The sequence below is a fragment of the Phyllostomus hastatus genome, unplaced genomic scaffold (genome assembly GCF_019186645.2).
Source record: "Phyllostomus hastatus isolate PE091 unplaced genomic scaffold, TTU_PhHast_1.1 phas_scaffold_78, whole genome shotgun sequence".
NCBI classification, from domain to species: Eukaryota; Metazoa; Chordata; class Mammalia; order Chiroptera; family Phyllostomidae; genus Phyllostomus; species Phyllostomus hastatus.
This window is the reverse complement of record NW_025334041.1, coordinates 107,200,611-107,344,789: the sequence shown is the minus strand read 5'-3', so window position 1 is coordinate 107,344,789 and position 144,179 is coordinate 107,200,611. Positions and strand designations below refer to the sequence as shown.

The 144,179-nt window shown below is 38.0% G+C and overlaps 2 protein-coding genes across 3 annotated transcripts in view; both read left to right on the top strand.

The window, feature by feature from the left end:
* Nucleotides 1-42,073: 42,073 nt before the first annotated feature.
* PPM1B (protein phosphatase, Mg2+/Mn2+ dependent 1B) lies at nt 42,074-102,746 on the top strand. 2 transcript variants are annotated; one of them, XM_045827198.1, is made up of 6 exons: nt 42,074-42,498; nt 78,532-79,390; nt 83,429-83,546; nt 88,666-88,777; nt 89,155-89,212; nt 101,003-102,746. In XM_045827198.1, the coding sequence occupies exons 2-6, from the start codon at nt 78,545-78,547 to the stop codon at nt 101,030-101,032; spliced, it is 1,164 nt and encodes a 387-aa protein (XP_045683154.1). In that variant the 5' UTR covers nt 42,074-42,498; nt 78,532-78,544; the 3' UTR covers nt 101,033-102,746. The 2 variants fall into 2 exon arrangements, with proteins under 2 accessions (XP_045683154.1, XP_045683153.1); XM_045827197.1 differs by lacking the exon at nt 101,003-102,746 and adding an exon at nt 99,131-100,173.
* A 24,732-nt stretch (nt 102,747-127,478) lies between these two features.
* The window catches only part of SLC3A1 (solute carrier family 3 member 1), a 32,275-nt gene continuing 15,574 nt past the window's right edge, over nt 127,479-144,179 (top strand). Inside the window, exons 1-4 of the mRNA XM_045827122.1 lie at nt 127,479-127,940; nt 133,538-133,717; nt 133,864-134,018; nt 139,624-139,749. Coding sequence (XP_045683078.1) covers nt 127,511-127,940; nt 133,538-133,717; nt 133,864-134,018; nt 139,624-139,749 — 891 coding nt within the window. The 5' untranslated portion in view covers nt 127,479-127,510. The remainder of the gene's footprint in view (nt 127,941-133,537; nt 133,718-133,863; nt 134,019-139,623; nt 139,750-144,179) is intronic.

The following is a 144,179-nucleotide window of genomic DNA, read 5'->3' as shown; positions in this document are numbered from 1 at the left end:
TGATTTTTTTTTTCTCTTTTCTTCAGGCAGGCCTGTAATGCTATGAATTTCCCTCTTAGGATTACTTTCACTGTGTCCCATAGATTGTTTTGTTGTTGTGTGTTCGCTTTCATTTGTGTCCAGGTAATTTTTGATGTTTTTTTCCCTTGATCTCATTGTTAACCCTTTCATTGTTTAGTAACATGCTATTTAACTTCCATGTTTTTCTGTGTTGTTTTTTTTTTTCCTGCAATTGGATTTTTAGTTTCATATCATTGTGGTCAGTGAAAGATGCTTTATATGACTTCAACCTTAACTTTATTGAGGCTTCTTTTGCATCCTAGTATGTGGTCTATCTTAGAAAATGTGTCATGTGCACTTGAAAAGAATGTATATTTTGCTGTGTTGGGGTAAAATGCTCTGAAAATATCAATAAAATCTATCTGGTCTAATTGTCATTTAAGGTCACTGTTTCCTTGTTGATTTTCTCTCTGGGAGATCTATCCATTGATGTTAGTTGGGCATTAAACTCCTCTACCAGGATTGTATTACTGTCAAGCTCTCTCTTTATGTCCATCAAGATTTGCTTTATACAATTAGGTACTCTTGTGTTGGGTGTATAAATGATAATAACAAGGGTTGTATCTCCTTGTTGGATTGATAATTTATCATTAACAGTCCTTTTTTGTCTGTTTTATAGCCTTTGTTTTAAAGTCTGTTTTGTCTGATGTAAGTATTGGTACCCTAGAATATTTTTTGTTTCCATTTGCATGAAATGTATTTTCCATCCCTTTACTTTTTTAGTCTTTGTCTTTCATTCTGGGTGGGTCTCTAGTAGACAGCGTGTATATTGGTCTTGTTGTCTTATCCCTTCATCTACCCCATGTCTTTTAATTGGAACATTTAGTCTATTTACATTTAAAGTGATTATTGATATGTACATATTTGTTGCCATTTTATTCTTATAACTATCTTCATCTTTTACATTTTTCCTCTTTTCTTCTTAAAGAATTCTCTTTAATATTTTTTGTAGTGCTGATTTGGTGATGATGAACTCCTTGAGCTTTTTTTTTCTTGCAAACTCTTTATTTCTCCTGCATTTTAAAATGATAGCCTTGCTGAATAAAGTAGTCTTGGTTGTAGGCCCTTGTTTTGCATCACTTTGACTATTTCGTGTCAATTCCTTCTGGTCTGAAGTGTTTCTGTTGAGAAATCAGCCAAGGACAGTGTTATGGGAGCTCCCATTTAGGTAACTAACTGTCTTTCTTTTACTGCATTTAAGATTCTCTATTTGTCTGTAATCTTTGCCATTTAAATTATGACGTGTCTTGGTGTGGGCCTCTTTGGATTCCTCTTGTTTGAGACTCTCTATGCTTCCTGGACTTGTTTGTCTTTTTCCTTCACCAGGTTAGGAAAGTTTTCAGTCATTATTTCCTCAAATGTGTTCTCAATCCCCTTTTTCTCTTCTTCTTCTGGTACCCCTATGACACAAATGTTGTTACACTTCATGTTGTCCCAGAGGTCCCTTAAATTATTCTAATTTTTTAGAATTCCTTTTTCTATTTACTGTTCTGATTGGGTGTTTCCTGCTGCCTTATCTTCTAAAATCACTGATTCAATCCTCTGCTTCATGTAGTTTGCTATTGATTCCTTCTAGTGTATTTTTTATTTCGGATACTGTATTCTTTATTTCTAGCTAAATTTTTTATGGTTTCTATGTCCTTTTTTATGCTTGCTGTCTTGTTGTTGAAGTTCTCACTAAGTTCCTTGCACATCTCTATAACCATTGTTTTGAACTACCAGTTTCAAAGTGTCTTATTCTGTAAATCCTTGATGGTAAGACTTCTGTTCAGCTAGCCTTCATTTGGTTATTCAGATTTATTTTTCCATAATTTAGTTGTAATTTCAGTTTGGTCCTAAGAGGAGGTGAGTGTAACTTCCACCTGCTTTGCTGTCATCTTGGATCCCTAGATATGTACCCATTTAAGAGGCTAACTACTATAAAAATCACAGAATGAGGAACAAAGGATTCAGTAGGAATTTAGCCTTTCTAATAAATGTGCTTAAAATAAAACTTAGGGTCAGAAGTTCAGAGACTTTAAAGTTAGATTAGTTATTTATATTTTTGTTTTTAAGTATTAGTTCTATTAGTATAATAGCTTTCTCTCTTGCTACTTATTATCTAAAATTTCATTAATATGAAAGGATATGAATAGACATTTTCCAAAGGAGATGTACAAATGACCAATAAGAATATGAAAAGATGCCCAACATCATTAGTCACCAGGGAAATGCAAATCAAAACTACAATAAGATGCCACTTCACACTCAGTAGTATGGCTAGAAATCTAAGTCAGAAAATAGCCCTGATTTGTGTGGCTCAGTGGGTTGGGTATCAGCCCGCAAACCAAAAGGTTGCCAGTTTGATTCCCCATTCCCAGTCAAAGCACATGCCTGGGTTGTGGGCCAGGTCCCTGGATGGGGGCATGTGAGAGGCAACCAATCAATGTTTCTCTCTCACATCAGTGTTTCTCTCCCTCTCTTTCTCCCTTCTTTCCCCTCTGTCTAAAAATAAATAAGTACATAAAAATAAAATCTTTTTAAAAGTCAGAAAATAGCAAGTATTGGTGGGGATGAAGAGAAATCAGAACCTTCATACACTGCTGGTAGGTCTGCAAAATGTCCAGGTACTTTGAAAAACAGTCTGGCAGTTCCTCAAACAGTTAAACATAGAGTTAATGTATGATCTAGCAATTCCACTTCTAGGTATATACCTCCCCAAGTGAAAATATATGTCTACACAGAAACTTGTGTATGAATGTTTATAGAGCATTATTCATAATAGCAAAAAAATTAAAATGCCCAAGTGTTCATCAACAGATAGACAATAGATGCACAAAAGTGGTATATCCAACCCTGGCTGGTGTGGCTTAATTGGATGGAGCACTGTTCCATAATTGAAAATTTGCAGGTTTGATTCCCAGTCAGAGCACGTAGTTAGTTTCAGGTTCAATCCCCAGTCAGAGCGAATGCAGAAGCAAACCGATTGATGTTTCTCTCTCACACTGATGTTTCTCTCTCTCCCTTCCTCTCTCCTTTCTCCTCTCTCTAAAAGCAATGAAAAACAAGTCCTCAGATGAGAATTTTTTTAAAATGTAGTATATCCATACAATGGAAGATTATTTGGCTATAAAAAAAGGAATGAAGGCCCTGGCTGGTGTGACTCAATGGGCTGAGCACCTGCCTGCAAAACAGAAGGTCACCCGTTCAATTCCCAGTCAGGGCGCACATGCCTGGCTTGTGGGCTGAATCCCCAGTTTGCAGGTGTGTGAGAGGCAACTGATCAATGTATCTCTTGCACATGGATATTTCTCTGCCTCTCTTTCTCCTTCCCATTCTCCCTCCCTTTCTGCCTCTCTAAAAGTAAATAAATAAAATCTAGAAACAAAAAAAAGGAATGAAGTACAAAAAGGGAATGGATGAACCTTCAACAACGTGAATGAACCTTGAAAACATAAGGTTAACTGAAAGAAGTCAATCACGAAAGATCACACTTTATATGGTTCACTCATATGTTAATGCCTGGTTGGGGGGATAAGGGATGAGGAGTGTACAGGTATAAGGGGATGATAGTTCAAAGATAAGGGATTTCTTCTGGAGATGATGAAAATGTTCTAAAATGATTATTTTTTTCTTCTAAAATGATGGTTGCATGACTTTGAATATACTAAAAACCATTGAATAGTAGTGCCCTTTAAGTTGATGAATTGTATGGAATGTGAAATACAGCTCAATAAAGTTGTTTTCCCCAAAAATTAACCGTGAGAAAAACCATTTTAGAGAGAGACTTTTATAGAAGGGGAGATGAAGGCCCCAGAGAGAGAGGTAACTGACCTAAAGTTACACAAAAGCTGGGACAGGAACCCAGGTTTCTGGTTCCTACAGTAGAGTGCATTTCATCCCCCAAGAATAGTGATACAAGACCCCTTTTACTTCTGAGAACAAATTCCAGTGATCATACCAAATGCTTTCAAACTAGCGTCAGCTTAAGAGGTGAAAAGAAAAGTACTCTATCTACAATTCTGCTCTGAACAATGTCACTCTTTGTGGAAAGAAATGGGAAACTGAACAGAATAAGAGAGGAGAAATAGAATTCACTTTCTCACTCTAAACACTAAACCTTTTATGGGCAGACTCTGAAGTGGTCACACCAGTTGTATAGGCTTTTATCAAATTCTATGAAGATATCATAGACGTGAATGAGGCAAATCTAAGGCCCATCACAAATCCCACCTCCTCCACGAAACCTTCCCAAATCCTAACAGTCCATTATATTCATTGCATGTTTTGGTAATTTTTTGTATTTCATTTTAACTGTAATTTATCTTTTTATACAGAGTGTGGCAGAAATAGTTTCACAGTTGTGAGTATACAAAACAAAATTTATTATAGTATTATTTATTAATTATTGTATTATTTTCCATACAAACTGTAAACCTACTTTTGTCCCATCCTGTATTATTCTTCCATGTTTCATCCTTAAATATCTCACTCATATACGTTTTATCTCCTTCAAAAGATTGTTATTATTTTTCACTATTTTCCTCTTCTTTATGCTCCAAACTTTCTTGTGCACAGTGATACAGTAGTCAATAATTTAATCGAACTAGTCCGTTTGCCTTTAATGATTTCAGTTATTTGGTATTATAAGTACAGTAAAATAATATAAGTAAATCTAGAAATATATTAGTAATTCCATAACTAATGATTTTCTTTCAGTTTATTAACATATTTCATATATGTAGTTTTTTTTATGTTGAGGTAATGCCTTTAATCTTTACGCCTCTACTTTGTGAATCATGTACATATATTTGAATTTTGTTTACTAATGCTATTAAACTTTAAGAGCCAACTGCTGGTAGAAGAAATGAGCAATTATTTGAACTGCTAAAAGATAAATTGAAGCTTATCAAAAATCTTAAGAGTTTATTTGAGCAAAAAGTCAATTCAGATCAGGAACACCAAACTGGCGAGTGCTCCACCCCCAGGAGCTGGAAAAAGATTTTATAGAGAAAAGGCAGAAGCAAAGCAAGGAAATTATTTGATTGGCTACAGCTTAAATAAACAATTGGTTTATTTCAGAAAGCCTAGGTGGCTGTTTGTGATTGGTTGTCTTAGGTTTTGATTTCTTAACCTTGAAGCATTTATGAGCTTGGGTTTTAGTTTGCTCACATAATGCCTACTGGGGCATTAGAACCCCCTCAGTCTAAGGGGCTCCTTGTTTAATTAATTTAACAATTGCTATTTCTGGATTGCATTTTCTGAGAATTAAGGTATTATGTGGCTCATCATTCCAAATAGTCAACCTGAAAGTCAGGGCTTTAGAAAAAAATCTAAATTAAAACAAATAAAATGTTTTAAAAATGTGTATCAGTTAAGGCTTGACTTCAGTTGCCTATAATAGAAACCTTACTACAGTACTATCTTATCCAAATAAAATGTTAATGTTTTCACATAGCAAGAAGTCTAGAAGCAGATAGGGTTGCTGGTTTTAGCAAATAAAAATACAGGGCATCAGTTAAATTTGAATTTCAGTTAAACAATGATTGATTGATTGATTGATTTTTAGAGGGCAATAGAGGGAGAAAGAGAAGGAAAGAAACATCGATGTAATAGAGAAACATCGATCAGTTGCCTCTTGCACATGCCCCAGCTGGGGACTAGGCCTGCAACCCAGGCATGTGCCTGACTGGGAATTGAACTGGCAGCCCTTTGCTTTATGAGACAGTGCCCAACCAACTAAGCCACACCAGTCAGAGCTGGTGGGACATTTTCTGTCAATAACAAAACCAGTTGTTTATCTAATTTGGAACTATCTAAAACAGCATCACATGGTGACCTTAGCCAGTTTCATTTTTCTGTACCAGTACAGAAATATTTTCACCATGACTAATGCATTTTTAGTAATTATGACTATAAAAATGAATTCTCAAAGAAAAATAGAAACTTAGTTTTACCAAGCTTTTTCATTTTGTTTTGTTTTTACAACTTGGCTGCCTGTCTTTATTAAGGTAATACTTACTGGATTTCTAGTTACAATAAAAGATTCATGTCTAGCTGAATAAGCAGCATAATTATTTTGTCATGGAGTAATGAAAATGAACATTTCCTCAATTTCTCGGAGGGGATAGTTTTAACAAGCTCTACAGAAGCTATCATTCACATAAGGTCACACCAAATAGAAGTTTTGCTCATTGAATTAAAAATAGATCAGCTCAGTGACTCAGCAGGTAGCTTATTGCAGTTGCCCAGGAGAACATCCTAATTCTTCCTTGTACTACTTCTCAGTGAAGTATTCATGTGGCTTTATGGGGATTAGCTCGTTCAGCTATTAGAAATAAGATCATAGTATATCTAGGACACTCTGTGAGATACAAGGCCCTCAGAGTATTATGGACCAAATTCTGTTTAAGTATATGTAAGCACATATTCAGCATAACCATTTACATTTCTTGTGATGAGAATGTCACGGGTCAAATTATGGTTAAGTGTAAGTAAGCACGTATTTGAAGATTTATGTTCCTTTTAATATATTTTCAGTAACACAGCTAAACTGAAAGTGTGTGGTGGAATCAGGTTACCAAAAGTACTTGACTGGGCTGATTTTTGGAGCAATGCCTGTTTCATTATTCTGTGGGCCCTCCTACCTGACTTCCCTTCCCCCTGACTAATGGGAAACCTCAGGGGGCCTTGAATGTTTTTCCTTTTTTATTCACTTTCAGACAGTGGCCACGTCACTTTCAGCCCTGGGACAATCAGGGATGGTCTTCCAAGTGGAGCTGTAGTTCTCCTGACAGGAGACATGAGGAATAGAAGCCCTACCTTCCCCCAAATATTTCCTTCCAAATTACTGGCTGCCAATAGGGAAATAACTTTAAGCCAGTACCTTCCATTAACATATATTAATATAGCTGGCATCCATCCACTTGAAACCATCACCATTGTATAGTCCCAATATATTAGGGTACTGGAGGAACAATCAGTAAAACTAGGTCTTGATCCTCCTAAGGCTTCATTTAGCTCCTGACTTATTAGATCCTTGAGTAAATAAATAAGTAATTTATGATGTAGGAGGAAAGAAAAGTAGAAAGCTAGGAAGTGGAAGAATCAGGTCTTGCATGGCCTTGCACTGGAGAGTCAGCCAGTGTAGCAAGTCAGGGAGAAGGAGCAGCTTAAGAGGCCTAGGGACTTTGAAGGAAGGGGGAGAAATCAACTGGGAGGCTCTGAGAGGTGCAGAAAACAAGTTTCATTTTCATAGAAATTTAACCTACAGGTAACCTTGGAACTACCGCCTGGTTCAGCCCATTTGGACCTTAGTAGGGACCTCAACATAACAGAGGTAGCTGAAATTTGTCTTTAGCAGGCCGTCTGGTTTCCTTCTGAGTATGTTCTTCCCCCAGAATCACCAGATTCACTGTACCCTCCTCACACCCCCAATCACGTGGGGACATTTCATCCCTTCAGTAAAGCTTTAACTGAGAGTAAAAAGTTAAGGAAGGCTTCATTGATAAAGGTTTAACGTGAGATCCCTGCTGATAATATTTACATTTTAGCACAGGAGTCTGGGAAGTTCTTAAGACTATTCAGATCAAACCACTAAACTGCAATCTAATGCCAACCTCTAAGGTTAACTTAAAAGATGTGACATTAATTAGACAAGAGGCCCTTAGACTGAGATGGCTCCAACGCTGTGGTGGGCTACAGAAGCAAACCGAGATCTAAGCCTGTAAGTACCTGCAGGTTGCAAAATTGAAACTCAAGGACCACCAATGACAAAAATGACCTTATATAGCCAATTAATAATTTAGTTTGCTTCCTCGTTTTCTCTGTCAAAGTTTCTCCTTGAGTGGTATTCCTAACCACTTCCAGTTTGGTGCTGCCTGATTCCAACCACTTTTTTTTTTGCTCAAATAAACTCTTAAAATTTTAATATGCCTGTTTTTTTAAAAAAGATTTGTTTATTTATTTTTAGAGAGGGAAGAGAGGGAGAAAGAGAGAGAGAGAGAGAAACATGAATATGCGGTTGCTGGGGGCCGTGGCCTGCAACCCTAGCATGTGCCCTGGCTGGGAATAGAACCTGCGATACTTTGGTTCACTGCCTGCGCTCAATCCACTGAGCTACACCAGCCAGGGCTGCCTGTTTGTTTTTTAACAAAGGTTAACCTTACTCAGAATCTCAGGTCTCTGAGACCTCAGAATTTTACCTTTTGCACTGTGTGCTATTTACCCATGTAAATGGCTTTCCATTCATGTGTTCAGAATGAATGCTATTTGAGGGGGGAGGGGTTGTCAATTACTTATCTGAACCAGAGCATTTTAAAAAATATTTATACTTCCCCTAAGAGTAGACCTCACAGGAAAAAAAAAACTTGGGGAGGGGAGATTGATGATTTTCTAAGTAGTTTTCAAGATTTGTCTAGTTTGCTTGGGAGCCAGTACTAAGGCAGATTTGAGGATATCCTCCATTCACACACTGCTCGGAACATTGCTGTTCACAGCCTCCAAGAGGCAGAGACTCGTCTGCTGTCTTTGGACCCCAGGATGTGGCTCCGGCCTGACACTGGTCTGGTTGTCAATGGGCTGAACCTGAACAGCTTAACAGTGAGTTGCTTCCAAGTTCTTGGAACAGAAAGTTGTCAATCATTTCACATTTACTGAATCCTTCTTGGCAAAGGAATTGTGAGTTTCTATAAACCCAAGAAAGGGACTTAAAAAAATTTACAAAGCAACATAAAAATAAATAAATGGAACAAAGTTATAGTGTATAAAGTCAATCTAAGAATGTGTACTGGTTTTCTTAAATGCTTGAAGAAATGTGAAGGCAAATCCAAATTTTCTCCCAGCTAAAAATGAGCCACAAGACTTGACTCTTCTCCTTCCTCTTTCTAAATTTCTTTCTCTGACCTTTTCAAATGTATGTAAGTCTTCTTAATGGCTAAATAAGCTTCTGGCCTGTCTCATAACTCAGGAATGTTTCCTCCTCGAGGGCCTGGGAGCCATCTCTTTGAAGTGTAATCAGCAAGGAAGATCAAGCCCAGTCTCCCAGTTTCCTGGGAGGAGTTAGGTCTAAATCGTCATCTGATTCTAAATTGCTAAACCTATATAATAGATTGAATGGGTTGTATCCAGGTAACCATATAAAAGAGGGAGATTCATTTCTGTCCATGCATTTCCTGTGGAGGGTTACCTGTGCTGAGCATTATATTTGGGTTTAATGCTTATTCAAATTTGAACATTCCCACTTTTCTACCAGCATGGATAACTTTTCTGGGTTGAGAGGTGATTTTCTTTGTAATTATACTTTCGCAGCACAAGCATGATCTCAGTTTTCTGGCAGCTCAGGTGTTGGTGCCCATGTGGATGAAAAAGGGGGTTCTTTGGACAGTAACCTCACAATGTGATCTGATCATAAATTCCTAATTGTGCAGGTCATGGTGGCTGGTCACACCCAGGCCCATAACTTCTGTACTGAAAGGGTTTTAGCCAGCCCTGTCCGTTGTTCTTGTGCATCTAGGACAATACACTTTTGAAACCCCAGAAGTAATACCCCTCAATGTATCAGTCCTCAAGAGAGCACATAATCCTGTTAACTCCCCTGTACTCCCATCCCGCCTTGTTTGCTCTAATGGAGACACCTCCATTATGTTTCTCCTTGATTTCAAATGCATAAAAGAAGCTGAAAAACTGTTAATATCTGGAGAATTTGAGATCTTGTTTCCCAGTGTATGTTGTCAGTCTGGCTCAAATAAATTTTTATAATAAATTCTCTACAGATTTGGACATTTCTTACATTGACACCCAGTAGGTTCCAATCATGCCACTAATCCTCTGTTTTCTTTAAGTAATGGAAAACCAGGGCAGCGTAGTGGTCAAGGATGTAGACTCTGAAGTTAAAATGCTCAAGGTCATTTGGGAAGTACTTTGAACTTCTTCTAAGTCTACATTTCCTTACCAACTTTTGCAAGCCTCTGTTTCCTCATCTCTAGAACTGTGAATCAACAAAGACAGACTGTTGCTGGAAGGAGAAGGGCATGCTGGGCGGGCCGTAACAACTGGTGTGGACCAGGGTTAATCTACCCCTGGATGCTAAATTCCCTGAGGGATGAGGCGGTGTCTCACTTTATGGCTTCAGTGCCCAACACAGTACCTAATACTTAACAGTTTCTCAATAAATGTTTGCTGAATGAATAAACAATGAATGAGTAAATCTCATAAGCAAAGTTTCAGAGGTCACAAGGCTGAAACAAGGAATGTAGAGAATAACAATGGGAAATATTATTGAGATATAAGTTAGGGCCATAAAGTAGGCAGACTTAGATGCTAGGCTGATGAATATTAGCATTACTCTGTAGGCAGTACGGAACCACTAAAAGTTTATGGGCAGGGAATAATATGATCATAGCTAAACCTTAAGAAGAGTAAATAAGTACCTATGTCTAGAATGAATCAGTTGTGGGACTCCTAGTGGGTGGGAAGATGTTTCTAAAAGAAGGTGATGACATCATTTAGATTAGAGCAGTGGTTCTCAACTGAAGATGATTTTGCCCCTCCAGGGACATTTGGCAATGTCTGGAAACACTTTTTTTTTTAAGATTTTATTTGTTTATTTTTAGAAAGAGGGTAAAAGAGGGAGAAAAGGAGTGAGAGAAACATTGATGTGCAAGAGAAACATCAGCTGGCCGCCTCTCGCATGCCGCCAACCAGAGACCTGGCCTGCAACCCAGGCATGTGCCCTGACTGGGAATCGAACTGGTGATCTTTTGGTTTGCAGAATGACGCCCAACCCACTGAGCCACACCAGTCAGGGCAATGTCTAAAGATATTTTTGATTTTCATAAATGAGGGGGTATTATGGGAATCAGTGGGTAGAGGCCAGGGATACTGCTAAAATCCTACAATGCATAGGACAGCCCCTACAGCAAAGAATTATCCTGTCCCAAATGTCCGTAGTATCCTGCTTGACAAACTCTGGGTTAGCGGTGATTAGAACAAAGAAGGAAAAGAGTGGGGCAGACGTGGGTGGCACTGTGGAAGTAGAATACACAGAATTTGTAAGTGACTGAATCTGTAAGGCAGAGGAGGAAGCCGGATTTTTAAAAAACTCCAAAATTTAAAGCAGATAACTAGGCAAATAATGATATCAGGAATAGAGGTGTAAGAAGGAGGGCAGAAGGAGTAAGAAAGTTTAAGAGGAAATGCCAAATTTGTTTTGTGTATGATACGTTAACCGGATACCTCAGCACAATTCCAGAGGCAGTTGAAAAATACCTATGAAGTGTAGTAGGAGGCTGAGGCCAGAGACATAGGTTTTAGGAGACACTTGCTTTGAGTTATTGGTTAAAAGCGGCAAGCAGATGAGTTTTCTGTAAAAGAGCAAAGAGGAGAAAAGGCCCAAGAATTTTGAAAGACTAGGGAGGGAAAAAAGAAAGACTGGGAGAAAAATGCTAAGGTCTATTGTTATAAGACTTAGTGACTTTCATAAAATCATATTATTTTTCAGTATATTTCTCCACTTCAATTAATTTCCTCTGACAAATCCAACACATTAATCAGAGTACCTGGAAGTGAGGCGTTCCTAACTGTTTCTAAACTCTTGTTAAATCCATATCAAAGAGCCTCTTGTTCTCTTGTTTTTAAATAACTGTTGTATTAAATTTCTCAAATCCTCTTATAAATCCCAGACTTACTCTGTAGCTTGGCTTAATAGAACAGTATTTTTGAAGCATTCTTTTTCCTTTTATTTTGTAACCATCTTTAGCATTTAAGAATTGTTTAGAAATCATTTTCAATATTGGCCTTCTGCAAAATTGAAAAATAGGTTATGTGATTTCACAGCACAGCAGGCTTCTGGCTCTTTGGCTGTCCACACAGGAAAAAAGTGTGAGCAGGAGTTGGTCTCCCAGCTCGGCCACTAGGAAGCCACGTGACCTTTTCTTCCTCTCTTATTTTAAAGACTTTTTACTGAATTATACCATACCTACACAAAAAGCTACATGTTCTGTCAGAGGCTCACGAGAAACATTTAACACAGCAGTTGCCCACAGATCCGTCCGGCCTACTTTATTGCTCACACTTTTAGCGTAAATTCCTAGGCACAATTTAGAAGCACTACAGATTTTTAAAAGAACTTTCCAAAGTTTTCATTCTGAAAGTGTCAAACCTAAAAAAGTTGAAAAAATAGTACAATGAGCATCCATATAGCCTCACCTAGATTCACTTATCGTTAACTTTTGTGACATTTGTTGCTTTATCTGTGTCTGTCTATCTATCTACTCATCTTCATTTCTTTTTTGCTGAATCTTGAAAGTACGTTATAGATATCATGAAACTTTATCTCTAAATACTGTATATCTCCTAAGAACATTCTGCTATATAACCACAATAATGTCTCACTCCAGAAATTTAACATCACTAAATACGCTGAGTGTATTATCTAATACATATTCAAAAATTTTAAATTGTTCTCCAAGTGCTTTTTATAAGTTTTTTTTCCAAGCTTGGATTTAATCAAGGTTCATGTCTTTCTAGTCTACTTTAATTTAGGAAAGTCCTTTGCATTCTTTGGTCTTTTATGATGCTGATAATTTTGAAGATTACCAGCAAGTTGTTTTGTAGAAGCCTCGCAATCTGGAATTGCCTGATTGTTTCCCCTGGTTAGTTTTGGGTTAAGTATTTTCACAAATAAACTACACAGGTGATGCTGTGTCTTTCTGGTATCACTTCCAGAGACATATAATATCAGTCTGTGCCGTTATTAGTGATATTAAATCTATCACTTAATTAAGGTGGTGTTTGCCAGACTCCTCCTTTGTGAAAGTGGCTTTTCCTCTTCTTAGTACCCCACAGGGTGGTGCTTTGAAGGAGAGCACCTAGCCTCTCTGTTGTGGTCCTAGGGTCCTTACCTAGCCTACCCTTCTGGAATTCTTGCCAGTTTATTGACTGTGGTTCACCAGAATTTTTTTCTTTTTGAGTATGTAATCTAGACTTTATAATTTAGGGTTGTTGTTTTTTCTTGAGTAAGCCAGAAATGGCTTCTGTTGTTTTCAAGCACCCTGACCCCCATAATGTGAGAAAACATTGTGTAAAACTCCTGCCTCACCAGGGTAAAGGCTGACATTATTTTGAGGGTTTCCTAAGTCAGAGTATTGTTTTACTGAATGTAGTACACCACATAAAAGCCATGTAGCTATGGGACCTCCAGAGTTATCTGGGTTACATGTAAAAAAACATTGTTTATCAATACGTGTAACTGGTGGGCCCTGGCGAGGCTTCTTTAGCTCAGCCCCTCCTAGACCTCACAGACAGACCCACCCTATACCCAGCCACAGACTAATCATTGCTCCCTAGTTGCAATGAGGATATGCTAATTGTGATGCTTAGTCATTGTGACAACCTGTGGACAATGCAGCAATATGGAACTAGTGAGAGAATAAAACAGTATATCTAAATCCTACCTGCTGGATCCAGATGACCTAGATTTTACAACATTAGGTCATTCTGCTGGAATTTCAGGGTGCCTTGGGCTGTATTTGTAAATAGCTATGATAATAAAAAAATTCTAGAATCTCAATAAGCGTAATGCAATTCCAGTTGGTGTTTGGCAAATGGCCTTCCATGGAGTAACTCAGGTTTCCAGATTTCTTCCATCTCAAGGTCTGCCATCTTCTGGGGCTTTGGAGTCCTTTGTTTCAGTGGCAGAAGAAAAAAATCACTCAGGGTTTGGGTTTCAGTTTTCTAATTACATGGTTTATTGAATCAATTTCAAACACACAGCAAGTAGCAAGAAAAAAGAGAATGAGGCAGGTAACTAGAGTTAAAATAAGGTGCCAGCACAGTGGACAGACCACCTGAATTCTGTGTCATGCAATGTTCGTGTATCCTGTGTCTTTCTGCCACCTCAGCCCACCCTGCTGATGGTCTGAATGAGCAAAGAGACTCAGCAGACGGAAAGAGTCAACTCATACTACATCTGTTGGAGAGAAGCAGGGGCAGGCACAGCTGGCCAATAGCTATGCAGGAGAGTTTCATGGGCCAGGCTCAAAGTGCTGTATTACCACTTTTGCCTGAATTCCATTGACCAGGACTCAGACCACACTTGTCTGTAAGGAAGGCTAGGATAGACAAAGAGACAAAGAGCTGCTGAGCAGACAGTCCTTCTCTCCCACAGAGGTTATCAAAGGCTTGGTAAACCCCCAACCCTGGGGCCACCTGTGAAACCCAAAGGAATTATAGATACCAGAGAAGCTGCAGTCAGGAAACACCCCCAGCTTGATGGTTCTGTTTGGGGAGGGGGTGGCTGGTTTGGCCACACTGCTACAAACTTTTACTTGTATTAAATATATGTTGATGAGTGCTATATTTCACTGCGGCCTCAAACTCATACTCCGCTGCCAGAATACTTCAATGGCTAAGAAGCACTACCTCTACTTTCTTAACGTTTATTTAGAAATGTTGAAGGTGTATATAGCTAGTTACTTAATTGAGAACAGTGTGTGATCAGTTTTATGAAGGAGCTGAGCTCAGCAGTGTACAAACAGGAAAGTGACCCCATTCATCAGCAGCAGTTGTAGGCAAATTTCACCTGGGTAAAATCTCAGGCATTATATCCAGTTACTCTCAGATAACAAAGGCCTTTGGTTTCCTTCAAATGTAAAGGAGTCTTGTCTAGGTTTTTAGATGTATCTGTGCCCAGGAGGAAAGTGAGAGAGGTTTGTGAGCAGGCAAAGGCTATCAGAGGTTTGGTGAACCCCCACTTGGAGTTTTACCTTGAATGAATTAATGAAAAAAAATATTTAAGTGTGCTGCTCACTGGCATGTTACAAGGAAACCTACAAGGCCTAAAATGAAGGCAAAAATTCTAAGAGATAAAGTGAGCACCAAAGGTGGCTCAGCCCCAGTGTTTTTAAAGGACTCTGGTGACCTTGAGCTTCCACTTTGATGTCTGCACAGTTTGGGGGACAGGAGATAATGCCTAGGGCCTACCCAAGTAGAGAGAGCCTATAAAAGATCTCCATAAAACTGGGACCCCAAAGATCTGAAAGAGAAATACACATTACTCAGAAGTGGACAGCAAGAAAATTTATTTCTCTTAAACTTGACCCTGGGTAAGGACAATAAGACCAAAAATCTCCCCTGAGCATTTATAACACAAACTGGCTTCAAAATGGATTTTCAGTCCAAGAGCATTCTCCCTATGATATCTGAAAACCTCAAATGATCATTGAACTTAAAGTGGTCTCAGGTTGGTAGTTCTCCCAGGCAACAGGCAGGAGGACTGCAGTTTCAACCTGGACCTCAAAGAAATTCCACAGATAAAATGCCAAGGCCAATGATTCAGCTCATAGTAAAAGATCTAAAACTCAGGGAAATAAGGCACTTGAAGTAAGAACTAGCAGAAACAGAGGAATCAGATCTAAAAAGATAGCAGACATTGCAATAGTCAGGCCCAAAATTAATATGTGTTTAAAATGTTTCAAGAAATAAAAGAGTGACTTGAAAATATGAGCAAAGAACAAAAGACTATGAAATTGCTTAAGCAGATATGTAAAGGGCCAGATAATTTCTGGGGATGACAATTTTAATAATTGAAGTTGAAATTCAGTAATTAAACTGAATTCACTCGGTAGGTGAATTAAGCATCAGAATAGAAACAGCTGAGGGGAAACTTTGTAGAAGAGTCCAGTCAAGGCTTATAATCACATAACTCCAGTCCTGTCAAGGACAATTTCAAAATTCCAGACATGTTCAAAGCTAAACCTTCTCCACTTCCCCAGCTCAGGCCTGCTTCAGGCTTCCAAGCCAGAGCTGGTGGGGGTGGGGGGCCTTGTCAGCTGCTTCCCTCCTGTCACATGGCCTCTCCCACTTCTTAGGGCTGTTTCTGACCACTGTACCCTGTGCCGGCGGAAAAAGGATTAGGGGAAAAGGAACCAGTCCTGTGGGCCTGGTACTATGTCATCTTGTGTCAGTGCCCTCTGGGTATGGAGACTGTCCAAAGCTGACCCGTTCTAGATTTTTTTTCTCAGAAGTGCCCCCTCTTCCTCCACATAATTCGACTCTACGTCCCTGAGGTGGACAATGCTTCTCTGGCTGCTAGCTTCTGAAAACTCCTTCAAACCTGGGCTTCTGGTGTTTCCTTCACCTCTTGGGAGGTAGGAGGCAAGATTCCCTTTCAGATGATCCCAGGCCAATGCTTTTTCTGGATTCCACTTGGTTCCCTGGGACATTATCCCCTCTGCTGCGCTGCCTGTGAGTGAAAGTCAAGTTTATACCCCATATGGCCCTGCAAGCAGGGCAAGCTTCAGCCAAAGTCTCCAGCCTCCATATCTGGTGAGGATAAAACCCATGTCCTTCTTCCTGAACCCCAGGGGACAGATTCTGGAAGGTCTTCTGAAGGTGCCTCTCATTCGGCTTGAGGTGACAAGGAGCACACACTCCTCCCTGACCCTCTGTGAAGTGGGAAGAGGAAAAAACATTTTCCAAAGAAATCCTCTCCTCTCCCCGCATGTTTTTCTACCTCAGCTTCTGTATCCTTTCAAGGTAAACGGCGAGTTCATGAAAGCCAAAAATGTTTGTATATTCTTAGCAGAGCCAAAATGACTTGGGAGTACTGGTCAACCATAGTGTTACTTTCAGCTCAGGGAGCTTGTTCAAAATGGAGGGAAAAGTGCCATATGAGCATCCTATTTCATTGGATTTTATCCCAAATAATTGAAATAATTGTATTTTTAAATGAAGCAGAAAAAATGCAGATAAGATACTATGATTTCTCTCATGTCAAAAGTTCAAGGCTGAAAATGCAAACCATAGAGGGGAGAAGATATTCATAATGCATATTACAAAAGGTAATGCACATTTCTCAGGATACATAAGGAATTCATTCAAATCAGTAGAAAAATGGAAATATACTCGAACAGGCTCTTTATAAAAGAGGATATCCAAATAGCCAGTAAACACAAAAATGTGCTCAACTCATTAGTTATCAGAGAAAAGCAAATTAAAATCACACAATCTATATACCATTACACACTCACCAGAATCATCAAAATTAAAACCAGAAAATAACAAGGGTTAATGAGAACATGAAGAGGGCAACATTTTCTAATACCAGTTGCGTGGGAGAGTAAATTGATGCATACGCATGGGAAACTGCCTCGTGGTAGCTATTAAATCAGAACATTTGCTCTAGCAATTTCATTCCCAGGTTTACCAAATAGAACATACATGTGGTAAACTAGAAGATGTGCTAACGAGTGCTCATAGCAGCATCATTCATTATAGCCTATGGCTATAAACAATCCGGACATCTGTAGATAATAGAACAGATGCATAAGCTGTGGTACATTCATAAAATAGAATACTATGCAGAAATAAAAATGAATGAACTACTATTATAACAAAGTTGATAAATCTCACACAGGTAAAAGAAATTGAACACAAAAGTATTTATACTGCACAGTTCTATTTATGTAAAGCTTGAAAACAGGCAAATCTGTGGTGCTAAGAGCCAGCAGAGTCACGGGGAGCGGGAGAGGGAGAGGATATTGATGGGGAGAAGGCTGTGTTGGGGTGCAGGTCATACCCAGTTTCGTGCCCCATGAGTGGTGCATGGTGTGCTCCCTTTGTGGTAATTCGATGAGCCGTACACTTATGGTTTCTGCCCTTTTCTGTGGCCATTTTATACTTCGACAGAAAAGGGAGTTTTTAAAGGGAAAACAAAACAAAATAAATTAAAAAAAACAGCTAAAAGAAGACAAAGACCAAATGTGGGTCAGGGTATATAAAGAACACTGATTTTGAGTCCATATTGTATCCTCACTAGATTAGTGATACTGAATAAATCACCTAATTTCTTTCAGCTTCAGTTTCTCCATATATGAAATAAGAATGGTATCATAATATTTCCTCAGAGGATTCTTGTGAATGTCAAATGAAAGAATTGTGTAAACTGTGCTTTGAAAATAGTAACAAGCATCAGTTATAGTGAGACACATTGAATGACACAAAATTTCAATGTTTCTTCATAAATTGCTCTTTTAAGAAATCATAACACCCAACTGAAAATCAGGTAACAGGCCTCCCATACAGTTTAATCCTCGTGAGTTACCAACAGATGTACTGTATGGCCACACAGATATGTGAGTCTAACAAGATAAATTTAGAAGCTTTTCATGGCAACAAAATGGTGGCCTCAATATGATTTACTTGTCTCAGTGGACAAGTGTAGGAAAGACTCTTTCGTAGTACTTTTAATCTGGATGTCTCAGTTACAGCTATTTAGGTTGCAAATAACAGATACCAACTCAAGGTAACCTAAGCAAAAAAGAATGTAGCGATGTCTCACGGAATTCAAGGACAGTGAAGTAGTTGGGCTTCTAAAAGCAGAAGGTATCCGGTCCTAAAGAACCAGGCGGAGCTTGCTCCCTTGTTTCTTTAAGGGCCCCGCTTCTCCAAGGGCACCCGCTTCGCTTGGTTCTTCTCTCACAGCAGACTAGCCCTCTCCACTTCCCCGGAAGAGAGTAAGGACGGACAGTCCTGAAACAGCTCTGAGTGGACAGCCTTTCCTCTCTACAGACCAGACCAGGGCAGTTTCTTGGCCTCAAATCAAATTTTCGAGGAGAAAACCAGTTTATCTTGCCTTGGAAAGAATTAACACCCTGGTTTGGTTAGCTGGCCAGAGGTACAGTGTCATGTGGTACAAATGTGTCTTTTAGGGCCCACCTCACTGGATTAGGGGTAAAATTCTCAGAGGAAAGGGTTTATGAGATGGGAAGACACCCATGAAAGTTTGTGTTGCAATTTCTGAAAGATTTTAATTGTGGTTGTTGCATCAATCAGGTTGCCTGCCTTCTGTCTTTCCTCTTCTTTAAGAGCTATTCCCCAACCCTGCTGAGAATGGATATGAAAACACATGGCCCTTGTTATCCAGGACAGCTGATTGGGCCAGGGATTACTATCTGGTCCATTCCAGGCCAATTGTATTTTTCCATCAGAAATTTGGAAATGATATGAGAAAGCTGGGTCAATTATTCATGGGCACTGGTCTTATAAGACCTCGGGAGGTTGATGCTGGAGTAGCCATGACTATACTTACACAGTGAGATACAAGCAGATGGATGGAGAAATGGAAAAAAGAGAGACCATGCTGGCTTTCAGGAAAAGACCGACTGGTTTCTGACATTCCAATTCCCAGGTTCAGTCCCGCACTGTCTTAATTACCAGTCTGCTGCTGGGTTCTGTGAAATCATCCTTTCTGCTTATCATAGATACCTATCTAAGCTAAGCCAGCTTGAGTAGATTTAAGTAGTAGTAGATTTGAGTAGTAGTCCATTGTAATCAGGGGACCTGAACATATTTGAAAACATTAGCACCCAGTGACTGTTCCTTCTACCCCACACAGACATGAAGTGATTTTACTTGGAGCTCTGGTCACAGTCGTACGAAACCAACAGCTATTTTTAGATTTTCCAGTAAGACATTACTTAGTGCCACCATGTTTGGCACAAAAAAACATTAACAAAGAAATATGACACATGGTCGGGTCCTCGGGGACTACAATCTGGTTGAGAGGAGAGTACACAGCACACCTAAAACAATTAGAGATTAGCACAAAACAGTGTATCATTAAGTATTAAATTGCACAGTGCAGAAACATTTCTATCTTGCAAGAAAGAGAAAGAGCAAGATCCTTGAGTCTGTAATGGACAGAGATGAGAGAGGAGGGTAAAGGCTTCCATAGTGAGCAAACCAGCAGGGCAGGAGAAAAGGGTTCGCATCTCTAATTGGTAGGATATTTGCCTAAAAATAGCTCTCTTATTTCTGATTACTAGCTTCTAGTTGATGGTGAGTTTTCTTGTAATGTTGGGAAATTATAAATGCACACTGCTTTAATTGAAGTTGTCTGCTCTGTAATCTTGTAGCATTTTCAGTGCACAGTCTACTTTCACTAACTTTAGCTTGATATAATGAGATCAGAGTCCCTAGAGCCAATCAGCTCTTTGTCCTACTTGATGAAGTATTTCTCAATAAACATTAACAACTATGTCTGAAACCTCAAGTTGGTTATTGTATGTTGGCCTGTGTAATGCTGATTAATAGCAAATAAACCACAGTACAGTCATCTAAATGTGAACAAACATGCATCTTCATGTAGCAATAGAAATTCACAAAGTGCTTTACTTTATAATATAATCACCCTACAGTAATTAAATAGAAGTAATACTAGGAAGTTACAGTAAAAGAAAATTGTTACTGTACTTGTATATAGTCTTCTGAAACACACACAAAAAAATAGCCAGGAGAAAGAAACAAAAATATACATATATTCTATATGACATTATTATGAAATTATTATAATTCTAGAGGTGACCTGTATAATTAATAAATAGTGACCTTTATTTGGTATTACCTTGTCATAGATTTTATGAACTTTGTGATAACAAAACCACCAAAGTAGTTGTTCTATATGGGTGGGTAACTACCATGACATAGTTTGAAAACTATATTTAATTTTTTATTGATGACCAATTGTGTACCAAAATAAGACAATGAAAACTATGCTTTAAAAGATGGCTATTTGTTTTACTCTATAGCTATTTACTGTATCAAATTTAACCTTCAAGTATAGTGACAAATATAAGTAGAGAATTTTTATAATGCATTCTATCCATTCTTTATCTTTTTAACACTAATTCTCTGAAAAAGTTAACTTCACTTTATTTTTTACTATTTTATCATATTTATTGTGGTGACATTGGTTAATAAAATTATATGGGTGGTTTCAGGTGTACAGTTCTATAATACATCATCTGTATATCATATTGTGTGTTTACCACATCAAGGCAAGTCTCCTTCCCTCACCATTTATCCCCCATCCCCTCTTCTACCTTCTCCTACCCTCTTTTCCTTGTGGTAATCACCATAGTGTTGCCTGTGTCTATGAGTTTTTCTTTCTTTTTTTTCTTTTTTTGCTTAATCCTTTCACCTTTTTCACCCAGCCCCACAACCTCCTTCCCTACTGATAGCTGTCAATCTATTCTCTATCTACAAGTCTCTTTCAATTTTTTAAAAAGATTTCATTTATTTTTAGAAAGAGGGGGAGGGAGGGAGAGAAACATTGATGTGCAAGAGAAATATTGATTGGGTGCCTCTTGCATGCCCCCATCTAGGGACTTTGCTCGCAGCCCAGGCATGTATTCTGACAAAGAATGGAACTGGCGACCTTTTGGTTCCCAGGCCAGAACTAAACCATACTGACCAGGGCAAATCTGTTTCTATTTTGTTAGTTTATTTTGTTCATTAGATTTCACGTATAAGTGAAATAACATGGTTCTTATCTTTCTCTGACTGGCTTATTTCACTTAGCATAATGCTCTCTAGGTCCATCCATGCTGTTGCAAAGGGTGAGATATTCTTCTTTTTTAGGGTCAAGTAGTATTCCACTGTGTAAATGTACTACTGCTTTTTTATGCACTCATTTGCTAATGGACACTCGGCTGCTACAAAATCTTAGTGATTGTAAATAATGCTACAGTGAACATAGGGGTGATACATTCTTTTAAATTAGTTTCAGGTTTCTTCAAATGTATTCCCAAAAGTGCAATCAATGGGTCATAAGGTGGTTCCCTTTTTAATTTTTTTTTAGATGTCTCCAATGTGTCTTTTTAAATTTTTTTTTTAAGATTTTATTTATTTATTTTTAGAGAGGGAAGGGAGGGAGATAGAGAGAGAGAGAAACATCAATGTGTGGTTTCTGGGGGTCATGGCCTGCAACCCAGGCATGTACCCTGACTGGGAATCAAACCTGCAACGCTTTGGTTCGCAACCCATGCTCAATCCACTGAGCTACACCAGCCAGAGCCCCTTTTTAATTTTTTGAGGTAATTCCATCCTGCTTTCCACAGTGGCTGCACTAGTCTGCAATGCCACCAACAGTGCACAAGGGTTCCCTTTCCTCCATATCCTCACCAATACTTGTTGCTTGTTGATTTATTGATGACACAGGTGTGAGGTGGTATCTCATTGTGGTTTTAATTTGCATTTCTCTGATGACTAGTGACATTGAGCATCTTTTCATATGTCCTTTGGTCATCTGTATGTCCTTTTTGGATAAGTGTCTATTCAGATATTTTGCCCATTTTTTAATTGTATTGCTTGATTTTTGGTGTTGGGTTGTATGAGTTCTTTATGAATTTTGGATATTAATCCCTTATCAGATGTGTCATTGGGAAATATATTCTCCTATTCAGTGAGTTGTCTTTTCATTTTGTTAATGGTTTCCTTTTCAGTGCAAAAACTTTTTAATTTAATGTAGTCCCAATTATTTATTTTTTCTTTTGTTTCCCTTACCCAAGGTGATATATTAGAAAAAAATATTGCTATAGAAATACATGAGGTTTTACTGCCTATGTTTTCTTCTAGGATTTTTATAGTTTTGAATCTTACATTTAACTCTTTAATCCACTTTGAGTTTATTCTTGTGCATGGTGTAAGAAGGTGGTCTAGTTTCATTTTTTTGCATGTACCTGTCCCATTTTTCCCAACATTATTTATTGAATAGACTATATCACATTTATGTTTTTGCCTTCTTTGTCAAATATTAATTGGCCATAAAGCCATGAGTTTATTTATGGGCTCTTTATTTCATTCCATTGATTATGTGTCTATTTTTATGCCAACTCCACGCTGTTTTGATTACTATGGCCTTGTAGTATATTTTGACATTAGATAGCATGATTCTTCTGCCTTTGTTTCTTTCTCAAGATTGCTGTGGCTATTCAGGGTCTTCTGTGCTTTCATAAACTTTTGGAATATTTGTTCTAATTCTATGAGTTATGCCATTGGTATCTTTTTGAACTTTTCAGAATTGTTTTAGAAGGATAGGTGTTCTCTGAATTTTTGTTAAAATTCACCTGTGAAGCCATTTGGTCCAGGACTTTTGTTTCTTGGGAGTTTTTTTGTAAATTGTTGCTTCAATTTTACTAGTTGTAATCTGTCCACATTCTCTGATTCTTTCTGATTCAGTTTTGGAAAATTTATGGTTTTAGGAATTTATCCATTTTATCCAGATTGTCCCATTTGTTGGCATGTAGTTGTTGATAATATTGTCTTACAATCCTTTGTATTTCTTTGGTGTCAGTTTTTACTTCTACTCTTTCATTTCTGATTTTTTTAAAAATTTGGGTCCTCTTTCTTTTTTCCTGATGAGTCTAGTTAAAGGTTTTTCAAACCTGTTTATCTTTTCAAGGGACAAGCTCTTAGCTTCATTGATCATTCATATTTTTTTATACCCTATTTCATTTATTTCTGCTTTGATCTTTATTATTTCCTTTCTTCTACGCATTTGGGCTTTGTAATTCTTTTTTTAGTTCTTTTATTTTAAAGTTATGTTATTTATTTGAGATTTTTCTTGTTTCTGGGGATAGGCCTGTAATGCCAAGAATTTCACTCTTAAAACTGCTTTCTCTGTGTCCCAGAGATTTGGGGTTGTTGTGTTCTCATTTTCATTTATTTCAAGGTATCTTTTGATTTCTTTCTTGATCACATCATTAACCCATTCATGGTTTAGTAACATGTTATTTAGCCTCAATGTGTTTGTGTGTTTTTTAGATTTTTTTTTTGTGATTGATTTCTAGATTCTTACCACTATGGCCATAAGATGCTTGATGTGGTTACAGTCTAAAATTTATTGCGACTTGTTTTGTGTTCTAACATGTGGTCTATAAGAATAATTATCTTTTAATCTTTGGTGACTTATTTGATCTTTTACTTCAAAGATAATTAGCTTTTCTTTTAATTTTTTAAAGAAAATTTATAATTTTTTGTACTTTATTTTTTGAATGAACACATATCAAAGATTAATTCATTAATAAGAAAGCCAGTAAGATGGTAAAGCCTTGTTCAAATTGTATCTCTTTAATTTTAAAAGTAGTTCTGGTAGAGCTGTGTCCATTCCTCATCCTAGTAATTGAAATTATATTCTATTTTTTCAATGTTATAGTTTAGAGATACAATGTTGGCAGAAATATAACCTAAAGAAAACTAAAAACACATTTAGACGAAAATGCTAATTTAAAATAGTAATGATTTTGTCTTTTTTTTTCAGATTGGCAAAAAAACTTTATTTTTTTAATTTTTTATTTTATTGATTATACTATTACAGTTGTCCCATTTTCCCCTTCACTCCCCTCCACCTTGCACACCCCCTCCCACCCATATTCCCCCGCTTTAGTTCCTGTCCATGTGTCATACTTATAAGTTCTTTAGATTTTGTCTTAAAGTACTTTTAGAAGTGCTTTTTGAAATCATTTTACATAATAAACTCAAAATGAAGGCTCACAGGTGTACTTCCAAAACACAACCCAAAAGCAAAGCAAGCTAAAATGTATTGTAAAACTTCAGTTTTTACTTTGTTTTGCTATTTATTGACTTGGCAAAAAAAGAATTTTTGGGGGGAAAAAGAATATTTGGGAAATATACCAATCTGTAAATACCCAATTCTTAGACAAATGAGGGGTTTAGAGGGGGAAACCCCAGTATTTATTAAGCTTTTGTGCTATGCTAAGCAATCACGTAACTATCTCACAGTAATCCTTACTGTACAAAGTAGGCATGATCTCCTTCTTTTGCAGCAGAAAATCAACCTCACAGCAGCTAAGTAACTTGCTCAAGGTGTCCTAGCTAGTGATTGCTGGACCCCATTTATTATCTTGGAAATTCATACTTTTCTTTTCTCTTTTCAGTGGCTATCTTATTTGGAACTATATCAACTGGTAATTGGGTTAAATTTCAAAATTTTGGAATCCCAAAACAGGACCTTCTTTTTTCATAAACAAAAAAAACTGAGAAATATTTTTCCTATAGAGTTATTTAACATTATTAAAACTATTTGCACACCTGCCTATCTCTTTAAAAAATCAATCTCAAAAAAAGAAGAGGGACTATTTTAGATTAAAATCATCTAAATAGATTGATGAAGTCCAAGACATGGTACCTTCAAATATGGAAAACTTTTTCCTACAAAATAGAACAACAAATGAGATGTGTAAAACTTTTTTTGATCCTGGTTAGGAAAAAGACAGATATAAGAGATATATATTTTGGGGAAGTTTAGGGGAAAATTGAATAAAAATTGAGTATTAGATGACATTTTTGAATTAATTATTGATTTTATTTGATATGATAAGTATTATAGTTATGTAGGAAAAGCTTCCTTTTCTTGGGCATGTATACTGCAGTATTTAAGAGTTAAGTGTTATGATATCTGCGACTTGTTTTTAAATGATTCATCAATAATATAAAAATATGTATAGATAGATCACTGGAGAGTGAAATAAACACAGTAAAATGATAACAATTGTTAGATCTAGGTGGAGAGTATACAGATCTTCATTGTAATTTTTTTTCAATTTCTCTCCACATATAAATATGTTCATAGTAGTTTGGGGAGACAAAAACCTAGTCTGTAAACTTCACTTATCCTCAGTTTTTTTTAAGGATACTACAAATTATATAAACTAAATAGACAAACTTCTATCAACTGTCCTACAAATTCACATCAGTTACTTTCAAAAGGTTTCATTTATTTGTTGAGTACCTACCCAGTTGAGAACATTCTGTTTGTGCAATGCTGACTCAAAAGTGATGTAGAAGACAAGGATCCAGTGTTTGCAATTAGGATTAGCACATGTTGAAAAATTAGAAAAATAAAATAATCAACAAGTGGTGGGGAATTTGACTAATGGGAGATCTCTGAGGACTATAGTAAGTGAGGTCCTGAGTGTATCCTTTAAAAATGGGGAGAATTTGAATAGGAATACAAAAAATTCTGTTGAAAGGATCAAACTGAGCAAAGACATGGAAGTGAGGATGACTTTAGTATGTTTTGTTAATCAAAGTGATAAAACTGTCATTCTAAACTTCAGATCACAAGGAGATAACTGGTATTTCTTCACTGAGTTGGTATAAATCCAGACTGAAAGTAAGAAGTGTTCAATGCAACTGTATTACAAGTGAATGCATGACTTCCTTTAGGTTTTTGAAATATTGGAAATAACTCTCAGATTCCCTTGATTACTCTCAGGCTCCATTGCAGGTGAAAAGACCTTAAACTGCTAGCTACTAATATAAGGGTGGTAACGTTTATTGTTAGTGGGTATTCGGTCCTTTAGGTGTGAGGAGATGATGGTCTGGACTAATATGGTAGAAAGTCACTAGTGGCAGCTAATAAAATAGTCCTGATGTGAAGGCTAGGCTGGGCCCCTCTATGAGGGTCTCCAATGTATGAGGGAGACAAGCAAGTGATCCCTTTGTACATTGTACTAATCTATGCAGGCCATGACCTCTTTGAAGTCATTCTCCAAAGTACAGTCTTTAGTTCTTAAGCATCTCAGCCAATTCCAAAGGCACTCATTTTCACATAAAACTAAAATCTACTTCAAACCTACTGAGTTATTAAGGGTAACAAAGTTCTGGTATTCAGTATTCTAGGAAGAGAGGGTGCATGCAAAGCCCTATAGCATATGTGCATATAGGGTTGGTAGAAAATCCCATAATTTTCAAGAAGGACACTTCTATTTCATAGTACTTTATCATATTGTTTTAGGTTGGTTATGGTCTTTTAAAGTTCCTATTCTTACATTCCATGCTCAGTTAAGCTTTATGACTATCAGTTTGCTCTGGGGTTTTGGTTAACTGTGTATATATGGTAGTATATATTTGCATCAATAGTGTTTTAGTATGGAATTTTCCCATATTTACAGACTAGGGTATACAGACATTGTTCAAACAATAAATAAGCCATACTAGAACTGCAAAAAATAGATGCATACATAATCTCCCCAAATTTTCCCACAGAGTGACACTTCATTGTTATCCCCAACATTTTTCCATTGGAAAAAGAGAATGAGTACATAGGAAAGCAAATGTGGTGTATAAATTTTTCCAGAGTCTTCTCTCCTGCCTAAAGCTGTCATTGCAAAAAAAAAAAATAGTTTGAGACCAGCTGCTCTATTCTAATTACCTGCCATTAATAAAAGCCCAAAGCCTTTTATTTTTGGGGACCAAATAGTGGTCTGAATTAAATGGAGTAAATTTGACAGATACTATGATCTACTAAAAATCCATCTGTTTACATTTTTTCAGTAGAATATAAAATTGTTTATCTGAGAAGCAAACTAGTGATGACACCCTGATAACAGAATTTTTCTAAAAACTGTATTTTAACGATCAACCATTTAAAAAAAAACCCATTGAAGTAATGTAAGAATTATTTGCTGCACTCATGGTTAGAATTGACAATGTGATATACTTTGGGTGCAAAAGATGGCTCAATTTTTCTGAGCAATGACTGTTTAAAAGTGTTAAATTACAATTTTATATTTGCATTTATGAGGTCTGTCCAGAAAAAGTCCAACCATTTTTAACATAACCAGAATGGTTTGTGCAACATTGATGTAACCTGGCAACCAAGGAGAGGGAACTGGAATGCACATGTGTGAACAAGGACGACTTCATTGTATTAGTCAGTGGGGGTGGTAGGTGCCATTGAGTGAGCATGTGTACTGTGTGGCCTTTGCATTCAAAATGACTGAGTAGAGCAATGAATCTGCATCCAATTTTGTGTTAAGCTTGAACATTCCTCTGTGGAAACTAAATTATTCAGATGATTCAGAAGTCCACAGCTATGGGCAACTGGTGATTGGCAGCTTCATCACAACAACACGCCCGCTCATGCATCACATTTCGTGTAGAGTTTTTTGGTGAAACATCAAATCACCTAGGTGACTCAGCCCCCTACAGCCCAGATTTGGTGCCCTGTGACTTATGGCTTTTCCAAAAACTAAAATCACCTTTGAAAGGGAAGAGATTTCAGGCCATTGATGAGATTCAGGAAAATATGACAGGGCAGCTGATCAGCTGATGGTGATTGGGAGAACTGTGTGAGGTCCCAAGGTGCCCATTTTGTAGGGAACTAAGGTGTCATTGTTCCATGTACAATGCTTCTTGTATCTTCTGTCTTCTTCAATAAATGTCTCTATTTTTCATACTATATGGCTGGATACCTTCTGGGCGGACCTCATATGTTACATGAAAATATCAAATATATAAGAGTATTAACTATTTGCTATAAGTATATGAAGGTATGCAAATGGTAAAATGTCTTTTTAATTATAATTATTTATTTTAAGATACCTAAACTCTAGAATATTCTTTGTTTAGGAGACAGGTTAGGTTACAAAAATTTAGAATGAGTGATTGCTCACTGTTCTGTGTAGTTTGACTTTACAATTGCTCATATAGTTATAAGGATGGACCTTAAAAGATACTATTTCAGGCCTGGTTGGTCTAAAACAGGCAACCCAACAGTGTGTTTGGCCCATGCATCTTTTTTTTAATTAATTGAATTAATTCTTAATATTGAAAAGCTGGGAAATTTATGTAAAAATCCAGATGTGAGGTTTCTTTAGGAGGGGAGGAATGCTTTTGCCCCACTGGGTCTATATTTACTATTCAGACAAAGTGGTGAATCAGCAGGCTCTTTAACTGGGTACCTGTTATTCCTGTCTTTGATACTGAGGATTAATTACCATTTAATATCATGCTAGCACTATGTGTTTTTTTATACTCACCTTCTTCACTCATTTCCTTCCTGACTTCTTAGGCATTTGAGTGTATAGTATCCAAGTTAGCTTACAGAGGCCTTGGGATATTTGTGGAATGTGGGCTCAGTCCCATATACAAGTGGAAGGGAGTTCCAATTTCAGTATTGCTGCCCTTATCTTTTTAAGAGACTCCAACTAACACTGATTTCTATTCAACTATAATTTCACTTGTCAGCTAATGATATTTCGCTCATTGAAAAATATATTGCCTTATTATTTCTCTAGCTATATTCTGTGGAATGCCAGGAAATGCTGACTGGAGGACAATTGCCTTCCTAGGCAATTAAGCTTGAGTAGCACTGAATAGAAGGGTCCCCCTTTTATGCTGAATGCATAGAAGCAGCAGATTGAAGGCTCTGAGAAGTCCTGAAGCACCTTTGTTTTGCATCTTACAGATATGAAAACTGAGGTACAGGGAAGTTAAGTGACTTTCTTAGTGTCACTTTGCCAATGAGTGGCATCACTGAGATACAACTGCAGATCGGGTGGCTCCAAGAAAGGAAGGGTCTACCTTTCTCACATTACTTTATAAGAGTAAGAAAAACTCTTTAAATGCCCCTACTTCCTGCATATTTCCCCTCAAGTATCATTAGCCTGATTGTATTACTTGCATATTCTTAAGCCAATCACCCAAAAGGGGGAATGAAATTATCATGGATAGTTTAGACTAATCAAGATTAATGCCTGGGACTGGAGAGTACCACATTTTTTGGACCATAAGATGCACCCAGGTTTTAAAGGAAGAAAATAGGAAAAAAAATTTTGAAGCAGAAAATGTGGTGAAATATTTAATAACATAAATAACATAATATTTCACCCATGTCAATGTAAACAGAACTCAAAAGCAGCATTAACGACCATTATTCCTCCCAAATTTGGGGGGTGGGAGGGAAGTGTCTTATAGTCCAAAAAATTCGGTAACCATACTTATCCCTGAGTATCAGCTGAGTGAGGTTCTAGAGCAGGAAACAAGGTCAAGGCAGGGAGGCTGCTAGAAAGGCAACCAAGGGTGTCTGCTACAGGCTGAAGTACCATGGCATCTTGGGATGGACAGATCCAGAAGGCAGCTGAGGATCCACCCAAGGAAGGGGCTGGTGCTCTGCACGTGAGGCTCAGAGGCGCTAAAGCAGTGGCTGTGGTCATGTGAATGGGGCAAATTGCCAAAGAAGGTGGTATAGAAATCAGAGGGCTGGACGCTGAACCTTCAAAAAGTTGAGGGAACGGACGGTTGAGAATTATGTAAGCTGTGTGATAGGTACATGGGTTTCATTACATAATATTACTGTCTATTTTTGCAAGAGTCTGAAAATTTCCCTAATAAAACTTTTTAAAAAACAAAGTGAAAACCAAGCACAAAAACTTTGGAGACTCTCTATCAAAGAGCTTCCTGTCCTTGCTTCCCCAGCCCCTCTCCCCTTGTCTAAGATGTGAACCCACTTCCACACTTTGAGACAAGTTCTGGTAACAAGCAGGGAGGATAGAAAAGGCCTTAATTTGGCTTCTCAGTGGTTTAGTTTTCAGCCATTTTTGCTGCTGGTCTGTGCTGGCTCTTAGCAGGAGTCTTTGGCTTCCTCTCCCTTCGCCATTTCTACTTGGCTTCAGAGCCTGAATTTCTCAACTCTAGTCTCCAATCTTTCTGTGGCCAGGTCTGATAAAATACCTACTTCTAGATCAGTTATCTAACTGCTGGGATACCTGCTATTTACCAGAAATGTAAGGCCTTTATCTAAAGGACCTTAAATGTGGGCCTTGTTATGAAACCTTTTAAACTAATGGCACTCAAGTCCTGCATGTCCCTTTCACCATAAATTTTTCATTTGAGAATATTCTTATAGCTATTTCCCTGAACACGTGTTCTTGGAATAATCAACCTGTGGCTTTACTCCTGCATTCATCTCTTTGATGTCTGCTCCATCCTGAAAGTCTGCTTAGATTCTTAAGATGAGCACTCATGCCCAGCTTTAATCGCAGGAGAAAAAGAACTTTCAGATAAGTAAACAGGAAAGGAGTGGTTGCAGATGTGGAAGGAAAATAAGGGAAAAGTAGCACAATGTTTCCTTTAGGTTTTTGAAGCATGTGCAAACCACCATATTGCATAAGCAAATGGCAATGCGACTAAGAAGCAAAAGCTGAAGGGTTGGCAGAAATGTATAGTTTATTGTAAAAAGAAAGCAAAACATAACAAAGCAAATGGATAATGTAAATGAACTTGGGCATACATGCTAAGCTGCTTACATAAATGGCTGATATTAGAGTTTTCCACAGCCAGACCTATTTAAACATTTTGTAGTTTTGCAGCATTTATATACTTGGGCTCCAAGTGAAGAGTGTCTCCGATACCACCCACTGTGTTATAACCATAATATCATCATCTCATGTGCGTGACACACACTTTAAAACACAAAGGAGCATCTGGCGCTGAGGCGGCCAGTTTTGGTCTCCAAGGCTTTGGGGATTGCATGCAGGATGGTGACAGCTTGATCAACTTCCTCTCTGAGGAGGAAGTTGGCTATGGGGGCCCACCCAGTCTTGGTGGGGTAGCACTGAGGAAGGGGAAGACATCCAGTGGACTACTTGAGTACCTCTAAATTCAATTAAAAAAATACCTATTGAGTGCCTACTGTGTACAACACACAACAAAGAAATAATGCCCTTGCTGATTTGGAGATTACTGCCCATGAGACGGGTCAGTGAGAAGCTAGGCAAATTCCTTGGTGAGTGAAACAGGGAAACTGAGACAGACAGCTGAACACAGTGGGTTAGCAATTTGCAGCCAGGTGCAGACGGTCACCTGGGGAAGGCCCTCAGTTTCTAAGGGGGCAAAACTGGGAAAACAAGGACCTTGCCCACAGGGCAACTTCTCCCCTGGCCTTTCCTTCCTGGAGAGAACATCAAAGCCTCAGTTGTGTTTCAGCTCCAGGCCCAGAAAAGCAGCAAAACTAGGTGGGCGTTGCCAGGCCCACTGCAATGACTAAAGACCCACCCTGCCACTAACCAATCAGTGGGCATCATGACCCCGAAAGGGCACACCTGGTGGACTGATGAATATTCTGCTGAAACTCTCCCCTGAGACCACCCCTAAGATTCTTGCCTGCAAGAACTAGATAACACCTCAAGACAGAGGGCCCAGTGTGTGCTACCTGCTCCATTTCCTTTTCCTTCTTCTCCCCCACTTCTTTCTTCACAGGCAAGTACCTCCTAAACTCTAAGGCAATGGGCAGCTGACAGCATGTCCCAGGCTGATCCCCTGAACTTGTCCCTAAGCCCCCTTTTCTCTGAGTTCTCTGTGAGCTAAGGCAGCCCAGCCCAGGCTCTCCTGTGGCTTCTTCTATGCTAATTCCTTCCTGTTTCATTGTCCCCAGCTTTAAGAAATGTATCCTTATAGTCTCCTGGTCTTGTGTTGTGAAATCTTTCCTACACAAAGTCAAGAGCCCACACACTACAGCTGGCCCTAGGTGAACCCACTCAGGACCAGGACCCTGTTTGGTAACACTTGTAACTTTTTTCCCCCCAAAAAGTTTCCTTTGGTAAATCCTGTGGACCCTACTCAGAATAATGCTTTTAAACATATAAAATTAAGTTCATAAGATCTTAAATGAAACCAATTATATTGAAATAGTCATCAAACTTAAAAAAACAAGCACATATGTTGTAAAGGAGGGGTGTCCAACCCATGACCCGTGGGCCACAGGTGGCCCAGGATGGCTATGAATGTGGCCCGACACAAAATTGTAAATTTACTTAAACCTTTTTTTTTTTTTTGCTCATCAGTTTTCCTTAATGTTTGTTTATTTAATGAGTGGCCCAAGACAACTGTTTTTCCAGTATGGCCCAGAGATGCCAAAAGGTTGGACACCCGTCAGATAAAGTAATGTAATACGCTTCTTTATGAATACTTTAACAAAATCTAATAGTAAGTCCAACAATTCCTGTAATTTCAAAATAGTGTTGAGTGTAAGTGATTATTTCGAGAGGTCTGCAACACCTCTAATGTGATATGAAAATATCAGTACTTTCTGTTGGCGATTAAGTCAGGTACAGCTAGGGCTGTAAGTGCAAAAACGTCATTTCTTTAAAGTCGACCTTTTCTCCTTTTTTTCCCCTCTTGATCCACACTGGCCTCATCCCATCTAACAGCACCATGACTCACCTTCCTCCCTTTCTCTTGACTATCCACTCCCTCCTTAATCATTACGGCCTTAGGATATAAGGTCCTGGTTAGCATCAGTCTTAGGAACAAAGCCTCATGTCTGTTGACCACAGAAACAGGGTTTCAGTCAAACTGAAGATAACATCTCCACTTCAGTTGTGTTTCAGCCTCAGGCCCATGAAAGCAGAAACACATCTTCACAAAACCAGATAGAACAACGCCCTGGCTGACATCAGGACCTGATTCAAAGATCAACTACTCCCTACCCCGGCCCCAACCAATCAGTTGAGCCCACGACCCCAACTCCCTTAGCTACAATGACTCATAGTTTTTCCCGTAGATAATCTGTCCCAGTGCAAACCATCTGGGAGCCAGTCTTAGAGATTAGCTCACCTGTGACCCCAGGCTTGGTGCCATTTCCTTAAATAAACCTCTACTGTCTTTGCTACAGACTCATGTTTGTACTTTATTGGGCTTTGCACGTGCAGGCAAATGGATCCCTTTAGTCTGGTAACGGTGCTGCTGTGGTTTGTTGTCTATATTTGTAAGAAAGAAATGCTAAATTTCAGTAGAGGTTAGTAAAAATGTGTAATTTTTTCCTCATTCAAGTTCATCAACTGGTGAATTCAATCCCCTTAGACTCTGTGGACACCAGGCTAAGAACTTCTCATCCTGTGTGTGTGCATACATGTATGCACACACACAGGATGTATGTATAGGCATGTATGTATAGGCATACATACATGTCCTTCACAGAGGGTAGAATGTTAGAATAATAAATTACCTGAATAATTAAAAAATGAGGCAGAATAGGGTAAGTGTTCTAGACTTGGAGCAGCAAAGTGCAGTAACTATTCAATAGAGAAAGGAAATCAGAAAAGGCATACAAATCTTAAAGGGGAAGAAAAGAAAGTAAGGAAAGGCAGGCATTTTCTCTTCTAGGTCATCCTTTTCTTCCCATCCTCCTCCTCCCCGGCTCATTAGACTGAAGGCACCTGGCTTATCTTTGGAGCTAGCCTCAGGTGCAACACGATTTAGAGCAGACCTCAAATGGTTTTGTCTCAGGAGCCCTGTGTTCTCTTACAAATGTTTGAGCATCCAAAGAGCTGTTGTTTGTGTGGGTTATATCTATAAATATGTACTAGAAATTAAAATTGAGAGCCCTAAAAACATATATGAATTCATTAAATAAAAACACAGCAGGTGTTCATATAAATAGCATTTTTGGGTGAAACAAAACTATATTTTCTGAAACAACAAAAATATTAGTGATGGTCCTGAATGGTATCACTGAGTTGGGTGGGCATCATCCCGCAAAGTGAAGTGTCACTGGTTCAATTCCCGGTCAGGAACGCATGCCTGGGTTGCAGGTTCTGTACCCAGTTGGGGTAAGTGCAAGAGGCAACTGACTGATGTTTCTGTCTTTCTTTGATGTTTCTCCCCTTGTCCTTCTCCCTCCCTTCCTCTCCCTCTCTAAAAATAAGTAAATAAAATCTTTTAAAAAATTAGTAGTGAAGGGCACTGTCTATATTTTTGCAAACTCTTTAATCTCTAGTTCAATGGAAAAATTGGAATCTGTACCTGATTTTGCAATGTGTTATATTGCTTCTGCAAAACTCCACTGTTTTCCTCACAAAGAATGAGAGTGAAATAGGCAAATAATGTCTTGGTATCATTGTGAAACTAGTTTTGAACTTGTGCACCTCATCTTTAGACCATACTTTGAGAACTGTTGATTTGCGAATTTCTTTTAATATTTCTCTTCTTTGTTTTATGATTTGAATTTTCAATGACAGAAAAAGAATAATTATATTACCAGAAGTAAATGGTATAAAAATTCAAGTATGTGTGTCCTCAACAGCTCTTTCTGTTCCTCTGGCTGTCCCTTCACCTCTGCGGATAATATATGACCTATGTGAACAACATCAAGAGGCCCCAGTAGGGTTTGGCCAGTGAGAAGCACTCACAGGAGATCAAAGGGAGAGAGCAGAGTGAGGTTTGGAGGTTTGGGTGTTTATTCCCTACTTGGTGAGGGATCCCTATATGTCCTTCACCAACAAGAGGCCTCAGTAGGGTATGGCCAGTGAGAAGCACTCACAGGAGACCAAGGGTCAGGATAATGAGACCTCTGCACATAACCTCTCCATCTAGATTTCTGCAAACCCAGAATCCTCATCCCTTTAGCCATAGGGGTGATAATATACCTCCCTTTTACTAACCCAAAGGGATTAGACCTTATGACTTATCTCTACCCTGTCTGCACCTTTAGAAATAGTCCCTTTATTACACTGTTTTCAAAATTCCTGATTCCAGTGCATCATTTGTTCCTTGCTGGCTCTGACTAATGCAGGCTGTGAGAATTATATGACATTAAGGATAAACTTCAGTTAAAGTATTCTCTATGGCATCAGATCTACTTGATTTTAATGGAAGTTAGAAAGCTTGAAAGCCCTGATGTCTCAGCATCTGAGGTCTTTATGGCTCTGGAAAAAGAGAGCTGGGCACATGGAAGACCTACTCGTGTCTACAAAGAGTTCTTGGTTTTGCCGTTGCTTGAGTTTATTTTCATCTGTGCATCAATAATACAGAAATATAGCTGTAAAAGTATTTATAAATGCTAATGTGACCATGTTTCTGGGCAGAAGAGTGCCAGTGTCAGGTAATTAAATCATGATTGGTCTAAGTCGCTGGCTCTCAGAGTGTGGTCCCTGGACCAGGAGCAGCTACTACCAGAGGCAGTAGTAGCATTTGTTAGAAATGCAAGGGCCCAGGGCCCAGGGCCCAGCTGAGACCTACTGGATCAGAAACTCTGGGGGTGGGTCCTAGCAATTTGTGTTTAACAAGCCCTCCAGAGGATTCTGATAGCTTGGTAGTTCAAAAGTTGTACTGTTAACAACTCACAATATCACAGTTCCCTAATTTTCTGGCCTCTCTTGCACTAGGGGTGCTCATATGATTCCCTCCCACCTTACTGCTTTCAACTTGGACGTTTTATCTAAAGCAGCAGTAAACATCCTGCAATCTTTGGGCAACAAGATAATTGCAAAAGCACTGACCCTGACATCACTGTTGGCCTCCAAATGTCTTACTTGCTATGTAAGAAAATGCCATCTCACACCCTTCAATTATTTAAGCCAACATTTAGGCTTGCTGTTAGTTGTGTCCAAATATATTTGTAAATCGTATGACATGGTTTTTTACAAAAAACCTTTCTCCTCATGGTGATAAGAATTTTGAACAATATTTAAATGTTGACATGAGTATTTAAAATAGAGCAGAGAGCAAAATGCTTATGGATTTTAAAGACAATTTTTAGCACACGTGGCCTAATTCTTGCTAAATCCCCAGGCACCTAGGGATGAAAGGGCCTCAGTGCTAAGCGACACCTCCTCTGGAAATGTTTGAGAAACCCTTTTAAGAGAAACTATGTGTGGTTTCATGAAAGTCAGTGTTGATCATTCCTGAGTAGTAATGGTCAATAAGAGGGAAAAGTTTCCTACTATGTTCATAACACTTCTAAAAACAAATCTGTGGGTTGTTCTCCTCACACTAAACAATTCTGACACTGCCTGGAGTTAGCACAGCCCCCACAAGTATGGAGGCTCAGTCCCACAAGGCTGCCCCCAACTTCGGAAGCCAATCACAAGTCCTGGGCTGTGACCTGCACTTCGGACCATGCAGCTATAAACCGCGGGTTACTCAAACCTGTCCTTTAGTTCACCAACTTGCTGGAATGGCTCACAGAACTCAGGAAAAGCATTTTACTTACTATTGCTGGGGTGCAACTTAGAAACAACCAAACGGAAGAGATACATAGGTTTGGAGGGGCTTGGAACTTCCATTCCCTCTCTGGGCTCACCCCCCAGCCAGCACCTCCCCGTGTTTACCAAACCAGGAGCTCTCCACACCCTGTCATTTCAGGTTTTTATGGAGGCTTCATTAAGTCAGCATAATTGATTGCATTATTAGTCGTTGGTGATTAAGTTCATTTCCAGCCCCTTTCCTCTCTCCAGAAGTCCAGTATAGGGCTGAAAGTTCTAACTCTCTCATTAGATAGCTGATTCTTCTGGCAATCAGCCCCCATCCTCCAAATAACCCCAGTTAGCATAAATTCAGGTACAGTTCAAGTGGGCTTATTATGATTAGCAAAAAATGTTTCTCTTATCCCTATCACTCAAGAAACCACAAGGGTTTTATGAACACTGGGTCGGGAACCAGGGATGAAAACCAAATATATATTTGTTATTATATCACAATATCGCGGGTAACTTCAAAGGCAGTAGTGCTTATCATCTACCATAGTACCTGATTCACAGTGAATGCTTAATAAATATTTGTAGAGTTGGAACTGGTAGGTTTTTTTCAGTGTTGAATTTTTTTTTAATGAAGAAAACAGACTTATTAGTGGAACATTTGCAGTGGTTAAAAAGGGAATGGATCGATCTACTCAAATCAGACTACTTCACGTTTTATTACACTGTAACAATTATTTTATTATTCTTTTGTTATTCTGTAACAGTTACAGAATGGACGGGGGAGGGGTGGCAAGATACTGTTACTGAAATATGCCCCCTTCCCTGGGGACCCTCTGCTCTACGTTCACCTTTGCCTGCCACTGATATGAACTGTGCCTCTCAATGCCAGAGTTTGGTGAAAAGGAAAGGAACTATTTATTCAAAAGTTATTCAGGTTTAGAGTAATCTCAGAATGCCGCCGTTAAAATCCCAAAGTTCCTTAAAACACCCACAAACACACACAGTCCTTCCTTCCCTCCTTTCCCCAGTCAGGCCAGTCAGGGGTACCATATCTCAAGGAAAAGAAACACAAGTCCCTAGCTCAGCTAGATTCCCTGTTCCTCCCAGGAATCCGTCCTTGGCTAGGCAGGCCTCCTGCAGTCCTGAGCATCATCAACTATGTTGCCTCCATGGTCGCCAGTTCTTAATCCGAAACCACGTGGCTTTTTGAGCTCATCAGCAAGAGTCTTTTCACCCCTCTCCTTCCCATGTGCTCTTGCATGTTCTCTGTGTAAAGTCTCTGCCCCACATGGCGGCCCACCTTTAGTTTAAATCCCAGCCTGGTACCTCCTCTATAACTCCATTCCTGAGGCTTTCCCAAATCAGCTACACTCACTAGCACTCCCTCAGTTTTCAGCCTCTCTTGGCTGCTATAGTAAGTCTGGGCAAGCATGGCCCTGTGGTGTGGAGCGAACCATTTCCAAGCTCTCACGCAGGCGCTGTAACCAGGGGGAGCTGCCTCCCAGTTATATCGTGGGTCAAAGTTATGCATACCTTCTGGCTCCATTCAGGCTGGAAGACTGGTCGCTGTTATTGATATATAAAATAACCGTTTTTGCATATCAAGTAGAGAAGCTGGCCTGCAAAATAACTCTCAATGGCCCTGTTCCATGTGTCCTTTCCCCCAGCCAGGCCTATTATCCTATATTCGGGAACACCCCAAGTTCTGGACCCCGTTACAATTTGGCACTGAAACTCCTTGTCAGAGAGAGCACAGAAACCTGCATATTACAGGCATATAAATATGCTGTTGAATAAATGAAACTTCTTAGATTCCAATTCAACTGAGACATGCTCTGTATTATATACCATATTCCATTTAATCTTTGAAATAATTGTGTGAAGTAGGCAGTCCTGGATTACTAGTGACTCAGTGTGTGGGCTTAGTACACCAGCAAAATTGGGGCACTCAAACTTGTTTGGAGAAAATTGATATTTGATACCTTATTTAAAAAGGAACATCAGAGTACTGTAGCCAACATTGGCAAAATCAGAACTTCTTTTCTACATTACATTTAGTATTCTTCCCATCGTAATTACACATTTTGTAGAACAAAAAACTACAGGCTCAGAGAACTTGGTTACTAACCTAAGTCACACATCTAGTTAGTAGCAGAGCCCACTATGATGTTATTCAGTGTTTATGATACTTATATACAGAGGTGGGCAAAACTGGGTTTACTGTGCTATTGTGATGTTCTTTTGAGTTAATAAAGTTATTCTAATAATCATAACCTGCATATCTTTTTCCATACAAACAACTATAAACCTACAACTGTAAACCTACTTTTGCCCAACCCTGTATTTATGATGGCACATACTAATTTTCCTTTTAAAGTTGTGAATCTTTTGGGCCTTAGTGTTTAGTGTTCTAATCAAATAAAGCATACAATGAAGTTAATCTAAATACCTGTTTTGATCAGTTATATTCTAATATGGGACAGTATTCAATATTTTTATTTTTAACAACTGAAAGAATGATACGCAAATGTTATGGTAGAATGAGCAGCCAGAGGGGAAATGAAGGCAGGAAGGAGGGAAGCCCCTGAAATTCTGTGTATTATTTTCACTGTTTGGGAAGAAAAGCATTTGAAATTGTGCTTTCATCCCAAGGCCTGAAAGGCTGGAAATGGCTCACAGTGCCCAAAGGAAAAAGCCCATTAACATCTTTGGTTATTCATGCCTCCTGCCCCCCAAAGCTGGCACCACCTTTACCTGTCTATCAATATGTAACCCCCTGACTCCCCCATCCTGCTAACTAGGTAACTCAGAACAAAGGACTCACTCTCTTTGGCCACTTGGCCTCTGGCCACCCATACCCTGCTTTGCCCTGAACCTATCTATGCCTTCCCTCCACTCCCCCGACACCTCAACAAGTCCTGTTTTCTTCCATGAGAAAGAAAATATCACCAATAAAACCTGCTTGCACACTAATAGATTTGCTGATCTGTAATTCTTTATGGCATCGGCAAGAAGAAACAGGTCTCTTCCAGTAACACAATCATTAGCCCGCCTAAATGACTGAGCTTTGTGTTAGTTTTGAGATCAACCAAGGGAAAGTGAAAAAGAAATCAGGAAGACCAAGAAGCTTCTCTGATGCCCTTCCAAAGTTGCTTGGATTCTCAAGTCAAGGGTCCCCAGATATCTTGGAAGCTAGAGTCTAAGACTCTCTTTCCCCTCTACAGTGTGTCAGGCAAAGGAGTATAATTTAAGAAATTTTATTCTATATATCATTTAAGAAATATTTCCCAAGAAATGTATGATACCATAGTCATAATAAAGAGGACAAGGGAAAGATACAATCTAAATGGGACTACTTTTTCTTCTTCGTTATTTTCTTTTCCAACATGCAGTAGTGGGGGCACAAATTTTAGTTATGGCACCCTCATTACCTATGCTAGAGGGTCTCAATCATTGGCATACATAAAAAGCACCTGGGGAATTGTTTAAAACCCACCTTTCTAAGTCGTGTTTCCAGAGTCCCTAATATTATAGGTGTGGGTGGCCCCAGGTGATTCTGATGCTGGTGGTTTAGCTATCATGCTATTAGAAACACTATCCTTATATAAACTTGAGTAGATCAGAAAATCTGAATTCTAATCAAGGCTTTATTTCTGCCATCTTCACCCTAGCCTGGGCAACTGTCCTCTTCCTGTCTCCTCTCCAACTGCCCTTCTCTCCAAAACATCCACATCCCCTAAGCTGAATGGCACTCTCCTGGGTCTTAGTTTAAATTGTCTGCCTAAACCAATTCACACAAAAGAATAAGGTTCAAAATCCTCTTTCAGGGCATTTTCATTAAAAAGAAAACAAAACATTATCTTAAACTATTAGAACGTTTTCATTACACTTTAGTTTTGTTTCTTTTTGGGGGGGATGGGCTGGGCAATTAGCCTAGCAGTACCTTTAAGTCTAACTCGATTGCTGGAGGAATCATGTCCAGTTCTTTTACTTGCTTATTGAATCATTAATTTAAACTCAATTTGTGTCTGTGTGAAGCCTTCCTCGGTAAACCTATCAACAGGGATGATCCTTTATGTCATCACCATCCCTTGCACGTTTCAATTATAGCACCTATCATCTTATACTGGGGTTGCTTAATTTACTTTTGTATCTCTAACTCTACGTACTGTACCTGGCAAATAGCAGACGCTAAATAACTGTGAAATGAACGGGTGAATATCAAAGTCTAGGATGAAGGTTTTTAAAATGAATGTTGGCTGAGAAACGAAACACGGAGATGGCAAGGGCTAAATGCCAGACAGTGTGGGCCTACAAGAAACAAAAATTACCACTAACAGCACAGAATTCTCCTGAAGGGCTCACCTATCCCATTTTCTCAGGTCGTTTTTGGCCTCCCCGATACTGCAATTTCCCGCTCATTAAACTCAATTCTTTTCCCTTTCTGGGGACAGGTCAGGCAGGTATCCCAGCTCAGCTACTCTGATTGGTCCGTGATGATTTCATTGTTAGGGCACATCCGGGCTTTTCTCCTCTCCGCAACACCTCCCCCAGAGCCCTGCCTCCCGAGTTTCCCTCTCTCGCGTGCGCCACACCCGCTGGCTGAAGCAAAACAACCGCCACTCCCAGACCTCCCGTTGTCCTCGTACGCGCCATCCCTCTCGACTCTGCGCCTAAGAAAGGCTCTAGTAACCTCCAATGAGGGCCTAGCAGACTTTGTTAGCCAATCACCAACCAACCCACCGCAATCCGGGTGGGACTAGGCCTCCACACCTATAACTGGACAGCCCGTTGGCTCCTAAATGACGCTTGTTTTACCAAAGGCTAAGAGATCAAAACAGAGAGGCATGGCCCTCGCAGAACTGTAAGGCTCTCCCCAGGCTCAATGGGTTTGACTGATTTCGAAGGCGAGCCAATCGTTTTTCGGATACTTCCCCGCCTTTTGCGCGTTCATTTAAAAAAAAGCCGGTGTGACGGACTTGGAAATTGTCTCAGTGACGGACACATACAGGAAGCCAATGACTGAAGGCTCTGGCCACCTTTTAGGCCAATAATAAAAGAAAATCTCTCTGGCTCGGCTTCGTGAGGCGGAGCGCAGGTGGGTGTTATTTGATTGACGGCGATTTCTACTTATGGCTGGTAGGGTGGGTTGGTCCTTGAGGTCCGGTAGGTATGGCAGAGGCGGGACTGAATGAAGTAAATGGTAACGAAGGGTTGGGTCTCACTCAGTGGGCGGTGTTTGATGGATAGTTGACCTTGCCAATTGAAGGGGGTTACAGATACCCAATGGAACGGTTGTGGGCGGGGAAAACACAGTACCGATTACAAGGGCAGCCGGAGTGGGCGGTAAAGCGGTGATTGACGGCCTGCTCAGCAAACCGAGGACAGCAAGAGGCCAAGCGGCGTCCTAATAGGACGAGGCTGGGGGCGGGGCCTGCCGAGGGGCGGGGAAGACCGGGGTGCGGGGTGGGGGTTGCAGAAGGAGCGGAGCGGCTGCTGCTCAATGGCGGAAAAGCCGCCGGTGCTCTGACCGCCTCGTCCCCCTAGCACTTGCGGGGGAGTTTCTTGCCGGCGCGGTTGGAGTCTCTGTTTCTCAGGGTTTGGTGGCCGGAAGATGCTCCAGAGAGACGAGGCTGCGGCGGAGGAGGTGGCGGCGGCCGAATCGGCAACGGCGCTAGGGTGGAGAGAAGGCGGCAGCGGCGGCGGCGGCGGCGGCGTGCGGGGCCCGACGGTGTAAACAGCCCCGGAGGTGGCGGAGGCGGTGGCCGAGACCCCCAGGGGGAAGCGGCGACTGAGGCAAGGTCTCGCCTCCGTTGGAAGCCTAGGCTGAGTGCAGCAGGAGGGCTCTGCGGCGGCGTGAGCGGACGCCCTAGACCTCGCCTCTCTCTCGCTCCAGGTAAGGCCGCTCGGCGCCCTGCCGCAAGGAAAACCGCTCGCGGGCACCGCCGAGGCTGTAGACGGTTTTCGGGGTGTCGCGGAGCAGCGGCCTCTGCTCACCTAATTCTTGCTTCTTTTCTTGTGCCGCAGGGTAGGGGGAGCGGAGCGCAGCGCCGGGCCTGGCTCCTGGGTAGGCCCCTTCCCCAGCCGCCGCCTCCGCGCTCTGCCGAGGCTGGGAGAGACTGGTGGTAGGGAATTTTAGTTTACTCCAACGCCTGGAAGTCAACTGCTTGCTCCTGTTTTCTGCTTCAGTCTGCGAGCATCTCACGAAAGCGCCGGGGCCACCCCAGGCCTTAACTCATCCCTTCCTGGTGCATGCCTGTTTGAAAACACTGCCTTTTCCCATTTGTTTCCTCATCAGCTTCTGCCCTACTTTGCGCTCCACTTCACTTCCTTGTTAAATCTCTCGTTCTTCTGTGTCTGCGTCTCGCCACCTCCTTCCCCTTAGTGGCTTTAAATCGTTTCTCTTTCTCTTCTCCGCGGACTCCCTCCGGGCTTCTCTTCCCTGCCTTCCCCAGCAATCCTTTTCGGATGTTATTATTTTTAACCATCGAAGTTCTTAAATGAAATTCCTACCCCAAATCTACCCGAGGACCATTAAGAGTAGACTCTCCAGCTTTATGTGGCAGACCAGTTTAAAAAAAACAACAATTTAACTGAGGCTACCACCTTTAAAAAATAAATTATCAAACGTAGAATGTGAAAATAACACTGAAGGAATATTAAAATGAAGAGCTCAATGAGTGTTGAAAGTAGTTATTATATTTTTCGAGCTTATGATCTCAAATGTCAGATTTAGCAGAACTAGAAGATTTGCTCATCTTATTTGGCAAAAATGCTTCTTAAGCGTTCGATAGTAGTCCAGACTCACCAGTATTCAAATTAGCTTAAAAACGACTTGAAAACTTTAAAAACAAGATATAGGAACAGCAAGGAAGCTGTTTTGATGAAGTCACAGTTAAAGACCGTTTAAAATAGGGTCCGCATGTTTAATGTATCAAAATAAAGTTGGCAGGAGTCTTGTAAAAGGATTATTTAGGAATTTGAGTAGTCTTAGTGTTATGTAGCTATTTTGGGAAAAACATTCTTTTTCTGTTAACAAACGTTTACAGCTCCTGTGATGTAGAATTACTGAGGTTTATTGTGGGATTAACACAGGAACTCATTTTATTGAGCTACTGCATGAATGTAGAAGTGGTAAATTGTTCAGGAAGACAGTGTAAGCCAGTATATTGTAGGAGATGGAGAGACATGCCATCGACACTGAATGTTAATAGACATTATTTAATTTACTTCTCTGTTGTGCAATAGTGAAGTTCCTATTGTTGGCCTACTTTTAAATAGAGCATTTCTGAGTAAATAGTGAGGCAAGTTACTCTAATTATAGTAGTCCTTTCCAAGTGAACGAGCTTTTCTTTTTTTAAATATAGTTGAAGTTATAGTATTAAAATGGTGATTTTTAAAAGGAACTTTTTTAGGCCCCCTGTAGGCACATGTTTCAGTAGAACTTTTAAAAGTATTCAGAAATTTTATTTTTAAGTTTACAGATTTTGTTCTGGGGTTAATCCTGAGTTTTACTGAGCTTTATACTTTCAAATTTTTTTCTTTTTTTTAAATGCTTGTTTATGTTTTCTCCTCTTCATTTATTTTTGCTCTCAGAAAGTCTTATCACAGTTTCTGCAGTGGTTCTTTATGTTGTTGCATTATCAACATGAAATAGTATTTTTATTTGATCTCATACCCATTAGTTAAGATCTTCCCAGATTCGTATACATTAACCTTTGGATTTGTTCATGTTATGATTATTCCCTTAGAGGTGAATAACAGAGCTTACAACACCTGTTTTCTTACTGGGTGTCTTGATTTCTATGAAGATTCCACCTTTTTAGTTTACCTGATAGTCAGTCATGTCAGTAAATAAAATTTTATGTTAGTGTTTCACATATTATAACCACCAAATTCCTTAAGATTACATCATCTGAGGGAATGGTGTGGTGTCTAAATAGCTGTGCTTCTAAGAACACCTGAGTCACAAGTTGATGTGGTCAGGAAGAGTGGTACTTTCTGGAAGTTTATTTTCCTATTATGTCCATTTTTAAAGGACTGTTGAATTAAAATGCGATACTGATAGATTATCTTTTGGCACTCTTGGGAGAGTAGAATTTGCCATGGGATAGTTAGTGATTGTGGAAATTCATTTAAAACTGGCTGAGCCAATAGTGGAAGGATTGCAGTCATACCATTATACATGGGTTGGTAAACATTTCTTTTATATTACATGATATTGAGAGTGAATTTTTCCCCTCACATTCATTGGTTTTAGTTACACATGTTATTTATATTATATGAATATTTGTATGTTACATATTACTGAATATTTGTGACATGACCTGGCTTAGAAAGTAAAATAGTATAATTCTAATTCTACAGTTTAACTTATTAAAATGTGACATGTGGTATTTTACTTTTCCTGTGAAATATGCCTTTCACAAGTTCATGGATTTAAGCAAGAATTAGTTGGGAAACAGCTGGTATCATCAGACTTATGATTGTCATTTTTTTTATTTTCAAAAGGAAATTTTACTAAAATAATAATATACTTAGCTTAAAACGTAAAATTATAATTAGGGATAAGAGACTTTGGAAGAATATGGTTATTTCTGGATTTTCAGTAATATTCTGCATTGTACTTGATTCTTTTTATTTTTCCTTAGGTGAACTAATTTTAGAATTTGGAATGAAACAATACTGGTATTTACAGTTAGCTTTACAGTTATATTGTAGAAAGTATATGTGTGTATATGTAGTCTGTCCAGAAGGTATCCAGCATATAAAATGAAAAATAGAGACATTTATCGAAGAAGATACAAGAGTTATTGTGCACAGGACAATGATGCCTCAGTCCCCTTTAAAGTGGGCACCTTGGGACCTCACATAATTCTCCCCATTGCCATCAGCTGCCCTGTCATATTTTCCTGAATTTCGTCGACGGTCTGAAATTTCTTCCCTTTCAAAGGCGATTTTAGTTTTGAGAAAAGCCAGAAGTCACAGGGCACCAAATCTGGGCTGTAGGGGGGCTGAGTCACCTGGGTGATTTGATGTGTCACAAAAAAAACTCTGCACAAGATGTGATGTGTGACTGGGTCCATGTTGTGATGAAGCTGCCAATCACCAGTTGCCCATAGCTGTGGACTTCTGAATCATCTGAATAGTTTAGTTTCCACAGAGGAATGTTCAAGCTTAATGCAAAATTTGGTGCAGATTTGTTGTTCTACTTGCTCAGTCATTTTGGTGTAACAGCCACACAGTACACATGCTCACTCAGTGGTGTCTACTGACCTCACTGACTAGTACAGTGCAGTCATCCTGGTTCACACATGTGCATTCCAGTCCACTCTTCTTGGCTGACAGGTTACATCAATATTGTGCAAACCAGTCTCATATTAACAATGGCTGGACTTTTTCTGGACAGATTGTGTATATATAGTATCAGCAGAATTGAGGATTAAGAGACCTAATGATTAATTAGGCAAAATTAGATAAGATTATTACAAACTGTAAACTCAGGAATTACAACCGAGACTACTTCCCATTTCAATATCCTGTACTCAAACTAAAGAGTGAAAGTAAAATAGAGTAGAATTTGAAAACAATTGGTTTTATAAATTTTGCTTGTGTGTCATAAATTTATAAAATGACAGTTTGTTATCAGCTTCTACTAGCAGATCTATTAAGTGAAGGTAAAGAAAAGGGTACATGGGCTTCACATTCTGGCTTTGTTTTGTTGGTTACATGTTTACATCCAAATATTGATTTAAAGTAACTTTTGATCTTTTAGATTAAGTTATGTATGCTAGTATCTCTGGTTGGCCATTTTGGAATCTTTTTTTTTCAAATGAAACATTTCTGATGTGATTTTACTTTGTATAGATTTGACTTGGGTTACATTTTTCAAAATGCCATCTGTATTCTCCCACCCCCCACCAAAGAAAACCACGATTTAGACTAACTTGAGTGATTTCATCAGGTAGTTGAATCATTTTTATGATTAAAAGAAGACTTTACTAAATTCCGGATAATGTTTTGAAGTTTTCCAAGGTGTAGCCTATATACTGGAGTTTCATTTCTCAGACCAGATTTTAAGATTTAGTTTTTATTATCATCTAGCAACCTAGGATTCAAATACCAGGGGGTAACTCACTTTTTTTTTTTTTTAAGTTTTCATTTAAATTTCAGGGTGTTTTATTTCTCCCCTTCAACTTAATAACAGACAAATATTTTGCTCTGAATTATGGTAAGTTGTAATATAGGAGTTCTCCAGTAACTTTTTATTCTTTGTAGCTAACTTGTGACCATATCTACAGTGTCTTACTTCTCGGTACAACATCCACCTTACTTAACTTACAAAGTTGTCTTAACAATTGTAGTATTTTAACTATATTTTTAGGCATTTAACATGGTTTGTAATATTTAAAGAACTGTTTATTTAAAGCTTTTTTGACTTACTAAATAGTTTAATATTCACTTGCTAATAAGAAAATATAATCTAAGTGTTCTTTTGAGCAATGTTGAAATATCAAGATTATATTTATTGGCTTTAAATTGATTTATTTCTTAAAAATTAAAGATCTTAAAGTTTAGAGATAACACTAGTTGGAAAACTTGTTTTTCATCAAAAAGAAGATCTACTATAACATGGTCTGATATTTAAAGGAGAGAGTGACAAACATTGGCAGTATTCTATGGATATTGTTTAAGGAACTTACCCTAATTTTAGAAATGGGGCCAATTATTGGCAGCGATGTAGGGAGGATAATGCCTGTTGGTAGTACTGCTTTGTTTTGTCTGTGTAGAACGTCCTCCACTTCAAAATAGGTTGTGAATGAAAAGTGCATTTGATAGAAATATGAAAAAACATTTTCCTTCATGGAAAGCTTTTATAATGTGGTCATGGTGTCAGGTATAATCACATTTATGATATAAGAAAAAAACCCAAGTGAATAGGTTTTCCTTGTTAGGTAGTACATACAGTAGTCCCCCCAAATCCACAGTTCTGCTTTTTGCAGTTTGAACTACTTATGGTCATATTATCTGGAAAATATCCAAAAATATTAAATGGAAAATTCCAGAAATAGACAATTCATAAGTTTTAAATTGTGTACCATTCTGAGTAGTGTGATGAAATCTAGAGCTGTTTCCTGGTATGTAAATTATCCTTCTTTTGAGCATATATATCCACCTCACTTCACCTCATCACCTAGGCATTGTATCATCATCTTACGTCATTGCAATAAGGGTGAGCACAGTACAATAAGATATTTTGAGAGACTCATAACTTTTGTTACAGTCTGTTATAATTGTTCTATATTGTTGTTAATCTCTTACTGTGTCTAATTTATAAACTTTATAACAGGTATGTGTGTATAGGAAAAAAAGTATACATAGGAATCAATGCTATCTGTGGCTTCAGGCATCCACTGGGGGTCTAGGAACATACCCTTCGCGGATCAGGGCAGACTACTGTACCTGAGAAGAAGGTTTGATAAAAGGTGGTATGTACAGGTGTACTCCTGGCATTGAAAAGGGATACTGTGTTTTGCCATGTATAATGTGCTTGCATGTTTTGTACACTGTATATACGGGATACCCATGATATTTAATTATCATACCCATGTATAATGTGCGTCCTTATTTTTCCCTCAAAAATTTGGGCCAACCCTGGTTGGTGTGGCTCAGGGGATTGAGTGCTGGCCTGAGAACCAAAAGGTCGTTGGTAAAACTCCCAGTCAGTGTACATGGTCCCCAGTAGGGGGTGTGCAAGAGGCAAACACACATTGATTTTTCTCTCCCTTTCTCCATCCCTTCCCCTCTCTCTAAAAATAAATAAAATAAAAATTTAGGCCAGAAGTGTGCATTATACATGGCAAAATATGGTAATTAGTAGATGTTCTTATGAATAGGAGAATCTAGGAGTATCCATATTGCTCATGGGTGCTTAACCTTTCTTGGCAAAGAGTTTTGCTTTTCCCTTCTTCTGATAAAGCAGTCAACTCTGAATTAGGAACTGGCTTATCTGTTGAACACAGGTGACCTTTCTTAGCCCCTTACAAAGAGGAAATAATTAACTCAAAGCAACTCGAGATGATAGCCTATATGGGAGGGGAGATCAAGTTTAGATATGAGAGGCTTTCTATTACTTTTACTTACTCTAGGCTACCAACCCACAAGGAAGTAAAAGAGTTCCGTATAGTTTAATAGTATTTGGTCTAGAGGTAACCTGCACCCCCAAATATTATTTTTATGTTTATTGAGTGCTTTTTAACATGCGAGGAACTATTAGAGGCTGGAGACTAAACAAAACCGATAAAATCTCTGCCCTCATAGCTTTTCCATTTGATAACAAACTCCTTTCCTTAATTTACATTGTAACTGTTTCCTTTGTGGATGGCATAAATTATGATCAGAAAATCTGGGATCTGTGGTGTTTTCTACACTGCTTAAAAGCTGTGATTAGAAAGAACTTCACTATTTTTAGCAGAGAGGGAAGAAGAGTTTTTCTGTAACTGGACAAAAACTGGAATATGAAAAGAGGAAGTAGGAAGAGGGAAATACTGTTGTACCTAAGATTAAAAATAAGCCAAAAATAGAAAAGATATTATATTATGCATGAGGACAGTTGGGGGCTTCAGGTGTTTCCATTCACTGTTCAACCTTGAATAGATAAATAGATAGTTCCTGGACAGGAGAATGGGAGGAAAGTTTGGATCATGGGAGCAGGATGAACAGCACCTATAGCAAATCTGGGTTAAGTAATTTGGGACATACCTATAAAATATATGTTGTGATTTGTGTTTCAGAAAGACCCTATTTCTGTTCTTCGTGAGTATTATATATATAGCTGAAAGATTAGCGATTAGTAGTGTCTAAAATACATTGTCGCTGACTTGTGACTGACACTTCTGTGCTTCGGTTATTTGACAGTTCTGTTGCAGATAGCTGATGGAGCCAATCTGACTCTTAGTTTATTGTGTTGAAATTGGTTTGTCTGTATAATTGTTACTGTTTCCCTTAATTCCATAGTTGGTGGTATATTACTCAAAGTTATGCTTTTGTTTCCTGCATTGTAAATTTTTGCATGAGAATATCCTATTGCATCTAGCTATGAAGCAGGTGCTTCATTTCTTCTTCGTGTTCTATAGCTTTCCTAGTGATGGTTCAGTTTGGTGAAGATGTCTCCTGAGTTGACACAAACATGCACTTAAAATAAGTGTGAGAGATCTTTGGTCTTTGTTTTTTATTTTAATGTATATTATTTTTTTTGTTTTCATTTGTGAGTCATTTAGTTAGTCTTATGTGATTTTGCTTGTTGCAGTGAACTGATATTTTATTTTAAAGCAAGTCAACTTGTGTGTTTATTTCAGTGCCCTAAATAAGAATGAACACTAGCACCATTCATGACTTAAGAGATCATTTATAGCACCCAAAGAAGCTTTCATATTACTAGTTTCACATTTACCATATTTTTTGGTAACTATTTATCACTATCGAAATGTTGATGGGGTGCTAAGTTTAATCACCAGGTTGAGGTGGTGACTGCTACATGTGTCAGTGGACAAGAAACATTTTCTCTTTTGTAATTACCAGGTTATTCGTGGCATGTTTTACTACTATGCAAATTCATTTTGCCTTCAGACTTTCCCTTGGATTTACTGATTTCTTTTTGAAAGAAAGGATCTCAACTGAATCACCACACTGTGGCTCATTGGCCAAATTTGGCCTACTGCCTGTTTTTGTAAATAAAGTTTTATTGGAACACTGCCATGCTCATTTGTTTACATATTTTCTGTGGCAACTTTTCCACTACAATGGTAGGATTGAGTGATTGTGACAGAAACCATATGGCTCTGTAAAAGCCCAAATATATATATATATATATATATATATATAAATATATATATTAATTGGTTCTTTGAGGAAAAAAAATTGCTGACCCTTGATCTAGGATATATGTATTGTTTTCTTTTTTCCCATTGTGTTAGTGATGGTATAAGATTGGTGTTTATATATTTGGTGTTTATATGTAGCTTCTCTCACACCCTAAAATATTATTTGAGGTATAATTGCTTTTAACACAGTTAAAATTGTGAAGCTTTTGCTTATGTCGCCAACATAAAGTATAGCCAATTAGTGTTATACATGTTATACAAATTCATATTTTAAAAACAAAGCAGTTGTAAAAATGTATAAGGAATAATGAATACCAAAGTACCCACAAACCCAGCATAGTTTAGGAAAAAGACATTACCAGTGTGGTTGAAGCCCTTCTGTATATTAACCTTCCTGTTTTTTCCATTCTTTCTCGTATCCTGAATTTTGTGTCTGCTTTCACATATATGATCTCAGTGTAAGTTTGTTATAGCTGTGTCTGAATAGCATATAGTGCTGTTTTAAGAGATTTTGTAGTTTTTGTACATAATCATATAGAACTCTTTTTTTTTTTTTTGCATTTTCATTTAACATTTTTTGAAGTTCTTGCTGCTATGGTCCTTTTTAAATAGTAGTTCATATGTATTGCGTAGTATTTCATTGTATGATTATAACACATTTTGTCTAGTCTCTTTGGATGAACATTTGGGTTATTTTTGTAATTGTAAACAATAGTGTTAAACATAATTTACATGTCATTTTTATATGTATATGTGACAGTTTCTCCATAGCACATACTTAGCAATATAATTGCTGACTTGTAGGGTGTTCTCCCTTACAACTTACCTAGATATTTCCAAATTTCTCCCCAAAGCACCAATTTGTACTTCCACCAGTGGTATGTAAAAATTTTCATTATCAGTGTTGTCCCATATAAATATAATGTTGGCCATACACGTAACTTAAATTTTTCTAGTGCCACATTAACAAAAAAGGAACAAGTCAATTGTAATAATATATTTTATTGAATCTAGTGTATCAAAAACAATCTCAATAGAAATAATGAGACATTTCTGCACTGTTTTTCTATTAAACCTTTGAAATAATGTATATACTTTATAGTTAACAGTAGATCTCAATTTGGATTAGCCATATTTCAAATTCTGAGCAGCTACATGTGGCTTGTCATTAGCTGATGTGGGAGCCAGCACAGGTCTGTGCCTTGTCTACATTTGGTATTGAGTCTTTTTTTTCCCTTCACTCTAATGAGAGAGAAATGCTGTTTCATTGTGACTTTCGCTCTGTATCATGTTAGTTTTCCTGTTTGGAAATTTGCTTTTTCCTAGTGAGGGAGAACATTCTCATGTTTTTTTGGCCATTTGAATTTCTCTTTTTGTGTAGTTGCTATTATTGTTTGTCCTATTCTCTATTTTCTGCTTGTTTTTTTTTAACATTTTTAAAATTGTTCAAGTACAGTTTTCTGCCTTTTCCCCCCACCCCTCCCCATCACCCTAGCCCTCCCCACTTCCCTCCCCTGTTTCCACCTCTGTTTTTTTCTTAATGATGAAATCTTACAGGCATAAATATAGATTTATTTTGGTGTTTAGTGTTTTCATTAATTGCTTTTAAGAGTTTTGAAAGATTAATTAGATGGTATATCTGTAAAATTACATTATACATTTTAACCTAAAGGTAATTTTAAAATAACTCCAAAGATATTTGGATTGAAGTGAATGCTCGGAAGCATAGAACAGTCAAACCTCGGTTCTTGAGTATCTTGGTTCTTGAACAATTTGGTTCTCAACCATTTGTTCATGGAAAAAATGTCTTAGTTGTCTAACAAAACTTCAGGTATCAGTTCTCTCTCTGACAACCCTTTCATACTGATATCTATCTATATGATTAGTCAGGCATCTGTCAGATGACCAAGGAGATTTGGTTTTCGAACAAATCGCTTGTTAAACAGTTTTCTGGGATGAATTGAGTTAGAGAACAGAGGTTCCACTGTACTTTAACAGTAATTTGGAGTTGGGGTGACAGGGTGCTTGCTTTATACTTAGGGTAAACAATCTTTACATATACGTATATTTTTTCTCCATACATTTTTCCCTTTTTTCAGCTTAGTCTACTCCTAAATAATGGAGTTGATTCAATTATTATAAGTATATAATATTTACAAAAATACAAATATTAAAAATATATTAAATGTGAAACTAGTAATATGAAGGCTTCTTTGGGTTCTATACTACTCTTTTCCTTAACTGTAAGCCCAAGGACCCCTGTAAGAGCTAGACTAATGGACTATGGTCTAGAGCCAAAGAGGCTTTCAAAAAGGTCTGCAGGGGCTTTACGTGGAACATCTGGATAAACCAGGTGATAAATGTATGAATGTGCTCTCTGTCTGTAGTAAGTAGATGTAATTGGTTGGGTGCTTTAAATGTGAAGCACCAAAAGTAAAATTGCTGGAAATCCAGAGCTGCTTGTACTTAAATGTTACAGTAGATGATGGAGGTTAATCAGTGTTCCAGTAGATTTTTAGCTCTCTGCCAATTTAATATTTTTTTGTGAATGTTGGAATGGCTGGCTAGGATATCCTTTCTTGAAGAAGCATCTTTCAACATAATATGTATTTTACTCAGTATCTGCTGGATGCCAGTGTTAAAAGTTAGGGTAGGAAGGGGTATGGAAATCCAAGGCGTTAAAAGGAATGTGGATAATTGTGTAGGACTAATGAGAGGGTGGGATGAAGGGTTGGGGATGGCATTAAGAAGGAGCTGTTATTTCGTAGGTTAGCTCAAAAGAAGGTCGGACAAAATTGACTACGAGGTGGGAAATGACCTCTTGCACAAGGCCTATGCAGGGCAGATTAGAGAGGGAAGTTCTGCACTGGGTATTTTCTGTTTAATGTCAGTTGGGGACTAGGAAACCACTACATCTTTTTGGGACAGTTAAGGTATGGTCTAGGGAAATCAAGCTGGTGGTAATCTTCAGGGTGGTTTGAAGCAAGGGAAGTTGAAGTCAGTTGAGCCCAAATAGGAGACTATTAGATAATCCACACAGTAGGAGATGATGTTCAAAATTAGGCAGGAGGATAAAAGAGACACTTAAAAGAAAGATTTCATGGAACATAGTGATGGTGTATAGGGGTTGGATTTATATATACAAGATTTATGGTTTCTAGTCTTTGGTACTAGAAGAGGGATTATGAATAGGTAGATTAATAGGTAGCTAATGGAAATAGGTTGGGATATGAAGGTGCTCAGTATATAGAGTGATTGCTGAAAGAGTGAGATTGGATCAGAGGGCAGGTGGCTGTGTTTTTGGTTGAAGGCTAATTACTGTTTTGGAAGGCCCACTTCCCTCTTGAGTGTAGGAGGCTGAAGGAAAAAGAAGGTAGTGTGAGTGTTTTAATTGCTAGTGTTTTGAAAGTCAGCAGAAGTGTTGAGTTTCAGTAAGGAAGGAGTTATCAACAGTGTGATGTACCACACAGTACCTTATTTTGAGAATGCTACTTTTTAGGACCAGGCTGATATAAGAGCTCATTCTACCAAGCAAGACATCAGTGCGTGAGTTGTTTTACCAGGAATATTGGTGATTTTCATACTGATATGGTTATATGTTATATCATGACAAAGATTCAGTAGAAAGCATTCCATGTTATGTTGGTCATGATGTTATCAGTGTAAATAGGGCTCTTCCATGGGGTCACGAGAAAAGCATTTTGGGGGCCCCTGCATGGAGAATGAAAGTATAGTGGTAAGATTTATTGAAGTAAAAATGAGGGACTGCCCCCCAGGTGTTTCCAGTGGCTCATCCATGACCAGGTGGCTCAGCTCTGTCCCACTGTGGAAGAAGTCATGCCTTGTCTTCACCAAGCCCAAAATAAGGGACAGGGTCCAGAAATTCTGTGCCATTGACTTGGTATTGGCAGGACAGCCAAAGCTTTTGTAGTTCAGTTCAGCCTCTATCTGTTTGCAGCTGTACTGCTGCTTCCAGGCCCACACTTGGGGGCCCGACTTAGAGCCATACTCTGCTGCTGTGGAGAGAGAGCATGTGAAGCAACAGGCAAATGGTTGCTACCCAGACGGACCTTTGTTAAACTTTGATTATATTACTGGATTGGCCAAAAAGTCCATTACATATTTTCCATACAATGGCTCTAGTAGCACTTAGGTGTCTTTAACTTTACTTGAAACAATTGTATTAAATTGTATTGTGACAGCTGTCATATCAGCATGCATTAAAAAAACCAAAACATCAAAATTGGTGAATTTGTTTGCAGCCATTTTAATACTGAAGATGGAAGAAAATATGCAACATTTTTGGCACATTATGCTTTATTATTTCAAGAAAGGTAAAAATGCAAATGAAATGCAAAAAAAGATTTGTGCAATGTGTGGAGAAGGTGATGTGACTGATCAAACGTGTCAAAAGTGGTTTGTGAAGTTTTTTGGCACTATTGACAGTTTGGCCAAATAATTCTTTGCTGTGGGGCTATCTTATGCAGTGGAACATGTTTAGCAGCATCCCTGACCTCAACCCACTAGAAGCCAATAGCAGGAGATGGCTGACATACTCAGAACATCCAATCAGTAAATTTACTGAGTGAAAATGAAAAATGTGTCTTTTATTATATTTTAATATTTTATTTATTTATTTTTAGAGAGAGGGGAAGGGAAGGAGAAAGAGAGGGAGAGAAACATCAGTGTGTGGTTGCCTCTCACATGGCCTCCACTGGGGACCTGGCCTGCAACCTAGGCATGTGCCCGGACTGGGAATTGAACCAGCATCCTTTTGGTTCACAGCCCACGCTCAATCCACTGAGCTACACCAGCCAGGGCAAAAAAAATGTGTCTTTTATTTTATGGAAAAAAATGTAATGGTCTTTTTGGCTAACCTAACACCTTGGTCTTGGAGAGAGGCTTTCTTTCAGAGTACCCAGTCTCTTTGTAATTCTAGGAGGGCTCATGCTAGGTCCTCCTCCGCTCCCGGCTCTCTCCTGCATCTTCCAGGACTCTGTATCCCTTATCCAGTCCAGTCCTTTTCCCAGGCTGGGCACCTACCAGGAGCACATGGTTGTCTTTCCCCTTCCTCTCCTCCCCCTAGGCACGTTATCTTTTCTCTTTTTCTCTGCTAAGGTACAAGGGCTTTCTTTTGCCTCTGTAACTTGTTTCCTGAGCCCACTTCTTTTACTTCTGTGACTTTCTGACTAAATTTTGTGTTATAGACTTGGCTCTGGATTCTTTCCTAGAAAGCTCAAGTATCCAGGTCGCCGAACCAAGGTCCAGTCTAACACCTGGTGCCCTCTTCCTGGGTCATGGTAGATTCACTGTGGATCATAGGACTATAACTATACATTAGAGTCATGTTCTGTTCCACTTCACTAACTACTCATACATATAGCACTAAAATGATTAGGCAATTAAACCTATAAATAAAATTTCTTTTGAAAGTCTCATTAAACCTATGTTGCTGATATTTTTCTTAATTTGCTTTCTGTAATCTGGAACAATTTACAAGGGAGAAGAAAGAGAACAGCGAGAAGTAAAATCATGTTGCCCTGAACTTACTGTCATAGCTGATTGAAAAACTACTGGGATTAGGAACAGCAGCTATTTTATTCCTGGGCTTCTTTGCATAATTTAAAAAAGTGATTTCTGTCACTATGTTTGAAATCAGTCTTGTAGTAAAACGATCAAGCAGAAAATCATGACAAAATCCAAAATATGTTTAGCCCATGTTTAATCATTGAGGTCGGTAGTCAGGTGCAGATAGGACATGAACTCCCTGTGATTTTAACAACACTAGCTGAAAGATTCATTGTTATGGTCCAGAGGGAAATTCTTTTACCTTAGAATATTAAGCATTAACCAGTTGGTGACATGTTCTTCACATAGACCTACAGTACTTTTAGGTTTTGCCTCACCCTTCCAAATCTATGAAGACCTGAAGTTTTTAAAAACCATGGAAGCAGTAAGGAACAAACTTACAATAAACATACGTGGCTAGATCTCAGAAACATGCTAAGTGAAAGAAACCAGACACAAAGGAAGGAGTACATAGTGTATGATTCTATTTACATGAAATTCTAGAAAAGGCAGAAAGAACTCTTCTACCTGCAGCACATCAGTGGTTGCCCAAATCTGGAGGTTGTGGCAAGATGGACTTCAGAGGGGCATCAGAGAATTTTTTCCAGTGATAATACTGTTCTGTATCTTTATCATGGTGGTGGTTACACAAGGTTCTATATTGTCAGAACTCATCAAGCTATATACGTAAAATGGGTGCATATTATTATATGTAAAAGAACAGCAACTAAGGGTCTTCAACAATACTTGGACAGGATAATGGAACTTTGTGGATTGGACTCTAATCTGAGGATTTCATAGGGAATTGCCCCCCCCCCCCAACCCACAGTAAAGCTGTTTAACACTAGTATCAATAGCACCTGATGTGACTAAAGGAAGCTGTACATAAGAGAGGGTAATTCTGATAAATGCGGTGATTTTATTACATTTGAAATATAAGCAAATATGTGTATGTATGTACAAAATCAACCAAAATGTTCTATCTAGTTGAGTTTTTCTTTTTTATGTCTGGAAAGTCATTGAAAAGATTTCAGATATGAAAAAGCTAATAAAGAATATTTAAATACAGTTGAGCCTAGTTGGGAAAACTTGAGAGTTCAAGATACTGTCATCTATAGGATAATCATTCTCTAAACAACCGATGTTTTTTGGTCTGTTAACTTATGTATGGATCCTGGCACATAAACTGTAACTTCTTTTCCATTTGAATACATTGGATTTTATTTGTGTATTAGGTTGGTTATGGTAGACTAAGGTATGCCTTGTGGATTCTAAGGGTAGTGATAGCTGATACTTCTAAAGCAGTTTTTGTCAGGCACTGACCTTACACAGTTAACCTGCATTATCTTATTTATGTACTACAACAACTCTGAGATATGGATGCTTTTATTACTCTTCTCTCTTAGAAATAATTAGGTCATAGTCACAGTGAGTAGTCAACCTGGCATTTGAACTCAAGTCTATTTTGTGCTAAAGCTCGTGTCTTAAAAAAAAAAAAAAAAGTAAAGTCTTGAGAGGGACAGTGGTGATTTAAAAGAGAGGGCATGACTTGGGGTTTCTGTAAATTCTGTGACTCCTGCTAAATGGATTTTTGATACCCAAGAATCTGGTGTTCCTACCTTTTTGATAGTCCTGATGGATCTGAGCTAATGGCCCTGGTGGCCATTGGGAATGAAGTTTCTGACATTCCTCCAACATTCTGGCTCTTTGTCCTTAGAGGACCCTTTCTCGTTTCCTTCCTCATCCTCACTCCTGACATCCTTAAGTCATTGTCTCAAGTTGGGTTCCCCTGGGAGGCCTCATGGGAACAATACCCCCTAAGTTCTTGAGTGTTCGTAGAGTTTGTTTATACTTTTTTATACTTGAAAGTTAGTTGCTGGATGTAAAATTTGTGATAAAGATTTTCGTTACTTGCATATCTTTTTTTTTTTTTTCAATCTTCATCTGAGGATATATTTATTGAGAGAGAGAAAGAGAGGGAGAGAAAAGTCAATCAGTTGCCTTCTGCATGTGCCCCAAGCAGAGATCGAACCTGCAGCCTTATGGTATATGAGGCGACACTCCAACTAACTGAGCCACTCAGCCAGGTCTCTCCTTGCGTATCTTAAATATCATTGTTTTCTGACATAAAGCTTTGGCGTCAAAATTTGACAACAATCTGGTAGAGCCTGAATGCATATTAGTAGTCACAGTTCAGATATGCATGTAGTCTGATTTTTATAACACACTATATATAGCCAAATAGTGATAGGGTTTTTTTCCTCATCAAATTTCCAGCTAAAACAAAACACTGACGACACAGCTATTTCCATTTTATGACCTTCCTTATTGAAGGGCTAGGGGAGTGGTACTGTTGCCCTGATTTGAAGTTTCTAGCTACACTTTTGAGTTAGAACAAAAACATTTAAATTATTCTCATATCTGGTGAGGCTTATTTATCATAAATTAATTTCACAAAATCTGTGACTTTGTTTTCATAATCTATCTAGAGCTGTATTTTCGACCAATAAGTACTATTTGTTAGTGAGCAAGTATGTTTCCTTTAAATTTGTTTTGCCTTAGGTTTCTTCATTTCTAAATGTCATTTATTACCTTTATAATTGGCTTTTTTTTAATTTAGAGAAACATGTTTCATGTTTTATAATGGAAAACTAAAAGAAAATAAGGTTAAGTTGATTTTAGTGATCTATTGAGTGGTCTGTATAGCTCAGTAAAGATACTTTTGTATTGAACGATTTAAAAAAAAATTAATACATGCACAGTTTAAAATTTAAAAAATTGTGTAAAAGGCTTATAATGAAGACAATAAATACCGATCTTCAGAAAAAAATTTGTTTGGTAATATTTGTGCGCTCTTCTGGTAATTGTGTTATCTTTAACAAAAATGTTTATACAACTATTTAATTATTTTTTGATTTAGATATTATCATTTAATTTTCTGCTGTGGAACTTCAAAGGAATTTTCTGTTTTCTAGTTTTGCTGATGGGAAGTCCCATGGCATTTTGATTCTTATTTTTGTGTCAGTGACTTTCCACCCTATTCTTGGCCCAAAAAGCTTTTCTTTTTAAATGAACAATTTTTAATTGTGGTTAGAAACACATAGAATTTAATAACCTCTTTTAAATGTACGGTAGTCTTATGTATATTAACATTGTGCTGCAGGTCTCCAGGACTTTTTCGTTCTGCAGACTGAAACCGCACCGGCTAAACAACAGCTTGCCTTGGTGTCCTCCGCTCCGCCCTTGGTAGCCACCTTTCTTCTTTCTGTTTTTATGAATTTGACAACTTTAGATACTTCATATAAGTGGAGCCATACAATATTTGTCCTTTTGTGCCTGTGTTTTTATGGGTTAAACAACTTTCGATACCTCATAGAAATGGAGCCATACAATATTTGTCTTTTTTGTGACTGACTTATTTAACATGACGTTCTCAAGGTTCATCCATGTTGTACCATGCAACAGAATTTCCTTCTTTTTTAAGGATGAATTCATTGTATGTATATATTATACTTTGTTTTCATCATTCATTCATTACATTTTCATTCATCATTTGTCACTGGACACGAGTTGCTTCCTTGTCTTGGCTGCTGTAAATAATGCTGCTGTGAACATGGGTGTGTGAATATCTCTTCTAGACATTTCAGCTCTTTGGGGAGTGGGATTGCTGGACCATATAGTAGTTCTATTTTTAATTTTTGAGAAATCACTGTATTATCCCCAAAAGCTGAGTTCTGAACTTGCCTAGGAGTCTTTCTCTACTTGTAATTGCTACTTGCAAAATCTAAACTGGGGATACTTCCCTTCTGTTTTGTTGGTTAATCACCATGCGTACATCTGTTTTACAGCTTCCAAAGATTTTTGATGTCTGCTCATTGATGGTGCCCTCTTCTCTTTCCTAAGTTTTCATTGTTTGTTGAAAATAATCCCTTAACTAACATTTTGAATGGTGTATTAGGAGGGATGGGTGATAAATTGCTGTTTCATCTGCTTTGAACTAGAACTTCTTATCCCATGGGCTAATATATCAACATGAATGATTATTTTCACTGTAAAAATATTCAGTAAAGAATTAGATACCATAGGATATTTGTTGGTATGCAGATCATTATTTAGCAATATTATAGAGACATTTAAATATATTGGATTTTGAGAAAATATTGAATCTTTAAATTTCATGACTTGTGTTTTATAGCACTTTTGAAGCTTTTCTTTCCTTTGCTTGGTTCCTAAAGGCTTTTTTTTTCTTTCGTTTTGAAAGTAATTTTAAAGAACTCTTAGTTTAGTAGGCAGATAAATTTAAATGAGTTGATCTTTTATTTGTAAGTGTTAGACCAGGCATCTGTTAAAACAGAAGTGACATTTATTTTGGCTAAACAGTTTCTGTTCTGCATATGTGTTTACATAGCTTTTTCACACTCCATAAATTGAACAGAACAAGTACTCATATTTTTGGATTGACTAAGTTTTACTGTAAGATTTGTCAAAGAAATGGCAACTAGTGACCATTAAATAGTAATAGGAATTGGTGCAGGAATATTGTGTTGGAATGAAATTTTACTGAAACATTAATTTTATATCAGTGTATGCAACTTTTTGAATAGAATGAATATTTTTCTGCAGCATGAAAATTTAAGTTGATTCTTGTCATAAGGATCCATGTACCTATTGTCAAGATTTAATAGACACTAACTTTTGCTATGTTTGCTTCAGACTCTCTCAAAGAGAAAAGGTTACCAATTTTATCTAAATATTATCACTCCATCTCTTTTTCTGCAGAAGTAATTTACGATCAAGTTGGTCTTTATAGTAGTTTTAGTTTTTATACTAGAGCATGTCTTTAATACTTTTGCTCTATGTTCACACATCTAAACTTACCTGTTTCATAAATTTTGTAATTTTATATCATAAGTAGCATCACACCTTATCCAGCTAGCTTTGTGTTTGAGATTTATTCATGGTGATAAATGTAGATGTAACTGATACTTTTAACTTGTGTAGAATGTTATGTTGCATCAGCATTATTGTGTGATTTTCCTTGTGCATAAGTGGAAGTTTCTCTAGGGTGGGTACTCTATAAATGGACAATTACACAGGAAGTTAATATGCATCTTCACCAGCTGTTACTCTTGAGTTTTCTGATGTTCTGGTCCTTGATTCTCTAAGGATGACCTGTTTTGTTTTGTTTTGTTTTGTTTCCCTCTCTGGGAATTTTCAGGGTTTTTATCTTAACAGTATTTTGAAATTTCAGTTAACTTTTTATTGTTGTGGTTCTACTTTTAGTTTTGTTAGACACTTTCAGTCACTTATGTTTTAGTGCTGGGAAATTTTTCTGAATCATGTCCTTAAATTCTTTTTGCTTTTCTTGTTCTGAAATATCTTAGTTCTACTTTGAACTGATCTTAAAACTTTCTTACTTGTATTCTCTCCCATTTTGAGTCTCTTTATTTGGGGCGGGAATCTTACCGTTCAGGTTGTTTTTCCAATTTGATTTTTGTAACCTTTTATTTTAAAAAGTCTGTCCTCATTTTAGTTCATAAGAACACTTTCTTTTACTCTGAAAAACATTTTTATAACATCTCATTCTTGTTTCACAAATACAAAGCTTTTTTTCTCTTGAGGATTTATTTATTTACGCTACTGTGCACTGTTTTTTCTTTCTGATTTGTGTTTCATTGTGCTTCTCATGTTGGATGTTTTCTTTCAATGTCTGGTGATCTTTGCATGACTCTTCCTGTTGAAGTTTGGAAGGCTTTTGTGAGTGGACAAGGACTGGCATTTGGTAGGCCTCCCCGTGTGTAGGGTGACCTGACCACTCCGTTTTGTTGAGTGTTCCTGGGTGTGAGCTGAAAGTACTTTCTCCAGTACTACCAGATTTCCTCAGAGAGTAGTAAAACTGTTGCCTGCCTGAGGTTTACAAAATTTCTGAAAGCTGAGCTGGGAAAGAAGGATGGAGGTTTTCAGCATTCATTAGGCAAATTTATAGCTTAACTCTCTGGTTTTCAGTAAGGCTTCTTATCCTGACTCTCAACTAAATCTGCTGTCTCTGAATCCAGAACTTTTGTAGTTCTCCTTTTTCAAAGCAAACTTCTGGTCTTTTGCCATGTGTGGTAGTTTTAATACATGTCTCAGATTCTTTTTAATTTTCCTCTGTGAGAGGTTGGGCCTATGTCCTCTACTCTAGACTGTGAACTGGCCTAGTGACTTGTGTGTACCTGACTGTAGCACTGGTGACACTCAGAAAAGGCCAGGTAGTTTCTGCCTGGTCCCCGTGGGCCATTCCCTCTGGGGAAAGCCAGGTGCCCTGTGTTGAATAAGAAGTCTGACTCCCCGGAGGTGGTCAAACTGGAGAGACCATGTGCAGGCTCTCCTCAGCTCAGCTAAGTCCCTGTTGAATTCCTAGTGGAACAGTTCCCATCTACTGCCAATCACTAAATGAATTGGAATTTAAATTATTATCACTAAATTATTTGGAATTTTTATGCAATGGACATGTGTCTGTTCTGTCCCATTCATTTATTTTAATCCAGGTGAACTCATGGGTATTTATTTTATACTTTGGGTTATAAATCAGTACTACTTTATTTTATTGTTTATTTTGTTGTTATTTTTGATCTACCATAGGCTAAGAGTGGTGAATTAGGTTTCTCTGTTTTCGGTTCTTTCCTCTTGTTATTACCTGTAATTTTTACTTAATGGATTTTGGAATTGTGTTGTTTGGTTTATCACAACACTTAAATTTTCTTTGTGGATTATATTTCTTTTAAACTGGGTATGTCCTGCACCCTGAATGTGACCTAAATTTGCTATGAATTTCTTGGCCATGATTTCTTTTTTATTACATTAGTTGCCCTTATGTTTTTATCTTTCATGTTCAACCTTTCTGGGTTTCCTTATTGTGGGTGAGTTTTAAAATATAATATGTAGCCCTGGCCGGGTGGCTTAGTTGGTTGGAGTGTCATCACCAAAGGTTTTTCAGTTCAGTCTTCGGGGGACATACAGGAGGTAACTGATGGCTGTTTCTCTCTCTCATTGATGTTTTTCTCTCTCTCTCTAAAATTAATAAACACACTGGGTGAGAATTTAAAAACAAATAAAATGTAGCATGTAGATAGATGGGTTCTGTTATGGAAATTCTTGTTTTTAATAGGTGAGTTTATATTTATTAATATGACAGTGTCTTCTGAATTGTCTTTGCTGTCTCTTTTTAATGTTCAAAAATTTAAAATATTTTACTGTCTTTTGGGCATGCTTTTTCTTTCTATGACTTAGATATTTTATAATTTCTGTAGTTCTTCGATGGCTATCTTTACAATTATGCAATAAATTGAAATTCTATCTTAATGATATCTAAAAGATATGGCAGTTAGCTTACTTCTCATGTTTTCTACTTTGTCTTCTACCACCTGCTTTTGATTCTTTAATTACCTCTCTTTAGTTAATATATCTCTCCCACTTTATTTAATGCTAAAACAAATTGACCCTCTTTCCCTATGAAAGAGGAAATTCACACATATATGCTATCTTTACCTTCACCTCTTTCTTGTACCTTCCAGCAGTGTTAGTTATTTTATTTCTACTTATGATTTATGTTTACCATAACTTCTTTAGTCATTTTTTTATTGTTTATTTTCCCAAAGTATTTATTGACTTACTTTTTGGGGGAGAGTAGAGAACACCCCCTACTGGGGACCTGGCCTGTGCAACCCAGGCTTGTACCCTGACTGGGAATCAAACCAGCGACATTTTGGTTCACAGGCTGGCTCTCAGTCCACTGAGCCATACCAGCCAGGGTACTGTTGGTCACTTCTTGTTTAGCTGAATTTGCTCTCTTAAAATACATATGATGATGAGGTGTGTCTGGAAAAAGTCCAGCCATTGTTAATATAATGAGAACAGTTTGTGCAACATTGATATAACTTGGCAGCTAAGGGAAGGAGACCGGACCATGCATGTGTGAGCAATGACAACTTCACTGTACTGCTCAATGGGGCAGTGGATGTCTTTGAATGAGCATGTGTACTGTGGCCATTGCATTCAGAATGACTGAACAAGTAGAGCAACGAATCTGCATCAGATTTTACGTTAATCTTGAACATTCCACCGAGGAAACTATTTGGATGATTCAGAAGGCCACAGCTATAGGCTACTGGTGTGTGGCAGCTTCATCACAACAACATGCCTGCTCGTGCATCAGGTCTCAGTGCAGTCTTTTGGTGACATCACATCACCCAGGTGACTCAGCCCCCCCTACAGCCCAGATTTGGCACCTGCAACTTCTGGCCTTTCCCAAAACTAAAATCAGCTTTGAAAGGCAAGAGATTTCAGATTGTCGATGAGATTCAGGAATATATGACAGGGCAGCTGACGGCAATTGGGAGAACTGTGAGGTCCCAAGGTGCCTACTTTGAAGGGGACTGGGGCATCATTATCCTGTGTACAGTGTTTCTTGTATCTTCTTCAATAAATATCTCTTTTCATATTATATGGCTGATACCTTCTGGACAGACTCTGTGTGTGTGTGTGTGTGTGTGTGTGTGTGTGTGTGTGTGTAAAATAAAGGCCCTAGAAGAATGAGATTGCATTCTTGCATGTGTGGAGGAAAGCTTTTTCTCTATCCCTTTGTGCTCAGTGATTAGAGGTCTTGTGAATTAAACTGAAAAAAATATGGAGAAGCAAGGAAAAAAGACGAAGTTTATTTGTGTATGTACATGGGAGCTCAAATATGTGATTAGAATTTAGAGTTCGTATGCCACTTTAATGAGGAAGGGGAAGGAGGGGAGGGGTACTTGTAGAAAAACAAAAGACAAATAAATGGGTCTTCAGGAGAGTTGATAGGAATCTTCTGGCAATGTTTGATTTCTTATTGCAGTGCTGACTTCTCATCTCAGGTAATAGCAGTCAATCTCCTCTGTTAATGAAAGACTTCCTTGAAGGGGGATTTTTGTTCTAATCAGTTCTTTTGGAAAACTCTGCTTTTTAGGTAGTAAGAGGAGTAGAGTTCAGAAAAAGCCTCTTTCTGTGTCTGTTGATATTTTTAAAAAATGATTTTATTGCTCTTAGAGAGCGAGGTAAGGAGGAAGGCGGGAGGGGGGGAGAGACACACACACACACACACACACACACACACACACACACCCCCACCCCCCCCATCCTGCTCCACTCATTTGTGCATTCACTGGTTGATTCCTGATTATGCCCTGACCAGGGATTGAAGCCACAGCCTCGGTGTGTGGGGATGACGCTCCAACCAATGTAGCTACCTGACCGGGGCCATCTGTTGATTTTTCAAATGTCTTCAAGTGAAAATAATTTTTATGTCACTGTGATATAATTTGCATCTTCTTAAATTTTTGAAAGGACAACAGTTTAGTTAGATTTAAAACACTTGTGTCATCCTTTGCTTCCTTGAAGTGTTTGACACTGCTCCACTTCTCTCTACATTGCACATTGGAAGACTGGAACTACCCTGATATATCTATTTTTTTCCTGCTTTAAGTGGCTTTATTTAGGAGGGCATGGAGGAGAGTGAGGGACTGACTTTCCATAGGATTCTTTGTTTACCTTTAAAATACAATATCCAATAGCTTAAATATATTGTACTATTTTCCCTGTAACCTAAGTTGTAAATATGTTTTCCCCAAATTCTTGGGAGACTTGGTTGTATAATATTTCATCCTGTAGATGAGGTTTTATTATTAGCCTCAGCACTGACTTGCCAAAGGGCTGCCCTGTGCATTGTAGGGTGTTTTATATGGCTTTCCTGGCCTCTCGTAGATTCCAGTACTACCCATGCCAGTTGTGACAATTAAAAAATGTCTCTAAACATTGCCAAATGTCCTCTGGAGACTGGTTGAGAACTACTGCTGTAGATTTATTCCGTTCTATTCTTAGAAATGTAAGTTATTTTGGCTTGGCTGGGTGGCTCAGTTGGTTGGCATGTCGTCCACACACCAAATGGTTGCTGTTCAATCTCTGCTTGGGGCGTGTACTGGAGGTGGCACCTGATTGATGTTCCTCTCACGCATTTTTTCTCACCAATTTTTTTTTCCTCTCTCTTCCTCTCTCTCTGAAATCTATTAAAAAATGAAAAACAAAGAAAATCCATATCCTTGCTTGAGGATTAAAAAAAAGGTAGTTTTTTTTCCCAGTGTAAATAGCACTATAATGAACATCATTATGCACAAAGATTTTTTTTTTTGATCTGTTATTGTGAATTACATTACTGATTTTCCAAATATAGAAACATTTTTCTATTATAGAGGATTGTTTAAAAATATGCTGATACTCTTTTTGTTTAATCTTTCAAAATAATACAATATTAATGCACAATTTGGGTTAATTAAGATAACTCTCAGAAGTGGAGTACTGGGTCAGAGTTCTAATTATTATATAATCTTGTTATTTTTAGGATACATTTCTAAGCTATCCTAGCATGATTGTCAGAATCACAGGTGGAGAGGTTTTCCATTACCAGTTTATAATCCTTGCCAAAACAAAGGTTGATATAAAGTGTTCTACTTAACTGAGGCTTGCCTTCTACTTTAATTTTTAAAAATAAATGTTTAATTTTGAAATAATTTAAGATGTGTAGAAAAGTTACAAGCTAGTAGACAGAGTTCCCATATAATCCTCTAAATTGGTTTTCTTACATTACTATGGGGTATTTGTCTGAACTAAGAAACCAGTATTGATACTAATCTATTGACTAAACTCTAGGCTCTATTTGGATTTCACTAGTTTTTTATTAACTCTTTTCCTGTGCCAGGACCCAATCTGGGTACCAAATTACATTTAGTTCTCTGGCATTTTGAGTCTCTAAATGTTTATGTAATTATTGTGATTTTAAAGGAAAAAAAGTTTTTAATGCATTAACCACGTAAGCCTTGAGATGCAAATTTCAGTTCTAGGCTAGTCTGCTTTGGTTTGAATCCTGATTTGCCACTTAAATTGTGTTATCTGGGTATACTAGGTATTTCAATATTCTCAATTGTAAAATCAGAATGTTAATAGTACTAACTTTACTGAATTGCTATTTGATAGAAGTGGTATAGTACACATCAATCTCTTAATATAAAGTCTGGCATATAGAGCTCACAAAAAAACCTAAGTGTTATTATTATTGCTATTTATGTTACTTTTTAATCAAAAGAACAGAAACCTTTAGGGAAAAAATCTCATCCATGGCCTAAATCATCCGACACCACCTCAACCTTTTGACAGGAAGCAGATGGGATGGACAGATTGTGTTCTTTTTAAGCAAAGCTTGCCAAAGTCCATGTGGCTGCTCTAAGAAAGTGTGCCAACTGTAGAAAGGAGAGGGGGATTTTGCAGTGTCTGAATGTCTTTTGAAATTTTTTGGTTTGCTTTGTCTATAAAGATTTTTGCCTGAAGGTTCTTTTAGAATTGTTTACTTTTTTGATACTTGTTTTTCTAAAGGGTAGAATTTAAACGAGGTAATATTTGTAAAGCATTCTGTGCCTGCTACAGAACGAGCACCGTGGAAGTATTTCCTAATTCCTCAGTGACTCAAACAAGATAAAAACATGATTACTTGTTATAATGAGCCTCTGGAGCAAAAATTAATTAAAATAATAAGTGGCAAAAGGACCATTCGCCCCCTCAGATTGGTAGTCACCTGGTTGTCCCTGAAGGGGCTTGGTTTCTGACCAGACCTCTGCAATCGGCTGCATTGTGCTGTTGAGATTTAAGCAGCTAAAGTTCCTGCCTTTGGTTGAAGGGCTGGTAAACACGCAAGTAGTATCTGGCATTTGTATTTGCGAGGGATAGAGTTCATTAAGTATCCTTCCACTGTGATTGTACCAGTTTATTGAAAGTATCAGCAGTGTGTGTTTCTATTTCATTGTGAAAATGATGATCAAACCCTTTGATGTTTGCCAGTTTGATACATGAAATGGATATCTCAATATAGTCTTAATTTTCATTTATCTTAACGAATGTGAGGCTGGGCATAGCTTAAGATCCATTTATGGGGGGTGTTTCTTGTCCATTGTTCTATCATCTTGGTCATTTTCTTACTGATTTATAGGACCTTTTTATATATTAGGAAGATTAGCTTATGGTGCGAAATGCAGTTCCTTAAATCACATCATGTAGTGTTGTGTAGTGTAGTGTAGTGTATTGTTTTACTTTAAACTTCTTTAATTTAGTTTTTTAAATTAAACATTAACATAGTTTAAAGAACAAAATAGTTCTACAAGCTCCTTCTCTTCTTGGAAAACATGCACCAGAATCAACCATTTTGAACTCTTTATGTTTCTGATTCCAGTGGGATTTATTTTCAAATCTCTAAATCATGTGCTTCTTGTTTTTCATTTTTTGTTTTTTAAGTTTTAGGAATCATTTATCCCATCACTGAAGGTGAGATTTGGCACTTTCACTCCACTACCTCAGACATACACCCACACTGTTCCTGTTCTTGCTCATCTTACCAAGATAGGATTACTTTTATTTCCTGTACAGTTTCTTGCTTTCATTGGAGTTCAAGTTTTGTTTTATGTTTGATTCAACCCCAAATTTTCCCTCAGCTGTCATTCTGTTTTGTGAGCTTTTGTATGAACCTTTTTCTCTCCCTGGAAACCTAACAGGCCCTTACCCCCAGTGTTCTGAATTTTTATAATGTGCCTTTGTAAATGCCTCTTGTTGTCCGTTGTGCTTGGCACGTTGTGGGGGGGGGGGGGATGCTTTCTGTCTTGAAATTTGTGCGCCTTTTGTTTGAAATTTTCTTAGTTTTAAAAATTTTCTGTTTTCTTATTTCTGTTTTTTGACCTTTGACACTCCTGGATTGATCCTATCCTATATTACCATTTCTGTCTGGTGCCCTAATTTCTGGGGGTTCCCACAACTTTTATCTGCCCAGCTTTTTTTTTCTGTGATTATATTTTTACTTTTATAGGACCTCTTTTGTTTCTCTGAATGTTGTTGTTTCTTTTTTAAAAAGCGGGCATTGAATAGCTGATTGGAAGCTCTTTGACTGTGGGATTTGGCTGTGAGGGTCACTTCAGGGTAGTTTTAATTTGGCTGACTTTTTGAGTAATCTCTGATGTAATCTCTGTAGGGTTGGTGGGATTCTTAAGAGTATAAAGACTATTCTCATCTTTTGTGTAGAGGATATAAATTTGCCAGCATTTTAGAAACCAAATGTCTGGAAAACAGTAAGTATGTAAACTTTCACTTAATTTTATGTTTCAAGTCTAGTTTCCAGTCCTCATACCTGCTTGGTATTCTCCAGTTCCAAAAATCCTATATTTACTTTCTTCAGAAATAAGCCTTCATCTTTTTGGCAGCGAGGAAATGGCATTCATTCATTCAACTACACTTAACCTGAGAATTCTGGGGAGCCAATTCCTACTTCAGTTGTTCCTCTTGTTGTTAGCTCGTTTCACTTCCACTCCTAGAAGTAGAAAGCCTGTTTCTTTTGGTGCAGTCCTCAGTTTTAACTAGGTTACTTCTCCCTTTCTTCACAACTGGCTTAGGGTTTTTTTTAATCCTCACCTGAGGACATGGTTCTTCAAAATTGATTTTAGAGAGAGAGGAAGGGAGGGAGAGAAAGGGATGAGAGAGAAAACATTGATCAATGGCCTCCTGTAAGCACTGAGACCGGGATTGAACCTGCAACCTTTCGGTGCACGGGACGTTGCTCCAACCTTCCAAGCCACGGGGCAGAGCACAGCTAGCTCAGGGTTTATTTGTTTTTTATCCTCACTGGAGGACATGCTTATTGATTTTAGAGAGGGAGAGAGGGAAGGAGAGACAGTGGGAGAGAAACATCGATGGGTCCCAGGACTTGAACCTGAGACTTTTCAATTAACTGACCATGCTCTAACCGAGCCACACCAGCCAGGACCAAGTGGCCTAGGTTTTAGCTTAGTATGCCACTAAGTCAGAGGTCTTAGTTCTTTTACCTTCCAGCTTCACAATTTCATTGCTATCATTTCCACTGCAATTAATTTTATCTTTATGGATTAAAAACCCCTTATCACAGTTGAATGGGATTTCAGAACAGAAGAGAAACAAATGCTTATATTCAGACTTTCATCTTTAACTGGAAGTCCTTTATATGAATCATTAAATATTTTGATTCACTCAGAGATAAGCTTGAAGCAGGTAAAACTAAATTCTTGGCCTAATTTATGACTGTTGTTTTTCATCAATGTGTTCATCAGCTGTTAAAAAGTTCTTTGAGAACCTAATGAATATTTTGAATTCCCTTTAAGGGGAAAAATGTACACAATACATCCATGGAGTATTGTGTGCATATTTTATGTTTTAGAATTTGTATTCTGTCACTCCTAGAAGGTGTTCTCTACTGAAATGTTTTTACCTGTTTTGTCAAGTCATTCTTCAAGGCAGACAATGCCCAGCATTTGGGAGAGGCATTGTATTCCTTACATAGAAAGTGAAACTAAACTTTCCCAAAAGATAACCATGCCAAATTAGTGACTTCTTCCTTTAAAACCAAAAAACTAAAATGTAAATTTGGTAAATAATAAGAATGTAACAAGCAAGCTTAGTTTTGTTTAAAGGTAAGTTTCAGTAAGAAGACTGGTTTGAATAAAAGGTAAAATGGAAACGTGGCTCTGTATGACATAAGAACATATATTTAGAGTGTTATAAATATTAACATTTAATATAAGGCTTTTCATAAAATATTATATGTAGTTATTGTCTTGTGTGAGACAGACACTTCCAGGAGTTTAGAAGGATGATACATGATTTCTTTGATGGAGAAGTTCGTAAGATTTTATATAAGAGGACATGCTTGACTGAGCCTTTCTCTCCCCTTTTTTCTCCCCTAATTTCTCTCCCCTTTCGGGGACTCTCTTATTACTACTACCCCTCAGTCCTCAGTACTGACTTACGGAGGGCAAAGCATTCAGCTTACCCTTCAATGTCCTCTCTAGAACATGGGCATGAAACTTTTCCTCCTTAACTTGACATAATGGAGATAAAAAGTTAAGAACTTTTAAACTTCATTGAAGAGAGAAAATCCAAAAGGAAATAAACACTGAACACAGTAACCAAATGTATAATCTAGTCTCTGCCTTGTCTTCTGGGAAGCACAGCTGCTTCTTTGTAGTGTCACTCCTGGATTGCTGTCGTGTGGGCACCATGTTAGTAGCATCCATTACCCCACATTTCATTCCTGGATGCTGACCTCCCTGGAAGTCTTTCTCTGAGACGTTGAGGCTTTTCTATGATAACGAGGGGATGAGTAGTTTTTTGTCTGAAGCTTTCCCAGTATAATACAAGAATGTCTGTTTCATTCATGAAATCTACTTCAGTTCTGGGGGAGGTATGGTCTTCTAGCCATATAACTTTATCATATTTATTGGAAGTGGAAGTGTTACTTTTTAAACAATGTCTCTCAAACTAATTTAAAAATACCTCTTGACACTTATTCAGTACTTGTTTTTGGCACTGCAGTAAAGAAACAGAAATTACTATTTTGGAAAATAGTAAGGCCATTAATTATGCAACGTAGCATGTGCTAAGTGCTAAATGGGTGGAGAAGTGTTAGTGAAGTTTAGTAGTAGAGCACCATAGGGAAAAGATTTCTGGAAAAGTTAAGGTCCAAACCTGCAGAGGTAGAGTTTAGCTAAGGCGGGAGGGCACGATTTTAAAGTAGTTCAATGTCCAAATTATGGTAGAAAAATAGTCCTGCAATTGATTTTAGGCTATATTAGAATCAGTTACTACAGATGTTTAGTATAATCTTTTTTCACTCTTACATTTATAACTCACTTGTTTAAAAAAATGAAGCTATATTCTTTGTTGACCTATTAAGTGTTTCCCACTGTGCTGTCAGTTATCTTTTCTTTGCTTTTTATTTATCAATTTTTAGGGAAAGGAAAGGTGGGGTGGGGGGGGAGACAGACAAACAGATACATCGAGACCAAGAGAGAAACTTTGATTTGTTGTTCCACTTAATTCATGCATTCAATGGTTGATTCCCATGTTATCAGGACAAAGCTTAACCAACTTAGTAACCTGGCCAGGGTCTTGTTTTCTTTATAAATGTGAAATATAGTTGTGCTTAATTGTGAATTGAGGACAGCTTTTTGAAGTAAGTCCCTCTTGCAATACAGTTATTGAGAACAAATCAGCCAGTCTGCCAGCAAAAGCAAGGGACCTAGAACTTTAAAGTCAAAGGAAAATTTTTTTAAAGCTTAAGATATTTTTTCTTGTTCTTTGTCAGGAAGTTGTATCATTTAAATAGATTGTTAACTAAATGCACTGTATTTAGTGTTTTTAAGAATAGTAGAATTTTATCCATTGAATCTTACTTGGGTGTTTTGTAATTGGAGATTAATTAGCCTTTTTTCTTCTCCAGCAACTATGAATCCAGTTCTTTACATGAATGAAGTTCTTATTCCTTAGATATTTTTAAGGGACAAGAGAAAAAAGTGTCTTTAATTATATGGTGATGAGCAGTGTTAGTACTTTTTGTATGTGTGCACTTGCATATATTTGACCTTATTTTGAACATTGTAGCAATATTTCAGTTTGAGTACTTGAATAGCCTTAAAAATTGCTTTTAACTATAATTTGACTTGTTACATGTGAAGGGTCCAGCTTCCATCTTCATCCTCTTTCAGATTTTGTTTGTAAGCAAATGCAAAGGTATTAGTGTTTTACGTGGAGGCTTATTCTAGAAAAAAATATCAACTATAGATACAGGTCTAAATTTTGGGCTCTAGAACTCTTCTAGATTTGTTCTTCTCTGTGAAAAGCACAGTTCTCAGTTGGGTTAGCTACTTGCTCAGGCAAGAAGGGGATTTAGGTCCCAAATCCATGATTCTAAGGTAAGTAGACAATGGACATCTCAGAAGGAAATAATGTTATTAGGATTTCAGTGCTTCTGCTGCCCCTTGAAATGCTGTGTGTACACACACACATCCCCCAGCCATACCAAATTAATTGGGCTCTTACTCTTTGGTTTTTGTATATGCCTGCTGATTCCTTTTCCCACTTTTATCATTCAGGTTTCTGCTTAGGCTTTTTCCTTTGGAAAATTGGAAAATGTTTAACCACATAAGACTGTTGTTTGATATCTCTTCTTGACATACCTGCACTTACCCACTGTATCCCGTATCACAGGGTGCCTTCATTAACTGTGCATTGGTCTTTTTTTTTTTTTTTGTAAAGAAAGCTTTAAATATAGTTGGTATACAATATTTTATTAGTTTCAGGTATATCTGTGCACTGGCTTTTATCTCACCCCAGACTGTAATTTCCTTTAGGGAAAGGGGCATTTTATTCCTAGTACCTGATACAGTGCCTGGGGTAGTAGGCACTCAGAAAATACTTGAATGAGTGACTATTGTACTATTGTTATATATACTTCTAAATTAATTAAAAGGTATTCCAAAGTGTGAATAATTCATTGCTATATTTTATGCACTGGTTATACAAAACAAATTTTAGAATTGTTCTAAAACAGAATGCTGTATAAACAAACACCTGAAACTTTTTAAGTGATTTTTAAGATGTGATTAAAGTGACTTAGGCAAATTACTTAAATAAAAAAGATAGTGGTCTCACTCTTTCCAGGTATGAGAACCCATATTAAAATTTTTTTTCAGATTCTTATTTTATATTACAGTTACTATGTACCCCTGATTAAAAAAGTAAACAACAACATGCTGCTGTGAGTTCACTAATGTCTTTTTCTCAAAGAAGAGAGTTGAAAAAGACACATGTAGAGAATATTGTTTATTCAGTCTTTAGCCAATGCTTGCTATTGCCTATATTCTCAGACTTGTAGAAACTCTGAGGCCCACAGAGTTATATAGATCAGGGATCTCTAAAGTGGGTTTGCAGGACCATCCATTAGTACTAATTAGAACCTCTGTTTATTATCTTTCAAAAGGCAAATTACATTTAGTACAGTGATTGACACTGGCTTCCCCACACTGTTAGTTTGTCAAATGGGCTGGTGAGCGTGCCTCAGGAAGGGTAGAATTTTCACTTCCTTATTTGTATACGATACTGTTGTAGCACATTGAGATTTACGTGTGATGACATTGATTTCCGTATGATGTAGTTTTAACCAAAACGCCTTAAAAAATGAGAAAGTAACTAAAAGACTCATACCAAAAAGTCAGATTATGATTATATTATAATAAAGCACATAGAAGCACACAACATTAAAAATGTTAGCACTAGTTTCAGTATAAGGTCTTATGTTGTAGAAACTATGGTGTAGTCAGATCTGAAATATCAACCTCTAGGAAAAAATCTGAGCTTATCAAAGAGCTTATTTGACGTATAGTTCTGTATTTACTGTTGTTAAAACTGAACCTTGCCTAAGTGTACATGTGGCTTGACATATATAGCATGAAATTATATTAGCAAGGCATTTAAAAAATGCATTCTGAGGATAAAAACTTACCCTTATGAGTTTTCCCCACAGAGATATTTGACAAAGCCATACAATATTCAGTACAGCACTTTACAAAATTTTATTCAATTTAATTAGAAATATTTACAAGGCCTTTTGAGGTTTCTAGTTGAGTAGCAAAAGACAGAATTATTACCACTGGGGAAACACTTGTTTTTCCTGGTTTGGTCAAAATGACTGACATAATACATGTAATGTATGGCAGAAAATTAAAATTCCTTTGAAACATGAGTAGTAAATATTGCTGATTTGAAGACATTAGCATCATAAGAGTTATACATTGTGAAATATTTGCTTTCAGGTTGATTACAGTATAGTTGTTTATAACATACTTTCTCCTTAGTGTTTGCTAAGCTGCGTTTCAGCGATACTTTTTTTTTTTAAGTGGGGAGAAGTGAATAATAAATAGCAAATAAATGCTAGAAAAATGTATGTTCTCAGCATAAATGGCTTCTCTAACTTCTCTAATAAAGACAGCTTTTTGAGACAGTCTTTTATGCAAGAAGAACCATAGTCGCTTAGGGAAAAAATCCTCACTGTCACTTGTAGGCAAATTACTGCTGCAAAGAAATTGAACCAGGAGTTTACAGAGAGCTGTTAGAGTGTCATTAATGTAGTTTTAGGTCATTTTATAAAAGCAAGGCCTTTCAAATATTGTGTTATTTACAGTGTTTATAAATGAGATGAGAAGTGACCAGAAAAGTGTATTTTAGCACTTAGGGGTTTGTTGATTCTCTCATAGCAAAAAGTTCTATGCTTTTGAAGAGTTATGGAACTTAAGAGTTCCTAATTCTGCCCTGGCTGATGTGGCTCAGTGGATTGAGCGCCAGCCTGTGAACCAAAGGGTCACGGGTTCGATTCCCAGTCAGAGCACATGCCTATGTTTTGGGCTAGGTCCCCAGTAGGGAGCACTCGAGAGGCGAGCACACATTGAGGTTTATCTCCCTCTCTTTCTCCTTCCCTTCTCTCTAAAAATTAGTTTTTAAGTTTAAAAAGAGTTGCTAATTTCTCAGAAGTATACAGAGAATTTGGATAAAAGAAAACACACACCTTCACACACACTTTCAATCTTTTCACTTAAGATAAAGGGTACTTTTTAAGAAAGTAGTTATTTTAAAGAAAGTGGAATTAGCAACAAAAAAAAATTTTGGAAAATAACTGTTTGGAAATGGTTTTGTGATTTTTGTTGGGAGGAAAGATTATCTAAGCCCTAGCTAGTGTGGTTGTGTTGGAGGAGCATCGCCATGTAAATAGAAAGGTCACGGGTTTGATTCCTGGTCAGGGCACATGCCTGGGTTGTGGGTCCCCTGGGTTCCTGGTTGGGGCGCATTGGAGAGAGGCAACTGATGGATATTTCTCTCCCTCTTTCTTTCTTCTTCTCTTCCCCTGTCTCTAAAATCAATAAGCATGTCCTCAGGTGAGGATTAAAAAACAGGTCATCTATATTAATTAACAAATATGTATAGTTAAGTACTTGGGAATTTAGATATATGATGTGATGGGACATGGGTGTTCATTTTATTACTGTTTAGTTAAATTTATACATTATACATATCCATATGTATATTTTATGATATTTTAAAAATTAAATCATTATGGGACAACCCCAACTTTAAAATGAGATCAGTTTGGATTCTTAAAAAATATATAAATTTGCAAAAGAATACAGTCCCTTATACATCCAGCTGGTGACCTAAACTTAAACTCAGTCAGTTAGGTACTCATTCCCTGGACTTTGAATCTTGAGCAAGTAACTTGGCAGAGAGGAAACAGAAAGGCCGGAATCACTGCTGCATGTACAGCATCAAGCAGGCAAGGCTGCTGATACGACTTTGACAGTGTTTGGCTGCCAGCCTCGGGGGCTTTGGCTCCCTGACTGGCTAGTTTTCCCAGCTGGCCTTCCAGGCCCTCTCTGATTCTGAGGGTTCTCGATAGCTCTATTCAAGACCCCTTCCCACTTTTCTTCATTACCAAATTAAAAACAAATTTGAAAAGAGAAATTTCTGAATGAGGAGTTCTTATGAATTTTGACCCTATTTGTTGAAATGTAAAAAAGCAACACCTTAATTTCAAGAATATGAAGATGATAGAAAGGACAACAGATTTTTTTTATAATTGGTAGATGGTATTGAAAAATGTTTTGATAGATATAGTTGTCAATTTACATTCATTTGTGTTTAGATATCTTGGTAAGTTGTCTTTTTTCAGGTGAAATAGCCATTAAAAACAAGAATCTAAATTAAAATGTACTTAGAACTAGGCTTTTAAATCATTTATCACTGTATTAAATGAGCATGTTCAAAAGGAAGCATATTCTGTCATATCGTTCTCAGTATAAAATAAAATTTTGTATTACAGTTGAATAAAAAGTAATTTTTATATATTTAAAAAACCCTACCCTTTCAAAATGTTTATATTTTTATATACAACTTATTAGTGCACTGTTACATATGAAAAATTATTAAATTTCTATAATGTTTAAATATTCTACATATAGGATGGTTCATGAGGGTTTTACAAATAGCGATATATAATTGTACTATAAATTTAGGTCATAACCATAGATGAAAATACCTCACAAAGATACCTAGATCCAAATGAAAGGAATTGATCTAGACTAGATTCTCTCAAGATGTGATTCTTCAGTCTCCAACATGCTTTTTTGAAGGTTTAATCCAAGATCTAGTGTAGGGGGGAAAATCTGTGGGTATGGGGATGAGGCTATGGAATCTTCATTTTGAGCAAATAATAACAGCATGCATTTATTTAATGGTGTATATTACTATGTTTCAAGTGCTGTTCTAAGCACTGCACATTAACTCATTCTTCATTGCGACCCTATGAAGTAGAGGTGCTATTGTTATTCCCACTTGATAGGGAAGGAATTCAGGGTACAACAGACTAAGAAACTTACTCAAAGTCACACACCTAGTGAGGGTTAGGGCTGGGATTATATGTACAAAACATACTAGGGCATGGATGTAGTGCTTTAGAGAACCACTACTTTAGTCCAAGCCATTTGAAATTGGAAAAGCTTTATTCTAAAATAATAGTGTACTTGGGAAGGGAGGGTGATGCATCGGAGTACTTTACAGTTACATCTCTGGGTTTTCAGTCTTTGTCGGCCAGCATTGAGTAAAAGGTGTCCTGATGCTACTTCATGGATTATAAAACTCAGCAATATGTATTCTTTAGCACATCAAAAACTTATATTTGGTTTTAGCAGATTCCCCAGTAATGGATTTCAGTCAATTCAAGTAAGGTTTTCAACTTGGTATGTAGTATAAAGTTGATAAAACCAAATATATATAAAATGGAGATTTTGTCTCAATTGAATTTTGGGGTTGGCTTCAGGATCACAAGTGGGCAGGAATCTTGATTACAGTAATTGTTTTTGGAAACCTTTGTAAAACATATACTTTATACTGGCATACTTTTTTATGAACAAGGTGTTGTACTATTCTGAATTGTCTTATACAGGGTCCAACACAAATAATGCCCCTTTTTTATTACAAAATCATAAATGTATAACTGTAACATAACAGTATCATATCAAGCACACCATATGATGTTTTAGGTGAACTGTTCAAATTAAAACTATAAATTATTACATCCATATTATTACCCTACCAACCACACTCAAGCAGATGTTACTTCTGCTGGACACTGTATATTGAATCCTAAAGTTATCTTAAAGTTGGGTTTAAAAAAACACAACCAGGTTTTATTTCTTGGTTTTCCTTTCTCCCAGAACCGGGGTTCTCAACTTGCTGCAATATGAAGCACTAGAGAGGCTTTTAAAAATACTGATATCTGGGTCCCACCACCAGAGATTTCTGACTTAGTTGGTCTGACCATTGTAATGTGCTAGGATTGAGAATCCTTTGTTCTAGAAAAAGGCTGTGCAGAGGATTTTTTTTCCTATTGTTTCAGTAAATTCAGATGATGCTGAAAAATACACTTTGATAGGAGTTACTAGGGAATAGATGGGATATTATAGATGAATTTTCTATGAGAATTAAATATATAATACCTGTGTATTTCTTTCTTTCAGATTAATTACAAACATGGGTGCATTTTTGGATAAACCCAAAACTGAGAAACATAATGCTCATGGTGCTGGGAATGGTTTACGGTATGGCCTGAGCAGCATGCAGGGATGGAGAGTGGAAATGGAAGATGCACACACAGCTGTTGTAGGTATTCCTCACGGCTTGGAAGACTGGTCATTTTTTGCAGTTTATGATGGTCATGCTGGATCCCGAGTGGCAAATTACTGCTCAACACATTTATTAGAACACATCACTAATAATGAAGACTTCAGAGCAGCTGGAAAATCAGGATGTGCTCTTGAGCCTTCAGTGGAAAATGTCAAGAATGGTATCAGAACTGGCTTTTTGAAAATTGATGAATATATGCGTAACTTTTCAGACCTCAGAAATGGAATGGACAGGAGCGGTTCAACTGCAGTGGGAGTTATGATTTCACCTAAGCATGTCTACTTTATCAACTGTGGTGACTCACGTGCTGTTCTGTACAGGAATGGACAAGTCTGCTTTTCTACCCAGGATCACAAACCTTGCAATCCAAGGGAGAAGGAGCGAATCCAAAATGCAGGAGGCAGCGTAATGATACAACGCGTTAATGGTTCATTAGCAGTGTCTCGTGCTCTGGGGGACTATGATTACAAGTGTGTTGATGGCAAGGGCCCAACAGAACAACTAGTTTCTCCAGAGCCTGAGGTTTATGAACTTTTAAGAGCAGAAGAGGATGAATTTATCATCTTGGCTTGTGATGGGATCTGGGATGTTATGAGTAATGAGGAGCTCTGTGAATTTGTTAAATCTAGGCTTGAGGTATCTGATGACCTGGAAAATGTGTGCAATTGGGTAGTGGACACTTGTTTACATAAGGTATGTAAGTCTTTTTGTTATCATTGAAATGCCCTATTATTGAAAAGACATGGTAAGTAAAATGAAGCAAACTTAAATATTTTGAAATTTTTAGTATTTTCATTAGAGAAAATCTGTATATTTTTTAATTATTTTCTTCACCAGAATGAAACTTTTTTTTTTTTTAAATTTTCATTTGCTTCAACCTTCTAATTTGAAAATTAGGTTGAATAAATTTCCTTGGCTTTTTTTTTTTTTTTTTAAGTACTTTATGGCTTGTTCCTATAGCAGAGCTTCTATACAAATGACTTTAATTCAAGTTCTGAACATCGGTAATAGCTGTCTTAAGCTGTGTATGAAGCAGTTTGATAAAATGTATATAGAGTAATGCTGTACTAGCTATACAAAAGACCCAGCGCCACATAAAATATTGGAAGATACACTAGAAACCTAAGTCAGGTAAAGTTTTGTGATTTAGTTTTGAGCCTCCTAACAGGTAAGATAAAAACAAGTAAAAGTATGAGTTGTATGTTTCTTATTGTCTAGTAAAAGACACTTTCTCCTAGCAGTAAAATCTGAAAGGAGTTTATGTGTGACTTTTACGTAAGCACTATACAACATGCTGGTTAACAGCATACTTTTGTAGATGATGTCTAAATTATTTTCATATACTTAGATGTTTTTATCATTACTGATTTTTAAAAAATGCTAATAAAAATGTAATCCTATGGATTTAGATTTATATTTGTAAAATTCTGTGAATCTTAACTTGATAAGGTAATGGGAAAAAGAAATCCAGACAGGTAATTAGCAATTCCCTTTGATGTCTTTAAAATATTTAATAGCTCCAAGTAGGGTTTTTAAGTTCTATATCAGTTAAAATATAAATGATCTATTCAGTACCTGGAATATGCAAGTGTTCTATGATTCTGATTAAAAAGTTATCAAGGCAAAACTGAATTTTTGATTACATGAAATAAAGGTATTGACTTATTTATTCTGTCCACAGTAGAACCATTCTGTTTCCCCACCATTAAGTTGCTGTAGAAGGTGTAGGCATAGCCAGAAAGTTTCTCAAGAAGGATCTCTGAGTCTCTGGTAATGCCCAGGTTTTCGTGAAGTATCTACTTATTTTCCATAGAAAGGAAAGAGTCAACTTCAAAAAAAAAATTACAGGCTGTTATTTCTAGCCACAGCTTTTTTTTTTTCTAAAAGGATTTTTAGTGATGGTACCTCTAGCTCTTCTGATTTTTTAAGCACATGGATTTTTTTTTTTAATTGCTCTGGATGAGTTAAGTGTAGAGTATCAGTTGTCAGTGATTGAATAGTAAGTGGCTCTAAAAATGTCTTTCTCTTTGAACTCAGTTGGAGAGATTCTGACCTATAGCTTTTTGAGACAAAAGCAAGCATATGTTTTTTCCTTACTAGCAAATAAAAACAGGATTTTCCTTGATTATAAAAATAATAGATGCTTGTTACTGCACGAACCCGGATAATACAAAATATATCAAAAAACAAAATTTTGCTAAAGTTGGCCAGTTGTATTGTTGTGGTATGTATCTTTCTAGTCTTTTGCTAGCCTCTGAATGTCTATATTTTTTATAAAAATTAGCTCATTATACTTGCTATTTTACAATATACTTTTTTATTCAACAATATATTGTAGAGAAATCTCCATGTTCATAAGTATTGATCCAAATAAATTTTCATGGTTGCACAGTATTCTTTTGAGTGAATGTCATGTAGCTTTGAGAAAATAACCAAGAATCCATGAGACCCGTACTTTGAAGGAAAGGAGTTTGTATTTTGGATAAACTGCACTCTTCCTTCCATTTGCAAGGATGTTAGTTTTCAGGAATTTTGACCCCACCCTTCTGAATATGGGGTTTAAATGATTCTGGGGACATAATTCACTTGATAACTTTTACTTTAAAGTGTTTAAATATGCCAGCTGATTGTTTTAAAAGATTCTAGACAGAGTTCTAGAATCTCAGAAATCATAAATGATAGTAATATGGACAAGAGGTTGGAATATGTGATTTAATTTTAGTGGAAGTTGACCATCACAGTTTCTTTGAATGAACCTGCATTCAAATTGAAATCAGTTTTGAGAAGCTTAGTTAGCTGTTTTGTGTTGAGACATAGCAGACTTACGAACAACTCTATGTCAACTTTTGGAGTTAAGTAGACCTTAACCATTCCTGTTTTCCTAACTACATGATTTTGTCATTCCACTTGTTTGTGTTGTAAAACCAGGGGTTAGCAATTTTATAAAACAATTTGAGTAAAATAGAATATGATTGCTTTGAATTTAGTTTGAAAGATTGAGTATAAATTTTAAAATCCATGGAAAACACTTAGAACAGTGCTTTGCACTTAGTGATTGCTCAGTAGATGGTAGTCACTTAGTAGGAATAGATCTGATTTTTAAGTTGATTTTTCCTGATAATATATTTAATGAAGTGTTAATATTTTCTAGTACTTCTAACACTTGTCATGCCCTAATAGTTTACCAGCACTTTTATATGTTAACTTGTGAAATCTAGGGAAATCGTGATAATCATCATAATCACAGTAGTATCAATAAATTATTGGCTCTGTGAGCCAAATGCTATTCTAAGCATTTTGCACTTTGTAGAAGTCATTTAATTTTCACAATCATTAAAGGTGTAGGTAGCATTATTCTTGTTTTTGATAATTATTCTTCAGGGTTCCCATTTTACAATGTGAAGCTATAAATAAATACAGGATGAATATATACATCCTATCAGGTAGAAAACTGAGTATGCAAGAATTACTTGCATAAAACCAAAAAAAGGAAGAATCTTTTTCAATTACTGTATTAAAAATTATTGAAACACATTCATACTTAGTGTTCAGGGGAAAGTCATCTTTGTGTAGAAATACAAGCAGCATCATTCAAATCACACATGCTCAAGTGTAAGTGTAAATTACTTCTTTTAAATATCTTAGGATACTGAAACTCTTGACACTACTATTAATTTCTAGCTGGTAGGGTGTATGTTTTATAACTTACTAAAAAATCAAATAGAAATTATATATATATGGATGAATGGATGGATAGGTAGGTAAGCTAAGCAATGCTCTTAACCACAATAGAAAATGGCTAGAAGAAACTGGGATTTCTAAAAGTATGAGGTATTCTGTTTATTCATAAAATTGCTTTAAAAAGCATTAATGTTCAAATGAATCTTGAACTTGAATGTCTATGGTTTAACATTTTGGCCTGATCTAAACTTAATCCTCATTAAATCCTGATTCTTGTGAAAGAATATACTTTATTTTTGCAATTTGAAACCATAATGTGCATGTGTGTATGTGAATACAGGGAATGCACCATTTCTAATGTTAATCATTATGAAAGTTTTGATGAATTTAATTAAGGAATGAAAATAGTTAAGGCCAATTTGGAAATCCTGTTCCTTCCCCTTACTTCACCAATATTGAGAATCGGATAATATACTTAAGATGGTTCTGATAATATACTTAGGACGGTCCTCCTAGGTGCTGTCACCACTGCCCCCTCCATTTAACATGAGAGTCTGTGGAGGGAGTTTACTTTTTTTAAGTCCTCCTAAGACCTGATCTCCCCTGTCTTCAGATTTGTTCCATTGATTTTTTAGGAGGTGGTAGCACAAATTCATCAAGGCCTATTTGTCTTTTTGTCTGTGTCATGTGGGTTCTGAAAAAGCAGCAAGTCTGAACCAAACAATGCCCGTCTAGATTCTTGTCATAATGATGGAAAAGACTAGAATGGATGTGGCCCTGGCTTTTTTCATTTGGGTTGACAAACTCCACTATCAAACAAAATAACCTACTGCCTCCGTTGACTTAATTTGTTTTTTAGAATGGTGAATAGAAAAAGGTGTGTGTTTGAGGGGTGGCTCAAATAGTTCTTTGTAATGAAAATGAATGTGTTGAATATATACCTTCTGGGTGATTAAATAAACTGGAATTGCTTAATGTAATTCTTTTGAAGTAAACAAAGTTAGTAGACTATAAAATGTAATTATTTCATGTCCTTTCTTTAATATACAGGGAAGTCGAGACAACATGAGTATTGTACTAGTTTGCTTTTCAAATGCCCCCAAGGTCTCAGATGAAGCAGTGAGAAAAGATGCAGAGTTGGATAAATACTTGGAATCACGGGTTGAAGGTAAGAAAGATGTTTTGTTTTTTTTTTTAATTTAGAAGGAAAGGAAAAGTACTCTTTTTAATTTCCATCTACCTAAGATTTACTGTCACATCTTGGACCAATATGTGGGGATGTATTGGCACAGAGAAAACAAATATGTCTGTTATGCCACCAAAGAGAAACATAATTTGAAAATAGTCTGTTAAAGCTTACTTTTTTTTCTTTCCCTGATTACATATTTTTTTAAATTTATTTTTATTTATTTTTAGAGAGATGGGAAGGGAGGGAGAAAGAGAGGAAGAGAAACATCAATGTATGGTTGCCTCTCACATGCCTGCTACTGGGGATCTGGCCTGCAACCCAGGCGTGTGCCCTGACTGGGAATCAAACCAGCAACCATTTGGTTCGCAGGCTGGAACTCAATCACTGAGCCACACCAGCCAGGGCCCTGATTACATTTTTAATAGTAAGTGAAGAATTCAGTGAAATTTTCCTAAGGTTATCATGAACACCAAGTGGTGTAATTCCAGTAACACTGATTTTTCCTTCCCAAGTTAATTACAAGAATACATTATCATATGTTTTCATCATACTGATAAAATTAACATTGGTGATATGAATGACTTATTTTTTTTACTTTTTATTTTGCAATAATTTTAATCTTAAAGTTGCAAAAATATTATAGAGAGCTCCCATGTACATGTTGTACCTTTTACCTAGATTACAATTACCTTTACCTAGATTCCCATTTGTTTACATTATAACTTGTTTTAATCATTTTTCTATATACTCCCTAACATACACTCTAGTTCTCTCTCTCTCTACCTCTGTCTCCCTGCCTCCCCTAGTTGGTTCAATTTTCTGATCCACTTGAGAGTAAGTTGCAGATAAGATATCTCTGTACTCCTTCATACAAAAAGGACAGTCTCTACATAACTATAGTACAGACATCAAAATTAGGAAGTTACCATTGATATCGTACTACCATTTATTCCATAGATTGCTATGACATTTCCCTGGTAGTTCCAGTAGTGCTTGCTGTTGGACGTAGTACTGCATTTTGCTGCTGAGCCTCTTTAGTCTCCTTCCATGTGAAAAAGTTGTATTGTGTTTTTCTTGTTTTTACTGACTGTGCTATTTTCAGTAGTATAGGTTGGTTAGTTACTTTGTAGAATGTCCCTCAGTTGGGGGTTGGCTGATGTTTGCTGTTCATATGATTTAGGTTATACATTGGCAGAAATACTCTAGAAGTGATGCTAGGTTCTTCATGCATCATTGTCAGGAGGCATGTGATATGGTAATCTTAACTTTCATCACTTCTTGAGACGTCTTTCAGGATCCTCCATTGAAAAGTAATAAATATGTTTGTTATGCTTACTAATAAGTATTCAGTAGGGAGATACTTGAGATTATGTTAATGAAAGCAGTTCCTTACTTTCTGGCATAGGTTCATTTTGTATTTCCCTGTACCAATCCTTGAATAAGCCACTTTGTCAATGACTTCTTTCTCTTTTTTAAACTTTTCTTTTTATTTAGTAATTGGGATTTGTACACTAGTTGTGCTGTTGGGGTGTTTCTGTTCCTATATCCTCAACAAAGAATAGAGGTACACACACACATTTATGTCTTTATTTCTCCTAACTTCTTCCTTCCTTCTTTTTTCCCTTTGCTCCTTTTTTCCTCCTTTCCTACTCTCCTTCTTCATCTGTTTCTCCCACCAATAACTCTAACTCCTGTATAGTACTGCAGAGTTCATTTTAGTTTTCTCATGTTATATTTTTTACTCCCTTCTACAGTGGTTCCTACTACTATTCAAACAAATCTTCTGTCACAACTAACTGCTTGGACAGCCCATGCTGGACCCTGCTGCTGTCACCACTGTCCTCTCTACCCCTGGGAATTTGCCTTGTTTGGCCCTGTCTGAAGTTTTGGGGGCTAAAAATCTGTTATTCAGGAATGACCGGGGGGAACTTTATCTTTAATGTAATTGCTGATATATTTGTGTTTAAATCTGCCATCCTATTTGTTTTCTTATGTCCCATCTATTTCTTTTTTCTCCATTCTTGCCTTTTGAATTGGTCAGCATTTTCTGTTTTAGTTTGTCCCTGCATTTGCTTATTAATTGTGCATTCTTTTAAAAATTCAGTTAGTGGTTACACGGATAGATTGAGAATGCATTAGAGATTATGACAAGGTCCCCAACTTAATGCTACTTTTGGATTTTATATGTTCTGTTTTTCAGATATAAAATTACTTTTTATGAAGTTATATCACTCATGTTTTCCTTGGTGTCATTCTTACAGAGTTCTTTCCTCAGTTCAAGATTACATATTGACCTGTATTTTCTCCCAAAACTTTTATGGCTTGACTTTTTAAAAAAATAGGAAATACGTTTGAGTGATAATCATTATGGTATGACCGGCTTATTGATTTTAGCTTCATAAGTCATGTGTTGGATATAGTAGCTATAGTAATGGGTGAGAGTTTTCAAATGTGTAATTACCATAGGAAAACTACATTCTTTTGCAGATTGCGTGGGGCAGATTTCTTGATGGAGTTTATCTTTTAATAGAGATCAATAATATTTTTTTTAAGTAGAAGAAAAGTCAAGTAGTAAGGAGGGAATAATAGGAATATTGGTTAGGAAGGTCTCTATGAGGAAAGACATTGGAGGGAAGTAATTTTATATGGGAGAGAGTGGCTGTCCTGGGGGGAGAGCATTCCAGACAGAGGGAGCAGCAGAGACCAAAGAGGGAATGTGCTTAGAGACAGCGGCTGGATTAGAATGAGCGGGTAGAAAAGTGGAAGACTTAGAATGGTTGCTGAGAAGCGGATTATGTATTTGGTTGGCCAAAACGTTCGTTTGTTTTTTTCTCATAAGATGGCTCCATTGGCACTTAGTTGTCTTTAACTTCATTCAGAACAGTTTTGTGAAATGTTTTCTGACAGCAGTCACATCAGCATACATTAAAAAACAAACAAACATCAAAATTGGTGAATTTTTGTGTAGCCATTTATATATAGAAGATGGAAGAAAATAAGCAACATTTTCGGCAGCTATACTTTATTATTTCAAGAAAGGTAAAAACGAAACTGAAACACAAAGAAAGATTTGTTCAGTGTATGGAGAAGGTGCTGTGATTGCTTAACGTATCAAAAGTTGTTTGTGAAGTTTTATACTGGAGATTTCTTGCTGGACAATGCTCCACAATCTGGTAGAGCAGTTGAAGTTGATACCAATCGAATCAAGACATTAATAGATAATCAGTGTTGTACCATGTAGGGGATAGCCAACATACGGAATATCCAAATCAATAAAGTTATTGGTGAAAATAAAAAATGTGTCTTTTATTTTACTGAAAAAACTAAACAGATTTTTTGGCCAACCCAATAGAGTCCTGGAGACCAAAATGAAGACTTTGTAGTTTATTCAAATGGGGATGGGAAGGTACTGGAAGATTTTGAGCACAAGAGTGACTTGATCTGAATTTTTCAAAGGATCTCTGTGGAGAAGAGATTGTAAAGAGGGGACAAGAGGGAAAGCCAAGAGATCAATTGGAATCATGTATTCACGTAGGTGACAGGCTATGGTGGGGGATTGGATGGCAGTAGCACTAGTGGAGGGGTGTGGAAACTCGTTTGTTCATAAAGTACTAGCCTGAAGTGGTTCTCGGGTGATTTTTGTCCTCCAGGGGACATGTGGTAATCAATGTCTGAAGACATTTTTGGTGTCATAACTGAGGAGGTGCCACTGGCATCTAGTAAGTAGAAGTCAGGGATGTTGCTTAATATTCTCCACTGCACAGGATAGCCTCCATGGCAAAAAATTGGCTGGTCTAAAATACCAGTCGTGCTGAGGTTGAGAAACCTGTTCTATAGAGATACATGTGTAAGGTAGAAAAATTACAGCCCTGTGTTCATAAAGCTTGCAGTCTGCAATAAACATTGTATGCAGTGGGAGTGTGTGGCAGTGCACCCAGTGTAGGCTTGTGAGAAAGTGATGTACAGAGTGGAAGAGTACAAGTTACCTGTACTTTTAAAAGGGTTGTTGGTTGGTTTGGCATAAAAAGTGTTCAAACTAAGGGGAAATTACGTAAGAAGATCTAGAAGTAGGAGAAGGCTTCTTTGAATAGAGCCTTTGGAGATTATAGGAGTAGGGCAGAATTGAATGGGAATGTGAAAGGTAAGTCTTCACATGGTCTTGTGACGCATGGTTAAACAATTTGTATTTTACTTCTTGAGAGCTGCTGAGGATATTGCTTTCTATTGTCTTGCTAGAAAGTTGTTGTTTGGTTTTTGCAGAGTTTATGTCTTGATACTGGCCAAATAATCATGTTTTAAAAATCTGTTTTCCATAAATTATAAATATAAATAGAACATGTAAGCCCTGGCTGGTGTAACTCAATGGATTGAGTGTGGGCTGTGAGTCAAAGGGTCGACAGTTTGATTCTCAGTCAGGGCATATACCTGGCTTGTGGGCCAGGTCCCGACTGGGGGCCACATGAGAGGCAACCACACATTGATGTTTCTCTCCCTCTCTTTCTTCCTCTCTTCCCCTCTCTCTAAAAATAAATAAACAAAAATTTTAAAATATATTTTAAAAATGGAACATGTAAATGTTTGATTTTGTTGTACGTATTAGCAAGTTCTGAATTTATTCTCCTGTTTTATTTTTAATAAATTACATAACTATTTAGGTGTTGAAAAACCTGTAAGACTTTGTAATTACTCTCCTTCAAATTTTTATCCATCCATTGCTTTTATTTTTCTGTAATAGTATTAATACATTTCATATTATTTTATATAAAATTAGATCAAAATGCCTTTTCCATGTAGCTGTGCTATGTTCATAGGCATAATTTTTAGTGATTATAAAGCATTTCACTAGTGACTGGCTATATCAAAAATTTTCTTTTCTTTTTAGACACTTAGTTTGTTCCAGACTTTGCTTTTATGAATAATGCTAGAATGAGCATATATATATGTAAATAACTTTTTATATTACCTTTTTTCATGTGATAGCAAGGTAAGTTTACTATTTATATTTTAACATAGGTACTACCAAATAGTAACTTATTTTACCTCTATTGGAATACTAAGTTATCACATTAATTTAGGAACTTTCTTTTAAAACCTACAGAAATTATGGAGAAGTCTGGTGAGGAAGGAATGCCTGATCTTGCCCATGTCATGCGCATCTTGTCTGCAGAAAACATCCCAAATTTGCCTCCTGGGGGAGGTCTTGCTGGCAAGTAAGTAGAACAAAAAGAACTAATTTTGAGTTTGTTTATAATGAATAATTAAATAATTTTGGGTAAGAAGTATATCAGTTACCTAAAGATGAAATGGTTTGATGGTTCTTTTACTAGAGTAGAATTCTAAAATTTTATCCAAAAGAGATTTTGTTAAAGGAATTATGTATCATATTCTGAGGATCAAGGTCCTAAATCTTTTTTTGATAATTGAGAGCAACTGTGTTGTGCAGATCAAATTCTGAGTGAAATGTAGAAACTGGTCTTGGCAAGTAGTTTTTGTGGCAGTTAATTTTTGTTATGTCAAGATGCAGTATTATTTTAAATACTCGGGTTTAATAATTGTAATTAATAAAACTAAAGTATTTTTTTTTCAGGCGCAATGTTATTGAAGCTGTTTATAGTAGGCTGAATCCACATAGAGAAAGTGATGGGGTAAGTTTTGTTTTATTAAGCATTTTAATAATTTTATAATATAAATATTACTAGGTATGAATATATTCACATGATGAAATCTGTAGTAAGTTATTACTGCTTTTCATTTTAAGGAGTCAGTTAAAGTTTAAGGAAATGAATTGAAATGGAGGTAGAGGTAAAGTTCTATTTTGTAGGTAGGTTTGCTGTCACTTGATGGGTATCAAATACCTTTTTGTTCAAGCTCTGCTTATTTCCCCCCTGTATGTCTGCCTTCTCTTTTCCTTCTCCCTAAATCTTAATTTTGAGGCAAAGAATGTGCTTTTAAAAGTCTTAATTTCTCACCCTGGCTGGATATAGCTCAGTTGGTTTAGAACATCATCCCCATACGCCAAGGTTGCGGGTTTGATCCCTGTTCAGGACATACACATAAATCAGCTAGTGAACATATAAATAAGTGGAACAGACTGATGTTTCTCTCCTTTCTTCCTTCCTTTTTCTCTAAAAATAATTCAAAAAATTATTAAATATCTCAGTTTTTCCTTTGGCAGACTTCTACCATCACTAGAAGTTAGTGATAGTGAATGAGTTGTTATTTTACTTATTTTTAAAATTTTATTTATTGATTTTATTTACTTATTTTTAAAGAGGGGGGAGAGAGAAAGAAAGGGAGAGAAGCATCAAAAGTGTGCTTGCCTCTCATGCACCCGGCACTGGCAACCCTTTGTTTTGCAGGCTGGTTATTTATTGATTTTAGAGAGAAACATCGATTTGTTTTTCTTTTTATTGATGCATTCATTGGTTGACTCTTGTATGTGCCCTGACTGGGGAGTGAACCCACAGCCTTGGTGTGTGGTGCCGATGCTCTAACCAACTGAGCTTCCCGGCCAGGGTGAATGGGTTGTTACCTTAATGACCAGACTTCTCAGTGCCCCTGTGTGCCCAGCTGGATATCTGAGGGTAATTTCTCTTTCTAATCTTACTGTGCTGTGGGTTTATGTGTTTAACTGACATCACCGTTGTTTGTTGTGCCCTCTCGTGTCTCACAGAGCAAATCTCTATCCCTTTACCTCCCTTTGAAATATTGATAAGCTGTCCACTACTCTGTGTAGTTTTTGTTTGTTTGTCTGTTTGTTTTATGGCTTGTTTTATTTTAGGGTTAGTGCCAGGAGACAAAACAATGTCTTTTTAAAATTGCCCTAAATTTCAAAATCACTAATTCAAATAAGTACCTTCTCACAGTATTTTTAAGTTTTTGAACATCTAAAAATGAATAACTTAATTTTTCACACGTATGCTTCAAAGAATTAAGGGAGCCAAACTTAGTAATGGAACTTGTTGAAAGGAATACACTCACCCTCCAGTCTCCAGCTTCTCTTGGCAGGCCTTGAGAGAGACATCAGCCACTGGTAGTAATTATGTAGCATCTCAATTGCGTTATTTTCCAGGGTTCTTTATTGCACAGCAATTTCATATGATTTTTTTTTTCTTCACAATGAAAGTGTACTGTCGGGAAATTCTACAGTTAATACATTCAGTGGGTTGAACATACGTGATACTATATATTGATAACAGCAGAATTTGTGTCTTGGTCTAGAGCAGTGATTCTGAGTCTTTCTTTGTGGCAGTTACCTCAGAATATTAAGAATTATATCCAAAGCTATGAAAATTAATTTTAAAATAAGGATATATCATGTGATACATTTAGAAAATTCCAGATCAGACAATTGATAGGACATTAACATAACTAAAAACAGGCAATTGGGAGGTGAAGAGTGTCTTATACCTCTTTAGCAAGATTATAGGTTCCCCATAGCACCCACACCATGGTTAGAAGAAGTAAGCCCTCAACAGGTTAGTTATGGATTCATTTATTAGCGATAGAAGTACTTCTGTTTTCTCAGGTATTTGAACTGCCACCCCAGTTTGTAATCTTAAAAAAATTATTATACCTTCCTGAATTTCTTGCTCTCTCATAAAGTTGGCTTTGTCTCCAAACAAGATTTTTACAATGTCTTATAATACTAAAGTTCTGTTTAATATATATCAAGGATTTCTAAACTTTTTTAAAAATAGAAAATACTTATATATAACTTTATAGATAGTAAATATAAATAGGCAACCGAACCTTGAAGCTGAGGGGAAATGCTCAGGATATGAAACTTGCTCTGAGTATGATTATTATATGACTATCTAGTATGATTATTATGTGAATTAAGGAGATGCATATTTGATTTCCTTTAGATATAAGCACTGTGTTTATACCAGCATATCAAACTTCATCAAGTCTACTGTGTAATGAATTGATGTAGGGAGAAGACTACAAAACATAAGGCATGGCCCCATCCCTATTCTAAATGTAGCTTGCAATGTAGTAGATATAAATGCACAAGAGTTAAATAATAATACTTCCAATCATTTAGTAAAGAATCAAAAGAAATGACAATCTGGACTGTGAGTTAATTGCCATGTGAATTGTATAAGGACTGCTGGGAAAATCAGATCTTCAGAGAAAAGGTAGGCTTTGAAGAATGATTTGCATGGCAGAAATGAAAGGAGGAGGACAATAGATAGCTCGAGTGGAGGGAGGAGCCAAGAACAAAATATAAACTATGTTTGAAGGAAGTGACATGATTTTGAGTGGAATACAGAACTGCTATGGTGAAAAACAAGAAATTAGGATATCAGAGTATTTTCTAAGAGACTTGGAGAAGACTTTCAAACTTTTATATTTTAAATTAAGGTGCCACCATATATTTGGAGCATAAGAATGACAGGCTTAAAGGAATATCTGGTATTTTAATCTCTTAGAAACATGTGCAGTATTTGATGAAAGATGTTGGACTTTAGGTAGTTGTGAAATAATTGCAGAGATCAGATGATAAGTACAAATTCACTATAGATATATGGATTAGAGAATTCCCTTTTCACTATGAAAATTGGCTTGCAGCCCAGAGACTTATTTTGGGAAACATTATTCTTTCAGAATGATCATGACCTTAGAAAAATGTTGAACCGTAACTACAAGTAGTAGAGATATACTAAAAAATACAAAAGAAACAGAACAAATGAAGGAGTTACAGATGTTGAGTTAAATTATTAGCTCGTGACCTACTGTAGCAGCGAATTAGGCACAGATGTGCTTCACACACGCTCCTCAGATCTGTGCCGTGGGGAAGATGCTACCAGGAAGTAGAGCGTGGCAGGGACCAGTAGTTAACCTGCAGAATAGGAGAGACTAAAGTGTGCTAGAAACTCAAAGGAGATATGAGTGTTGGGATGCATTATAAAAGTTAAGCTTTTAAAAATAACAAGACTTCAAAGAATAATGCTAGTCATAGTGAATCAGAGGTACATTTAGATTCCTAAAGTGTCTACTTTGTATCATAGAATTGTTCTAAGTGCCTATAAGGGATACCTTTAGAAATAGGGATTCATTCATTTTTATTTATTAAAAACAACCTTTGTGTCAGTATTCAAAAAGCTGAGTTGAATATACGTAAGAAATTAAGTCATTACAATATATTAAGAAAGTTCACTATTTAGGATAATCTTATTAAGTTTACTAAATGTATTTCGTAGTTCAACTCTTTGGAATATAAGCAATATTGATATTTTCCCAGCTTTTAAAATCAAAGTCTATGGAAAAGAGTCTAGAAGAAATTCTTAATCAAGGAGTTCATGATTCCCCCAAAAGTTTTTGCAAGTATATTTATGTATGTTCAAACATATTTAAAATAATTTTTTTCCTGAATCCTCACCCAAGGATTTTATTACTTTTAGAGCAAGAGGAAAGGAGAGAGAGAAATGTCGATGTGAGAGAAACATAGGTTCGTTGTCTCCCGAAGTGCGCACCTGGACAGGGGTTCTGTGCCCTGATTGGAAATTGAACCTGCAACCCTTAGGTTATGGGACAGTGTTCTAACCAACTGAGCCACACTGGCCAGGGCATACATATTTTTTAAATTATGATTTTGTCTAAGATTTTCATAAGTTCCTCAAAGGAGTCTGTGACCCTGAAAGAATAATTGCTTATAAGAATAAAAGTACATTTTGACTCTAAGGTATTCTTATATTAGGCAGAGCTCTTAGTTCACCCTCCTTTTCTTCTTGTAAAATGCTAGTTTGTGTTTTTTTTTCTCTTCCAATCCATGTCCATGAACTAGTTTGTGTTTTATAACTAGAATATAAGTTCTGTAAGATGAGAGACTTCGTCTGATTCACTTATGGCTATAATCCCAGTACCTACAGCAGTGCCTGGCTGATGGTGAGAGCTCAATAAATACTTGTTAAATAAGAAATCTTTCCTCCCTTGCTTTCTCCCTCCCTGCTCCTCTCTCTGAAAATAAATAAATAAAATCTTAAAAAAATAATTATAGTAAAGCCCTGGCTGGTGTGGCTCATTGGATTGAGTGCTGGTCTGTGAACTGAAGGGTCACCCATTGGATTCCCACTCAGGGCACATGCCTGGGTTGTGGGCCAGGTCCCCAGTTGGGGGGGTGTGAGAAGCAATTGATTGATGTTTCTCTTGCATATCAATGTTTCTCTTCTTTTAGTTCTTTCTCCCTTCCCCTCTCTCTGAAAATAAATAAATAAATCTTTTTTTAAAAAGAAATATTTCTATTCACTTCTAGTACTTGCTTGCTAAGACTACCCTTCAGTCATATGTTTAAAAAATAATTCGAGGTTGCTAATTGGTATGAAAGTGTATTTTCAGAGCTTTATATTTTCCATGGGAAAATGTTATGTTCTTCCCTCAAAGAGGACTTCTAATGCTTTTAAATTAGTATATCACTGATCAAGTAGCTATATAAGTAAGGACTTATATTTACCCACCTCCTATGTGCCAAGCCCTATACATACATACATATACATATACATATACATATACATATACAATTATAGGCAATCTCCTGAACACCCTTTTTATATAAGACTAAGAATCAGTGAGATGAAGTAGCTTACCCAGGTCACAAAGCTAAATAAATCACGTAGCCAGTTTTGGATCTAAGAGTAGCTCCCTGAACTTCTCTTTACACCTTTCATGCTGCCTCTCTAAGCTATTTTGAGACTATATAAGTTTTTGTACCCTGCTGCTGTGTGTCACCCAAGAAAAATCATTTTATAAAGTTGTTGAAAGTCAGCAGTCAAGTCCAGTGTTTTAATCCATTACTTCGAATTTAAATACACATTTTTATTTATCCCCGAGATACAGAAAAATTTTAAGGCATTTGGATTTTTGAGGAGAGGAATGATAACAGCAAAAGCCCCAAAGACTCTCCCTCCATACTCTTTTTGCATCAAGTGTTATATACAGTTTTCTTTTTTATTTTATTTCAGATAGATCAGTTACAGTAAAGATAGGCTGCTTGTTACATTTTTATATCACAATCTTAGAACTTTATGAACAGTAGATTTTTGTAAATTCGTGTTTACTTTTTCAATGGGGAAAGCATTTTCATGGAGACAACCTATACAGTACTTGAGAACGTGCTAAGTATAATCACTATTTCTTAAGGTATGATTTGACATACCACTTCTTAGCTGTGTGGTCTTGACCATTTTAAGCAAATCTCTAAAATTGTTTCACACTGATTAAATTTTACATAATCCTTGCAAATCACATCTAACTTACTAGGTTCTTCGATGGTCATTCTTAGTTGTGTCTCACAAAGTCACATTTCAGAATCTTTAGTTCTAAAAGTTTTTTTTAGTTGACAAGCAGGGCATAGGACCTCACAAAAAACTCAACATATACTAGCATAGTAAATACCCTAGTATCCTTTACTTTCCTCTATTGTTTTAGCTATTCTTTGAAGAACTTTCCTTATAGCAACTCCATTTCTTAATGCTGAAATTAATATTAACTAGTAAAATTTTATTTTTAAAATATGCTTAGATTTTCCCCCCCTTTTTGCTCTATGCTTGATATATGTAGATTCCCATGTCTTCCTGGGTATAAGACAGTATTTTCATAATGAGAGGTTTGATTTTTAAGTTGAGTTAGTCAAGGTAATTGTTAAACCTTTCAAACAAAAACTGAGAAAAATGTTCTAAATTCCCATCTCCATAATTGCCTTACTTTTATTTTGCGGAATAATTTTAACTGTCCTATTTAATATGATTTTTTGTCCTGTAATTACATTAATCTTTCTGTATCAAGAAAATACATTATCTACTTCAATATGAAATGATTTGTGGTCTAGTTCTACAGTAATTTTAACCAGTATTTACTTAGTAAGTTTATATGGGGCACTTACTATGCAAAGACTGTTACTTACCCTAATGTACTCAGCAAACAGTCAGAGGGACATTGATGTTAATTACACCTGTACATAAATCTGAGCTCTGTCAGTTACTTGTATTGTCACCCTGACAAATACCTTAAATCTGAGACATAAAAATTAGGGTTGCAGTGCCTATTACTTAGAGTACCTGTGAGGATTAAATGAGTTCATGTATATAAAGTTCTTAGCACAAACATTAATTTTCCTTTCCTAGAGGGTAGGGAGGATACAGAAAGTAATATGAAATTATCTTGAATTCAGTGAGCTAATGGAGATACTTGTGAACAGTTGCAAGGTGAATTAATTGCTATATTAGATGTGTATACATGGATGCTATGAATGTATGAATTCAGGTAAAGAAGGTACAGCTAAGTAATAGATAGGTTCCTTTTTTGATATTAATGAAACTCCATAGGAGGGTTATGTAACATAACTTTGAAGAATCAAATGAAATGGCTGGGGAAAGCATTTTGTCCACCTATCATCTATCCAGTACAATAGGGAAACACAATTTGCTTTAAGATAAAATGACTTTTAAATGTGGTTAATAGCTGAAGTTCTTTTCAATTCAGTGGTTCTGTGATGCCAGCCATTGTAAATCCATCCCTACTTAATTTACAGGTTTGGTTTTATGTGTTTTTTTTGTTTGTTTGTTTGTTTTTTTTTAAAGAACTGCTTCTGAACTGCTGCTAGTAACAGCAGTGCACAGAAATGTAGATGATTACTGTAATAAGAAAGGTGTCAGGTGGAGAGTGAGATGCACTTCTCCTTTGAGCCTACCAAAATTAACTGAAACACAACTAATATAACAGCCTTTGATCCAACCTTTTCAGTAAGTTCAAGTAAGTAGAGTTACGGGTGTCCAACCTTTTGGTACCTCTGTACCACACTGTAGTAAGAAGAGTTGTCTTGGACCACACATTAAATATATTGTGACACATAATCACAAAAAATCTAATGTTTCAAGTAAATTTACAATGTTGTGCTGGGCCACATTCACAACCATCTTGGGTTGCATGTGGCATTGGGCACCCCTGGCTGTGGTCCTGAACCTTGTTTATCAGAATCACCTGTCAGGCTTTTTTTTTTAATTATTATTTTATTATAAATCACCCCAACTCACTGAATCTGGATATCATGGGATGGAACTTTGGCATCTGTATACGTAATTTTTAAAAGCCTCGCAGGCAATTCTGCTGTGAAAACCAGGGTTGACCATCACTTTAGCTGTGTGTAAGTCCAGTGCCCGACTGAAGCAGATTTTGTTTCAATGTCAGGAAAAAAAATAGAAGTTTTCTATTTATATATAAATAGGGAGTTTTTATTTTGATATTTTCTTTTGGGAATGGGGTAGTTTTATGCCCTTCATTACAAGTTCTTTGTCATACACCAGTAAGTAGGAAATTGCCTTTTGGAAGACCTGATTAAAGACTGATAAGGTTTATGATTAGCAAGCACTGATCTCATTGTTCCATCTTAATTAACCTTTCCTAAAAAGATTCAAATGAGAAACTTTATTTAAGGAAACCTGTTTATTTAATACAGAAGGAAAGGTAAATACAAAAGATCTTAACAGAGAATATATTTTATTATGTTCTCGCCACACACATTTTCCTAATTTAAAAAAAAGTTATTTTGACAGTTAATATGCCTGATGTAGAAAATTGGAGACTTTAAAGAAAACAAAGCATCTGTAACTTCGTTGTCCATCATGATCATTCACACAGGGGTGGGCGAAAGTGGGTTTGAATTCAGCCACCTCAGGAGACACTGGGGCTGACCCAGGCAGGTCACTGAAATTCCGATGTGAATAATGAAGGCCGGCTAATGGAGCAGTTACGAGATTGTACCTGAGTGCACTGTGCCGTTATGACATTCTTTTGAGTTAATGCGATAATCAAAACCTGCATGTCTTTTGTCCACACGAACAGCTGTCAGCCCACTTTTGCCCAGCCCTGTGCATTGCTGTGCTGCTTTTCCACCCAGGCAGCTACATATGATATCCCAAAATGAACAGGTACACAGTCCTGTGTACATACACTATCCAATTATTATCTTTTGCTTTTTGCCCCAAGGGTACTTTTTATTAAAAAGTGTTCAAGTACTCTCTTTTTTCTAGTAAGCATTGTCCTTTATTGTGTGGTTATATTAGTATTATCTTTGTCATAGAATTATAGAGTAACAGTCTTCAAAGATGTTTAAGAATTTGCGTCAGGTCGTCTATATTAGTAACCATTTTTGTATTTCATTTTCCTAACATGATAAAAAGTTTCAGAAGTTTTCTTACAGAAAAATCGAAATGAGCATAGTGAAGACCTTCTACCTAGAGTCAACAGTTCGTAGTATTTTGCCGTGTTTACAAAGCGTGCATGTATACACTGCTTTTTTTTTTTTGACTGATTCTTTTGACAACAAATTGCAGACATCATAGTATTTCATCTCTAAATATTTTGGCATGCACCTCTTAAGAATGAGGACATTTATTTTTCTACATAAGCATAATGTTATAACTAAGGAAAGTAATAATAAATTTAATAATGTAATTTAATATCGAGTACATATGTTCTCAGTTATCCCTAGATTGTTGATTATAATTGTTATTTTGTGCCATGGTCTAATCTGATTATTAGGTTACCATTCAAGCATATTAAGCAAGTCTTTAATCAAGCCCCTGTTTTTTCCCCCGTTGACACTGAATATGAGGATTCTGAGCCCGCTTTTTATACAGTGTCCTACCTTCAGGATCATGCGACTGTTTCCTTGTGTCCTTTAACTCGATCGTCTATTCTCTGTTTCCTGTAAACTAGGAATTAGCTTTATTAGATTTATATTAAACATTTCTGGCAAAAATGCAGGATGTGGCTCTGTATTCCCTAATTCTCACATCAGGAGGCACATTATTTAAGATTGTCTGGCTTTTACTCTTTCAGCTTAACTGTGATCAGCTTGGATGTTAGAGCTTGTTCTGCTAACAAGATTAAGTAGCTAGTATTGTTGAAACCTGTAAATTTCCCAAAATTTATTAAAGTATAAAAGGATTAGAAGTTTGCTATTCATACCGTATTACAGTGTTTAAAATAATTCATCTGTTTTTACAGATGTTTTATTAAACTCTTCAAAGATACATGTAAATAAAATTTTTAGCCATGAACACTTTAATATTTCCCAGAAATCCAGTTGGAGTTTGTGTAGTTTGACATTTTCTATCTCCTATCTAACCTGTCATTTAGAAGAAATGATGGAGAAACTAATGTTCTAATGGCCTGCTTTTCTGTCCTGTCCTATTGCTTTACACACTAATTTTCTTTTATCCTAAGTCATGATAGCCAATTGTATTTTTAAGTAAGTCAGTTTTATTTAGGAAATGCTTGTGTTGCTGTTGAATTCTAATACAGTAAACTTCAGCTTAAACTTCAAATTACAATGTAAAATAATACAAACAAGTTAATGGTAATTTGCTAAAAATAACGAGATATTTCAATTGGAAATTTTTATTATTTGACACAAGACTTAATACTTATTTAATAAAATGTTCTCATGCTTAGACTATGTTACTCTTGGTAGAAAAACAAGTGTTTTGCTGTGATGTTTTGAAATACATGTGATATCCTAGTTTGTCTACTGACACTGGGGTCTTGAATCTTAAAAAAAGGCCTCCGATGAAGCAGAGGAAAGTGGATCACAGGGAAAATTGGTGGAAGCTCTCAGGCAAATGAGAATTAATCATAGGGGAAACTACCGACAACTTCTGGAGGAGATGCTGACTAGTTACAGGCTAGCTAAAGTAGAGGGAGAAGAAAACCCTGCTGAAGAACCAGCTGCTACAGCTACTTCTTCGAACATTGATGCTGGAAACCCAGTGACAATGCAGGAAAGCCAAGCTGAATCCAAAAGTGATCTTGCTGGCTTAGACAGCTGTAATGAAGATGCAGGGACAAGCATGGGTGGTGAAAACATATGACTTTGTGGTAATATTTTTGTGATCTTTGGTTTGACGGTTTTTACTTAGGAAGTGTAATGTATGCATTTATATAACATTTTTCTTATTTGAATCTTGGTAAACTAGTTTTATTATCATCACATAGCCTTGTTTTTTAATGAGGCCTTTGCATACACCTTTATCAGATAGTTTAAAATCGACTTTTACAGTACTTTGAACTTAATAAAATTATGTCATTTCATATTGTATGCCAGAAATGAGGCTACCAGTTATTAAAGTCAGTAAATTCATACTAGATAGCATTAAAGATTATTGATTAGCAAGATTATAATATGTTGTGGAAAGACTTGTTAATGTAGAAGTATACTGTTTCATATTATTTTACATTTTAGTATACTCAGAGTTAGCTTTGTAATAAATTTGTATTTTCTTTAGTGATTTTAGTTCTTTAAACAATGGCAGATGTGACCTGTAATGTTTTTTTCAAGAATGATTATTGGTGTGTTCTTTGACTTGTTTGTATTTTACATCTCTGTAGTTTTATTTCTAGAAGTTCTGAGCTATTGGATGTGTGGTTAATTTTTCTTTCTGTGTATTCTTTATGAAAAATAATTTTTGGAAATCCTGTGTATTATTCATATAGCATTGGTTTGTATTTCTGTATAGCCTAACTACATACATCAAAATGTATGTCGACTAAGTGTTCAGAATGAAATTATAAGTGTTTAAGTCCAAATAAAGCACATGATATGGAATAATCTGTGCATGTTGTACTTATTTTTAAAAAAATTAAGACAGTTTTGTTATATTGGAAAAATACCCATTAGGAGTTCATTTGTATTTATATAAAACTTAGAAAACTTTTGGCTTGGCTTTTCTTCATTAACTAAAAAAGAAAAAAGACTTTGAGAAGTCTTACTTAAAGAAAATCTAGTCTGTTTCTTACTCCCTTTTGTGGTACAAAATACTAATCTTTGGGCAGAGTGAACACACACAGACTTGTCAGAAAATTGCCATCCTGGGCATTTTAAAGATCACAGGACTGTCAATATTGCTCTGTTTATCAGATATTAATAAATGCAAGAATTACAGGGTATTTTAAATAGTGGCTGATGGGAGTTTTGTTTTTATTTTAAGTACAGATATTAGTTGTGTGGGAAATTTTTTTAAAACAATTATTTTGTGACTGTAGGTCATTAACTTTTCTTCTTCATATTTATATTTATCATGTGTCTGAAGTTGCTTAAGGTACCATTAAGTTGAAACTTTGGAATCTTCTAAGGTAGCTGATGTTTTGATCTACTTTTTCCAGTGCCGGAATACTTTTAAGTGATTTAAAAGGAAGGCATTTGGTGGAAAGGGGAGGGGAAAAGAAACCCAACCAGGTACCTATCTGTGTTAGATAGATCCATGTGTATATACACACACAATGTACAGTGCACACGCCTCTCTGTAAACATTCCTTTTCGAACAAAGAAATGAAGGTAATTTGTTCATCTAATTTTGTTTTCTTTTGAAATTCAATCCAATCTGGAAGTGGTGTAGGTAAATAATAATAATATTCTTCCTTTTTTCTTCCTGTAGGGTGCTGGAGATCTAGAAGACCCATGGTAGCCTTATAAACTTCTAAAATGCTTTTGATTCTGAAAATTGGGGCAAAAACTTTTAATCACAATTTTCTTCAATACAAGGGAAAAATATTCTTGTGGATTCCCAACGTTTTGTGATATGAGCAGAAAATCATTAGCATTTCCCATCATTTGTTCATATTGTGTTTTCTGATAATTGCCACTTGTAGCATTGCCTGTACTACAGTATTTTTGCCAACCTCAGGCATACTGGTTACATCTGTGTTGAACTTTTGGCCCTAGAAACCAACAGTTAATTTCATCACAAATAACGTTTGTGCCTGAGGTGCATGGGAATATAGTTAGCTGTACTCTGAAGATACATTATGTTTTTTTTTTTAAACAAGACACACAACATATAAGCATGTAAAAGTAAACAATTGTATGAGATGTTCTTTTTTTCAGTTCACCAAGTTGAAAGCCTTTTGCAGCTCTGTGGCTTGAAATTTCATTTGAGCAATTTACTATAGGGTATATATTTATTATTAATGGTTATTTAATTTCTTTTCCAATTTTACCTGTATTACCAAACTGGGTTCTCCATGTCCACATTGTAATGTTGCCTGCTTTGAGATAAGTGTATCTGGCAATAATACTATAAACCCTGACAAATTTTATGCACGTATCTACTTCATCCTTCCACTCTCACTAGAAAATCTTTGAAACCAAATGGATTAATTTATGGCTATTTATAATTTGCTTTGACATCTCACTGCTGCAAATTTTTTAAATGATGAGATTTGCCTTTATAATGTAAATTGTGATTTTGGTTTTACATGTGGTTTTCTATAGTTTTAATTTTTCAGCTTTTAAGATACAACAAGTTTTGTGTAATTTGGTATAATTTTTAATTGTTTACATTATTTTAAAAGCTCAGAATATCACATTGAAATATGACTATAAATACATTTAAAATTATCTATTTTAGATCTAAGGAAATATTACAGAGATATTTTCATGGGTTCAGTAACCCCTTTCATTTTATAACATTGGGCACGGTACAGAGTGGCTGTCACATAAGGTACTTGAAGATTATTAATTTAATTCTATTTTTACAATAACCTTGAATTCTTGAATTCTTTTTGAGTTTTGCATGTATCCAATTAATGCTGAACATGAAGAGTTAAAATATTTATCTAAAAGCTATGGGAGTAGGAGAAGCAATGAATGTATCCATTTGTACATGGTTTACATGTGGTGGATGCTTTGTAAACATTTTCCTGTATGTTTAAATTGTGTTTCAGCAGGATGTAATTGCCCTTGTGTATAGTTACAATGAGTCATCATCTGGTCCTGTGTGAAATAGAATTCATGGTATTTTCTGTAACATTTTCCTGACGCTGTTTCCGGGGAGTCACACATTTGAATACAGATGGCTTCCTTGATCATTTGATTTATTGTGCACCTGATTTTTGGTCTACAAAGAATTATTGCCACAGTATATTTTATTTATTCTTTAGATTTTAGCCTTGTAAGTTAAAGTGCTTTACATGATGACGTTAAAAGCTATTTGTCCCTTTACTGGGTTTGGGGGGCTGTTAAAAGATAGGGAATGAAGAATGCAAAATGGTTTATTGTTCAACTGTCCACTCTGATCCAATCCTGTACTGATAGTACCTTTCCAGTATGATATTGTGATGTTTCATACACTGCAGTGAACATAACCAACTTGTTGCCTAAATAAAGAATTGATAAAAACAGTGTGACACATTACTATTTGGTATGATTTTTAAAATAAAAGTCCAGTTTTGAATGTTACTTTAAACATTTTATATAGTTAAAATATTATGAAGTGTTTCATATGGAACTGTGTAGGTGAATTATAATTCCAGGGAAGAATTAACCAAACTAAGAGGATAATACTAATTAAACCTTTCTCTATTCCCATAACATTTTTATACCACTTTTAAAAAATCTTTCTCTGGTAGTTTAGTGGCCCTTGAAATATAGATAACACGTGAGTCAGCAAAAGGAAAACTTATTTAGTATTTACTAATATCAGTTTACTAGTCCGCCTCTTCTCAAATATTTTGGTATCAAGAACTACTTATAGTCCTAAAGGCAGAAGATCCCAAAGAACTTTAGCTTTTGTGGGTTACATTTATTGATATTTATTGCATTCGAAAAGAAAACCATTCCCTGTTAACATAAACAGCATTGTTTTATAAAAACAAAATTATTTTCCAAAACTAAAGAGTGCTGGCTTTCGTTTTGGAAATCGGCTGGATTTTTGTATCTGCTTCTGCATTCAATCTGTTGCAGTGTGACTCTTTGTTTGAAATACATGAAGAAGTCTGGCCCCACACACATAGTATTTGAAAGAGTGTTTCAGTAGCTTCAGGTAATGGCAGATATTCCTGTTTGATACATTATCAAAATTTCAGAATTGGTAGTTTCTTGAAGGTTATTTGCAGTGTGAGATCTGGAACTATTAACTCAGCTTTGTACTATGTTACATTAAAATCTGTTTGATCTGTCCTGCAGTTTGGATGGATCTTCTACTTTTTCATGATTTAAAAACATGCATTAAGTCATTTGGAAAATACTGTCAGTGTTCATCGAATTATGCAGTTCTTTAGAATATCAACATGTTACTATGCAGTACTTAAAAGTTTTTGGTTAATGTTAAACTGATACCTTGAGAAAAATTTTAAATGTTGGGAAGCTGCCAAGCTCATGGTGATGGATACAGATTTTTTTAAATTCTAATTTTCATTTGGAAGGTGACATTTTATCATTGACAACAAATATTGTCAGTTGCTTGCTTCACTCATTTTAGAGAAAATGTCTGCTGAATAACCGTAGTCTATCAGTCTCTCTTTCAAGTAAAAGTTGCGCTCCACAAAGAGTGGGTGGTTCAGGGCACGTCTCGAATAATAGCCTGAAATAACCGCTGTACTCCGCATGCTGCAGAACCAGCACTCCCCACTGCACCATATAGGCCATTAAAAAGAGGTGAACTCAAGGATACAGTTGCAATGAAATTAATTATTACTGCTTAAGATGTTAACTGAAACGGGCCGTTTCCCCCTTTTTCTTTGGGAGTGTAGGAATGAAGGTACAAGAACAGCTAATTTGGTTGGTGCTGTTTTTAGTTGTGCTCAAGTGCCTGCAGTTGAACCCACTGTTTCTTTTGCACAATCAGTGCAATCATGAGTACTTCGAAAAAGAATAAGTATTAGTATTATTGATAAGAAAATAGTTTTGGTTTCATATACCTCCTTTAAAGTTCCCCTCGATTCCATACTTTCAGAATTGCTGTCCTCCTTTTGGTGACTGTCTGTTTGTTTATTCCAAACATCACAGTGTAATAGTAAGTGAATGTTAAGATAGACAAATGTGACAGAATTTACTTGGCAGGGTAGGGGAGGAGGGTATTATTGTTATGCTGAAACTTAGAAAGATGAAGGTGGAATCTTGAGCATTGTACTTTTTCTCTTAGAATGTTACTTCCATGCGTCTCAACCTGGAAAACTCATGATTCAAGGTTAAACTTAGCAATAGAGTTTGGTTTTTGAATGGCATGTATTTGCGTCATTTTAATCTTAGAGCTCTTCAATTACTATAGATTTGTGTTATTAAAAAGAACTTACTTCTGATAGAATTTTTAATCTATGTTTTAAATAAAATTATTCTACTGTTGGCTGAGACATCACATCAGGTTGACCAGATAAAGATGGGACTTTTTAATAATTGAGTGGACCAGGACTTTATTCTGAAGGGGTTTTTTGTTGTTAGATTTTTCAGTTTTCTGAACATTGAACAAGGTGAGGGAGAGTTATCACATAGGTGTTACTTTGTCTAATTATGAGGTTTGGTAACTATAGCATTTCCTTAAGATACTTATTGCTTGAATTTTTGTTTTTAAATGTTTGGATAGCCAGATGTCACTGTAACTCGTTACCTTGTCAGTTTTATTTCAGGTGTCTGGGATCTGGTGTTTCTTCATAGTGCTGTCTGGCTTTCCAGCCAGCCAACTAGGGAGTTGGCCCTCATAAGGAACCGTAGCAAAATGTAAACCAGGATGAAGGTGGCACATACCCATCTTAAAAAGCTCGGTTTGGTTAGGCTTCTTTATTATTTAATGTAGCAAATATTAAAATATCAAGTTGCATATTTTGAGGTTTATTTTTAAACTAACATCTCATTTTGAAGGAAAACAGAGAACCTAAGCATTTCTCCACATTTAGTTTGCTGCTAATATAAGTACAGTTTATTCCCAAGAGTCAGTTTCTTTTTTCCTTGGAGTTTTTTATTGTTGTTGTTAAAGATTTTATTTGTTTATTTATTTACTTATCTTTAGGGAGAGGGAAAGAGGAGTTGAAAGAGAGGAAGAGAAACATTGATCAGCTGTGTCTCACACACAGGGACCAGACCTCACCCCAGGCAGGGGCCCTGACCAGGAATCCAACCAGCGACCCTTCGCCCAGTCACCTAAGCCACACCAGGCAGGGCCAAGATCCAATTTCTTAATGCTAAATGTAGAAGTACTTACAGAGTTGTATGAGCCAGAAATTAGTGTTAATAACTTATATTCCATACTAAGCTATCTGAAATATTTGGTGGAATAAGGACCCTACATAAGTATTCTGACATTATAAACCAAGTTTTTGTTTCCAAAAAAATTAGTCATCCAGGAAAAAAAAATTATGTATATTCTAAAACCTTTGAAGGAACACAATTGAACCAGAGTATCAATATTCGTTGCTGAGTTAAGCTGGGTTTTTACTCAGTTCCAGTCATTTAAGATGAACCTGGAGATCCCTGGCCGATATGGCTCAGTTGGTTGGAGGGTCCTCTGTCCAGAATTCCAGCTCAGGGCGCATGTGTAGGTTGCAGATTTGATCCCAGGTTGGGATGCATATGGGAGACAACTGATCAGTGTTTCTCTCTGCCTTCCTCTCTCTCTGGAATGAAAAGTTTTTAAAAAAATTAACCTGTAGTTTTCCATTAAAATTTTTCTTTGCTAGCCAAATCTTTCTTGTCTTGAATTGAGATTGCATTTTTAAATGACATCTCAAATTCACATTTCCTAATTGCCTTTATTTATACTTTGGAATTAATCTGGTTTAAGTAATAAGGGAAAACATTTGATAAAGATTTTAGAACATACTTCATTTGTGGTACCTAACTCGTATTTAGTGGAAAATATCATATTGTGATTTTTCCACATTTTAAACAAAATGCACAGTGTGCAGAAAATCTGTTTTATTTTTAAGACACTTAAAAGCTAATGAAGTAATCCATAAGACAGTAATTTATTTCAAAGCAGTTCTGAGAATTATACTCGACTTTGGGAATTCTATAGGCCCTAACACAAACACTAAGCAAGTATTTATTTTTGCCCAAGTATTTTGTTTTGGTAATTTGTGTGTGCCGTGGTCTAGAAGTAGTACTGTAGCTACTAATACAAACAAAGTTGCTTTTCAAGCAGCATCACCACTGATCCTCACGTTTTGCTGACTTTTTTGCCTATAGGATCTTATCTCATTTTCTGTTTCAGTTTTATTCTACCTGGCAAACGCTAATACAAACTATGTCATTTTCTGCTCACGTGTAACTGGCCAGTGATGCTCTTACAGTTCAGGCGTGGGGGTTCATACTCTTGGTGTTAGGAGCTGACCAGCTCTATCTGTTCATATCCACAGCTGTAATGGAACACAAAAGAACCATTACTTCTATATGGGTAGAATCAAAGGTTTGGGATTTTTTTTCCTGGACTAAACCCTAAATGTATACTATTGGCAACAGTGATTTCTTTAGTTATTAAATCTGTACCACAAATGTCTTCTTTTATTCTTCCCATATATCTACTTTTAAGAAAATATTTGGGCATGTATTTGAGGTGAAGAGGACCAGTACCATCCAAGAAACTACTCCAGCATGTGGATCTGATACTTTCTTCCCCTCTCCTGGGCAGTTTATGTGTGTTTTTCACTTGTGCTTCATTTCTTAAGTCTGGAAGACGGCGAGTGTGATTTATGTTAACAAAATTCCACGGTAACCTGATTTAGAGGACCATGGGTTAATTTTCATGAGATTTTGCCTATGAATAAGCAACTTACAAGTAAATTGTCACAGTATAATGCTTATTTTAAATACTTACATTTAACATTTGCTATTAAAAGTTGATCTCAGGTGAGACTGGTTGTAATTATTACTGTATAGCACTTCGATGCTATTGAAGTATACTCCCAGGTTGAAAGTGACTAGATTTTATTAATTCCTGGAGTTACAGTTTCTCTAGGAAGTACAAAGCTTTTTATGAAGTCTACATTTTAAAATGATGTACACTTAAACTAATAGTCTTAAGGACATTCAATGATAATGAGTTGGTCTTTTACTAGGTCTTTTACTAGTTCTCTACTTTGAGAGCAGTTCTGCTTTTTTCTTTATCCTGTTTCCTCTTTATTCATTTTCCCCAGTGATAACATCTTGCAAAACTAAAGCACAATATTACAACCAGATACACAGATAAAATCAAGATATAGAAGAGTTTCATCTCCACAAGTATCTCGTAGGTTGCCCTATTCCCCATCACTGATGCCTCCCTCGCTAGGAATAAGTCAGTTCTGCTTTTTTGTGTCAACTTGTTGGGATCCCAGTTAAGATTTCCTTTGAATAAAGGCTCTTTGACTTGGTAAAGGTTAAAAGCCACTAGGCTCAGAGAATATAAATATGACTAGACAAAGGAAACTAGATCGTTAATTTATTCTTTTACAAGAAAGGAATCAGTAAGCGGTGTTAGGCTGGGCTGTGAGGGATATTCACAGGTTTTCCTTTGGTCATCTACCCACATATGTTGTTACATTTAGAAGGTGGGAAGGGGTTGTGGGCTTAGGCAAGAGTCAGGTATCACCTGCCATAGGAGGTTTCTTACCTCATTCCTTCCCCTGCACATCCACCCACCATGTTTAGTTGGTTTTGATTTTGCTGGTGGGGGAGTGTTTTATGGGGGAGGAAAGGATGTTCTTTTCAACCTCAGATTTGAATTTATCTGCTCACATTACTGTACGGCATCCTGCTCTATAAAACAAGCTAAAGGTTGAATAAACTTCACTTGTGTGACTACACCACAGTGTGTCCGTGTCCCCATTGAGGGGAGTATAGATTGCAGCTTTTTTACTATTAAGAACTGGGATAGTAGGCACTCTGGTATGTGTCCCTTGAAGCACATCTGCTAGCTTTTCTCTAGTATTTGCCTAGAAATATTACCCGGTTACAGGGTGTGCACATCTTCAAGTGAATGTATTAAACACATTATGCTAAAGGTATACACTGAGTTACACTTCCCCTAGAAATGTGCCAAGCTTCCTGTTCCTCTGCGCTCCGCCGTCCTCAGTAACACTTGGCGTAGTCGGTCAGGTGAACGTGAAATAGATCATTTAATTTGTATTTCTGATTACATGTGAGATGAGTGTCTGCCTTTTTGTGTTGGCCATTTGGGTTTCCTCGTCTCTGAATTGAATGTCCATATCCTTTGCCCATTTTTGATTTTGGTTTGTCTCTTTCTAACTTATTTGTAGGTTTATTTATTTATTTTTTTAGTCTGGATATTAATCCTTTGTTATGTGTGTTTCAAAATCTAGTCTTAAAAAATTTATGTGTGGAGTCCTTTGTTATTTATCAGTCTTTCATTATGGTTTGTGATGTCTTGTTTAAAAAAATCACCATCTCAAGTTTGCATGTTCTCTGTTTTCTTGCAGGAGTTTTAAAGGCTTCCTGCCTCCCGAGCACATACATTTAGGTTTTTAATCCATCTTGAATTTACTGTTGTACAGGGTCAGGCAGAGGTAACGCTTACTTGAGTGTGGTTGGTAGGGTAATAATGTGGGTGTAATAATTTATCATTTTAATTTAAACATTTTACCTAAAATTATAAGTATTTAAAATAAGCTTTATACTATGTCAATTTACTTATCAGTTGCTTATTCATATGGTGTGCCTGAATGTGATACTATCATGTTACAGAATTACATGCTTGGGATTTTATAATAAAAGATTTTTGTAATAAAAAGGCATTATTTGTGCTGGGCCCTGTATATAGTATTAAATGAGGAAGCTAATTTCTTCCATACAGCTGGCTGCTTGTGCCAGCATCATGCCAGCCAGCCCGGGCAAGCACCAGTTTCCCCTATCTGAATGATCCGTTTCTAGTTCCCAAATTGTGTTTTCGTCTGACCCCGTGCAGGTATAGTGCCATTTTAACTGCTGTAGCCTCATGGATACCCTTACTGGGCAGGCAGGCATTGTTTTCATCTTATGTTAACCAAGTTCCTTTTAATAAAAATAGAGTTAAACCACACTCTCGAATCCTTAACATCCTGCATACATTTTGGGATCTAATACTAAAAATTGCTCACCCTACCTATGAAAATTATTTTGTGTGTTCCCGTTGCACGTTTGCATTTTAAACTCTGCTGTAGCTCGCCGCTCTGCTCACTCCCCTCGGACCACGGCAGTGTGTGCCACGCTCTGTTGGAACCTGTGGTGAAAGGGAAGATTCAGTGATGATGATTTGGTCTTCGTTTAAAATTTGATACATCACAGTGTTTACAGTAGTCTTGATTCTTTTAAGTGTCTTATTAGAATATTTATCTTGATTTCTGAACTTTGTGGCACCTCTGAAGTGTCCCCCAGTGCCGTACCTCCCCCCCACCCCATCACCATAGAATGTGAATTCCAGGGCCTTTGAATAACTGTCTCTAGACTGTTTTCTGACTTAAGGCAGGGGTCACCATGGAGGGTTGTCACCACCTACTAGTTCCCTTGAGCATAGAACAGTTTTTTCTGGGGCGCTGAGTGAAATAGAGGAAACGCAGGCGAAGAAGAGAATCCTGTCCCGGCTGTAGCCAGTTGCCACTGGCTTTGCTTCCTTGGGCAGTGAGCCAGCTTTTAATACTTTGGAAACATAAAGCTGAGGGAAACATCCAGTTCCAAAAGGATGTTGTTTGTGTAAAAGCTTAAGTCTCCAAAGTTTATTCCAAAATGCATTCTTTTCCTTTCCCCCATTTTAACATCCTTGAAATTGAAAAGGATCTGAGGTCCGTGGCGTCTTACTACGGCCACCCCAGCGGGGAGACGGGCGTCAGGCACCCCTGTGCCAGTGTGGTGCCTGCTCTTCTCTTCGTATTTCAGTTCCAGCTGGTTTCTGTGCCCTGTTGCAATTGTCTTACATTTAGATGTGTTTAGCACGTCTTCAAAGTGGTTACATAGGATTTAACATTGAATCAAAGTTACTGGGTAAGCAAAATCCAGAAACGAGATTTTTTTAAGTCTGTCTGGAATATTTATTGCAGTAAGTGTAAGATAATCCTGTTAATTAAAACATTGTTTCATAGATTTATTGGAAGCATTTCTTATACATAAGGGAATGGAATCTTGGAGTTGATGGTACATAGTAATTTATAAATACAAAGTTGTATTAAGTGTGCTTGGGAATAATATTAATTTAGGACAGTATTTCAGAAGCATTGGGAAGTGTGAGATTTTTCTTTTCTCCCTCCCCCCACCAAAAATAAAAAATAAAGAGACAATGTTAACGTGTTAAATCCAGGTAACAGGTAAGAGTTTCTTATACTCTCTGTAACTTTCTGTATGTTTGAATTTTTAATAAAGTGAAGTTAAATAAAATACAGAAACTGAATGGATTTAGTGGTCCTGAGTTGCTTTCCAGGAAGAGGGCACCACTTTATAACCAGTGTACAAAAATGCCCATGTTTTCTGCTTTCTTGCCAGTGTTGCATAGTGCCAATTTGGCAGGTAAAATATTGTGATTTATGTTTTATTGATGTAATTTTAAATTATTTGCTAGTGAAATGGAACATTTTCCTTATTTTGGCTAATTATGTCTTTTAAAAGCTTGTTCACATGTTTATTTTCTATAAACACGTTTGTCATTTCATTGTTTTGTGAGAGCTCTTTATATATTTAGGAGATTAATCATTATAACCATTATCCTATTACACGTGTCATGAATTATTCTCCCCAGTCCATCACTTGCCTTTCAGTTTGTTTGTTTTTTTAATAAGGATATTGAGGAATGGGACTAACAGCAAAAGCTGTCTGATAATCCTGAAATGACCTAATTCCTGAAAAACTATAATCTCAGTAGCATAGGTTTCCCCACACCCCCAAGTCTTATTACCTGCTACTCTGTTTCTGTGCTTCTTATTACACATTAAGTTTTTGTTTTTGTGTCAGCTTTTCCTACAGGCAGAATAAAGGCTTTTTCTGCTCACTGATTGGAGGGGCACTAGGGAATGCTAAGATGCCCTGATCTGAAAATGTTAGCTCTTTTTAGTCAAAAATACTCTGTTTTATTCTCCATATATTGTTTTAAGTCAAATATAGTGGGTTTTATGTTTTATGTTTTTTTAATTGAAAAAAAATTACATATAGTGAACTGCAAAGATTTTAAACATTCCATTTGACAAATGTCTTGAATTTTTTTACATTAAAAAATTTAGAATATTATTTTCTTTAGCAGTTTCACACTTCAATTGTGTGCATAGACAATCTTTTCACATTCTGAGTAAGGAAATGTTTACATATGTTTTATGACTTTGGCCTTTTAAAATTATATATATAATACAAAAGGAACTCACAACTCATTTGGAACTCATTTGAAAATTTTATATAAATACAAAAGAAACTCACATTTTGAATCAGCAAATATTTGCATATGTTTTATGACTTTAGCCTTTTAAAATTATATATATAATACAAAAGAAACTCATTTAGGGTGTTGCTCCAGGGGGGAAATCTAATGTGATACATTTCATTATCACTTCGCACCACACCAGCTGATATGTAAGCCAGTGCTGTTTATTTGAAAGTGCCCTTGTACTGTATGTTCTTGTATATGCTTGTATTTTTATGAGCAGTCTATTTTATTGCTTTGTACATTTTATTATCTAGTAAGGAAAGTCTTATAGTCTACTTTAACAAAAATAGAATATTTATTATTCCAGATGAACTTGTGACTAACTTGGCCAAGATCTTCCTGCCAAATAAAAATCCGGTATGTTGAGTTGTTGTCAGTGTAGGTAATATGGAGATCATTGATGTCTTCAGAGGCAAGTTCCATTCCAGGAAAATGCTACATCTTTCTATTTGTATGAATATTTTTTTCACATCCCAAATTATGTTTTGTAGTTTTCTCCACGTTCTACAAATTTCTTAATTCCTTTTGTTTTGTATTTCTTATTAATGTTATGAATGAATGATTTACTCCAATATGTTTCAAATTCACACGTTCTTAATAGACAAGTGATTTAAAATCGCTTTAGACACACCCCCCAAAATTGTCAATTTCTATTATTTCCACCAGATGGCAGTCCTGAACATGTCCATTTGTAAACGGGCTGAGAGCTCCCGTGGTGGCAAGAAAGGCAGAGTGGCTGGCAGACCTTCCAAGTCCCTAAAAGTACAAGGACAAAAAGGTTTTTTCATAAAGCTGAAATAAAAATGAGTCCAACATCATGTGAATATAGTATTTATGCTTCTATTAACCATTAATCTTATATAACCTATTAATGGAGGCAGAGAAGAACTGTCACCGTGTCATATTCTCTGTCTGTGGCAAACACTGTGGCTTCTTGGTTTTGTTCCAGGGAGTCTCATGGTGAAAGGCAGGCTTTAATCTGTCATTCCTGTTTTTCTTCTCCAAAAAGCACCATTGAAATCAGAAGTTACTAGATTTCTAAATGTTTGTGTTAAGAGCATCTTGTGACTCTTATGATGCTTTCATGATGCCTAAATCTCTTCTGAAACAATGCACAGTATTTCTAATATTAAGAGAAGTATCTACTGGCTTATTGCACATGAATACAAATCTTAATAACCCCCTAAATTAGACACTTTTTTAGCTTAATTCAGATGACTTCAAAGACCTATGCTTAGGATATAGAAGGTAGTGAATTTCTTGGTCAGGTAAGGAACCAGCTCAAATATTTTCACAGTACTTTTCCCAGTCGCCAAGAAATATAGAAGTACAGTGCTTTTGGACAGCCGTACCTGACCCAGGGAAGCCTCCCTCGTGTACTTTTGTTATGGTTCCCTTTGTTAACTTACTGTGATATAATCAGGGAGCAGCAGTGACTGTAACTACACAGTAACTGTACATTCCCCTCTGAACAAGGACATTTCCACTCTGAGATTGAACGTTGCAAGAAAACATGATAAGAAAAAAGAATAAATGTTTCTGCCCTTGAGCACAAAGGTATGCCAAGGTTAATTCTTAGTTTTCCAAAGAAAATTGCTGTAAGTGTTCTGGGAGGTAATATAACAAAAATTTGGACAGAGAGTAGATAATTTTTTAATTAAAAATTGTTAAGTTGAGGTAACATTAGTTAATAAAATTGTATCAATTTCAAGTGTACAGTTCCGTAATACATCATCTGCGCATTGCACTGTGGTGGTTGCCACCCAAAGCCAAATCTCCATCCAGCACCATATTTTTGACCCCCCCCCCCCCCCCGCTTACTCTGGTAACCACCGTATTGTTGACTGTGTGTGTTTTTATCTCATTCATTTGTTGCTTTCAGTTTTATATCCCACATAGGAGTCAAATCTTATCGGGTTTTACTTTTTCTGTCTGAGTTATTTCACTTAGCATGATGTTCTCAAAATCCATCCATGGTGTCACAAATGGCAGTATTTCATCTTGTGGCTGAGTTGCTTTCCATTGTAGACACAGTGGTATAATGTTTTTAGAGCTTTTCGCTTCTTCGGGGCAGGATGTGCATGAATCTGACAGGTAGGAAAGAATGTTCTCTCTTAGAGTGTAACAGTATGCTTCACTGTGCTGGTGAAACATCTTTCAACATCAGAAATTCATACAGCATTGCTGATGGCTCGATCACTAGGTGGGGCAAAGCCAAAATAAAGTACATGTTCTAGACGGATTCACTTCAGAAAACAACGCACACATTTCAGTTGCATCTCAGTGAAACCAGGGGGCGCTGGACACCCACCGTTGTTTGTCCACTGGAGACAGAAGACTGGTCAATAAAATGGTGGACCATTTGTACGTTCACATCTTCAAAAGTTTTAACATGGTAGTTTTGAAGAATTGTGTGTGTTCTTCTTCAAAAATAGAGTAATAAATTTTATAGCTGGACAGATCTTTGAAGACATATTTAGGGAAGTTACTGAGCTGGAAGAAACCTGAATACCCGGTGGCTTTTGAGCAGCCTCTGATCTCCCTGTCCAGGGACCAGACTCTGGTTCCATCTTTTTGCAGCTCTGCTGGTTCTAGTTGGTTCCCTCTTCCCTTTATTTGACAGAACTCTCAGGACTGGACTCTTAACCACAGCTGTTATGATGACTTCCAGCATCTTCTCTTGTCTATCCCCAGTTCCTTCACTCCTCATATATGGTGGCTTCCATTGTCTTTACCACCGGGCAGCCTGTTCTCCAAAGACTCCAGTTTGCTACATATTTCTTAACATATACAACCCAGAAGCAAACATTTGTAGGAGGAGAACTGTCATGTCCTTTGTCCTAGTTAATACTGTTCTGTTTCACCCCTAAGTATTGAACTAGCCTTCCTGAGACTCACATGGTACTGTCGGCGTCTTTGAGGTCAATTATTTTTACCGCTGTTAAGTGTCCCTTCACCATCCTGTGCTGGTGCAGGAGGTGTTTACTTAGCCTACTCTGCTGGACCTTCACTTACTATTACTGTATCCTTGTGTTAGATTCATCAACCCTTTGAGGTGTCTTGTGATCCATCTGAGATATACTTGCTATTTTTTTCTTTCCAATCACTCCAGATTGGATTGGCTTCTAGCCTGGAAGGGATTCCTCGAGGGGCCTCACTGATACAGGCTGGGTGCCCTTTATCTTGTTTTCTTAACTTTCTTAACTTTCTCAGTTAACAGGACTCAGAAATCAGCAAGTAAGAAAGAAAGAATGGAAAGGACAAGAATTCCCCAGATACAGAGAACTTCATACATCTGTATATAGATAGTATGTTTATTTGTGTCCATTTATGTATGTATGCTATACTTCCAATAAAATTTTATTTTAAAAAGAATCATGGCTGGTGCAGTAAACATTCATTGAAGCTTTTGTCTGTTAATAGAACACATGGGAATAGTTGAGTGGATGTGGTGGGTATGCTGTGGAATTGTGAACTAAAATACAGATTGTGTTTTACAAGAAACAGGGTTGTATGGGGGGCGGCCTTAAAGAGATAAGCAGCCTCTTAATCAGGGTAAACTAAACTGGTTCAAACAATAGAAGTTTGTTTATTGCTCATATATAGACCAGGATGGGTGTTCCAGGTAAGTCTGCTTCTCTGTTCCACACGGTGACTCAGGTCTGAGGCTTTTCCCTCCTTGTGGCTACATATCATCGAGGGTCCTTTGTCATCTGCATCCAGGCAGCAGAAGTGGAAAGTGAACAAGGAAAAACTACTACTGCTTCTTCAAGTTCTCACTAAATTTAAGAGGGATTGAAATCATACAAGGCATATTCTCTTACCACAATGAAATTGACCTACAAGTCAATAACAAAGATAAGAACAACACACTGCTAAATAATCCATGTGCCAGAGAATGAATTACAAGACAAATTAGAAAATATTTTGAATGAAAATGAAAATCACAACATACTGAAATTTTTAGGCTGCAGCTAAGGCAGTACTTAGAGGGAAATTTATAGCTTTAAACACATATTTGAAAGAATGTAAGGTCTCAAAATAATTTAACTTTACAACTTTAGAAGTAATTACAAGTAGAGAAAAGGAGGAAAACATTAAGGATGAGAACAGAAATCAATGAAATAGAAAAAAAATTGAATCATAATCTGGCTCCTTGCAAATATTAATAAAATTGATAAACTTCTCCCCTGGGTGGTGTGGCTCAATGGATTGAGTACCAGCCTGTGAACTAAAAGGTAGCCGGTTCAATTCCCAGTCAGGGCATGTGCCTGGGTTACAGGCCAGGTCCCTGGTTGGTGTGAGAGGCAAAAAATTTTTTTCAAAAATCTTTTAAAAAATTTGATAAACTACTAATGACTGATCAGGAAAAAACAAAGACAAATTATCAATATCAGAAATGAAAGGGGAGGCATCACCATGGAGCCTACAGACCGAATAAAAGGGTTATTGTGAAAAAGGTTATTACACCAATGAAATTGACACCTGAGAGGAAATTTGAAAGTCAATGTAATTCAATACTGAGAGTAGAAAAGAAAACCCATACCATCTTATTACGTTCAAAAAAAGTATTTGAAAAAATTTAGGACCCACTCATGATAGAAATTATCAGCAGACTACAAATAAAAGGGAACTTGCTCAGCCTAGCAGAGGGTAACTAACACCTAACATCACACTTAATGGTAAAAGACTGACTGTGTTCCTTCTAATTCACCAAACAAGGATGTCTGATTTCACCACATATATTCAATATAGACTGAAGGTCTTAGCCAGTGCAACAAGACCAAGAATTTAAAAACATTCAAGGTGAAATGTAACAGTTGTCTTTATTTACAGGTAACATGACTGTAAGTAGAAAATGATAAGCAATCTATGAATAAGATACTATCGCTAACAAAGGAGCTTAGCAAGGTCACAGGATACAAGGTCAGTACACCAAAATATCTCATTTCTATACAGTAGGAACAAACCATTGAAAATTGAAATAACGTTAATAGCATTTAGAAGAACATCAAAAACCATGAAGCCAAGAATTTAATGAAATGCATGCAAGACCTGAACACAAAAACAGCTGTTTTGAGATGAAGGGTGAAATAGCCCTGACCAGTGTGGCTCAGTGGGTTGGGTGCTGTCCCACAAATCGAAAGGCCGCTGGTTTGATTTGCGGTCAGGGCACATGCCTGGGTTGTGGGTCCAGTCCCCAGTCAAAGTGCATGAGAGAGGCGACTGATTGATGTTTCTCTCTCACATCAATATTTCTCCCCCTCTCTTCCTGCCTCTCTCTCTCAATAAAAACCTTTTGAAAAAAGACCTAAATAAATGGAGGGAGGTACCATGTTCTTGGGTGAAAAATTCAATACTAAGATATCAGTTATCCCAGAATTGATGTATAGTTTAAATGAAACCCTAATCAAAAACTTTTTTGTAGACTCTGACAAACTGATTCTAAAATTTATATAGAAACATTACAAATGGACCTAGAATATTCTAAACAACTTTGATAAAGGAGGATTAAATTGGGATTCATACAACCTGATTACAAGAATCACTGTAAAGCTACAGTCGGTAAGACAGCATGGGAGGAAGAAAGAGCAGAAGAGGGGATGAGGACTGACGAGACATCTGAATGCCTGTGTGGGGGAGGGGTGTACCTGTGAACTGGAACTTGGTCCCACTCACAGACTGCCATGTGAGTGGTAACACCCCCCATGGTGTTTGGAAGCATGATCCTCAGGATTCTACTTGCCATATTATTATACAATATTTCTCAATATTTTTACACTGATATTTATTGAGCCACCTAAGTATTTATTAAATGCCTACATGGACATATTTATAAACAAATAAAGAAGCCCGTTGTCTTTCCTCCAGGCAGCCCATCTTAAAAAAAAAACAACAATGTGCTTTTGGTGTTCAGTAATATACATAACAGGGAGACCCAGTAGAGGGTCCAGAAATAGCCTGTGTACGTGTGCAACACCTGCATATAGTCACTCGGTTTTTCTCAAAGCCGACACAAGTCAGTGGGGGAAAGGAAAGTCTTTTTATCTAACGGTTCTGGAACAAATGCATAGATATAGGCAAGAAAGAACGTCAACCCTGACCACCCAAAAATTAACTCGAAATGAGTCATAGTCTTGAAGAGCTGAAACTAAATTTTCTAAATAAAACGTTGGGGGAAATATTGTGATCCTGCAGAGAGACACCACTAAGCAGTGAACAGGCAAGCCTTGGGCAAATCCCCGTTGAAGTACCAATGGCACATTTCTCAGATACAGAACGAATGTTTCAAAAATTTATACGGAAACATTAATGACCCTGACTAGCCTCAGCAATTTTGAGAAAGAAGAACAGAGTTGGAGGGATCACAATAACTGATATCAAACTATATTACAAGACCACTGTAATCCAAACAGCCTGGTACTGGCATAAGAACAGACACATAGACCAATGGAACAGAATAGAGAGCCCAGAAATAAACCCAAGTCTCTATGGTCAATGTTTGACAAAGGGGACAGAAGCATAAAATGGAGTAAAAATAGCCTCTTCAATAAATGGTGTAGGGAGATCTGGAATGGTACGTTTAAAAAAATGAAACTAGACCACCAACTGACACCATACACAAAAATAAACTCAAGATGGATAAATGACAAATATAAATTGTGACACCATAAAGTCCTAGAGGAGAACATAGGCAGGAAAATCTCAGATATGCCATGCAGCAATATTTTCACCAATATGTACCCTAGAGCAAGGGAAATAAAGAATAAATGGGACTACATTGAATTAAAAAGCTTCTATGTGGCTAAAGAAAACAGAAAAATGAAAAGGAAACCAACTGTATGGAGAAATATATTTGCAATGATACCTCAGACAAGGGTTTGATCTCCAAAATACATAAAGAGCACAACTCCACACCAGGATGACAAGCAATCCAATTAAAATATGGGCAAAGGACCTGAACAGACACTTCTCCAAGGGGGACATACAGAAGGGCCAGAGACATATGAAAGGATGCTCAGCATCACTAGCCATCAGAGAGATGCAAATTAAAACCACAATGAAATACCACTTCACACTGGTCAGAATGCCCATCATGAACAAATCTACAAACAACAAGTGCTGGCTCGGATGTGGAGAAAAGGGACCCCTAGTGCACTGTTGGTGGGAATACAGACTGGTGCAGTCACTGTGGAAAACAGTATGGAATCTTCTCAAAAAACTAAAAATGGAACTCCCTTTTGGTCCAGTGATTCAACTACTAGGATTATATCCTGAGAACCCTGAAACACCAATTCAAAAGAACTTATGCACCCCAGTGTAGATAGCAGTGCTATCTACAATAGCCAAGTGCTAGAAACAGCATAAGTGCCCAACAGTACATGAGTGGATCAAAAAACTGGTACATTTACACAATGGAATACTATGCAGCAGAAAAAAGAGGGAACTCCTACTTTTTGCAACAGCATGGATGGAACTGGAGAACATTATGCCAAGTGAAATAAACCAGGCAGTGAAAGACAAATACCACAGGATCTCACCTACAAGTGGAAACTAATCAACAAAACAAACAAACAAACAAAGAACCAGAGACCTGGAAATAACAAACTCACAGTGACCGGAGGGGAGGGGGTAGGGCATAATGGTGGAAAGAAGGGAAAGGGTCAGGTCAGGGAACACATACAAAGGACCCATGGACAAGGACAAGGGTATGGGGATTGTCTTTGGGAGCAGGGGTTGGATGGGGCAGGGGAGAGCAACAGGGGGAAGAATGGGGACAACTGTAACTGAACAACAATAAAAAAAGTCTGATAAAGGATTGTGTTTATAATAGATTTTAAAAGGGGGTAAAATATTGAAAAGTTGAAGAGCATTTCACCAAGGAAGATGTAAAAATGGCATCAAGCACCAGTTCTCACAGTTACAAGTCATTAAGGAAATGCAGATTGTAATTCCACTATGACTTATGAGAACAACTGAAGTCACAAAGGCTGGCATTGCCAATTGTCAGCATAACATGGGGCAAACAGAACACACACATTACTCATGGGAAGATAAAAAGGCCCAACCACTTTAGAAAAGCATTTGAGTTTTGTTATAAAAGTTAATAGTATACTAACTTTATAATCAGCAATTCCACTCCTCAATATTGACCCACAAGAAATAAAAACATACATCCACACAAAAATCTGTGCATGAACGTTCACAAGAGCCTTATTCTTAATAGTCCAAAACTGGAAATACCTCAAAAGTCCCTCAACTGGTGAAAGCATACACCACATCCAGACAATGAACGCCACTTAGAAGTGAAAGGGAACAAACCACTCTTCATACAATGACAAGGGGGGTCTCAGAAGCACTTTGCTAAAGGAAAGGTGACAGACACAAGAGACCACATCCTGCATGATTTCATTTATCTGAGTCAAGAAAAGGCAAAATCACAGTCACAGCAGATCGGTCGTTGCCAGAGGCTGGTTCTGGGGGAGGGGCTGGACCCCAGAGGGGCGGGAGGGCGGGCTGGGGAGTGACGGAACTGCACTGTGTGTGTCATGAATGGGGTGGCGGCTCTACGGCCATACATTTGTCAGAGGTTTTCACACTATATAACGAAAAGGTTTAGGTATTTTATGCCTCCTTAATCTGAATTTTAAAAAGGAATGAAAATGTCTTAATGTAGATGTGAGCTTATGGAAATTCACTGTATAATTCTTTCAAATCTGTTTTAATACTTTTCATTATAACATATTTCAAGAGATAGAAACTTGAGATGAAATTCACAGGAGAAGGATGCTCCAAATTTTACGCCCTGAGTTATTTTCCCAAGGGCTCCTCTGTGTAACCTGCTTTAGGTAAGTAGCGCTGGGGATTTACTGTTTATGTGTTTATTTAGTAGTGATGTGTATATTTGAATGTATTTATTACCTGATTAATTAATGGTTTTGTTGAGCAGCTACTGGAATGGTGGGGTGGAGTGAGGAGGAAGCTTTGTTAGACAATCCATTCACATGGGCTGAATTATATGATATTGATAGATATACATGGATCAAGGTTATTACATGATCCCATCTGCTACCCTCCCCTAACAATTAGGAAGACTTATTAGTAGAACATGATGTTAAGATGTTGTAAAAGTAACTAAAATTTTATTGAAATCCGGCTATAGAAAAGGCCCACAGCTGATTTTCTCTTCTCCAGAGCTATGGTTCAGTAACCTTTTAAATAGTCCCTTTTATGTGGCATCTTCATGGATGCATCATTGCCAAAACCAAAACACTTTGTTCTCTACCTGTGAGGAGTGGGGATCCTCCATTCCAGTTACGACTTTCATTGTGATGTCTCCTCAAGCTTAGGAAAGTGGAATTCTACCTTTTAAGTGAACATTACTGTCTTTCTGGTTCAAAAGTATCTTGGCCTAGGGTGACCACCTCTGAGGCTTTTGGAGTGATACAGTTTTGGGTAATAATTCTTTAACATATTTATTTATTGCTCTTTATTCTGTAAATCAAAGGTCAAAAAACTCTGTAAAAGGTCAAAGAGTAAATATTTTAGGCTTTGAAGGCCATGTGGTCTGTGTCTGTCAACTCTTCTGTTGTGCAAAGCAGCCACAGATAACACAGAAACCAATGAAAGTGTCTGCGTTCCAATAAAACTTTATTTATAAGAACACGTATTGGGCTGCATTTGACCTGGAGAAAAATTTGCTGATCCTGGCTGTTGCTGTAAACATTCCTCAAAACAAATCTGCTACCTGTTGTGACAAAGTGTTTGTATAGTTAAATAAAAAAAGGTACTTCTGTGAAAAGAACTAATAATAATAGCAATGGGGTGCAGGACATGCTACCCCAAAATATGGCACCTTGGCGTATTGACTATTTCAAGCTGAGGAATCTGAGAAATGACAGGTGCGGGGAGAATGTTCTGACCTTCCCCTGAAGCAGGTCACAGGACCCTTTTGTGAGAGGTTTATACCCTCCCTATACCAGGGAGAAAGGAGCATCCTTATCGCTGAAGACACAGAGAGAAACCCGAATGCATTTTATTAGCTTTGCTAAGTTTTTCCCAGTTTACTATACTTACCTCATACCTTCTGTCCTATTATATCTTTCCACAAACTTCCACTCTTCATCAAACCTAACATAAAACCATTCAGGATGAACCTGTCCGGTTGGCTCTGTAGGTTGGGCTTCATCTTGCAGAGCACAAGGTGGCTGGTTCTATTTCCGGTCAGGGCCTGGGTTGTGGGTGGCTCCTCTCTCACATCGGTGCTTCTCTCCTCACTTTGTCCTCCCTTTCGCCTTTAAATAAATAAATAAATATTTTAAAAAACAATCAGGATTAAATGTTTCTTCAGGTCTTCTTTCCATTTGAAGACTCTCATGTCACATAAAACTTGTATTAAATGAATTTGTTTGCTTTTCTCTTGATAACCTATCTTTTGTTACAGAAGGTCACAGTCAAGAACTTCCCATTAAGGGTAGAGGGAAAAATATTTTTTCTCCCTTGCGATGATACAGTCTTGATCAGAAAGCTCCATATCTGAAAATCAGGGTATGCCTGTTCTGGGACTTTGTGTGATTGACTCACGTACAGAAATCTCTAATTTCTAGAAATATTAAGGTATTTATCCAAGATAGCTTGCAAAATATTTTACGTGGTTGGTTATGGCTTTGCTTGATAAAATGTACTTTAGTTTCAAATGTAAAATTCAGAGAATGGATTTTACTTTGTTTTCCCTTCTGTAAGAGTATCTACTTTTATATTTATCAAGTAACCAAAGATGACCACTGTTCTAGTTAGAAAATTCCAATGACCCAAATTCACTCCTGTTGAAGATTTAGTTCCACAACTTTACATTCTTGGTTGTAAGAGGTAGACAAGGATACAACCGACATCTATGATTAGAACTTGTGCTATTAGCGATGCTCCCTAGACTTAGATAATTTCCCCCAATTTAAAGCAGGCTTACTAGTTTAAGGTCTTCCAAAAGATGAATTCTGATTCAGGTGAAGGTACTATCATGAAATGGAACTTAGAAGAGCTAACAGTCCTTATCCTTGTGGTTTTTTGTTCAAATTAAACAAACATATTTTTAAGGTGGAAATAGAGGAAGTAGAAACAAAAAGTATACACTGGTTCATATTATCATGCTCTGCTGCCTCTCGCATCTTCTAATCAGTATTTACTAACAAGTGGAACTAATATTTCTTCAGCGAGTTAAGTGTCTAGCTGCCTCTTGGGATAGAGAAATTACCTCTGAGCAGATCATTCATGTTTTGTAAAGAATAATTTGAAAAGGTTCCTTTAGTCATGTAAATGTAGTGGGTAGACCCTATTGCCCTGATGCTTAGTACTTCATAGTGGTCATTATAGAATCGTATTTTTAAATAACCGCCATTATAAGGATGAATATGCACGTGAATAACACAGACAGGAGCTATGGGAGGGCTAGACCAAGGTCGTCAGAATGAGGTTGGCGGGGCTGGGAGGGAGCCAGGAACACATGCGCAGAGTCCGTGATGAGGGGACGATGGACATCAGTGGTTGACTGGCTCAGAGGGCCCGATTTGGAGACAACACAAGAGAAGTAGGATGAGAAATGCAGTGTGGGCGTAGATTGCAGCTTAGGCTTCTGGGGAAGGCACTGGACTTGTTCTCCCGGAGGAGCCGTGGAGAGCTTCAGAGCTGTGATAGAGTGTGCTGAGAGGATTAATGGTCTGATGGGCGATGTAGTGTGAGTGACTTTATTTTAAAGGGACACATTCCCAATGGCTTTATGTACCTGCCTAGATGTGGGTAAAGGAATTTCCTTACAGGAGGACGCCTGTATGCTCAGAGACCTCACCCCTGTGCCCAAAGCCATGCCGACTGTCTTCTGGCTGTGAGTCAGGCCCTGCGAAGGGAGCGTCCATTAAAGGCCAGGGGCATTCCTGGGAAAGGAAGGGGAGATGACAAAGGGGTAGGAGGAAATGCTTGCAGGTGATGGACAAGTTCAGTATTTTGGTTGTGGAGATGGTTTCATGGGTGTACACACAATGTAAAAACTTACTAAATTATAGACTTAAAAAATCCATGGCACCCTAATAAATTGAATAAAAAGTAAAAAAAAATTAAAAAACCAAAAAAGTTAAAAGAACTAAATCATGATCACTTTTTAACTTTGTTTTGAATGAGTGCATGTGTTATATGGGGCACTTTGGCTGACGTGGGCCGAGCTGCTTGGATCCCGCTCGCTCACTGACCTGTGGCCACTTGGCTGGCTGCCTGGGGGCCGGCTGGTCTGAAAGACCCAGGAAGGGTGGGCTCCACACTCCTCTCCACGTCTCCCACAACCTTCTCCCCTGTCCTGCAGCAGGCCAGCCTGGGCCTAATCTCACGGTCATGGCTGGGATCCAAACGGGGAACAGAAATACACAAAGCACTTTTTCAAGTCTCTTTTTGTGTCAAGTCTGTTGTTCCAATTGGCCAAAGCAAGCCACATGGCCAAGCCCGACTCTGTGTTAAGGCGCTAAAAAATGATGGGACAAAGGCATAGATACAGGGATCCCATTAACTGGGCTGTCATGCAGTTAATTTATCATATACTTAATGATGTTTTAACTCAGATTTCTTTAATTCCATCAAGAAGGTACTTTTATGCAACATTAATTTCTTTTTCTTTTTCTTTTCTTGAATGCTTCGTGAGTTCCCGTGTCACCCTTGCACAAGGGCCATGCTAACCTTCTCTGAAGGTGGTAGCCTCCTCCGATCTCAGTGTGGGTGCTGCCAAAGTGAGGACTGAATGTTCATTTCTAATGCACAGTGTACAGTCTCTTTTAATCTCTTATTGAATGTGATTTAGCTATTGATTTTTTATGTTGGCATTCATTATATGTGAGGGAATAATATGGTTTTGTGATATTCGTCACAAAACTGTTTATGTTCTGTCAAGATTTCCTTTGCTTTTTTTGTTATAAAACTGTTTTAAAACAGCCCTGACCAGTGTGGGTCTGTTGGGTGGGCATCGTCCTGCAAAGTGAAAGGTCACCAAATGGATTCCCGGTCGAGGCACTTGCTTGGGTTGTGGGTCAAGTCCCCAGTTGGGGCGAATACAAGAGGCAACTGATGGATATTTCTCTCTCACATTAATGTTCCTCTCCCTCTTTTCCTCCTTCCCTTCCCCTCTAAAAATAAATTTTAAAATATGTTCTAAAAATGTTTTAAAATAGTTTAGCTTTTAGTAAAAACATTTAAATGTTCTCCCTTGATTTCAATGGTTGAATAAGATGAACATCCTTTTTTAGCTGGGATAAATTGATTTTTGTGTTTCCTTTTCATTGGAACTGTTTTTAAAAACATTTTACTCTGGGCTATATTATGTTAACCCTGGGATCAAATGAAATTTTACAGCTGAGATAACAGGCTTAGTGAAGGTGCCAAGTTCACCTAAGATTAGTTGGAGAGCGAGTGAAGGAGCCAGGCTTGAATCTTCCTCTGACTTAAAATTTCACTCACTAAATTATGCCAAGGTGAGGACATTTGGCTAAGTGATAAAACTCTATGTTTTGGGGTAGAATATACACCCACTTTCTCCTTCTCCTCTTTTTCCTCCCCTTCCTCACATCATCCACTCCTCTACCTCCTCCTCTAATTCATTTACTAACGTATCGGGCACTGAGCCTGATGCTGGGAACTTAAAGATGACTAGGCAGCATATTTACACCCTGAGTTCACAGAGGCTGTAAATATAATATGGAAAATCTTCTTTCTTACTGTTAAATCCTACTTTAACTGTTTATAAATCTGAGAGGTTGTGTGCCACTTTGGTGGGCTTGCTGATGAGTGGGAAGTCTTTATGATACAATGGCTTTAAAATTCATTATGTGTGTTTTTCCAGTGATTGCTGCTTTTTGTGTTGGTCTGTTTGCAGGACTTTCCCCTGGTTTGTTTAGTTGCAGGGTATTTCTACATCCTGTGGTATTCCCCATTGCCTTGTCATTTGTTTCCCAGGTATTTCATTCTTCTTTGCTTTATTGTCGTGGTTGTGCAACTCACTTGGGATTAAGTTTACTGGGAGTTTACCTTGATTATCTCTGATTCTTTGTTCCAATGATCCAACTTAGTTCTTAAGGTTCCTCAGTGTCCTTATAACTCATTCAAGTTTACAAGTCTTAGCAGTAGAGTGTGTGTGGCTCTCTACAATCAATATTAGTTTGAAATCTCCTTGAAAGAAAGTACTTGCTTGGGATTCTGAGCCCTGTAGTGTCTTCTCCAAGTTCTGGCAACTTCCTGTTCCCTCCAGCATTTCAGTACTTGCTCAGTGAATCCATCTGTCTGCTCTTTGAAGTTTGCTCTTTTCTTCTTTAGTTGAAATAAAAGGATGGGGTGTTTATGAATTTGGGAGGACTATGTCTAGGAGGAATCTCCTTATAATGGACTCTACTACCTGCCTAGAAGTTCTTGGTAGATTCCCAATTCAGGGTTTCCTAACTGAATTTTTTTCCAACGGAAGAATAATACATAACTGTTATAGAAAAGTGAGAAAACTCCAAAAAAGTTTAAAGAGACCTGGGTGGTGAACACACAATACAATATACAGGTGATGTATTGTAGAATTGTACACCTGGAACCTATATAATTTTATTAATCAATGGCACCCTAATAGATTGAATAAAAGGTTAAAAAAAGATAAAAAAAAAGTTAAAAGAAAAAAATGACTATCACTTTTTAACTTTGTTTCTATTTCTTTAATTTTGAGTGAAATTTTCAGTTATTTTAAAAAGTGAGAGGAAGGGAGAGAGAGAGAAGCATCAATTTGTTGCTCCACTTACTTATGCGTTTATCGGTTGACTCTTCTATATGCCCTGACCAGGGGATTGAACCCATAACCTTGATGTATTAGGACAATGCTCTAGCCAACTGAGCTACTCAGCTAGGCCTGGTGAATATTTCATGTCAATCCCTTTTGACTTGAAGTGTTTTTGTTGAGAAATCAGCTGACAGCCTTATGGAAGCTCCTTTGCAGGTAACTAATTACTTTTCTCTTGCTGTTTTAAAGATTTCTCTTTGTCTTTATCCTTTGGCATTTTGATTGTGATGTGTGTTGGTGTGGGCCTCTTTGGTTCATCTTTTAAAAATATGTTATTTATTTATTTATTTTCAGAGAGAGGGGAAGGGAGGGAGAAAGAGTAGAAGAGAAACATCAATGTGTGGTTGCCTCTTGCGCATCCCCTACTGAGGACCTGGCCTGCAGCCCAGGGAGGTGCCCTGACTAGGAATCAAACCAGTGACTTTTTGATTCACAGGCCAACACTCAGTCTGCTGAGCCATACCAGCCAGGGCTACTTTCAAGTTTCATTCATGTTGTTGTATGTGTCAGAATTTCCTTCATTTTTAGTGCACTGTGAGCTTATGTGATACTTTGTTTATTTATCTGCTGATGGACACATGGCTTTTTCTACCATTTGATTATTGTGAATAGTGATGCTATGAACATTGATGTACTCAGTCAAGTAACATCTTAAATTGTAATGGAGCCCTACTGCTTCTTCCTGTCCTCCCCGCACCCCCCACCCCATGCCCTGTCTGAGGCCAAGTCTGAGCCTCTCAGTGTTGTGATGGTAGCTACATCAGCCTCACAGGTGTAAAGAGAATTTTTTAACCCCCCTTGACCTTTACCCTTTCTTCCTTGGCAGGACTTTGTCCAGCCAGGTTTATTTATAAACCACACAAAGCTCATTAACATAACTAAGCATTTCAGCAATCCACTTCTCCACCTTTGTTACTGCAGGCAGGCGCGCCCCAGGGATAAGACACTGAGACATGGCTGAGAAGAAAAGCAAGAGAGACTCCGTTGGAATGAGGATGAAGGGCTGCCACACAAACAACGGGTTTGTCCAAAATGAAGATATTCGGGAGAAGGACCTGGATCCAGGCAGCCCAGCCGACAGCCCACAGCACATTATCATGGGCGTAGTTGGCCCTGAGGAGCCCGACTTCAAGAACATCCAGCCCTACGCAGGGATGCCCAAGGAGGTGCTGTTTCACTTCTCACGCCAGGCCCGATACCGGGTGCCCCGGGAGGTCCTCTTCTGGCTCATCGTGGCTTCTGTGCTGGCGCTCACTGCGGCCACCATAGCCATCATCACCATCTCTCCAAAATGCCTCGACTGGTGGCAGGCGGGACCCATGTACCAGATCTACCCACGATCTTTCAAGGACAGCAACAAGGATGGCAATGGAGATCTAAAAGGTGCCTGGGGGACAGAGTGAGGGTGGGGCAGCATGAGGTGTGTGTGTGGCTTTCTTTGTCCTTGAAACTGAATTATATCTGGGTTGTACAGTAAGCATCTTCCAAGGTGTGACAAATGGTCACACCTTGTTTATGGTCTATTTAAAAGCCATCCAGCAGAACCCAGAAATCCTTCCTATGTAATGAAAGAATACTTGGAGGCCTTGAAGCCCCCAAAGAGTTGTTTAATTTACTTCTCATATGCTTAGTTGGTCATCAGTTCTAACTTCTTTTTTTAAAATATATTTTATTGATTATGCTATTACAGTTGTCCTATTTTTCTTCTCCCCTTTCTCCCCCTCCACCCTGTGCCACCCCTCCTTCCAACATTCTCCTCCTTAGTTCATGTCCATGAGTTGTGCACATAAGTTCTTTGGCTTCTCCATTTCCTATACTATGCTCAACACCCGCCCTGTCTACTTTGTACCTACCAATTATGCATCTTATTCCCTGTAGCTTTACCTTCTCTCTCCCCCCGACCCCTCCTCACTGATGATCCTCCATGTGGTCTCCATTTCTGTGATTCTGATCCTCTCCTAATTGTTTGCTTAGTTTGTTTTTATTTTTGTTTTTTCCTTAGCTTCAGTTGTTGATAGTTGTAAGCTTTTTGTCATTTTATTGTTCATAGTTTTGATCTTCTTTTTCTTAGATAAGTCCCTTTAACATTTCATATAATAAGGACTTGGTGATGATGAACTCCTTTAACTTGACCTTATCTGGGAAGCACTTTATCTGCCCTTCCATTCTAAATGATAACTTTGCTGGATAGAGGAATCTAGGTTATAAGTTCTTGCCTTTCATGACTTTGAATACTTCTTTCCAGCTCCTTGTTGCCTGCAAGGTTTGTTTTGAGAAATCAGCTGATAGCCTTATGGGCATTCTTTTGAAGGTAACTGTCTCCTTTTCTCTTGCTTCTTTTAAGATTCTGTCTTTATCTTTAATCTTGGATAACTTAATGATGATGTGTCTTGGTATGTTCCTCTTTGGGTTCAACTTCTTTGGGGCTCTATGAGCTTCCTGGATTTGCATGTCTATTTCCTTCACCAGATTGGAGAAGTTTCCCTTCATTATTTTTTCAAATAAGTTTTCAATTTCTTACTCTTCCTCTTCTCCTTCTTCTGCCCCTATGATTGGATGTTGGAATGTTTAAAGTTGTCCCAGAGGTTCCTAGGCCTTTCCTCATGTTTCTGAATTATTGTTTCTTCATTCTGTTTCAGTCAAATGTTTATTTCTTTTCTGTTCCAAATCTTTGATTTGAGTCCCAGTTTCCTTCCCTTCACTGTTGGTTCCCTGTATTTCATTTTGCATAGCCTTCACTCCTTCCTCTATTTTGCAACCACACTCAACCATTTCTGTGAGCATCCTGATTGCCAGTGTTTTGAACTCTGCATCTGATAGGTTGGTTATCTCTTTGTCACTTAGTTCTTTTTCTGGAGTTTTGATCTCTTCTCTCATTTGGCCTATATTTCTTTGTCTCAGTGCATCTGTTACGTTGTGAGGGGTGGAGCCTTAGATATTCGCCAGGGCAGGGCAACCCACATTGCTGTATTGTGGCGCTGTATGTGGGGGAGAGGTCAGAGAGGCAACAATGCCACTTGCTCAGCTCTTACCCACTTTCAGCCACTTCCTTCCCTTCCCACAAGGGGATTGTGCCCTTTCTGGTGCTGCCCTGGTGCTGATTCCTGGGTGGGTGGGTTTGTGTATGTTCTGGGATCCTGTAGGCCTTTCCAATGGGCTCTCCTGTGAGACTAGGAGTTTTTCCCACTGCTGCACCTCCCATAGATTTTTACAGCCAGAGGTTTTCAAGCTTTAGTTTTCTGCACTGGAACCCTGGGTTGTGAGGTCTGTCTGGATCCCCAGTTGTTCCTCCTGGCTTATCCACACACGAGAATGCTTGGTCTGCCAGCTGCCACTTTGCCACGTGTCCTCTCTGCCCCAGCTTCCCTTCTCTGCCCCTCTTACCAGTCTGCATGGAATTTTCTCTAACTCCTCAGTTGTTGGACTTCCCTAAAGCTTGATTTCTGGAAATTGTGGGTTTTTTTTTTTTAAATTGGTTGTTGTCCTTCTTCTGGTTGTGTAAGGAAGTGAAGCGTATCTGCCTGTGTCTCCATCTTGGCTGGAAGCTCATCAGCTCTAACTTCTCACATGCGGCAGGTTTCCTCCTGAAAATGTCCTGCTTCTGCGCACTTTGTAGTTGATTATCGTAGAGTGGCAGCTCAGAACTGCGTTTCCATTATCTGTGTTGGCTAGTTGGGCAATCTGGCTGAGAGTTTCTTATCAATGAATAAGGTGTAAATAATATTTCAGGAAAAAAGTCATGATGTCATTAAAGGGTGTAGGCTGAGCCTTTGAAGTATAAATCCTGACAAATGAAGGAAAGGAAAAAAGGCATAGCAGTGAGTTGGTCATTACTTGAGTTAAAGATTATGTAAAACAACATCCATATGTTAGTAAAAAAGTAGAAATAAGCCCTGGCTGGCGTAGCTCAGTGGATTGAGTGCGGGCTGCGAACCAAAGCATTGCAGGTTCGATTCCCAGTCAGGGGACATACCTGGGTTGCAGGCCACGTCCCCCAGCAACTGCACATTGATGTTTCTCTCTCTCTCTTTCTCCCTTCCTTCCCTCTCTAAAAATAAATAAATAAAATCTTTATAAAAAGATTTACTAAAAAAAATTGCTATAAAAAAGTAGAAATAAAAAGTTATATTTTTAAAGTCACACTAATAATCTCTTAGTGATTTAAGTATAGAATGTCCTTATAATTTATTTTTTAAACAAGGACACTTTTAAGAGTAAGATTATGCCAGACAGGAGGTGTAAACTGGAGCTGTCCCGGGCGAATCTCTTGACGTGGTCACCCTAGTTAAGGGCAACACTAAGAACTAAATAGGCAAGGTCATTTTCGGTAGTGATTTTGATAGTGGTTTGAAGAAAGTAAAACAGAATGGTTATTTTAATTGAGTATGGAAGGTAGGAATGGGCTTAATCTAACTTTAAAGAGGTACTGATAAATTCAAAATCTCCAGCTTTTCTTAATAACTGATAAAAGGCCTTTCTTTTGCCCGCTCATGTCCTTTTCTCTCTTTTTAAAAATCTTCCTGCCTCTTCACTAATTGAAATGCTCTCTGTCCTTCCAGGTGCAGTTCTAACTAGTGTCCTGCACTCATGTGCATTTTCTCTCTTGAGTCCTTCCGCATCAGTGTGTGCCCTCCCTCCACAGAGCTCCTGTGGTGCTCTGGACTTCGTTTATGGTGCCCTCTGACACCACCTTGTTATATATCAGGGTGACTCCCCTTCCACACCCCAACCCCCTCCCCGACATCCAATGGCCCTAGCAAAAGAGGTTGTCCCTCCCCAAGAAAAGAGAGCTAAAAAAATCCCTCAACCCAAAGCTACAATCCCCACTCCCTGGTTCTCCCTCTGTACTGCCTTCTAGGGACGGGTCTCCCCCACTATACGAAACTGAAGCGTTCCTGGGAAACCTTGCATAAGCTGAAATGGCAGAAAGTGAATAAGCAATTACCATTAATTTATATGGAAAAGAATTGTTGAGCATTCCTAGACCCAAAAAATAACCTGTCAAATCATACCAAGTAACACATAAAACCTAAAGTAACACTAGTATATCATAAAAGCAGAAAAGATATAATAAATATGCAGGACACATCTTGCTAACGGATGTGCAGAATAAATTGAATAAAGCGCAGAAGCTCACAGACACAGTTCCAAGCTTTGGGGCTTGATGCCAGTGTGCTGAGCACAGTTTCTCCGGAAGGGGCGTGGCGGGCCGTTCTCTGCTGCAGCCTGTGGGTACCAGGCCGCTGTAATGGCCACAGCAAGACAAATGCTAAACATGCTATTTTCGTCTTTTTTTTTCTTTTAAAAAAACTATTGATTGACTTTAGAGAAAGAGGAAGGGAGAGAGCAACATCAATCTGTTGCTCAACCCATCCGTGCACTCACTGGTTTACTTCTGCCCACACCCCCGCCAGCGATCAACCCATGACCCTGGTGATCAGGCGATGCTCTAACCAACTCGGCCACCCTGCCAAGGCTGGCCTTTTATTCTTAAAAGTGAAATCCTCTTCGGAGTTCTTTTGGATAGCAAAAGCAGGTACTAACTTCCGTCTTTGAGAAAGGAAAGTGACATAATGCGACTTTTGAAAAGTGTGGCACACCTGTATACCCCAAATTCCTTTAAATACAGCAGCTTCTAATCAGCTCTTACATTTGCCATTTCCAATAATTTTTTTTAAGGAAGTGACTGCTTCCTGTAATCATTAGGTATTTGTCCTTGAGGTTGAGGGAATTTCATTGTCATCTGAAGAAGCCGTTGTGGGTTTCAGTTTGGTTTCGGTGATTGCCTTCTGTCCCCTGAGTGTGAGCCTGAGGTCCCTTTTTCACTTTTACCTAGTGTTTGTTCAACCCCATTATTTTTATCATCTAGTTCCTTTGTACCCATTTTTGAGATAAATGGCATTGTTGTCCTGTTCAATCAAAACCCTTTTGTTGCCTGTTGCCACTCTGTGGGGTCTCAGAGCCCCCATGTGTGGAAACCGAGGCACAATGATGACACAAACAGCAGTCCCCTCCCCCCACCTCTGGTGTCCTGGGTTTATTGAATGGCATCGGTATATTGCCAGGTAACCAGGTCATCAGCAAATCCTCCTGCCAGGAGGCAGGTGACTGTGTTTTGGTCTCAGTGACCTTTGGTCTTCTGTGTGACCCTGACAGGCTCCTGAGTCTATTTAGGACTCTGAACTGGGAGCGAAGGAACACACTACCTGCTAATTACCCTACAAGGTTCCAAGTACAGAGAGCTTCATTCTGGCATCTCCTCAGCCGAGTCTAGAATTCTCTTCCGTGTAAATCCCTGGCCTCAGCACTGTCAGAGGAAATAGCATTACATAAATAACTGTAAACCTTTGAGGAGCCACAGTTGAAAAAAGTAAAAAGAATCAAGTGAAATTAATGTTAACATTATATTCTGCTTAATGTTTCAACATATGATCACAGTAACAATATTAAGTAGGTGTTTTACATTCTTTCTTTTCACATTGGGTCTTCAAAGTCCAGTGTGTTTTGCATTCACAGCACATTTCAGCTCAGACTTAGTCACAGTGTAAGTGGCTGTTGTGCGGGACCATGCGGCTCAGACGAGGTGACCGTAAGGGGCCATTTGTTTTCTTCTTTGGACCTTGGCACTTCGCCTGGCAGCTGGCCTGGATCAGGTGCTGAGAAGCCATGCCCAGAGTCAAGTAACAATACTGCGTCTTGCTGTTAAATATAAAAAACGAACAGACCATGGGCAGATTTTATGTTATTGAAATTATATTGAAGGTCAAAGGTTATTGCCAGAAGGCTAATTTGACATTGTTTGTAGTACTAGACCTTACTATTTGAATTTTCACTCAAACTCAGTGCAATTCCAAATGTTTCTGTTTTAATATATGTATTTTGACTTTAGGCATATTCCTTTTATTTTTAATTCTTCAACCAAAAAAAACCCCTGATACTTTATTTACTTATTTTTCATGGCCTTGATTATTTTTCTTCAGGTATTCAAGATAAACTGGACTATATCAAAACTTTAAATATAAAAACTGTTTGGATTACTTCATTTTACAAATCATCCCTTAAAGATTTCCAGCATGGTATTGAAGATTTCCGAGAAATTGACCCCATTTTTGGAACAATGAAAGACTTTGAGAATCTGGTTGCAGCCATACATGATAAGGGTAAACCAAATGGAAGGTGGGGGGGAGAGGGTGGGGGCTGAGGAGAGCAATTCTGTAAATGCTCACTTACAGCATTTTTTCCGTAACTGTCATGTGTTATTTTGATATAATCTTTTCCTAACACTTGAAACATTTTCACTCATTAGGTTTAAAATTAATAATCGATTTCATACCAAACCACACCAGTGATAAACATGCTTGGTTTCAACTGAGTCGTAACCGGACAGGGAAATATACTGACTATTATATCTGGCATAACTGTTCCCATGAGAACGGCATAACCACGCCACCCAACAACTGGGTAAGTACCAACCTTCCTGATTCACAAGGTGAAAATGGTCAGATCTTCAAGGATTAAAGCGGCTGTTTTATAAAGGCCTTTTAAGGAAAAAAGTTAACGGGTAGAGTTTATGAGAAGGGGAAAGTCTCCCAAAGAAATAAAAATAAGGTACCCAAGTCTCCTAATGTCACTTGCATTTCTGATTTCATTGTAGAGCTAATATGTTCTAGCAAATTAAATCTACACTCGCTGTTCTCCTCTCCATCCCTCCTTCCCTGGCTTCCCACTGTGTCCAACTTGGAGTCCGTGTCCCATTAGTTTCATAAGTAGTCTTTCCACTCTCCAGACCCCTTCACCTTTCTGACATTTGGCACCCACTACCCCGCCCTCCATCAAAACCCTAGCCATAAATGAACTCAACCGTCAGCGTATTCTTTCCCTGAACCTTTGCCTCTGGAGATAATGCACATTCATTGTCCCCACCTGAAATGAGTCATCCAATCTTCTCGGCAATTTTACTAAGCTCAGCAGATCGATATGACCCCCTTCCTTTTCGAACTGCCTTCTCCCTATCGAGTCACCCTGAGCAGGAAAGTACTTCAAAGAGCGAGCAGAAGCGAACACACCTCCCGTCCCGTCTCCAGCCCCTGCACGCTCACTTCAGCTGAAACAGAGGCCATGCCCTGCAGTCTGGGGTAACCAGATTGGCACATAAAATCCCAGGGAGCCCAGTGAAATCTGAACTTTGGATAAACAATGCATATTTTTTAGTATAAAATATGGCATGGGCCATACTTGTAGGAATAGTTATTCATCACTTATCTGATATATAGTTTTAACCGGGTGTCTTGTATTTTGTCTGGCAGCTCCACTCCTGTCCCAGGCCAGTCCCTCCACTGGCTCTGGCTGACGTTCTCTCCTGCTTTCTGTACAGCCTTTTACTCTGGATCCTCTCTCCTCACTCCAGTCCCTCCTTCTCTCTTCTTGAGTGTCTCCCTAAACATGTAAACAGGCAGGCTCCTGGGCGTCAACTTTCAGACGATGCAAGGGCGCTCAGAGTCGCCATGTGTCAAAGCTGACTCTGTGACTTCCTCCCCCCATTTCTGGTGTCCCGGGTTCTTTGAATGGCACCAGTACGCTGCCAGGTGGCCAGGTCATCAGCAAGTCCTGGCTGTTTTACCTCCTTACTTATTCTTTTCCCCAATCCACCCACTTGTTAAAATGATCGTGATAATAGCAAACATTTACTAAATGCCTGCTATTTGCCAGGCTCTGTACTAAATGTCTTGTATTCATTAATTCACTCACTCCACCTTAAAATCCTATAAAGTAGGCCTTGGCTCCTGTTTTGCAGATGAGCAGACCGAGGCAGAGAGATGTTATGTACCTTGCCCACGGTCACACAGTTAGTGAACGGCAGGGCTGAGGACAGGCTCTGGTCAGTTTGCCTCCACAGTCTGCTTTTAAAAGTGGCTGCCTATACTTCAAACCGTATCATCTCATGCCTGCTGAATTGCAATTGCTGCATTTTTTGGTATCTAGTTTTTCTACTCTTCCATCAGTTTTCTGCTGCAGCCAAGGTTGTGTTTTGTTTTAATGCAACAGTTGACGCATACAAAAATATATGTAATATATGATAGATAATATAAACACCTGTAGGTATACCCATACAATGGAATATTACTTGTCAATAAAAAGGAATAAACTATTGATACCCACAACATTGATGAAGTTCAAAGTAACTCTGCAGAGTGAAAGAAGCCAGACAAAGAGTACATACTCTATAATTCCACTTACATGAAATTCTAAAGTCTAGACTGATCTATAGTGGCATGAAGTGGGTTTGTTGTTTATAGAGATGCAAGGGAGACAGGGAGGAGTGGAAGAGCAGGATTCGGGATGAGAAAGGGTAGCTGTGTTTACTATTTTGAGCATGGTGAGAGGTACACATTTGTCCAAACTGATCCAATTGTACACCTTAAATATGTGCAGTTTGTTATATTCCATTATACCTGAGTAAAACTGTTAAAAAATATTTGTAATATACAGGGTCTGGCAGAAGTAACGCCTGCTTGGGTGTGGTCGGTAGGGTAATAAGATGGGTGTAATAACTTACAGTTTTTTAAAAAATATTTTTAAAATTTATTTTATTTTTAGAGAGGGAAGGGAGGGAGATTAAGAGAGAGAGAGAAAAACATCAATGTACAGTTGCTGGGGGTTATGGCTGGCAACCCAGGCGTGGACCCTGGCTGGGAATAGAACCTGCGACAGTTTGGTTCGCAGCCCACACTCAATCCATTGAGCTACGCCAGCCAGGGCTATAACTTAAAGTTTTAATTTGAACATTTCACCTAGAATCTCATATGGTGTGCTTGAGTATGCCATTGTCATGTTACAGAATCACATGCTTATGATTTTGTAATAAAAGATTTCATAATAAAGAAGAGGCATTATTTGTGCCAGACCCCTGTATGTCTAAGCTAGGAAAATAATAACATAGTGAACATCAGTGAACCTGATGCAGACACTGGCCTACAGTGTCTGGGTCATTATGGATGAAATGAGACATTCACATGAACTACTGAGTCTGGTGGAGGAAAAGGGACAGCATGGCTTTTCTCTCAAGGGAAGCAAACGCTTTGGCCCTTGCCGTGAACCGACTTTATTGGGTTTCTCAGCACATTACATGATGGTCTTCGTTTACTATGCAAGGTTGGCTTTAGGTGGTTACTTTTTTATTTATTTATTTTGAGAGAGAGAGAGAGAGAGAGAGAGAGAGAGAGAGAGAGAGAGAGAGAGAGAGAGGGAAACACTGATGTGCCAATGTGCAGTTGCTGGGGGCCATGGCCTGCAACACAGGCATGTGCCCTGACTGGGAATTGAACCTGAGATGCCTGGTTCGCAGCCTGCGCTCAATCCACTGAGCTATGCCAGCCAGGGCAGGTGGTTACCTTTTACAGAAAACAAAGGAGCCAATGCCACTAATCACATCATAGAAGAGGGATATTTACAAATGAAAAGGTAAAAAGTGGTTGAACTGGTTATACTCATCCTTGAAAGGTTTAGCATGGATTGTAGGAAATTACTTTGCAGTAAATGTCCTCAATTCAGGGTGAGAGAGTTTTTTTAGCAAGAACAACTCAAAGCAGTCTAGGCACATTGCAGGCCTGATTCCCCACGGAAGAACCTTTTTGTGGGTGTGGGTCCTGTGCATCTCTGAGTGGGAGCTGGGCCCACACCACGCAGAACGGTCTCCTACAGAACCCTTCCCCAAATTAAGAATTTGAACGTTACCTAACCTGCCAAAACTACCTGTGGGCCCTCCTCAGCACGCCCCCCTCACCTCCTCTAAGAGGGAGCTGCTACCTTGAATGAGGGGTTTCCAAGTCCTTGCTTTCATTTTGCCTTTATTACACATGCTACATGTTTTTAAACTTTGTATTATTTAGTCTCTTTTGTTTTGAACTGTATGAGACTCATTATGCCACATGTAGTCTTTGTTACTAGGTTTTTTCCCCTGATTGTTTGGTATGTGTGGTTCATATATTTTCACTGTGTAAATATTTTATGATTTACTTATCTAATCTTTAGCTGATGAAAAGTTGGGCTGTTTCCAGTTTTCTTTTTTACTGTTAACAATGCCCTTGTAAACATTCTCATTAATCTCCTTCTCCTGGGGCACGTGTGCAAGAGCTGCAAGGTAAATGACTAGGGTGAGATTGCTGGATGCAGGACACCCCGGGCTTAATGTCACAGGTGTGCACAGGTAACCAGGTTCTTAGTGATCGAGGACAAAGAATTGAACCGAACACACAAAGTTTATAGCATAAAGAAAGAGGGAAGGTTTATTAAGTGATAGTACACTCCACAGGACACGGGAGTGGGCCAGCTCTGAGCAGAGAAGAAAAAGGACACGTGGGCTGGGGGATTCTATTCTTATAGGGGCAGAAGCACCTTCACTAGTCTTTGGCAGGCTTTTCCTGTGCAGGTACAAGGAGTTGGATTTCAAAGCTACTGTGCATGTGTGGTTTCCCATGACTTTCTTGATTGGCTACTGGAGAAGGGAGTCCCACAATGTTATTTCATTATAATGATATTATAATGAATCAGGGGTAGCACGCAGGTGCATTCTATGATTCAGAGTTATCCCAGAAAACAGGAACAACCCGTCTTAGGGGGTCTTTGTCATGTATAGATGTTTTCTACCTCAGCCCTGCGGGGCCTCTGGAGCTTCCTTCCTGACTATCTCCTGCCTCATTAACTCTACAAGATAATGCCACATTGATTACCAAAGTGTTTGTACCAATTTATGTGGCTTTGTGGAATTCTTCTTGTATTCTGCATACTGATTTTTTCTTGGTTATATCTACTGTAAGTATCTTATCCTGGTGTGTGTCCAGGTGGGCCATGAGGTGAGCTGACAAAGGTATGTTTTACTAGAAGTAGCCGCTAGTACAGCTCAGCAGCTACTACTTAGCTTCAGCCAGGCGTTGCTATGGAAATGTGGACCCAGAGTGATTAGGTTTTCCAACTAAAAAAAGAAAAAGATGCATGCAAAATCCCTCTGTTTTTCAATGTTGTCCAGGTGCTCTCCTCTTTAGCACGAAATGAACAACTGCCCCAAGGCAGAGCCCAGAGGAACTGTCATGTTTAAGGACCCCTGAGTAGACTGAGAAGGAGTGATGGGACGGGTAGGAGAGTCCACCAGGAGGATCCACCAGGAGAGTCACGGCAGGCGGCCACGGTGTGAGCGTTCCCAGAAAGAGGAAATCAGGACCAGTGTCAAATGCTGCTGTGTACAGACACCTCAAGTTGCTAGATTTTTTTTAAAACAGTCCAGGGGTCTTCTATATTGTTACACTTATCATGCCGTGAATTCGTAGGCAATGGGCTCCAGCGGCTGAGGCTTCCTCCCACTGGTTCTCACACAGTGGACATCTCTGGGCGGAGTGGGCTGGCGCTTCCCTTGAGCCCTGGCGCCCTTCCCTTTGCCTTCCTTCTGGTAGACTCCCATGTACGTGGCCACAGGAACAGCTCTACGTTTTCTGAAAGGTCTAGAGAACATGCAGTGAATGACTCTCCTCTTTCCCTTGTAATTCATTTTGGTGAATTACTGGAAGACGGGTCGAGCCAAACGGGAGGACTAGTAGAATGTTTAATTGAATGATGCTAATATTTTTCTGAGGATACAGTTTAAATAATCACTCTGTCTGGATTCAAATGCCATGACCAGTAAAGTGTGTCTTTCTCCCAAACTGACCATCATTTGCTTTTCTTCACAAACAGGAGTCCAGAGCCTGGATAAAAGGTTCAAGAAACTGCTAGAAATGTCCGCTCCATCACCTGGCCTTATCCTATCTTTGAGAGCATTAATTTGCTATTGTCAATTGTTATAAACAGCTTCTGCTATAGAAACACATGACAACATGTTTGGGGGGCATTCGGCCAGCGAGTGGCATTTTAGGGAATTCATTTACCCCATGTGCCCCCCAGAAGGAAAATTCTGGGGGTTTGTGCACTCAGTCTGGGGCGAGGGCCAGGGATGTCAATTCATCACTTTTTTTTATGGGCAACACCGTCCCATGAATCCTGCCAAATAAATGATTTGCTGTTTTCTGTTTGCTAGGTAAGTGTATACGGAAATTCCAGTTGGCACTTTGACGAAGTACGAAACCAATGCTATTTTCACCAGTTTACGAAAGAGCAACCAGATTTAAATTTCCGCAATCCTGATGTTCAAGGAGAAATAAAAGTGAGTATAGACACCTACGCCGACTTCTCTATGACTCGCTGCTTAAGTGGATATTGGATACACCTTATGTTAAACAATAATCACGTGAGCACAATCCAGTCCTGTAGTTAAATTCCGGGATTAAGGTGTCAGTCAGATGTAAACACGGACCCTCACTCAGGTATGGGGGGGGAGCCTTCCTTCCTCTAACCCAAAATAATGGAAATGGGAAGGAGGCGGAGACACCTCCCGCCTTAGCTCAGAGTTGCCCCCGTGCCTGTGGCAGGGAGCTGGTGCAGGAAGCCGGTGCTGGGAGCTGGGCCGGATGCGAGCTCGAGTGTCTGGCTCCTGCATCTGCCGCAGCCCCACCGCTGGCTACCGTGAGCTCAGGAGTGAGACAGTGGCCTTTCGGATTCCTTTTCTGTGGGAAACACAGTTGATGCAGTGTTTGTCCCGAGGGCTCTTTGGACATCTGATGAGATAACCACACACAACACTTCTGTATTCACTCAGTGTGAGTATTAATTTATTTGCTGTGTGTCAGGCCCCGTTGTAAGCCCTGGGAATGTAACAGTGAGGACCAGCAGCCCTGCCCTCAAGGAGTTTCCAGTACACCGAGGGGCGGCAGACAGGTGCCGACCAAATCTGTAACTGTAACACGTCGTGGGGGTGATGACTGCTGGGGGAGGGGCCTGGAGGTGTCAGGGTGTGGATTCAGAGATAGCCCTAACATGAGATAGTCCCATCGCTTGGACAAAACCCCGAATTTTGAAAGGGAGCCAAGTAAATAGCCGGGGCAGAGAATTTCAGGCAGAGAGAAGAGCAAATGCAAAGATTTTGAGGAGAAGATGCTTCATGTGTTTCAGGGAGGGCCTGAGGCCAGTGCCTAGGCTTGCCAGACACAGTGACAGGGCACCTGGAGAAATTTTAATTTCTGGTAAGCAATATTTGAGACATACTTCTACTAGAAAAGTATTCATTGCTTATCGGAAATTAAAACTTAACTGGTTGTCCTGTACTTTATCTGGCAACCCTACCAGTGCGCTGGAGTGAAATGAGGGAGAGAGTTAGGGAGCTGAGGTGCAAAGGGGGGTGGGGGCGGATGCTGTAGGGCCGTGGGTGCTGTTGTCAGGGGTGCATGTTGATCTTCGTAGGGCCCCTCTGAGGTCTGTGCACAGGAGGTTTCCTGCCGTGACCCAGGTGAGAGCTGACAGGGCTGTGTTCTCACCTGTGTGGGGGACATTCCAGTAATACCTGACACATGACTCACAATAAACATTAGCCGTGTTGCTGTTGTCATTAGTGCTGCTGCTCTGGCTGTAGAGAGTTTAGGTTAGTGGGGGCGTGCTCTGAGGTAGGTGGGGTGGAGGGTGGGGCAGAGACCACGGCAGCACTGAGGGGCGTGGGTCCCTTCCTACGGCTCACCTGGGCAGCCAAGTGGAGAGGATGCGGGCCGCCATGTTGAAAGCTCGAAGGCACCTACACTTCTTAGGTTTGTTTTTGTTTTGTTTTTAAATAACAGATTTGAGATATAATTCACATACTCCAAAATTCAGTCCTCCCAAGTGTATCATTCAGTGGTTTTCCTATATTCACAGAGTTACGCAATTGTCACCACTAGCTTCAGAACATTTTCACCACCCCCAGAAGAAATTCATACCCATTAGTAGTCACCCCTGGGGCCCGTTTCTTACTCCTCCAGGGCCCCGGCAGGAGGAATCTACTTTCTGTCTCTATGGATATGCTTATTCTGGACATTTCCTAGAAATGAAATCACATAGTTATCCATCTAGGACACATATCTATATTTAACTATTTGAGAAACTGCCAAATTGTTTTCCAAAGCAGCTGCCCCGTTTTCCATCCCCACCGGCGGTGTGCGAGGGGTCCGATTTCTCTCCGTCCTCACCAGCACTTGTTGCTGTCTGTGCTTTTGATGGTGGCCACCATCCTGGTGGGTGGGAGATGGCACGTCCCTGTGGTTCTGATTCGCGTTTCCCTGGTGGTTAATGATGCTGAGCATCTTTTCATGTACTTCTAGGTTATGTCTTCATGGAAGAAGTGTCTTTTCAAATCCTTCGTCCATTTTTAAATTGTGTTGTCTTTTTTACTGTTGGGTTGTAAGCATTCTTTATATATCCGGGATACGTGATTGGCAATTAATTTTATTCCATTCCGTAGGTTGCCCATTTACTATCTTGATAATGCCCTTTGAAGCTCAAGAGTTTTTAATTGTTATGATGTCCAGTGTATCTACTTTTTAATTTTGTTTCTTGTGCTTTTAGTGTCATAGTTAAGAACCATCGCCTAACCTAAGGTCATGAAGATTCACTTTCATGTTTTCTTCTTAAGAGTTGTATAGTTTTAGCTCTTACATTTTATGTACAATGTGAGGGGATTCAACTTCATTCTTTGGCCTGTGGTTATCTGGTTATCCCAGCTCCCTGTGTTAAAAAAAAAAAAAAAGGTCATCTTTCCCCCATTAAACCATGTTGAAGCCCTTTTGAAAGTCAAATGAACATAAATGTCAGGGTTCATTTCTGGACTCAGTTCTGTTCTGTTGAGCATATGTCTGTCTTTAGGCCAGTATCACATTGTCTGAATCAGTGTAGCTTTGTAGTGAAATTTGAGATTCAGAGGCGTGTGTCTTCCAGCTTCATTCTCCTCTTTCCAGATTGTTTGTCCCTTTTGATTTCCACATGCATTTTAGGATCCCCTTGTCCATTTCTGCAGGAAACCTTCTGCTAGGATTCTGATAGGGTTTACACTGAATCTTCACATCAGTTTGGGAAAACATCTCCACCTTAACAATAATACGTCTTCTGACCCACGAACGCAGGAGATCTTTCCACTTCCTTAGGTCTTTAGTTTCTTTCAACAATGTTTTGTTGTTTTCAGTGTACAAACCTTGCATTTCTTGTGTTAAATATATTTCTACAGACTCCTTAGTTTCAGGACTGTTTCTACTATATATGTTTGATGTTTTGCAGAATTTACATAAATTCCTTTGGGATCTGTTCTAGAAGCAGGCACCGTGTCAGGCCAGCCCTGTCTCTGGGAGGGACGAGAGAGTAGAAGTTTAAGGGGTCGCAGACGCAGTTCGTGGACTGACTAGGGGTTAGTTGTAAATGTCTCTGGTGGAGTGTGGGCTCTCTGCGTCTCCACTACCTAAGACCATGTGCAAACCCACACCTCTACCTTCCTCCCATGCACACTTATCGGGCACTTGTTTGTGCCCAGTGCTTTGCCTGGATCACATCCCTTAATGCTCAGAACAATCCTGATTCAGGAGAGTTTCTCAGAGAAGGAAACTGAAGCCTGAACAGGTGAAGTCACCCACCTGGGGAGAGGAGGACCCAGATTCAAACCCAGGCATTGGGACTCCAAAGTCCTTGCTCTTACCCACAACCCCACATCCGACCTGAGGCAAATCGCTTCTCTCGGTGTGCTTCAGTTTCCTATGCACTTGTTTTCGAGCAGGTTTTCAGTTCGAAATTCCTCAGTGCGAGTATAATCCGGTGGTTCATCAGGCGGTGGATTTCTACAGGCTCTTAGTGGCAATTGTGGTGGATTGTCTAGAGACGTTTAGACAAGTGTGATAGATTTTGCCAAAATGGGCCAGCCAATACATGAACTATTTTTGACTACCCCATCTGCTCTCTTGCAGGCAGCCAAGTAGTTAAGTGCGTGACTAGGAGCCTTATTTACTAGTTTTGCAGGATGTAATCCCTCTTGGGATGAATCATTACTGTCTCTGGTTGAGAGGTTAGATACTATTTGCAAGGTTGGTTTAGAAGATTTACTATTAGAAGTAAATCAGAAAGGCCAAGAAGGGAAGGCTCTTTGTTCCTGAGAAGTGACCTTTTATATAAAGTGAACTCCTGACAGTCTCCTATACCCCCAGCAGTGCTTATCTCTTTGGTAGTGAAGCAGGTTAATTTTTGAAACCCAGAGAGTTTGTGGTGAGGAGGCATTTGGAATTGGTTTCCATACCAATCTGTACTTCTGTCTCCAGGTTCTCATCAGATTGCAGAGTGTCTGTTCCATGGGAGGCTGGCGTAGAGATAACACTCAGCACAAAGCACCCCCCTCTCTTTTCCTCTGTCCTCCCACTTGCACTGGTCCTCAGGGGACTTGGATGCACCATGAGCCTCTCAGAGCTTGAGTATTTTCAGCTAGAAAAGTCAGGAAGCCTTCTTGGAGGAGGTGACTTGTCCAATTACCTTTGTTTTTACTTGTACTCCAAATCTCTTATTTGATAAATGAGAAAACGGAGGCCTGGAGAGGTGAAGTGACCCAAGGGCCCAGTGGGTTAGTGGCACAGGAAAGGAGAGACTCCAGCTGCTCCAACCCCATGTCTGGGGCTCAAGATGACCCTGGACCTGCCATGTGGAGGGAGTCCCGAGCCCCAGGGCAGGGGACCCTGGGGCGTTAGTACGTTCACAGCAGCT

Excerpts from the sequence above, each read along its gene's own strand:
- PPM1B (XM_045827197.1), top strand. The coding sequence starts at position 78,545 with ATGGGTGCATTTTTGGATAAACCCAAAACTGAGAAACATAATGCTCAT. Across the intron at positions 88,778-89,154 it reads GGGGGAGGTCTTGCTGGCAA|GCGCAATGTTATTGAAGCTG; the intron begins GTAAGTAGAACA and ends TTTTTTTTTCAG. Across the intron at positions 89,213-99,130 it reads CACATAGAGAAAGTGATGGG|GCCTCCGATGAAGCAGAGGA; the intron begins GTAAGTTTTGTT and ends TCTTAAAAAAAG.